Source organism: Manis javanica, chromosome 2 (assembly GCF_040802235.1).
Source record: "Manis javanica isolate MJ-LG chromosome 2, MJ_LKY, whole genome shotgun sequence".
Classification (NCBI taxonomy): Eukaryota; Metazoa; Chordata; class Mammalia; order Pholidota; family Manidae; genus Manis; species Manis javanica.
In genome coordinates, this window is record NC_133157.1 from 130897885 (window position 1) to 131041370 (window position 143486).

The following is a 143486-nucleotide window of genomic DNA, read 5'->3' on the forward strand; positions in this document are numbered from 1 at the left end:
AGAATGAAACTCAGTGTAACAGTGACAGTAAATAAAACACTATTTTGGGGTCAGGGGTTAATCTTGCAGAGTTCCTTAGCAGTGAGAGTGTAACTTCACTAGTACGGCTTGTTGGACTGTATTCATAGAAGCCAGAATAATGTGGGTGCACAGGACAGAGAGATTCAGCCCTCCAGTAGGGTCATGGAGGCCCTCATGTAGGATGTGGGCAGGGGCTCCTGCCCTTAGGGTCAGTAGGCGTTCATGAGGCTGATGGGAATGAGGAGGGACTGAGGAGGCTGTTTCAGGAGGAGGCAGTGGCTGATGCACAGCCAAAACTACACAAAGATTTCTGGGAGCTCAGACGATTCTTTTGCTGCTAAAAACATTCCAAAAAAAAAAAAGGCAGAGAATACAAAGGTGGAATGAGGTCTTGATCCAGGACAAAAGATAATGAAATTCCCTAAGGAATTTTGTTGCATGTGTGCTTAGGATCACACATGTAGCTCTGTTTAAGAAACTCTGAATACCATCTTTTTTGTTGGGAATTTTGGACAAAATGAAGAGGATCTTACCTAAGGTCGAAAAGTAGAATTTGTGTGTCAAAACGAGCAGCCTAATTATTTTTTACATCTTGTAAAATAAATCTGATATCATTATCAAGGACAAATTTCCTTGGCTAATTTTTAATTTTCAACTTAGGAGTCAAGGGTGAGCAATGCTGAAGAGAAAATTCAAAGTCCTGTGCTGTGCCTGAAGTTTCTGTACCCACTCCTGGGAGATATGCCTGCACAGATAAGAAAGAGTTTGGAGGAAGTCAGTAGGCTGTTTACAGTTTCATTTTTGAAATCCCGGTGGCTGTGATCCAGCACCGCCTCTTGTCGCACAGGGTATAAAGAAAGAAAGCTGGAGCCTTGTTTCCACGTTGGCTCTCAGACAGGAAAGGGAGGGAAGGCAGAGTAGCCAGGCCCGGGGACGGTGATGGACCTCAAGCGCAGTCGTGCTGTGAAGCTTAACGATGGACACTCCATGCCGGTGCTCGGATTGGGCACCCTAGCTCCTGAAGAAGTAAGTAGAAGCCAGTCAGTTGGAGGGCTGAATGCAAACAGCACTGGAAAGGTGGTCGGCAGCTGTGTGCCCCAAAGCTGGGACACCCTGGGTGATGTGGCAGGATCAGTCTGGGCCTCCATTTCACCAGGTCCCTTTGCACTGAGTGAGACAAGCTAATGATGCTGTGGGTTCAGAGGAGATCATTTTGAGGGTGGATTCTCTTTATTATTATTATTATTATTATTATTTTGGTTACTGAAAGTATACTGGATGCTCGCCATGAATGTTGGGCACTTGGCCTGACTTACCTTCAATTGCAGGAAAACTGCTCCGGGTAAGTACTGTTCCTCTACTTCTTACTCGTTTAAAAATCCGAGCTCAGGCTGCTCTTCCCACACTGAGCAGCCACCTGAGGCAGAGCCGCTCTGCCCTCTGCTAGAAACGCCTGGTAGGCAGGGGCCCAGGAGGAAAGGACCACCTACAGGACTGCGTGGTAGCAGCTTTGCACTCAGTGTATTGGTGCAGGAGGTCTTATATCACAGAAACCTTTGTCTGAGAAGAAGACACTATTCCTGCAAGTGTTAGGTGTTTGCAAAGTAGATGTAAGGACACAGAGAGCAATGGAGATCGAACCGGTCTTGTCACCAAATGTATTGTTACGGAAAATACTGAAAAAAAGCCTGGACAGGATCACCAATGGAAAAACCAAGTGGCACTTGGAGGTCTTGGAGTGTTGAGGCTTTATTTCACACTGGCGGGCTCAGAGGGGAGCAATCTCCCAAAAAGTCTGAGCCCTGAACAAAGGAAAAGGGAGCAATTTATATCTTTCCCCTTCCTTTCTTATCTGTAACATTCCTATGTGCACAGCAAGCTAGCAGGCAAGGGGGAGGGAGTTTAGGGAGTGAACCTTGGGAACCGGTGCTGGGCGGAAACCAAGGGAGTGTTTTTTTGTTTCGGTTGAGGAGGGGGGCAGAGGCAGAGGGGAGCCACCTCATAAATTACTGTCCTTGTAGTGTTTGTGTTGAGGAGGGAGGGGTGCTAGACAGAGTGGAGTCACCCGCTAGGTTGCTGTCCTTGTAAATCTTCCCTATCAGTATTACCCACATGTCCACACGGTGACTGCAGTGTACTTAGAGTGCCCACCTCAGGTCACAGGGTGAGGCAGGGGCAGCTGTGGGTTATTAGGAATGACTGCCTGCATAAATGATAGAGAGCAGCACGTTCCATCTTGGTAGAGGTGGGACAGGAGCTATCAACAGTGAGTGGCTGCCAGTCTGCTTGCAATGATGTGGCCCCCCTCATACCCGCGATTACACCTCAGCACAGGGGGTGCCTCTTCCAGAGACATGGGCCTCTGCTAATGGTCAGAGTCCCAGGGCCTCAGGGCTTTGCACAACGTCAGGCACACAGGAGGCACTTAATAAATACTTGATGCATAAATATTGAATGAGAACACCTGGGGAAGGAAGAATAGAAAACAATCAGGAATGACTTTAAGCTGACTTAAAGAACCCAGATCAGTGGACACTGGATGGAGGATGAGTATTTGGACTCGCTTCTAATTCAGAGTCAAAAACAGATGCTCTGATATCTCTAACTCCATCTTTATCTGTCTCACCTCCACTCCATCACCCTCATCTTCAACTCCATCTCCCTTTCCATATATACATGTTTAGAAGCATTCTCCAAGTGTCAGAAGATTTCGTGTTAACTGCTTTCTTACCGGGAATTTTTTACCGAACGAAACTTGAGTTTCCTGGTTCCCTGGTGCAGCCCAGGTCACCAGCTCATTCCCGTGTGGAGTGTAGCCTGTGCTCCCAGAGTACAGGTTTGGTTCCCAGGCCACAACCACCAACCAGGGCACTAGGAGACCCATAGTAAGAGCTGGGAAAATGCTATTAAGGAAATAAATCACTTCTGTGTGAATGGGGCTGCTTACCAACCCTTCTACCCTGTATCTTACAGGTTCCTAAGAGCAAGGCTAGGGAAGCCACCAAAGTGGCTATTGATGTAGGTTACCGCCATGTTGATGCAGCCTACATCTACCAAAATGAGGAGGAGGTGGGCCAGGCCCTTCGAGAGAAGATTGCTGACGGCACGGTGAAGAGAGAGGACTTATTCTACACCACCAAGGTGCCATGGGTTGGAGCTGGCAGGGGTTCTGACAGGCTGCATATGTTATTTAGGAAAAAACAACAACTTTGGTCTTGGTGTGACTAGTTTATTTGCCTCCTAATGCTGTGAGACCCCTTAGAGAAAAGCAGAAAACACCAAAGGCTTGCTTTCATCCTAGGTGTCTGAACAGCAGTCAGCATTTATATGCCAGATCAAATTGGGCCCCTTATCTCCCATATGTGTTGGACAGATTGAGCAGGTGGCTACAGAGGAGGCCACCCCTTTGATTCTTCAGCAGACCCCTCAGGATGGAGCCAAATGTGGTAGACACATATTCAGAAAATAGCCAGGCTAGGAATCACTTCTCCAAGTCAGTGTTGGGTGTATTGACATTTGTAACATTTCTTAGGTGGAAACCCTGCTCCAGTGTAAAATGGTCTCTACAGAATGATCTGTGTGCATATGATCAGGACTTACTTGTGTTTAGACAGTGGCCCCTCAGCAGGACTGTCTGCAGGCATGCACAGTAGGACTGCAGAGCCCTTTGCCCTGGCCTGACCTACCTTGACTCCTTTCAGAGATGACTTGGAATCTCTTACACTGCTTTTTCTGCCCATCTCGGTTTCATTCCGTTTCCTTAGAGTCACTCAGATAAATGCCAGTGCCAGTTAAGGGTGTGACCAACACTAGCAACAGCCATGCAGCCCACTGCTTCTGATCTTCAGACCACAGTAGATTGTTTTGCTCCATCTTGTAACTCTGATGTTTAGTTTTTGTCCCAGATGTGGGAGATCACGTGCAGTTTTTATTTCTCTCGGTCACTGCAGCTTTGGGCTACTTTCTTCCGACCAGAGTTGGTCCGACCAGCCCTGGAAAGATCGCTGAAGAAGCTTCAGCTGGACTATGTAGACCTCTTCCTTATCCACGTGCCGGTTGCCATGAAGGTCAGGTTTGGGTTTGCCTTCCTCTGGTTTCCAAGACTATTTCATCACTGGTTTTGTGTCTCTATTACCTCATTCCAGCTAGATTTCCTGGGGGCCTTCCTGAGAGAGGTGGGACAGTGTGGTAGAGGGAAGTGCTGCATGAACAGACGTTTCATGACTGTTATGTCACCTCCCATTGAAACCTTTTTGTCCTTTTCCCAGGACCTTGAGATGGAGTGAAACTCATTCACTTCCCAGCCTTCACCTCAATGAGTCAGGGAGCCTAGTGGGCAGGTATCAGTGAGGTGCTGCTGTCTGAAGGCCCTTAGGATTAGTGTCCTCAAGGGTGAGGAGTTAGGGAAGATGGTCCAGGTATGATGGGAAATCCCGCCTCCCTTTGACCTCTCTGCCCAGACAGGATGTGGGTCCCTGGGATGGTCCATATTGTACAATTGACCCCGCTGGGCTTCACGGATCCAATTTCTCATTCCAGAGGATTGCCTGAAATGTTTCCAGTCTTCACTCTCTGTGAGTTGGGTTATCATGTAAAGGGGGATCTAAAGCACATTGCATACTAATAATTCTCTGTCCCATCATCCACATCAGCCTGTCCTTTTGAAGCAAGATCACCTCCAACTGCAAGAGAGTCATTCTCTGAGATTTAGGGCTGTGTGTGTGGGAAGGTGCAGATACAGTTTGCTGCTGATTCTCAGATGACTCTGGGCTCCTTTGCCCCCTGTTTTCTCTTACACACCCCGTCTCCATCTCTCCCTGTCTGATTAGTAACCACAGCCTCATGCAGGTGGCCTGACCAAGAGCCTTCATTCCCAGGAAGGTAATTCATAGACAAACCCTTCTTCATCCTCTGTCCTGTCTGTATTCCAGCCTGGGGAGGAGCTTTTGCCAAAGGATGCCAGTGGAGAAATTGTTTTAGACGCAGTGGACCTGCGGGAAACATGGGCGGTAAGTACTGGTCCTGACACTAGAAGGCACCATGTGATGAGGCAGAAGCCACTGGAAACAGTCAGAAGAAAAGGGCTGTGGCCCCCTCAGTCTGCCCTCAGACTCCTTGATGGGCTCCTCTGTACCTCAGTGCTGTCATCTGAGGAGCAAGGTTGAACAAGGTCTATTTTATCTAATTGTATCTGGGTCTTAGTAGGGGCCTCTTTGCCCCTCCGAGCAGGCTGAGCCCTTCTTTCTTCTTGCTCAGAAAGGAAATTCGGAGGAATTGGAGCTCTACCTGTGACAGATCAGCACCCCCAGGGTGGGGGGAAGAACTGCTGTCTGAGTTAGGGGACGGTGGTAGACTGCCATGCATATGCCACCCCAGAGACCCCTTCGCCATTCTAGGAAAGAAGCACAAGGACCTTCTCCTAGTGAGAGTTCCTCGCTGGCCTGGACTATGATACCATTTGTCAAAGAACTGTTCTTTTGTAACAGCGAAATAGGCACATGGAAGAGGGTGAGAGGGAAGGGGGACATTTAAAGCATCCTAATATCTACTTACTGTCCTGGCTGTTCAGGTCATAGACTCCAGGAAACAAAATGTGTGTACCTAGCAATAAAGTAGATGAGGAAATATATATAAAAATAATATATTATATAATAATAATAAATTGTTGGGTTCAAATTGGCATATTATGTTAAAACAGATTTCCAGCTTTTGAAAAGTTCCATGTCAGGTGAAAGGGCTAACATACATTAAGGGTTTGTCACCCGTTTCCTTCCTCCCAGGCCCTGGAGAAGTGCAAAGATGCGGGTTTAACCAAGTCCATCGGGGTGTCCAATTTCAATCACGAACAGCTGGACATGATTCTGAACAAGCCAGGCCTCAAGTACAAGCCCGTGTGCAACCAGGTGAGCGCCCAGCCCACCGTGGACTCCTTACTGTGTGCTCTGCACACCCTCTTCCTTAAGTAACAGCCCCCGTTACTTCATGATGTGGACGGTATAGATGACTGTTCCTTCACTGCAGCAGGAAGTGCCAAAGAAGGAAGGTTGAGTGGGGTGGGAAGCCTATCTATTCATGACTCAAAGATGGCCTTCAGGTGCCTGTGAGCCATTTAAGGGCACAAAGCAAATAGGCAGATGTTCAGACTGATCTGGAGCTCAGGAAGGCTGTCAGGCAACAGGGGCAGATTTTGGAGGTGTGTCTCTATGGGTGGTAATGAAACTCACAGAAACGGGTTAGCTCCCCCAGCAAGGTCACAGAATGAACAGGAGGAGGGCAGGATGTCAACATGTAAGGATCAGGCAGGGAGGCACTGGTTAGGGGACTGAATACGAGTTTCCAGGCAGGAGGGCAGAAAAGAGGAGAGTGTGGTGAGGGGACAGCCAGAGGAGAGGGCAGAGGCGGTTTAGGGAGCCAGGGGTGGGGCCCGCTGAGGAGCAGCCCATCCCCCAGGGATGCAGTGGACGTGGGCCTGCCTCCACGGCCTTATGGGAAGTCCCGCTGGAGCAGGTGCAGAGAAAACACAGGAGTGGAGAGCGAAGAATGAGTAAATCTGAACAGAAATACGTTTTTAACTAACACCACATGCTGCCAAGCTGCAAACACTGTGATATTGTAGAGTTTTAGAGCCCTTTTGTAAAACAGTTTGAAATTCATGCAAGAAACCATTCACATAGTTATATTTGTCACCTTATTTTATGACTTGGGATTATTTGTAGAGAATAATTCAAAATACATTGAAATATGTCCCTGTCCCCTTCCTCCATTCTGTTCCATCTCCTTCTCCTCCTTCTCTCTTTCTCTCAGTTTTTTTGGAAAGAAACTCAGTTTTTTCTTTCCTTAAATTTTTCTGCACTATTGATTTTGCTGAATCCCAGTGACACAGTTTGACATGTGTGTGTTGTTCTTCCTGTAATTTGGAGGTTAGATCCACAGTCTTGATCCATGTATGTGTCATTGTGAATTCGCAAAATTTAACAAATAGGACATTTCCTGCCCAGTGTAGTTACTGTTCTTATTTAAGATCACTTTGTCCCCTATGCTCAGTAGGAGCCTCTTCAAGTGAGCTCCCCAGTCCTTCGCGTGCCTCCGAATCTTCCCTTTCTGCTTTGCTTTCTACAGTGATAGATGCTCTAGGCTCAATCTGTAGCTTTATTGCCCAGACAGGCAGTCATCTGTTTTTCTAAGGAATCTTGATTTTTCTCAGTAGGAAATTTCATTTAGAAACTACAGTCTGGGCAGAACAGTGTTTCATGATTTTAGAAGCTAATTAAAATACAAGAAGAAAATTGTTTTATGACCTTGAAAACTGATAGTGTTACAGAAAATATTGGAAAACCTGGACTGGATCATTGACAGAAGAACCAAGCGGCACTAGGAGATCTTGGAGTGTTGAGGTTTTACTCTTACACCAGTGGGCTCAGAGAGGAGTAATCTCCCAAGGGGAGCAATTTATATTATTTTGATATGTGGCATTTTGGCATGCGCAGGGCAAAAGAGGAGCCCAGAGAAGTAGGGGAGGAGAGAGATGGGGTGCTCTGCTGATTTTGCCATCCTGAGGAAAAAAGCAGTTTACTGTCCTTGACAGCTGTGTTGAATATTTTCCTTATCAATGGCACATGAAGTTATTTCAGGAGGCGTATGGAAAAAAATTACTGATCTATAGGATAGAGTACATGTACTACCATAGTGTTAGGTATTTCTTCAAAGGGCTTCTTGAATTTACATGTAAATGGTTCATGCACTCTTATTCCCATTGGTCTTGGCAATTTGCAGGTGGAATGTCACCCTTACCTCAACCAGAGCAAACTCCTAGAATTCTGCAAGTCCAAGGACATCGTTCTAGTTGCCTACAGTGTGCTGGGATCCCAAAGAGACCCAAATTGGTAATGAGAGCGTCAGGTCTGAGCTTGTCAGCAACTCTATTGGTAACAAGACAGTTCTTATATTAAATTTTAATGTGTTCTTACAGAAAGGTTGAAACATAACAACACAGGCATGGTAGTGTAGTGAATTCCTACAAGCTTTCACTGAGCTTCCACTATCTCAGCATTCCCCAGTCCTTGTTCATCCATATGTGCAAAACCCCCACTCTAAATGTTATCTTCAAACATAATATTATGGCATCATTTATATGGGTTCTCACATCAACCTTATCTGTACAATTTTTGAGAGATGGATGCATTGCAAACCATACCTTGTGGAGATACAGAACCATTCTTTCTTCCCCAGGAGTCCTTTGGTGTCCTTACTGGACAATTCTTCCTCACCATTTCTCTGATTACTGTGTTCAACTTTGGTGAGTTGAGTGTGTTCCAGCACCTGCCTCATCTATAAGAGCAGGCATACAGCACGTATGCTTTTGCATCTACATCTGTCTGTGGGATGTAACCATGCTGCTGTGTGTAGTTCTTTCCTGTTTATTGCTGAGTAATATTCCATTGTGTGGACATAGCACAAGTTGTCTCTCCTTTCACCTATTGATAGAATTTTTGTTTTGTTCCAGTTTGGCACAATTGTGAATAAATCCCTGGAAATATTCAGAAGTTCTTCTTTAATCATACAAATGATATATAGCTATTTCTCACAATTGTTTATGGAATTTGGGCAAATGGGGCCATTATACTAGATTTTCAGTCTTGCCCCCTCTGTCTTATGTGTTTGCTTTTTCAGGGTGCAAGAGGACAGCCCACATCTGTTGGAGGATCCAGTACTGAAGGAAATTGCCAAGAAACACAATAGAAACCCAGGCCAGATCTCCATGCGCTTCCTGCTGCAGCGTGGGGTGGTGGTCCTGGCCAAGAGCTTCAGTGAGAAAAGAATCAAAGAGAACTTTCAGGTATAGGCCAACAGGGCCTCCCAGTGAGGAAAGTGTGCCAGAATGGGGGCTGTCTTTCTTGCCTTCTACCATACAACCATGTAACCTCATCCCACCCACCTCTCCCAGGGTGCCATGGGGGCAGGGGGACGAGGGAGACTAGCCTCAGGGTCCTGGGTTTTATGGACTCCAGGCCTGGCTTTGCCGTGCCCTGGCTGTGTGACACTGAGCACTTTTCATCTTTGTTATTTCATCGGTTCTGGGAGTCCTTCTGTGCAGTAAAGACCTTTGACAACCCTGGTTCCTCTCTCTTCCCTCCTCTGCCTGAGGAGCCCCTATTTGTATTTCAGTATCAAACTCAATGGGATTAGCTGCTATGTTGAACCATCTGGGAACCCATAGCTCTTGGCATGGCTCTGTTAGGAGGCTGTCCTGGCCTGGTTAGCCTACATGGTATGTTTCTGTGTCAGTGTGCTCTCTGGACTTGACCCCTACATGTATGCCTCACAGGGTCAGCTCTCAGTGCCTTTCCCCAGCGGAGCTCCTGGCAGGTAGCAGGATAGATAGAAGCTTCTAGATTGGCCTAATCAGCAAATGAATGAGTGGTTGTTCCCTAAGTGCTCCCTGTAATGTACTCCGGTCCCTTGGATCAGTCATGGTCTTCAATTTTGTCCTGAACCTGTAGAGAATGGTGAGAAAGTGCGCCAGCTCTACCCTTTTTAAAATGATAGCTAAAATTTCATCATGACCTTAACATTTGAAAAGATGACATTTGGAGTTTATTATTTATGATTTCATTGCTCCAAAACCTTAGATTGAGTTCATTCAATTTATGGAAATACCTGGTAGATAAATCTAAATCTCATTCTTCAACCAATCAGAAAAAAATTCTACTTTATTTTTCAGGTTAATTCAACATGTTAATCCATATCCCCATGGCACTGTGGCATATTTTAAGATGAATGGCACATAGACAGATAGATAGATAACAGATAAAGGCACTGGATTTTCCATGACATTGTCTCCTGGATGAAACACCAGACTTCTTGCTTCTATATTTCTTACCAAAAATCTGTCTGCTTTGTTGTTAAACTCTCCATTTAGTCCTATGTATTGCAAAATAAGAACAAATTTGAACTTAAGTAACAAAGACTTATTTGAAATGGAGAACTCTCTGAATGTAAGACCTGCAAGTGTTTCTTACGTCTATTGGAAAGATTTTCTCATTGTGGGAAGAGTAAGCTCATCTGGGAGGAGAATTGTGGGGGTGGTGATGGCTGAGAAGTAATGTTCCCTATCACCAGGTGTAGGGCATCCTCACAGGGGCAGCTCTTCCTTCCACGCTGGCTTTTCTTCATGGCTGCGTCTAATTCTAGAGATTGAAAGGCAAACCTGAGAGAAGTTTGGTCAATTCAACAGGTGAATTTGCCTGGTTGTTCAGCTGTCCTTTTGTTTGGGGGAAAGAAAAGTTTTTTTTTCCTTTTCTTTTGCAAGCACCTCATTTGGAAAGGTGTGGAGTGGATGAGCCTTAAGCCTCTTTTGTGAAGTGGAGCAGAGGAGAGCGGTGGGAAAGTGCAGGCAAAGGGGCCTTGTCTCTGCCCAGCTGGTAAGGCCCCTGGTTCCCAGGCAGAGATCATCTGATCTCTCCTTCCTTTTAGGTTTTTGACTTTGAACTGACTCCAGAAGACATGAAGGCAATTGAAGGCCTCAACAGAAATTTCCGATATTTTAAATTATCATTGTAAGTGACCTGTTTTTCACAGTTGGTTTTCTCTTATATGGAGTTTGTAAGAAGCACTAAGCTTTCTGAAATCAAGGAGACACGCCTGCTGTCCCGTGTAGGAGTAACACAGGGGCTCTCTGTAGACCTCAGAATAGAACTCAACTCCAGGGCCCCACCTGGGACCGGACAGACGCGCGAGCGGGACCCAGGCCAGACCAGAAGCAAATTGGCCAGCACTTGCGTCCCTGAATTCACTGCTGCCTGGCCTCCCCCTGCGCTGAGGAACTTGCCCTCGGGCGGCTTTCCCATTAGACCCAGAGGTCTGCGGCCCACTGCACTTCCAGGGTCCTGTAGAAACCGTTCATCTTTCATTCCTTTAATAATAAGAAGTAAATGCTTATAATTATATTAACTGAGTAATAATGAATCCAGCATAGATTGTATTCAGGTTTATCCTAACACAAGTGTAAAATTCCTATTTTATGGGGTGGTGGCATCAGTTCTGCCTGGGGGCTGTGAGCGCCCTGCTGTGGCCCTGCTGCTCTGAACGTGGGGGATGGGCTGCAGGTGCAGTTTGCCCTGGAGGTGTGGGAGTGGGCGGGGCTCCGGGCAGGAGGGCGTGGTTGTCTCTCAGATTGGAGCAGGGCCTGAAGCTCACTCAGAGAAACCCTCTCTTGGGCAGTGAGACAGAGCTGCTGAGCTAATGCCTGCTTTCTCTTTCAGTGCCGTTCATCACCCTTGTTATCCATATTCTGAAGAATATTGACCTTGAGCTATCACCATGGTCTCTACCAGAGTTTCTTGTTTCCAGAGTGTGGACACAATCTCTGTACCTGCTGGAGGTGATGAAAAGTAGTGTCTCTGGATTCAGGTGCTTGCCTTTATATCTCTAAATGAAATAAAAAAGACTCCAAAATAAGGATGTTTGTTTTTCCTGATAATTAAAATAATACACACAAATTACAGAAAGTTTGGATAATAAAAGGAAAGAATAGAGTATAAAATAACCTGAAATTAGCCCATAATAAAGTACTTAGCATTTCCCTCATGATTTTCCTGTACAAATGTATGTGTTTATGTTTATATAGGAAAATTGAAATAATCTTCAACATATAGATTATATACTTTTAAAACAGCATAAGTATTTTTTAAGCTATTATTTAAAAATTCCAGTATTATATTTAGCTTGTGGGATATCAGTGTATCTTATTAATTTATTAACTTTTTAGTCATCTTCTTATGTTTTGACATTTTGATTAGTTCCTATGTATTTTGACATTCATTCATTTATTCTTTCAGTAAAACTCTATTGATCATCCTTTATGTACCAGACTTTGTTTATTCAATAATAGAATAGACAAGAATTAAATTAAAATAAGAAATGTGTTTAATTATGGTCTCACAGAGGAAGAAAAGTGGATGAAATAAGGAATATTTAGCTGTCAGAAAGGTACAAGTGCCATTAGGAGATAATTTTGTACAAGTCCTCTCATTTGCGCACATGGGATAAACAAAGGCACCACACCCTTTATTCCACACCATTTTTTCAAGAAGTTTTTCAGCAAACATCATGGAATACAGTGACAGTGGCTCCTTACAGCAAAATGGAAGACATGCTTATTTAATGAGTGGGGGATGTAAAAGATAAGGTCCTGTTAGTCAGTGGTGGGGAGTGTGTGCTACATAGGTTTTTGAAAGGACATTGATGCTGAGAGAAATGGAGATTGATATTGTGGATTCTAACAGAGGAATTGCATGAGCTGACTTGTTTTGAAAGGATCAATCTGGGTGTTATGTCGAGAAACAAAAGGGGATAAAGAACCCTATTGAAGGGCTTTCTACAAAATTCAGGTGAGAAATGATACTGGCTTGGGTATAATATGAGCAGGCCAGTGGTCAGAAGTTGCTAGAATTTGCATTTACTTGAAGGGTAGAGCCAACACAGCCCTGTAACCTTGTGAAGTTCTTGCTAAAGGAAGAAAGAGAAGTCAAAGTTGACTCCAGGCATTTCAGTCAAGGAACTGGATGGAAGGAGTTGCCATTTTGTCAGGTGAAGAAAACATAGAATGTGCAGATTTTTGTGGGAAGATCCTGAGTCTAACTTTAGAACATGTTTGGGATGCCCATTAGGTCTCCAAGGTAGGATGCCATGCGTGCAAGTCATCAGTTAGAGGAGAGGTATAGATCAAAGGGTTGTGTTTGTGATTCGTCAGAAAATAGTTGCCACTTAGGGCCATGAGAGCAGATGGTCAGGGATTAGGTAGAGTGAGTGCAGACAGAAAAAGGGGCCCTTCATTAGGAGGTTGGCAAAGGAGGCTGAGAGGAGGCTGGGTGCTGCAAGAGATGGGGGAGGTTGTTCTGTTCAGGAGTCAAAAGAAGGGACTGATTCAGGGATCAAGAGTCAAAGGCTACTGACAGGAAAAGTAAGAGAAGGAGGGAAAATTGACCATTGGATCTGACAACTGACCTTTGCAAGGTCAAGGGCAGTTTGATAAAGGAGTGGAGGCCAGAGGCTGAATAGACTAGCCTCAGGATAGTGTACAGAGAGGAACTAGAGTCAGGCCATAGACAGTTTTCAAAGAATTTTCTCCAAAGAGCACGACAAGATTGGGCTGTTGCTCATGAAGAAAATGGAACCATGTGAGGGTTTTCTAGGATGGGAGGAATAGCAGCATGCCTCTGCTCTTAGGAGCACTCTGGTGGAGAGAGGAGATCAGTAGTGCAGAAGAGGGCAGGGACAATGGCTGCAATGGCGTCTCTCTGAGTTTCCTGTGGCTGCCACAACAAATGACCACAAACTGCCTTGGAACAATACCTCAGGAGACCAAAAGTTAAAAATCTGGGTCACTGGGCTAAAATCAAAAGTCGTCAGGCCTGTATTCCTACTCGAGGGTATAGGGAAATGCATGTCCTTGCCTTTTCCAGCTTCCAGAGCCCACCTCCTGTCCTCACTCGGGGACTCCTCTTCCTTCTCCAAAGCCAAAGCAGCTGCACTCTCTGTGAGTCTGTGCTTCCTCCCCTCCTCTCTGTGGCTGTAACCCTCCAGGGTCCCAACTCTATGGACTTTGTGATGACACTGGGACTAGCTGGATTAACCAGGAAGAACCTGCCACCCCATGATCTTTAATCCAATCTGCCAAGTCCCTTTTGCCACACAAAAGCCTGACGGGCTCTGTTGTGTTTCCCTTCCCTGCAGTGTGTCTCTCATCAAATATGGTTCTCAAGCCTGAGCACCAAAAGACTTCAGGATATTTACTCTGCTTCTTGGAGGCTTCTAGTCCTGATCCCAAGCCTCCACCACCATCCCAGAACTCAGTAAATGTGTCTTGGGGAAAACACTGTAGCACACTTTGGGGCTTTTATTTTTGTAGTTTCTAATATACAATGCTAGCCCTGTACTATGCCAAAAAACCTCTGTGCTAAGCAGTGTTGGAAGAACTAGAGATAAAATTACAACTCTCATCACTCTAAATTAGTTTAACTAATCTGGTCAGGAAAAAAATCACTATATCAGGTTCTGAGGCCTGGCCATAACATTACTTAACTACTATTGATGATCAGACAGAGTTTTAGAATGAGAGAGGACAGAAAAGAAAAGCATTGTGATTTTAAATAGAGAAGGGTAGGGATTAAAGATGGCAGTGTGAGAGGTGAGACAGAGGCCTCCTCCCAAACTACAAATAATATGAAAATATAGTTAATACAACTAATCCTGAAGGAACAAAAGGAAAGAAGACTGTGCCAGACTGCACACACCTGGAGAAAAGAACAGAACTCAAAGAATAGGGAAACATACCAAAGCCATAATCCATCGGGACCCAAGCCCTTTCCCCACCCAGATCACTGGTGGGTGGAAGAGAAATGGACATGAGAGGGGATGGAGGTCTAACACTGCTGAACACCCGGCCCTCTAGATCTGCTCTGGGAGCATTGTATGGTGCTCTAGAGATTATTGGGGTTGGAAAGCTAAGACAGGCAGAATACTTGAAGAGACTGAGATTCCAGCTGCTGGTGGAAAACAGGGATCCACCTCCAGCCACTCTGGGACAAAAGAAAGGCAGGCAGTATGAGAGACTTCCTAACAGTGAGAGGGCTGCTAGGGGGGCAAGGATTGCACAGAGCTTGCTGTTCAGTAGAAAGGACAGGTGGATAAAAATGTCCAGGTGCATTCTGCCTAGCAGGTTGGGAACTTTCAGGAGCTTCAGGCTCCCCATCCCCTTGGCTGGCTATGCAGCCCCAAGGCCCCCCACCTTGATATGCAGCCTGTTGCTCCTTAATCTCTGCCAGCCCGCACCAGCTCACAAACCAGCAGCCTCTTCCCTGGTGTCAGGCCAGCCAGAGAGAGGCCCAGCCTATGACAGCTACAAACACAGAGCATAGAGGCTTACATATGTGTGCTTGGCCCACTGGTTTAGCCAGTGGAGATAGGCACAGCAGTCGGGAAGCAGGAAACAGCTCTTTCCTCCCCCCAGGCACCAGCACCACTCCTCTGCAACCCCCAATATCACCCCAGGGGCTGAGCAGCTCCAGAGAGTAGAACTTCTGGGCACTAGAGGGTGCCACATACAAACAGGAAATGTCAAATGGACCTGGTTCAAAGCAAAATCCCAGAAACACCAGAAAAAGGGCCAAGTGAAACTGAACTCATCAATCTTCCTGAAACAGATTTCAAAATAAAAATCATAAACATGCTCATGGAGGTACAGAAAAATATTCAAGAACTCAGGGAAGAAATCCGGATGGAAATTCAGTCATTACAGAATACAATATCTGAAATGAAACATACATTGGAGGGATTTAAAAGCAGATTAGATATAGTGGAGGAGATGGTAAGTGGAATAGAAATTAGAGAAAAGGAATGCAAAGAAACTGAGGCATGGAGAGAAAAAATGATCTCTAGGAATAAAAGAATATTGAGAGAACTGTGTGACCAATTCAAATGGAACAGTATTAGCATTATCAGGGTAATAGAAGAAGAAGAGAGAGAAAAAGAGATAGAAAGTGTCTTTGAGGAGGTAATTGCTGAAAACTTCCCCAATCTGGGGAAGGAGATAGTACCTCAGGACATGGAGGTGTATAGATCAAAGACTGGAATGTAAGTCATGAAACCATAAAACTCTTAGAAGAAAACATAGGCAAAAATCTCTCTAGTATAAACGTGAGCAACTTTTTCTTGAAAGCACCTTCTTGGGCAAGGGAAACAAAAGCAAAAATGAACAAATGGGACTAGATCAAGTTAAAAATCTTCTGTACATTAAAGGACAACATCAGCAGAACAAAAAGGTATCCTACAGTATGGGAGAATATATTTATAAATTACATATCGGACAAGGGGTTAATATCCAAAATATATAAACAACTCACATCCATTAATACCCAAAAAGCAAATAACCTGATTAAAAAATGGGCGGAGGATATGAACAGACACTTCTCCGAAGAAGAAATTCAGATGGCCAGCAAGCACATGAAAAGATCCTCCACATCTCTAACTATCATCAAAATGCAGATTAAAACCACAACAAGATATCATCTCATACCAGTTAGGATGACCAACATTGAAAAGACTAGGAACAACAAATGTTGGCAAGGGTTTGGAGAAAGGGGAATCCTCCTACACTGCTGGTGGGAATGTAAACTAGTTCAACCATTGTGGAAAGCAATATGGAGGTTCCTCAAAAATTAAAAACAGAAATACCATTTGACCTGGGAATTCCACTCCTTAGAATTTACCCAAAGAAAACAAGCTCTCAGATTCAAAAAGACATATGCACCCCTATGTTTACTGCAGCACTCTTTACAATAGCCAAGATATGGAAGCAACCTAAGTGTCCATCAGTAGATGAATGGATAAAGAAGAAGTGGTACATATACACAGTGGAACACAATTCAGCCATAAGAAAGAAACAAATCCTACCATTTGCAACAACATGGATGGAGCTAGAGGGTATTATGCACAGTGAAAGAAGTCAGGCAGAGAAAGATGAATACCAAATGATTTCCCTCATTTGTGGAGTATAACAATGAGTCAAAACTGAAGGAACAAAGCAGCAGCAGACTCACAGACTCCAAGGAGGGACTAGTGGTTACCAAAGGGGAGGGGAGTGGGAGGGCGGGTGGGGAGGGAGGGAGAAGGATTTGAGGGGTATTATGATTAGTACACATGGTCTGGGGGGGATCATAGGGAAGATAGTGTAGCACAGAGAAGACAAGTAGTGACTCTGTGGTATCTTACTACACTGATGGACAGTGACAGCAATGTGGTATGGGGAGACTCAATAATATGGTGAATGTAACAACCACATTGTTTTTCATGTGAAACCTTCATAAGAGTGTATATCAATGATACCTTAATTAAAAAAATTAGTTGAAATAAATTTAGAAAATAGAGAATAAAGTGGATAATAACATGATAGATCAATATGCAGAAAAATTTCTGGCAAGATCTTCAAGTTAATTACTAAGTGAACAGTTTCAGAGCATATAAGAGAGGAATTGTATTTACTAGGAACCAGCTTACACTTTTACTTGGCAATAATCATGCCAAAATAACTTCTTATCTTTCTTTGACATAGTTTTTATGGTGCATGTGATGCTCCAGACCTAGTAGAGCATCTGAATTTCATCTCAACTTTAGGAAGATACAGAAATGTGGACTCAAATTAAGACAGTTATTTGGGTGACTTACTGAATGATTATACCTAAAGAAATTAATTTTGGCCTGTAGAAATGTTTTCTGTAAAATGCCTGGCCTTTGTCTTCATGTCTGTAAAAGTTTAGAGAGTATGTTCATCAAATTCACAGATGGCCCAAAATTAGAAGGTGGAGGAAAAACATTGAAAGAGGGCAACCAGGATAATGAAAGGATTCCTAATTCAGTATAAGAAAACCTGAAGTAATGGGGTAGATCTGTCACAAGAAACTACTCAGGGTAGGTAGGTAGATATTCAGATAACTTAACACATTTCCTTTTAAAGGTTAGTTACACAGTAGTTCTGTCAAACTTGGGGCCTATTCCAATTACCTGGAGGTGATTATTCCATACTTGGATTCCTAGGTCTCACCCAACTTATGCTGAGGTAGTGAGTTTGGGACAGAGTCCACAAATCTGCATTATTTATAGGCACACCACAGGATTCTGATATAGGTTATCTTTGAAATAAATCATAATAAGATTAATCATTTTTAGTCCCATTAATTCACATGAAGACAAAGGAATGGCTAATATCAGCAAACACATCTGGGCTAAAACTAAGAAGAAGCATCTTGTAGGTAGAGGTACCCAAACGTGGAATACCTTGCCCCACGAGGTAGTGCCTTTCTGCCCTTGAAGAGATTCAAGCATCCTTTGATGATACTTCACAAAGGACAGTGAGGGCAAACTTAGCCTACCAGGGGGCTGGTTAAATTAGACCACCTATACAGTGCCTGCTGACCTGATAGTCTCTTGTGGGAAAATATCATTAAACACTAATGAAATGCCCATGGGATTGACAGTAGATCATCTCCCCTCTCAGGCTGCTTGGACATTTATCAATTGGCTGTTGAGCTTGGCCGAGTCACATCCAATGGTCTCCAGCACCTGCTTTCTCCTGTCCTCACCACTTCTAGAGCCTGCATGGCAGAGTAAGAGGCAGGGAGAAAAGGAAGGAGAGAGGAAAGTGACTGAAGAAGCAGGAAGGAGAAAGAACCCCAGGTTAGAACTCAGGAAACGTGGGTTCTAGTCTTGGCTCCCTACGTAGAGAGGATGACACTGGAAAGACCACTCAGCCTCTGTGGCCCTTACACAATACATCCGTATACTTAGTGACATGCCAAATTGAGTGGAGGTCTTCTTTATAGTGTTTTTCAAATGGTATCTAATAAGCAACGTCAAAGAGGACTGAGCATGAGCCAACGATGACAACATGCCCTAAACTAGACAGCATGTCACAAACAACTGACACTGTTCTGGGCATACTCACCTGAATTGTATATTTTAAAGCTTAAACAAAGAAACACAGAACTCAGGCACCTCCTGTGTACCTCTGGGCAAGTTGCTTTTCCTCCGTGACTCAGTTTTGTCAAACAAGGAAACAAAGCAGGGGTTAAGGCTGCTTGTCTGGTCTGGGGACTGGGGAGGGGAGCCAGTGTACGTCTCTGGTGGAAATGGAAAATGGAACTTTGTGGGAAACTTTGACCTGCCTAGATGGTTATCATCCTGCAGTTTCTGCATCCTTTTTATCAACATATGCCTCCACCCCTTTTCAGAAATACTGCTGAATCATGATGACTTTTGACAGCTCTGGGTCACATGGGTTCTCTGGCTGCCTTGGAGGTAATGTCTGCTGCCTTGGTTTATGCATCACACACCAGCTTTCTCTCTGGAGGGAGGAAGACAGTTTAGGCTCCTGGTTTCTGCTCCTTTCTGTCAGTTTCTCCTTCCATCATCCAGATCCCTGAGTTCAAGAGGAAAGGAGAAGCCACAGCTTTCTTTCCCACTGCAGGCCCATTACACTTTACTGTCGGGAGACAGTGTCTCTGTATATTAATCCTCAACTGTGTCTGCATTAAAAAGATAGGGTGTCTTACAATATTCTGTTGGTTAGAAGCATGTCCCAAGTACTAGCTACTCTCAAGGAGGGGGAATTACACAAAGGCATGGCTTCCAGGAGACACAGATCACTAGGGCCCTCTTGCCATGTGCACCTACTCCTCTGATGGATCCCGACCTCCCTGAGAGCATCCTATCCCACTGGTAGCCTTTGAGAAATCTTAGAAAACAGGAGAGGTGTGTGAAGCAAAGGATAATCATTGTTCTTGTTACAAAAGAAAGATGTATTTTGAAAACCATATTCTGAAAGGCATGACAACAATCTAGAGTTGTTTAAGGCTATGTTTTAAATCCCACTTTTTTAAGAACTCCTAAAAGAGATGCAGAGAGCATGATAGACTGATAGGACTTTTAACATTGAAATATAAAGCGTATACTCATCAAATTTGTGCTGACACAATGGTTGGATCAATACAAAATCCATGGGTAACAGAATCAGGCAGAATTCTGTCCTCAAGCAGCCACAGGTATAATAGTATCAGTAAACAAAACACTGTTCAGAGGGGTTTATCTAGCAGAGTTCCTTACCAGTGAGAGTGTACCTTCACTAATACGGCTTGCTGGACTGCATTCATAGAAGCCAGAATAATGTGGGCGCAGGGGACAGAGTGATTCAGCCCACCCGGCGAGGTCGCAGAGGCCCTTGTGTAGGATGTGGGCAGGGCCCCTGGCATTAGGGTCACTAGGCATTCATGAGGCTGATGGGAACGAGGGATATCAAGGAGGCTGTCCCAGAAGGAAGCAGCAGCTGACACACGGCCAAAACTACGCAAAGGCATCCTGGAGCTCAGACAACTGTTTTGCTGACAGAAACATTCAAAGAAACAAGACAGAGAATCCAAAGGTGGAATGAGGTCTGATCCAGGGATAAGGAAATGACATTCCCGTGGAAGTTTGTTGCATGTGTGCTCAGGACCAGGCATGGAGCTCTTATTCAAGGAATTCTGAATAACATCTTCATCTTTTTGGTGGACATTTTGAACCAAATGAAGGGTGAGGATCCTGACTAAGGTCCTAAGGTACAAATAGTGTTTCAAAATGACCAGCCTAATGATTATTTTGCATCTTGTAGGGTAAATCTAATATTGTTATCAGGGACAAATTGCCATGGTTAATTTTCATTTTTAAACTTAGGAGTCAAGGGTGAGCGATGTTGAAGAGAAAAGTCAAACTCCTGTGCTGTGCCTGAAATTTCCATTGTCATTCCTGTGAGATATGCCTGCAGAGATGAGAAAGAGTTACAAAGAAGTCAGTAGGCTGCATATGGTTTCATTTCCCAATCCGTGGCCTTGATCCCAGCCCCGCCTCTCGTTGTACTGGGTATAAATAATGAAAGCTGGAGTCTTGACTCCTCCTTGGCTCTCAGTCAGGAAAGGGAGTGAAGGCAGGCAGACAGGACAGGCTCGAGGATGGTGATGGACCTCAAGCACAGTCGTTCAGTGAAGCTTAGTGATGGGCATGTCATGCCACTGCTAGGGCTTGGCACTGCTGCTCCTGACGAAGTAAGTAGAAGCCAGGCAGCTGGAGGGTTGAATGCAAACAGCCCAGGAAAGGTGGTCTGCAGTCATGTGCCCTGAGGCTGGGACACCCTGGGTGACTCGGCAGGACCCATCTGGGCCTTCATTCCTCCAGTTCCCTTTGTACTATGTGAGACCAGATAATGATGCTGTGGATTCAGAGATCATTTTGAGAGTGGATTATCTTTATTATTATTATTATTTTGGTGACTCAATGTATACTGGATGCTTACCATATATTTTTGCACTTGGTGTGATTTACCTTTAATTGTGGGATAGCTGTCCTGGGTAAGTACTGTCCCTCTGCTTGTTTCTTATGTGTTTAAAGTACAAGCAATGGCTGCTCTTCCCAGACTTGCCAGCCGCCTGAGGCAGAGCTGCTCTGCCCTCTGCTTGAAAGGCCTGGTAGGCAGAGGGCCCAGAAGGAAAGGACCACCTACATGACTGCGTGGTAGCAACTTTGCACTCAGTGTGTTGGTGCAGGAGGTTTTATATCACAGAAACCTTTGTCTGAGAAGAAGACACTATTCCTGCAAGCATTAGGTGTTTGCAAAGTAGATGTAGGGACACAGAGAGCAATGGAGATGGAATCGGTCTTGTCACCAAATGTATTACCCACATGTCCACATGGTGACTGCAGTGTACTTAGAGTGTCCAGCTAAGGTCACAGGGTGAGGCAGGGGCAGCTGTGGGTTCTTAGGAGCAACTGTCTGCATAAATGATAGACAGCAGTGCGCTCCATCTTGGTAGAGGTGGGACCGGAGCTATCAACAGTGAGTGACTGCCAGTCTGCTTGCAATGACATGGTCCCCCTCATACCCACCATTACACCTCAGCACAGGGGGCACCTCTCCTGGAGATATGGGCCTCTGCTAATGGTCAGATTCCCAGGGCCTCAGGGCCTAGTGCAACGTCAGGCACACAGGAGGCACTTAATGAATGCTTGTTGCGTAAATGTTCCATGAAAGCCCCTGGGGAAGGAAGGATAGAAAGCAATGAAGAAAGACTTTAAGCTGAATTAAAGAACCCAGTTGGGTGGACATTGGATGGAGCATGGTGTTTGGACTCGTTTCCCATTCTAAGCCAAAAACAGATGCTCTGATCACTTTTTTCCATGTATGTCACCTCCAACCACCTTCACCTCCATCTTCATCCCCATCTATGCCTTTAGAAGCTTTCTACAAGTGACAGAAGATTTCCTGTTAGCTACTTCCTTACAAGGAATTCTTTACTGATTGAACCTTGAGTTTCCAGGTTCCCTAGTGAAGCCCAGGTCACCAATTCATTCCCATGTGGAGTGTAGCCTGTGCTCCCAGAGTTCAGGTTTGGTTCCCAGGCCACAACCACCAACCAGGGCACTAGGAGACCCATAGTAAGAGCTGGGGAAATGCTATTAAGGAAATAAATCACTTCTGTGTGAATGGGGCTGCTTACCAACCCTTCTACCCTGTATCTTACAGGTTCCTAAGAGCAAGGCTAGGGAAGCCACCAAAGTGGCTATTGATGTAGGTTACCGCCATGTTGATGCAGCCTACGTCTATCAAAATGAGGAGGAGGTGGGCCAGGCCCTTCGAGAGAAGATTGCTGACGGCACGGTGAAGAGAGAGGACTTATTCTACACCACCAAGGTGCCAAGTGTGGGGGATACCAAGTGGGCTGGAAGACTGGATATGTTATTTTGAAAAAACAACTTTAATCTTAGTGTCAATACCTTTTTTGTCTCCTAATGCTGTGAGGCCCATTATTGAAAAACAGAAAACAGCAAAGGCTTACTTTGATCCAAGGCATCTGAACAGCAATCAGCACTCGTATGACAAACCAAATTGGGCCCCATACACTGCATGTTGGACGGACGGAGCAAATGGCCACAGAGGAGGCCACTCCTTTGATTCCTCAGCGGACCCCTCAGGATGGAGCCAAATGTGGTAGACACATTATTCAGAAAATAGCCAGGCTAGGAATCACTTCTCCAAGTCAGTGTTGGGTGTATTGACATTTGTAACATTTCTTAGGTGGAAACCCTGCTCCAGTGTAAAATGGTCTCTACAGAGTGATCTGTGTGCATATGATCAGGATTTACTTGTGTTTAGACAGTGGCCCCTCAGCAGGACTGTCTGCAGGCATGCACAGTAGGACTGCAGAGCCCTTTGCCCTGGCCTGACCTACCTTGACTCCTTTCAGAGATGACTTGGAATCTCTTACACTGCTTTTTCTGCCCATCTCGGTTTCATTCCGTTTCCTTAGAGTCACTCAGATAAATGCCAGTGCCAGTTAAGGGTGTGACCAACACTAGCAACAGCCATGCAGCCCACTGCTTCTGATCTTCAGACCACAGTAGATTGTTTTGCTCCATCTTGTAACTCTGATGTTTAGTTTTTGTCCCAGATGTGGGAGATCACGTGCAGTTTTTATTTCTCTCGGTCACTGCAGCTTTGGGCTACTTTCTTCCGACCAGAGTTGGTCCGACCAGCCCTGGAAAGATCGCTGAAGAAGCTTCAGCTGGACTATGTAGACCTCTTCCTTATCCACGTGCCGGTTGCCATGAAGGTCAGGTTTGGGTTTGCCTTCCTCTGGTTTCCAAGACTATTTCATCACTGGTTTTGTGTCTCTATTACCTCATTCCAGCTAGATTTCCTGGGGGCCTTCCTGAGAGAGGTGGGACAGTGTGGTAGAGGGAAGTGCTGCATGAACAGACGTTTCATGACTGTTATGTCACCTCCCATTGAAACCTTTTTGTCCTTTTCTCAGGACCTTGAGATGGAGTGAAACTCATTCACTTCCCAGCCTTCACCTCAAAGATTTGGGGAGACTAGCGGGCAGGTATCAATGAGGTGCTGCTGTCTCTAGGTCCTCAGGATTAGTGTCCTCGAGGGTGAGGAATAAGGGCAGACGGCCGAGGTACGACGGGAAATCCCACCTCCCTCGGAACTCTCAGCCCAGACAAGATGAGGGTTCCTGGGATGGTCCATATTGTATGACCGGGGCCCCGCTGGGCTTCACGGATCCAACGTCTCCTATCCTCACTACTTCTGAGTTGGGTTATCGTGCAAACAGGATCAAAAGCACATCGGGTAGCAATAACGCTTGGTCCCATCATCCTCACCAGCCTATCCTTGTGATGGAAGATCACTTCCAACTGTAGCGGCATCCTTCTTTGTGAGGTTTAGGGGTGTGTGGGTGGGAAGGTGCTGAGGTACTTGGTTCCCGACTCTCACAAGATTCTGGGCTCCTTTGCCCTATATTTTCTCTTGCACACTCCCTCACCTTCTCTCTCTGTCTGATTAGTAACCACGACCTCGTGCAGGTGGCCTGACCAAGCGCCTTCAGCTCCAGGGAGGTCATTCTTAGACAAACCCTTCTTCATCCTCTCCTGTCTGTATTCCAGTGTGGGGAGGAGCTTTTCCCCAAGGATACCAGTGGGGAAACTATTTTACAGTGGACCTGCGGGAAACATGGGCGGTAAGTACTGGTCTCGACACCAGGAGGCGCCGTGCAACCAGGCAGAAGCCACTGGGAGCAGGTCAGAGGATAGGGGCTGTGGCTCCCTTAGTCGCCCTCAGCCTCCTTGCTGGCTTCTCCGGACCTCAGTGCTGTCATCTGCAAAGAGGATGAACAAGATCTATTTTAATCTCAACTTGCCTGGGTCTCAGTAGGGGTTTGTTTTCTGCACCAAGCAGGGTGAGCCTGTCTCCCTCTCAGGGGGATGCACAGAAGGCAAATTCGGGAAGAGCTGGAGCTCTACCTGGGACAGATTAGCACCATTAGCACCCCCAGGGTGGGGGGAACATCTGCCCTCTGAGTTAGTGGAAGCGGGAAGCCAACCCTTGCTTTCACCATTGCAGAGACTCCTTCACCGTTCTAGGAAAGAGGCACAAGTACGTCCTCCTAGTGAGAGTTCCTCTTTGACCTTGAGGACAATACCCTTTGTCAGAGAACTGTTCCTGCCTCATGGTGAAATAAGCACATGGAAGAGGGCGGGAGGCAAGAGGGACCTTTAAGAATCTTAATATCTACTTACTGTCCTGGCTGTGCAGGTCACAGACTCCAGGAAATACAATGTGTGTACATAGCTACAAAGTAGATGAGGAAATAATATATTAAGATGATAAAACTTTTGGGTTCAAACTGTCATATTATGTTAAAACAGATTTCCAGCTTTTGAAAAGTCCCATGTCAGGTGAAAGGGCCAAAGTGCATGAAGGGTTTGCCACCCGTTTCCTTCCTCCCCAGGCCCTGGAGAAGTGCAAAGATGCAGGTTTAACCAAGTCTATCGGAGTGTCCAATTTCAATCACAAACAGCTGGACATGATCCTGAACAAGCCAGGCCTCAAGTACAAGCCCGTGTGCAACCAGGTGAGCGCCCAGCCCACCGTGGACTCCTTACTGTGTGCTCTGCACACCCTCTTCCTTAACTAACGGCCACTGTTAATTCATGATGTGGACAGTACAGATGACTGTTCCTTCACTGCAGTAGGAAGTGCCAAAGAAGGAAGGTTGGATGGGGTGGGAAGCCTACGTATGTATTTGTGACTCAGAGGTGGCCTTGAGGTTCCTGTGAGCCACTCAAGGACACGAGCCTATGGGCTGATGGCAGGACTGATCTGGAGCTCAGGAAGGCTGTCAGGTAAGGGCACAGATTTTGGAGGTGTGGCTCTATGGGTGGTAATGAAACTCACAGAAATGGGTTAGCTCCCCCAGCAAGGTCACAGAATGAACAGGAGGAGGGCAGGATGTCAACATGTAAGGATCAGGCAGGGAGGCACTGGTTAGGGGACTGAATACGAGTTTCCAGGCAGGAGGGCAGAAAAGAGGAGAGTGTGGTGAGGGGCCAGCCAGAGGAGAGGACAGAGGCGGTTTAGGGAGCCAGGGGTGGGGCCTGCTGAGGAGCAGCCCATCCCCCAGGGATGCAGTGGACGTGGGCCTGCCTCCACGGCCCTATGGGAAGTCCCCCTGGAGCAGGTGCAGAGAAAGCACAGGATTGGGGAGTGAAGAATGAGTAAATCATACCAGAAATACTTTCTTAACTAACATATGCTGCCAAGCTGAAAACACTCTGATACTGTAGAGTTTTATGGCCTTTTGTAAAAAATGAATATTGAATTTCATTCAAGAAACCATTCAAATGGTCATATTTATCACCTTATTTTATGACTAATAATTATTTGTGAAGAATAATTAAAAATATGTTGAACTATGTCCCTGTCCCCCGTCCTTCATTCTCTCTCCCTTCTCCTCACCACTCTCCCTCTCTTCCACTCAATTTAATTGTAAAAGAAACTCAGCTTTTTAAAAAATTTTATGCACAATAGGTTTTATTTATTGATCCCTGTGACACAGTTTGACATGACTATGTCCTCCACTTCCTGCTTGGAGATTAGATGCAGAGGCTTGATCACACATGTATGTGTCAATGTGAACTCATGAAATTTAACAAATAAGATGCTTCCCACCCAGTGTAGTTACTGTTCTTATTTACAATCACTTTGTCCCCTTTATCGTCAGTAGGAGCCTCTTCAAGTGAGCTCCCCAGTCCTTGATGTGCCTCTGAGTCTTCCCTTTCTGCTTTGCTTTCTACAGTGTTAGATGTTCTAAGGTCAATTATTTGCTTGCAGAGAGTACAATCTGGGCGAAACTGTGTTTAATTATTTAAGACACTAAAGGAAAAAATCAGAAGAAAATTGTTTTGTGTCCTTGAAAACTGATAGCACCTGAGTTAATTTCCGAAGGTGCCTGGGAAAGATTTATATTATCATATGTTAAATATTTCTTCAAATGGCTTCCCGAATTTACATGTAATTAATTGGCTTATATACTCGGATAGCTGTTGGTCTTGGCAATTTACAGATGGAATGTCACCCTTACCTCAACCAGAGCAAACTCCTGGAATTCTGCAAGTCCAAGGACATCGTTCTAGTTGCCTACAGTGCTCTGGGAACCCAAAGAGACCCAAAGTGGTAATGAGAGCATCAGGTCTGAGCTATGTCAGCAGCTCTGTCAGTGATGATACACTTCTTACATTAAGTTTTAACTTGTTCTTACGGGAAGTTTCAAAGATAAAAACGTAGACACATAGTATAGTGAATTCCCACAAGCCTTCACTGAGCTTCACATTCTCAACATTCTTGGGTCTTGTTCATCCATACGAGCAAACTCCACTCCAAATGTTATCTTTAAGCATGGTATTATGGCAACATTTATACAGCCTCTCACATTGATTCTTTTGTTGTTGTTGTTGTTATCATTAATTTACAATTACATGAAGATCATTATGTTTACTAGGCTCTCCTCTACCCCAAGTCCCCCCCAACAAACCCCATTACAGTCACTGTCCATCAGCATAGTAAGATGTTGTAGAATCACTACTTGTCTTCTCTGTGCTGCACAGCCCTCCCCTTTCCCCCACCCCCCAAATTATACATGCTAATCATAATACCCCCTTTCTTCTTCCCTACCCTTATCCCTCCCTACCATCCCATTCTCCCCAGTCTCTTTCCCTTTGGTAACTGTTAGTCCATTCTTGGGTTCTGTGATTCTGCTGCTGCTTTGTTCCTTCAGTTTTTCTTTTGTTCTTATACTCCACAGATGAGTGAAATCATTTGGTATTTGTCTTTCTCTGCTTGGCTTATTTCACTGAGCATAATACCCTCTAGCTCCATCCATGTTGTTGCAAATTGTAGGATTTGTTTTTTTCTTACGGCTGAATTATATTCCATTGTGTATATGTACCACATCTTCTTTATCCATTCATCGACTGATGGACACTTAGGTTGCTTCCATTTCTTGGCTATTGTAAATAGTGCCATGATAAACATAGGGGTGCATCTGTCTTTTCCAAACTGGAGTGCTGCATCCTTAGGGTAAATTCCTAGAAGTGGAATTCCTGGGTCAAATGGTAAGTCTATTTTGAGCATTTTGAGGAACCTCCATACTGCTTTCCACAATGGTTGAACTAATTTACACTCCCACCAGCAGTGTAGGAGGGTTCCCCTTTCTCCACAACCTTGCCAACATTTGTTGTTGTTTATCTTTTGGATGGTAGCCATCCTTACTGGTGTGAGGTGATATCTCATTGTGGTTTTAATTTGCATTTCTCTGATAACTAGCAATGTGGAGCATCTTTTCATGTGTCTGTTGGCCATCTGAATTTCTTCTTTGGAACTGTCTGTTCAGCTCCTCTGCCCATTTTTTAATTGGATTATTTTCTTTTTGTTTGTTGAGGTGCATGAGCTCTTTATATATTTTGGATGTCAAGCCTTTATTGCATTTGTCATTTATGAATATATTCTCCCATACTGTAGGGTACCTTTTTGTTCTATTGATGGTGTCCTTTGCTGTACAGAAGCTTTTCAGCTTGATATAGTCCCACTTGTTAATTTTTGCTTTTGTTTTCCTTGCCTGGGGAGATATGTTCATGAAGAAGTTGCTAATGTTTATGTCCAAGAGATTTTTGCCTATGTTTTTTTCTAAGAGTTTTATGGTTTCATGACTTGCATTCAGGTCTTTGATCCATTTTGAATTTACTTTTATGTATGGGGTTAGACAGTGATCCAGTTTCATTCTCTTACATGTAGCTGTCCAGTTTTGCCAGCACCATCTGTTGAAGAAACTGTCATTTCTCCATTGTATGTCCATGGCTCCTTTATTGAATATTAATTGACCATACATGTTTGGGTCAATGTCTGAAGTCTCTAATCTGTTCCACTGGTCTGTGGCTCTGTTTTGTGCCAGTACCAAATTGTCTTGATTACTGTGGCTTTGTAGTAGAGTTTGAAGTTGGGGAGTGAGATCCCCCCAACTTTATTCTTCTTTCTCAGGATTGCTTTGGCTATTCAGGGTCTTTGGTGTTTCCATATGAATTTTTGAACTATTTGTTCAGTTCGTTGAAGAATGTTGTTGGTAATTTGATAGGGATTGCCTCAAATCTGTATATTGCTTTGGGCAGGATGGCCATTTTGACAATATTAATTCTTCCTAGCCAAGAGCATGGGATGAGTTTCCATTTGTTAGTGTCCTTTTAATTTCTCTTAAGAGTGTCTTATAGTTTTCAGGGTATAGGTCTCTCACTTCTTTGGTTAGGTTTATTCCTAGGTATTTTACTCTTTTTGATGCAATTGTGAATGGAATTGTTTTCCTGATATCTCTTTCTGTTGGTTCATTGTTAGTGTTAGTGTATAGGAAGGCCACAGATTTCTGTGTGTTGATTTTGTATCTTGCAACTTTGCTGTATTCCAATATCATTCTAGTAGTTTTGGAGTGGAGTCTTTAGGGTGTTTTATGTACAATATCGTGTCATTTGCAAATAGTGACAGTTTAACTTCTTCTTTACCAATCTGGATTCTTTGTATTTCTTTGTTTTGTCTAATTGCCATGGCTAGGACCTCCAGTACTATGTTAAGTAACAGTGAGGAGAGTGAGCATCCCTGCCTGGTTCCCGCTCTCAGAGGAAAAGCTTTCAGCTTCTCGCTGTTCAGTATGATGTTGGTTGTGGGTTTATCGTATATGGCCTTTATTATGTTGAGGTACTTGCCCTCTATACCCATTTTGCTGAGAGTTTTTATCATGAATGGATGTTGAATTTTGTCGAATGCTTTTTCAGCATCTGTGGAGATGATCATGTGGTTTTTGTCTTTCTTTTTGTTGATGTGGTGGATGATGTTGATGGATTTTCGAATGCTGTACCATCCTTGCATCCCTGGGATGAATCCCACTTGGTCGTGGTGTATGATCCTTTTGATATATTTTTGAATTCGGTTTGCTAATATTTTATTGAGTATTTTTGCATCTACGTTCATCAGGGATATTGGTCTTTAATTTTCTTTTTTGGTGGGGTCTTTGCCTGGTTTTGGTATTAGGGTGATGTTACCTTCATAGAATGAGTTAGGGAGTATTCCCTCCTCTTCTATTTTTTTGGAAAACTTTAAGGAGAATGGGTATCATATCTTCTCTACATGTCTGATAAAATTCAGAGGTGAATCCATCTGGCCCAGAGGTTTTGTTCTTGGGTAGTTTTTGATTACCAGTTCAATTTTGTTGCTGTTAATTGGTTTGTTTAGATTTTCTATTTCTTCCTTGGTCACTCTTGGAAGGTTGTATTTTTCTAGGAAGTTGTCCATTTCTTCTAGGTTTTCCAGCTTATTAGCATATAGGTTTTCATAGTAGTCTCTAATAATTCTTTGCATTTCTGTTGGGTCCATCGTGATGTTTCCTTTCTCGTTTCTGATTCTGTTGATGTGTGTTGATTCTCTTTTTCTCTTAATAAGTCTGGCTAGAGGCTTATCTATTTTGTTTATTTTCTCAAAGAACCAGCTCTTGGTTTCATTGATTTTTTCTATTGTTTTATTCTTCTCAATTTTGTTTATTTCTTCTCTGATCTTTGATATCTCCTCCTTCTGCTGACTTTAGGCCTCATTTGTTCTTCTTTTTCCAATTTTGATAATTGTGACGTTAAACTATTCATTTGGGTTTGTTCTTCCTTCTTTAAACATGCCTGGATTGCTATTTACTTTCCTCTTAAGACTGCTTTCGCTGCATCCCACAGAAGTTGGGGCTTTGTGTTGTTGTTGTCATTTGTTTCCATATATTGCTGGATCTCCATTTTAATTTGGTCATTGATCCATTGACTATTTTGAAGTGTGCTGTTAAGCCTCCATATGTTTGTGAGCCTTTTTGCTTTCTTTGTACAATTTATTTCTAGTTTTTGTCTTTCTTTTTGTTGATGTGGTGGATGATGTTGATGGATTTTCGAATGCTGTACCATCCTTGCATCCCTGGGATGAATCCCACTTGGTCGTGGTGTATGATCCTTTTGATATATTTTTGAATTCGGTTTGCTAATATTTTATTGAGTATTTTTGCATCTACGTTCATCAGGGACGTGTCAGAAAAGTTGGTTGGTAGAATTTCAATGTTTTTGAATTTATTGAGGCTCTTTTTGTGGCCTAGGATGTGGTCTATTCTGGAGAATGTTCCATGTGCATTTGAGAAGAAGAATGTGTATCCTGTTGCTTTTAGGTGTAGAGTTCTATAGATGTCTATTAGGTCCATCTGTTCTAGTGTGTTCTTCAGTGCATCTGTGTCCTTACTTATTTTCTGTCTGGTGGATCTGTCCTTTGGAGTGAATGGTGTGTTGAAGTCTCCTAAAATGAATGCATTGCATTCTATTTCCTCCTTTAGTTCTGTTAGTATGTGTTTCACATATGCTGGTGCTCCTGTGTTGGGTGCACATATATTTATAATGGTTATATCCTCTTGTTGAACTGAGCCCTTTATCATTATGTAGTGTCCTTCTTTATCTCTTGTTACTTTCTTTGTTTTAAAGTCTATTTTGTCTCATACTAGTACTGCAACACCTGCTTTTTTCTCCTTATTGTTTGCATGAAATACCTTTTCTCATCCCTTGACTTTTAGTCTGTGCATGTCTTTGGGTTTGAGGTGAGTTTCTTGTAAGCAGCATATAGATGGGTCTTGCTTTTTATCCATTCAGCGACTATGTCTTTTGATTGGTACATTCAGTCCTTTTACATTGAGGGTGATTATCGATAGGTATGTACTTATTGCCATTTCAGGCTTTAGATTCGTGGTTACCAAAGGTTCCAGGTTACTTTCCTTACTATCTAAGAGTCTCACTTAACTCACTTAGTATGCTGTTACAAACACAATCTAAAGGTTCTTTTCTATTTCTCCTCCTTTTTCTTCTTCCTTCATTCTTTATATAGTAGGTATCAGATTCTATACTTTTTCTCTATCCTTTGATTGGCTTTGGGGATAGTCAATTTAATTTTGCATTTGCCTCACAATTAGCTGCTCCACCCTCCTTACCATGATTTTACTACCTTTGGTGACAGCTATCCACTGCTAGGAACACTTCCATCTATAGCAGTCCCTCCAAAATAGACTGCAGAGATGTTTTGTGGGAGGTAAACTCTCTCAGCTTTTGCTTATCTGGAAATTGTTTAATCCCTCCTTCAAATTTAAATGATAATCTCACTGGATAATGTAATCTTGGTTCCAGGCCCTTCTGCTTCATGGCATTAAATACATCATGCCACTCCCTTCGGGCCTATAATGTTTCTGCTGAGAAGTCTGTTGTTAGTCTGCCGGGCTTTCCTTTGTATGTGATCTTGTTTCTGCCTCTGGCTGCTTTTAACAGTCTGTCCTTATCCTTGATCTTTCCCATTTTAATTACTATGTGTCTTGGTGGGTGTTGTCTTCCTTGGGTCCCTTGTGTAGGGGGATCTGTGGATCTCCATGGTCTGAGAGACTATGTCCTTCCCCAGATTGGGGAAGTTTTCAGCAACTACCTCCTCAAAGACACTTTCTATCCCTTTCTCTCTCTCTTCTTCTTCTGGTATCCCTGTATTGCGAATATTGTTCCGCTTGGATTGGTCACACAGTTCTCTCAATATTCTTTCATTTTTAGAGGTCCTTTTTGCTCTCTGTGCCTCAGCTTCTTTGTATTCCTCTTCTCTAGTTTCTACTTCATTTATTGTCTCCTCCACCGTATCCAACCTGCTTTTAATACCCTCCATCATGTTCCTCAACGATTGGATCTCTGACCTGAATTCATTCCTGAGTTCTGGGATGTCTTTCCGTACCTCCATTAGAATGTTGATGACTTTTATTTTGAATTCCCTTTCAGGAAGAGTCACAAGGTCCATATCATTTAAATCTTTCTCGGGAGTTGTATTAACAATTTTACTCTGGACAAGGTTCCTTTGGCATTTCATGTTTGTATATGGCGCCCTCTAGTGTCCAGAAGCTTTATTCTGGAGCTGCTGAATCCCTGAAGCAATGTCGGGGGTCGCAGGGGAGCAGTACCAGTGCCTGGGGGTAGGAAAGAGCTCTTCCCTGCCTCCTGGCTCCTGTGCCTGTCTCCATTGCCTGAGCCAGTGGGCCGGTCACACAGGTATGTTTTTGTCCCGGAGCAGCCAGATATGGATCCCTGCTTTCCACAAGCAGCCAGAATCCCAGTCTCCCCAGGAACTCTGCCTGTATTAACTTTCCAACCCAATAGTCATGCGAGTCTCATGAAAGCACCATGAAATGTAGGTTTGTGCTCCCAGCGCAGATCTCCTGAGCTAGGTATTCAGCAGTCCCAGGCCTTCCACTCCCTCCCTGCTCCGTTTGTCTTTCTCCCACCAGTGAGCTGGGGTGGGGGAAGGACTTGGGTCTGCGGAGCCACAGTTCTGGTACGTTACCCCATTCGCTGAGGTCTGCTCTTTTCTCCAGGTGTGTGCAGTCTGACGCCGTCCTCTTTCCTGTTGCTCTCTCAGGATTAGTTGCACCAATTAAATTTTCTAATTGTATCCAGTTTTAGGAGGAAGCCTCTGTCTCTCTTCTCATGCCGCCATCTTTAATCGCCATCTTTAATCCTCTCCTCTCACATTGATTCTTAGCTGTACAATTTTTGAGAGGTAGATGCAGTATAATCCACACCCCTATACAGTTACAGAGCCCTTCTACTTCCTGCAAGAATCCTTTGGTGTCTTTCTCCAACAATTTTTCCTCACCATTTCTCTGAATTTTGTGTTCAACTTTAAGCAGTTGGCTGTGTCCCAGCACCACCTCGTGTATAAGAGCAGGCATGGAGCACATATGCTTTTGTGTCTGGCATCTCTGGCTCACGTCTGTCTGTGGGGTTGATCTGTGCTGCTGCAAGTGTCAAGTTCATTACATTTATTGCTGCATAATATTCCTTTATGTGGACACAGACAGTACAAGTTGTCTCCATTCACCTGTTGATGGAATTATTGGTTGTTTCCAGTTTAGCACAACTATGAATGAATCTCTGTGAATATTCATGACACTATTGTAACCATACCAACCATATACAGCTACTTCTCTCAATTGTCTGAGAATTAGGAAAAAGAGGCTAGCAACACTACATTTCTAGTCCTACACCCTCAGTCTGTGTGTGTTTGCTATTTTCAGGGTGCAAGAAGACAGCCCATATCTCTTGGAGGAACCTGTATTGAAGGAAATTGCCAAGAAACACTATGGAAACCCAGGCCAGGTTGCCCTGTGCTACAAGCTGCAGAGGGAGGTGGTGGTCCTGGCCAAGAGCTTCAATGAGAAGAGAATCAAGGGGAACTTCCAGGTACAGGCCGGCAGTCCCTCCCAGTGAGGAGCGCGTGCCAGAACAGGAGCCATGTGTCTCTCCTTGCAGCATGCAACCACGTCCCTTCATCCCACCCACCTCTCCCTGGGTGCCATAGGGGCAGCAGGATGGGGGAGCATTAGCCTCAGGGTCCTAGGTGTTACAAATCCTGGTCCTGGCTTTGACATGTCTTCACACGGTACTGAGCACTTTTCCTCTCTGATTTTCATCCATTCTGCAAATCCTTGCTTACAATAAAGACCTTTGACAACCCTGGTTCCTCTTCTTCCCCTCCTCTACCTGAGGAGCCCCTATTTGTATTTCAGTATCAACCTAAATGGGATTGCCTGCTATGCTGAAACATCCGGGAACCCATAGCACTTGGCATGGCTCTGTTAGGGAGGCTGTCCTGGTCTGGTTAGCCTACATGGTGTGTTCCTGTGCCAGTGTGCTCTCTGGACTCAAACCCTACATGTACACCTCCCCGGGTGAGCTCTTAGAGCCTTTCTGCAGCGGAGGTCTGGCAGGTAGCAGGCTAGATATAAGCTTCTAGACTTTCCTAGTTAGCAAATGAATGAGTGGTTTTTCCCTAAATGCTCCCCATTTATCTCCCATCCCTTGTATCAATCAGTGTCTTCAGCTTTGTCCTGAGCCTACAGAGAATGGTGAGAAACTGCATCAGTATTGCCCATTTTAATATGAGAGCCAAAATTTCATTGTGAGTTTAACATTTGGAAAACAAGATATTTCGAGCCCACTATTTATGATTCAGTTGCTCCAAAACCCTCACCCATACACTGAGTTCATTCAAGTTATGGAAATACCTGATAGACAAATCTATATGTCATTGTTCAACCAATCATGAAAAAAATCCCATTTTATATTTCGATTCAATTCAACATGTTAATCTATATCCCCGTGGCATGGGGTATATTTCAAGATGAATGACAGATAAATAGATAACAGATAAAGGCACTGAATTTTCCATGACATTGTCCCCTGGATGAAATACTGAGATTCTTGCTTTTGTATTTCTTACCCAAAATCTGTCTGCTTTGCTATTAATTTACTCTCCACTAGGGGCTGTTTATTGTCAAATAAGAACAAATCTGAACTTAAGTAAGAAAGACTTATCTGAAATGAAGACCTCTCTGAATGTAAGATCTGTGAGCGTGTCTAATGTCAATTGGAAAGATTTTCCCACTGTGGGAAGAGTAAGCTCATCTGGGAGGAGAATTGTGGGGGTGGTGACTGCTGATGAGGAATGCTTCTGTGGGGTCACTAGGTTGTACGGCAGCCTTACAGGGGCATCACTTCCTTCCAAGCTCTCTTTAGTTTACAGCTGCATCTAATTCTAGAGGTTGGAAGGCAAACCTGAGAGAAGTTTTTCCTCAAGTCAACTGGTGTATATTCCTGATTGTCCAGCTGTCCTTTTGTTTGGTGGGGGGAGTTTTTTTTCCTTTTCTTTTGCAGGCACCTCACTTGGAAAGGTTTAGGGTGGGTGAGCCTTAAGCCTCTCTTTTGTGAAGTGGAGCAGAGGAGAGCGATAGGAAAGTGCAGGCAGAAGGGCCTTGTCTCTGCCCAGCTGGCAAGGCCCCTGGTTCCCAGGCAGAGGCTATCTGATCTTTCCTTCCTTTTAGGATTTTGACTTTGAACTCACTCCAGAAGGTGTGAAAGCAATTGAAGGCCTCAACAGAAATTTCTGATATGTTAAATTACCATCGTAAGTGATGTGATTTCACAGTTGGTTTTCTGTTGCACGGAGTTTGTCAGAGTCACTAAGCTTCCTGAAATCAGGGAGGCAGGCCTGCTCTCTGGTGAAGGACTGACAAAAGAGCTCCCTGCAGACCTCAGAACAGAGGTCAATTCCAGGGCCCCGTCTGGGACCCAACAGTAAAGTGAGCCGGGCCCTGGCCAGACCAGGAGCAAACCAGCCAGCAAATCTGTGAATTCACTGCTGCCTGGGCTTCCGCCTGTGCTGGGTGACTTGCCCTTGGGCGGCTTTCCCTTTAGATCCAGAGTCACAGTGCCTGCAGCCCACTGTACTTCCAGGGACCTGTGGAGACTGTTCATCTTTCATTCCTTTAATAATGGAAATAAATGATTATGTTAATAGAGACTGAGTAATAATGAATCCGTGTAGATTGTATTCAGGTTTTTCCTAACGCAATTGTAAAATTCCTATTTTATGGGGTGGTGGCATCAGCTGTGCCTGGGGGCTGTGAGCGCCCTGCTGTGGCCCTGCTGCTCTGGACGTGGGGGATGGGCTGCAGGTGCAGTTTGCCCTGGAAGCGTGGGAGTGGGCGGGGCTCCGGGCGCGAGGGCGTGGTTGTCAGTCAAAGATTGGAGCAGGGCCTGAAGCTCACTCAGAGAAAGCCTCTCTTGGGCAGTGAGACAGAGTGGCTGAGCTAATGTCCTGCTTTCTCTTTCAGTGCTGCCCATCACCCTTGGTATTCATTTTCTGAAGAATATTGACGGTGAGTGAACACCATGGGCTTTACCAGAATTTCTTGCTTCCAGAGTGTGGACACGATTTCTGTTCCTGCTAGAGGTGATGGAAAGCAGTGCCTGTGGTTTCAGGCGCTCGCCTTTATGTCTCTAAATGGAATAAAAAAGACTCCAAAATAAGGATGTTTGTTTTTCTTGATAATTAGAATACATATAAATTACAGAAATTTTGGACAATAAAGGAAAAGGATAGAGCATAATATAACCTTTAATAAGCCCATATAAAAGTACTTAGTGATTGGTGCATTTTCCTCATGATTTTCCTATACAAAAGTGTGTGTTTGTGTTTCATACACAAAATTGAAATAATCTTTGCCATACAGGATGGTATATTTTTGAAAAACTTAGCGTGTTTTCTCATGTTATCAATAAGTATTATTTAAAAATTCCAGTATTATATTTAGCTTGTGCTAAATCAGTGCATCCTATTAATTTAATAAGTTCTTAGTGATCTGCCTATATTTTGGTATTTTGATTAGTTCCTGGGTATGTTGATGTTCTTTCATTTATTCATTCAGCAAAACTCTACTGAACATCCTTTATGTGCCAGACATTGTTTACTCAATAAATAAAATAGAAAAGAATTAAGTTACAGTAAGAAATATCTTGAGTGTATAGTCTGGCAGAAGAAGAGTGGCTGATATAAGCTGTCAAAAAGTGGTAAGTGCCATTGGGAGATAATTCTGCACATGCCCTCATATTTGTGTGCATGTAAGAAGCAAAGCCACTGCACCCTTCATTCTGTGCCATTTTTTAAAGAAGTTTGTTTGACAAACATCAAGGAATATAGAGACAGTGGCTTTTTCCAGTGAAATGGAAGGTGTGCTTATTTAATGAGCAAGGGAGGTAAGAGATAGGTCCGGTCAGTCCATGGTGGGGAGTGTGTGACATGAAGGCTTTTAAAAGGACTTTGATGCTGAGAGAAATGGAGAATGATATTGAGGATTCTGAGCAGAGGAGCTGCAAGAGCTGACTGTTTTAAAAGGATCACTCTGGGTGTTATCTTGAGAAGAAAAAGGAGAAAAAGAACCCTATTTTAGGGCTTTCTATAATATTCTGGTGATAGATGATACTGCCTTGGATATAGTATGAGCAGGCATGGTGGTCAGAAGTCATTAGAATATGGATTTGTTAGGGTAGAGTCAGCATGGTTCTCTAACCTTGTGAGGTTCTTGTGAAAGGAACAAAGAGGAATTGAAGTTGACTCTAAGGCTTTTCAGTTTAGGAACTGGAAGGAAGGAGTAGCTTTATTTCTCAGACGGAGATGATGTGGGAGGAGCATATTTTTGTGGGAAGAATTTAGACATGTGTGGGATGCCCATTAGGTCTCTGAGGAAAGATGCTGTGTATGCAAGTCTTGAGTTAGAGGAGAGGTGTAGACCAAAGGGATGTGTTTGGGATTCACCAGAATATAGTTGCCACTTAGAGCCATGGAAGCAGACGGTCAGGGATTAGGACAAAGAAGAGGAGGCCTGTCATTAAGAGGTTGGCAAAGGAGGCTGAGAGGAGGCCGGGTACTGCAGGAGGCAGGGAAAACTGACCATTGGATTTGACAACTGACCTTCGCAAGATGGAGAGAAGTTTGATAGAGGAGTGGAGGCCAGAGCCTGAATAGACTAAGCTCAAGCAAGCAGGCAGAGAGGAACTAGAATCAGGCCATATAGAAGGTTTCAAAGAGTGTGGTCCACAGGACCACAGGATGGGGCCATTGCTCTTGAAGAAAATGGAATCATGTGAGGGTTTTCTAGGATGGGAGTACTAGCAACATCCCTCTGTGCTCTTAGGAGAAAGGAAATTAATGGTGCAGGAAACTGGGGATAATGGCTGGAATCACATCTGTCTTAGTTTCCTGTTGATGCTATAACAAATTACCACAAACTACCTTGGAACACCTCAGGAGGCCAAAAGTTGACTATCTGAGTATAACTCTGTGGGGGTAGAAAAATTTGTTCCCAGCAAGGGGCAAATAACCTTGGAAGCCGAAATCAGTCAAAGGGAGAAATAAAGTGGGAGAAAACTGTTTACTGCTCACAAGGAGTTGTCCACTTCTGCTTGTCCATGTCTTTCATGACCTGGCTGTAAAAAGGGACCCCACCAAACCTCTCTCTGGTCCAGATGTGCTGTCGCTCCCCAACCCTTGTAATCCCCTATTGATATGGAGATGGACTAAGGCCAGGCAAGAGATTCTGAAAATATTGCAATTTTACCTACACCGGGTCACTGATCTAAAATCAATGTATTGGTGGGCCTTCATGCCTGCTTGAGGGTATAAGGAAATCCACATCCTTGCCTTTCCAGCTTCCAGAGCCCACCTCCTGTCCTTATCTCGGGGACTCCTCTTCCTTCTCCAAAGTGCTTTCTGTGACTCTCTTATCTATGCTTCCTCCCCTCCTCCCCTCTCTGGCTGTAACCCTCCAGCATCCCACCTTTGTGGACGTTGTGATGACACTGGGCCTAGCCGATAAACCAGGAGGATCCTGCCACCCCATGATCCTTATCATACCTGCCAAGTCCTTTTTACCATGCAAGGTGGCATAGCTCCAGGTTCCTGGAGTTAGGGTATGGCTGTCTCTGTGGGCATTATTCAGTCCACTACACTCCCTTTGTGATTAGTTGGGGGCAAGTAATTCTTAGTTTCCCAATATTTCAAATAGGAATATGTAGATCACCAGGTGCTAAGTGCTAAAACTCTAGATGTTTACTTCAGGTATGAAGTAGAAAGGCACATTAATACAAATGTTTTTTTAAGGTTGGTATCTTGACCCTGTGACCTTACCCACTTCCTGGTACCCTCTGTTCATTTCTTAGATTATCAGTAACGTCATCCTCGTTCACAGAGGCAGCTCAAGCTTCTCAGTTTTTTGATGTTCACAACTCCTGAGTTTCTGGGTGTGTCTGCAGCCCACCAGGTGACTACTTCCATGTTTCCTCCTCACGGCTGCTTCACCTTGAAAGCCCAACTCACCCTGAGGCTTCCTCTACACTTATTCCATCCTGTTCTTGCTGCCTTAAAAATCGTGGTGAGTGAGTGTCTCCCCTTCATTTTTTGTTCCACAGCAGTTTACATCTTAAATTAGGTGAAGTAATAAATTAAATTGAAGAGCTGCCACTCATTCTCCCTACATTTGTCCTCTAGACAGATTTACTGCTGGGTAAGAGCCCCTGGCTATTTCCCCTTTTAGCCTGTCCTTGGACCAACCATTCAGGACACACTCCTTCACAGCCAAGGCAATTGCTCTGCTCTTATTTATGGGGACACTTTTGTCTAAATCTGAGACCGCCCATCCACTGGACATGCTTATTTTTTGCTCTGTAGTAAAGCTGAGGTGTCACTGTGTTTGAAAAGCTCACCAGGGAGCTCTAAGTGAAGCAGGAAAGGTCTAAACTAATGACCATCATGTTCTCATTGTGATTTCAGTGGTCAAGATGTTTGCCTTCCCAACACCCATTTTACCCCAAAAAGTTTGTGTAGGTCAGTCACGTTGGTTCCACTTCCCTTGACAGGTAATTGCCTTGGAAGGGGACTGTGACCCTGTCCTGGCCAATGACAAGTGAGCAGAAACACAGGGGTGGGGTCCATCTTGGAGAGTTTCCCTCCCTTCTGAAATCAAGTGGCCCCAAGATTGGACACATCTTGGGGTGTGCTGTCTGGAAAGGCCAAGCTGTCTTCACCCAGCCCAAGGACCATGCCAGAGGAATAGCTGAGGAGTGAGAGCAGAGCAGACCTCCTGGGGCAGCCCCAGTGCTTGCTGTACTCTGCACTTTTTGTTTAAGAGGTAACACATTTCTGTGGGGTTTAAGCCAGTGTGCAATAGGTTTTCTTGACCTGGTTGTATCCTAACCGAAACAGACATCAATGTCAACATTTTTCCTTTACAACCCCTATGCCCTTTGCATCTGGCCAGGAGATTCAGAATCTTTGAAGATTCCTGATTCATCTTCTGAGAGAACCACAGTGGAGTCCAAGGGTTTGAGGTTCTTTTTGGGTGATATTAAAATAAAAAATGATGTAGAAGAGGCAGTGGTCCCTCAGATTTGTCCTTCACTCATCTCCAGGCACATTTGGACAGAACCCACTCTATGGCACAATAGTGAGTTAAATGGAAATTTAAAATATCTATGGGTTATGAATTTCATCTAATACCATAACTAAAGCTTCATAAATATCTCCTAAACATTCTTCTTCTTTTTCCCCAAATATCTCCCAGGGCATATCCTGTCCACACCTCTCACCCCCAGACTCTGCCATCTCTTCCACTTCCGAAGCAATGCAGTATTGGCCTTTGGTCTGTTCACCCCCCACCCTAAGGCTCTGGCAAGTTCAAGTATATACTATTTTTTGCTCACACAGAACTCATCACCCTATGTCACCTCAGACAGTGATTAAGCAAAACAGGTTACTTTCTAGGGATAAATAGTGATGGCAGCATAATTGTGTTTAACTTTTAAACCATGTCAATATATCCTTTGTGGAAAACATATATGCTTTTCTCTGCACACTGACAATCAATTCTCTTCTAAGCAATGAGTGAGGAGAAATTTAAAAAAGCAGTTATTTACCTTTGGCACAGAAGCATTACTTGTTTATAAATCAAGAATGGCCTCTGCTCACCCTGTCCCCTCCTGCACCCCTGCTTCCCCTTGTCTCTTCTCGGGGAATTTTCTTCCCCTTCACCTGTGGGACTGGAGATCCTGTGGTTTCTTGACACACAGTTGTCTTGTTCAGCCTGTTTGTATCCAGCTGGGGAGAATTTGAAGCCCACTAACTTGTTAACCCAGACCTGCCCATCAAGAGCCCCTCTGGCCCAGCCAGTTCCTCTGAGCCTCGGGAGGCTGGTGGATCTGACTGGCCATTGCATTAACCAGGGGACCTCCAGGCTGGGCCCTCTGTGGTGCACACCCTATCCTAGTCAGAGGATAGTCATAGCCACCCTAGTGTCCCTGGAGGAGCAGCACACCGGGGCCCCCTTCAGCCCTTCCCTCCAAGCACCTGGGTGTGAGGAAGGCAGGTGTCGCTGTTACCCGCATTCTTCCTCCTGCCCCAGTTTCCACAGCTCCTTTCCTCCATAAGCCATGCACCTCCCCAAAGTCTCAGCTCTCCACGCTTGCTTTGTCTGCATGGGTGGGACCAGCACGTTATGGATGGGGTGGCATTAGTGCCTCATAGTCACAGTCATAGTATTTGTTATGAAACCTTCCAAGTTGGAGGAAAACTAGAGGGTGTGGCTCCTGACCAGGGATCCACTTGTTCAAGGAATCCTCAGTATGGGTGAACTTTGTTCCCTTTGTGTCTCCATAAACCCGAATCTACATGTCCAGTTCAAATCCTCACACTAGAGCCAGATACACAGTAGATGTTATTGCAGCTGGCCAGGATCAGTTAACTTCCTCATTCTTTTCTCCTAAATCTCAGGTGGGCCCAGGAATCTAAGCTTTTATAAAAGCTTCAGGAGTGAGTTGAATGTGGCTCTTGTATAGACTGGTATTTGGGAAGTCCTAAGGACTTTGAGTAGTTTGTGGTTTCTCTTCAGAAATATCTAATAACATCCAGCAGGCATTTGCCAGGTCACTGCCCACTTCCCTCTATATAGGGCATCTAACATCTCCTGAACCGATGGGCTGTTTTCTAACCATTCCAGGGTCTAATGTTGCCCTGGCCATATTGCATTCTGAATACTAAGTTCTGTATGAACACAGAAAGGAAGCCCTGGCTGGGGTGAGGTCCAAACCTCGCCAATTAAGAAAAGGCCCCGCAGTACTGGGGTGTGGGGCTGGACAGGGGCAGGGCCCTTAGTGGGTGCAGGCTTTGTGTCTCTGACCTTGGCACTGGCTAGAGCAGCACTAGTTCCCCCACAGAGGCTTTCGTTCAGGAAGTGGAACTTTTTCTTTATCTTCATTAAAGTGGTAATCATAAATTCTACCTATTCTATTCTAGCAGACATTCCACCTAATTACCCGAAGCGCCTAGCTGTTGGTAATTACACACACAGATAGATACACACACACACAAATAGATAACTGATATTCTTTATTTATAAGGCAATTCTGAAATTCCTCACAGTTAGTAATAAATGTGATAATGTATGAAAAAGGATTAGCAGAATGGCAAATTCTGAATACTCAGATGTTGGTAGATATATTATCCTTGCTAATAGATTAATATAAATGAAGAGTAAAATAGGAAAATCACACAAAGAGAAAAAGAGTGGTAATCAATCAGCAATTCATACAATGAATTGGGTATTTAAAAAATAAGCAATCAGCTTTCTATTACTTTATATTTGGGTTATTACTGGATAGTAGTATTGTGTGGTGATATTACAATTAGCTTATGTACAGTAACACCACAAGGTGAGGTGGCCTTACTGTTCAGTCAGCTCCTTGGAGACGGGACACGATTTTTACCTGATACTCTTTCCCTCTTGGCATGTTTTATGCAGTGGACAGTTAGTAAGTAATCAATGAATTTAAAAAATGGAAATGAAATTGTTATCAGCCACTAATCTCTCCCTAAATTATTTATTAGTGTTGAGCACATGGCTGACATGTCCTTTTTAAAACAGCCTCTTCTTCCACCGAGTCTTTGAAATAATGAGGACCAGACTTGCTGATTGTTTTATTGACAGATGTTGCTGGGAAGAGGAATACATCTGAAAATTTGACTCCGCATATTCTGGGTATTAAGTTCTGCGCAGGCAATATGATTTAAATAATTTAATTATGCATTAAAAAATGCTTATTATAAAGCCATTTCTGTGAAAGAAAGAAGATGGACTTCACAATTGGTCAGAAAGTCAAATTTTTAGCTTTTACTGTAAGGGCAGCTTCCCAGAAATGGCTTCTCTACTGCCCTAGGAACAGGGTCACTGGAGGCCTGTCATGCCTCAATCCTTTCTCCTTTTATCACTGCGGGCCACCCCAATAATCCCTCTCCTGCATAGGAACATGGAGGCCTTTCATGACTTGTACCCAGAGCCCTGCATGCAGACAGTGATGCCCGAAGTGCCTAGCTGTTGGTAATTACACACACAGAGGTTTGGGCCATGCTGCTTAAAAACTAGCACTCAGAGTGAAGTCCACAGGTCAGGAAGAAGAGAATGATGACATTTTTGTTACTTAGTAAAAAGTAAGTATTTTTTTCTCTAAAGACTCTTAGCCACATTAGAGCCCAAACTGCTTTGCCTGGGGTAAGCATTTCTGGGGTGGATTGGGGACAGTTTTCAGCCTCCAGGGAGGCAGTAGCAGGTATTTATCAATGTTCGGTCAGCCCTTCAAGGAACAAAACACATGGTGTGTGGGCTGCTTGGGAAACGTTGGCAAATGTCTCTTTTGACTGTCTTGCAGATAAAAGGAAACTTTCCATAGTAACTTACCAAGAAGCCAGAGCTGACAGTGAAGACTACATTGGCATGTGTGTCCAGGTAACGGTAGTGAGCTTTTGAGGTTGTGCTTGGCCAGGAATTCAAAGGCAACAGAGCAAATTACCCTGGCCCTGAATATCAACTCTATATTTATTAAATTTTCTTAGATTCAAAAAAAGTAATTTGATATACTTGATCCTTTTAAACTTTTCAAACACAAAGCAAGGCACCCTTACAAATACAAGACACAGACTATTCCTAAGCCACTTGGAAAGAAGTTATCAACATCACACGTCACGTCAGCATGAATCTCCCAGGAGCAGGGACAATCTGTTATGTGGTTACTATGTCCTTATCACAGCCAAGAGCACCACAACGTCACCTGGTACAGAACTCACATTGTCATGTCTCCAGCTGTCCCGAAATGTCTGCCTTAGCTTGGATTCCTCCAAAAGTAGAATGTGAGGTTTCAAGTGAAGGTGTTTATTCAAGAAGTAATGTAAAAGCACGGGAAGAGAAACAAGCAGGTGAGGCAGAGTGAGGAAGGAAACCTGGAATTTCATCCTACTGGAAATGCTGGGAAACAGGCGAGTTGCTGGGGTATCGATGTGTTGACTGCTACCTCTCATCTGGGGCTTGCTCCCAGGAGGCATTCATTCCCTGGTATCTACAGCCCCCATCACAGGCTGAGGAGCAGGTGACCAGAGGAGGCCCTTAGGCAAAGGGGGACAGGGGTGGCAGCTGCCACAGTACAGCTAAGTGTCCCTCAGTCCGTATAATGTGCACATTGCTTTTGACTGTCCAGGCTCTGCCCTTCCAAACAGCTGTTGATAACTTGTCCTTTGTAACAAAATTAAGCACTGGAGACTCCCTCGGGTGGACGGGTATTCCCTGAGGCTAGTTGCTTTCTCCAGATGACAGGTCAATGACATTGTTCCCTGTGCCCTCTCAGGTGTCACATGATATGCTCCTGCCATGGTAGATGTGTGCACCAGGCCACGGCTTGCCTTCCCCTCAAGGCAAGCCCATGTGGACCCCACAGGACAGACCTTACTCTATGTTGGTACCTTTTGGAGCCCCAGACACTATAGACCCTGACCCAGGCTCTCATTATACTTCCCACCCCTACAAGCACGGGTACTGGAACCAGGCATATAATGGGATTTTCACTGGCTGGTCCCTCAAGTGGCAGGTCTGACTGAGAGACATAATGGCCTTGTTAAGGAAGTGCTATTTAAGTTACACTTGGGTAAATGGTTCCCCTTAGGGGGTCACTCTTCTGCCTCAGGCCTTGATCCTATTAAATTCTAGACTGGAGGGCCCCAAAAGACCTCCTACCAACTTTTGTAAAGTGCCATATCACCTCCCATTAATGTCAAGGAGATATAAAAAGTCTCCGTGTTCACTGAGACTCCAGTTGTATGTTTACTCGTCACCACTTCCCCTCCACCTCCATTTCTCAGTCGTTTGTGGTCCCAACAGGTTTGGTGACCTGACTGAGAGCAGGTTCCTCCCTGTGACCCATGACCACAGAAGCCCTAGGGATCCCCTGTGGGACCCCGAGGAAGTGCTAACTGCTCTCCCTGCTCCACAAGTCTTTGCCACCAGGACCTGTGTGGCCCACTGAGAGAGGAGACGGCAAACTCCGCCTAGAAATGCTAGTCATGTCTGAGACACAAGGGGAAGAAGTTCCTGTGCTTCTGTGGGGCCCCTAAACCACACTCAGCATGTCAGAGCAGCCACATTCCTGGGCTCTGGAGATAAAAGGCCCCTTCACCCGGGACCACCCCACCCGCTTGGTAAGCGCACAGCTCCCTGGGAGAGCGGCTACAACCATCAAAGAACAAATTTGTCCAAGGCCACTGTTAGCCTCTGTGCTGGCTACTTGTGTCTGTATTTTGTCCAGCTACTTGGGCTAGTCTGTGACCCTTAAGCCCAAATCCTCTGACCCGAGGAGGGTCTCAAGCTCCCAGACAACCCCTGTGCCCATAGAACAATTGGATATTTTGCAATTGGAAATGTATAGAGTCCCTCCTAAACTTTCTGAGACCTGCTTGCCCTTGTGTATATTATCCAGGGCGCAGGCGAGTGCACAGTGACCTCACCCTAAGACACAGGCATGAACCAAACAAAGGCCCGCAGGCCTGGGTGGGCACCTCACAGGGCTGTCATCACAGCAGCACACATTTCACCAGAGTTGGATGCCCTGCACTTGTCCTGAAATGCACCCAGACTGCCCAGGGAGCCTGCCCCACCCTCTGGGTAAGGTGCGTTGTGTAACAGCCACCCTGCTAGCTCAGCTGGGCTGCCTTTGCACTGCCCTCCAGTAAACAAGCTGTGCAGCCAGGCTGGGAAATCGTTGCGCAAGGAGGCCAGTGTTTGCCTGTACTGGAAATCTTGCTGATGTTTGCACATCCAGCTCCTGAGCCCGGCAACCCTGGCAGGGCCCCCAGTAGCCCAGGCCAGTTTTTATCCCACAGAGCCTAGTTAGAAACTTCACACCATGCTAGAGGATAGCTGCTTGGGAGGCCTGTCCCAGGAGCAGATGTCACCCAAGCCTGAGAGCTCACTGCTGGAGAGGACAGCATTTCAGACCCATCTGTCCCCATGTGCCTCCACAGAAGATCCAGCGAGACTACAACCACGCACCTCCAAGTGACCACCTGCCTCAAACACGACCTTCCAACAGGACAGCTCTCCAGTGCTAACGTTTGTCAGCCTTCCACCCCTGGGTGCTCAAGGACGCCTGCAAACGTAAGTCCTGTCCTGGCCACTGTGATGCTGCATAACTCATGTCCACCTTCTTTGGGATCAAGTAGCAATTACATACCATTCTTAAAGCAAGGGTGCCTGCCCAAGGCCTGCCCCATCAAGTCTCCATGGGCCCCTAGAGGGAGTACCTCCCCTGAACACTGAAAAATGATGAGAGACTTTTGTGGGCTCCCAAACCTGCCACCACAAGGCCTCCATGAATCTCCGTGCTCTATGCTGGAGGACACCCTTCCTGACAAGAGGTCTCACTGACGCCTTGCCCATCTCTGGAGCATGAGAGAATGCCAGCCCCAGCACAGGCCTGCATGAGCACACCACACCCCCATACCCCAGCCTCCCAGTCCCTGACCTCTCGCTCTAGAGAATACCCACACTAGCATGAGGCCTCCACTCTCACCCCATCTCTGGCCCCAGACAGTACCCACCCAATCAGGAGGCCCACAGTGCACACACTTTCTTTCACACCAAACAACATCCTTCCTGGTTCAAGTCCTTCACAAATACCCACTTGGTGTGACTTGGCTTTAGGGAAAAACCATCCTAAACCAGGTGTCCACTAACACCAAAATCCTGTCTCATGTCTCATGTGATAAAGTGCTCACTGCAGCATCTGGCCCCCATGCACCACCCTCATTTTTTAAAAAATTTTTATTAAGTATCATTGATATACAATCTCATGCTCAGGTTTCACATGAGGAGCAACATTGTGGTTACTACATTCCCCCTATTATCAAGTCCCCACTGCATACCCCATTACAGTCACTGTCCATCAGCGTAGTAAGATCCATGCTCCCCATCTCTTATACTGGAGAATAGCCTCCCAGTGTCAGGCTCTGACCAGATCCAATGGGACCATCCTAACCCCACCTGGACTCAGGTCAGGCCCTGAACTGAAAATGTCCACTGATAGGTGTGCTGGCATCCTGGTTCACTGCAGTCACTGGGGGACATGGTACCATTTTAGCTAGAAAGTAGGGGCCACGGTAACTGTAGATATGCCTCCTATGCTAAGCTCAGCATCAAAATCTGGGCACACTTAGGAGAGGTTGCCCATGTGTGTGGCATACCAATGGAAAAAACGAGGGACTAGGGTTCCAGCTAGCTCTCCTTTCCCTGTAACTGTTGGAAGAGCAAATATAACACAGGCTGATTTGCTCATTCCCCTACTTATTTTCCCAGAGTCTTGCAATGTCTGGGGGACCCCTCAATCCTTCATCCCAACCTACCACACCCATCAAGACATATATGGAAGGAAGAAAGATAAAAAGAGGGAGGTGCCAACTCTACAGCAGTCAGGAATGAGCGATTAACCAATGAGATTAATACCTTTCCCACCCTTCATGTCCTCCATGTATATCAGTTTTAAGTCTATACATGAAAGCCTGATTGTATCCATGTTAGGAGTGTCAGTGTTCCCCACCTGGATATATTGTCTGGATAAACTCGGAATTTCCAGGTCAGACTCAAACTTGGACCTGGAACACAGGTACTCCACCAAATTGTGTGGTTATGAGAAGGGTTGGTGTTTGCCTTGAGGAACATCTGAGTGGTTTTGTTTCCTTTCTCTAACATTTAAAACTGTGCTTGACTGTTTGCTCTTTAATTATAAAGCACTATTTGGTTTGTGCCTTTAAATGTGGCAGAGGAGAGAGGTTTACAGACAAAAGTGGCACCCAGCACCTGTGTCTTCAAACTTTGCAGTGTAAAGATCAAAAGGCAGATTGGCACAGAAAAGGTTCCCTGTGCCCACAGGGAAAATCCCAGGCTTTTTCACGTTCATAATTCGGCATGTCCTAGATATCTACTTAGAGGTAAGTGCCAAAATCTTTACAAATAGAAAATAATTCTCTGATGTCAGGGACTCTCAATTGTGGACCATTCCCAGCAATTCAGATATAAGTTCGAATGCATATCTCTTGGTCATATAAGTGATTATATTGAGTGCTTTGTCATTTACACTCACTGTGATTTGATATCATTTACTGAATTTATTTCATTTATTTATATAGGAAGAAAAATTAGACATAATTTAATACATTATTACATAACATACCTGAATACATTACACAAAATACATGATTTAAAATAAGCATATCAGTTATCACATACATGCTTTTTCATTGAATTTTTTTATCTTGGTCCCCCAAGCCATCTCTTCTCCACTTCACCCTTCTCAGGAAACCCCACAATAATGAATGTTAACATATTGGTATGCACTTCCCATATTTTCCATATTTTCTCCATGCTCCTACACTTTATATCATTTATGTGTCTGGAATTCTTATATATATGATGTTGTTACAGGTTAAGTTTGCTCTCCTTGGTTCTTGTCCCCGCCACAACAAAGAATTGAAAGGTAGAGACACAATAGTGAAGCAGAGTGAAAGTTTTATTTAAATACACTCCAAGGGAGGAACGGGTCAGAGTCAAGGTAGACAAAGGCCCCAAACTTTTAAGGGAAGCGCTGTTTATCACCACCTAGCTGGGAAGCATTACTTTTGATTGACGGGGTGAGGTCATTTGATTGACAGCTCTAGTTATACACCCATTCCTCATGTTGCACATGTCTTTTCCCAGAATGCACACAAAAAAGCCCATGGTTGGGGTGGGGAGCAAAACCACAATTTTCTTTTAATGAAATTATGAGGAGGAAAACTGTCCTTAGTTTTCCTCAATGGCACCTGCACTGGGACCTTGCTGGGATCTGGTTGGGAACCTGCTGGCCTGGTCCCAATAGGCAAGAAATATCTCTCTGCAAAGCCTTTGTTGTCTTCATGTGGGACCTGCTACCTGGGCAGTTTGGATAGTTTTTTTCCTTGAACCTTATCTTTCCCTTCCCTGGCTGCTCATGTCTATCTTTCTACTTTAACAATGTTGGAGGGGAAATCCAATTCTGTGGAGAGCCACTTGTTCTAGCATCAGGCATTAAATGATTCATTATTTTCCTCTGAATTACACAGCCCTTTTAATCATATCTTAAATTCTTATATAAGTAAAAATGAATTCTGAGTTTTCTATTCTGTTCCACTAGTATTTCTGTGTAAGCTTATATCAATATGATTGATTAGATTAGATTGACTTCGTGATGAGCTCTGAGATCCAGTAAAGAAAGTCTCCATCACTGTTTTTTCTTTCCATGAATTTTCTCTATGGCATTAATATTTTTATATGCAGGTGAAACTTTTGCATCTAATTAAAACAATCCTGTTGGAATTTGGAACATAATTGCCTGGATGTATACAGAATTTAAATTTTAGTAAACTGTCTTTCTATCCCAAAATTGTGCACACCTTTTCACTTGTACAGATATATTTTATGCCTTCAATGCTATTATTTAGTTTTCTTTTTCCTGTAGAAGCTCTATCACTCTTGGTATATTAATTCCTAAGTATTTTGACATCCTAAGTTGGAATAAAGGCAATATTTTAGCCATTTCCATTTCGAGATGCTTTGGTACAAGTTTTGTATATTTTCCATGTAAACCTCTAGAATACTCCACTGTATACATATAGGATAATGAGCATAAAAAAGAAAAAGAGTGTTTCATATTGTGAAAATAGTCTTTTTGTCAGGCCTCAAGAAATGATGTCAGAGATTGCCTTGCGTCCCATGATAACACTTTAAAAACCACTGCTTTGAAGTTCAGATGAAACCAGCTTCCTCTAGCCCTTGGCTATTAGACCCCCGAGCTCTTTAATATCTGAAATTAGAAAGATGTGCTGTGGTGAATGGAAGTCGTGCAAGAAAAGTAAAGGGGTAGGAAAAGCAACACCACACCTGATTTAAATTAGTTTGAGGAAAAGAAGGTGTGCACTGGTGACACAGGTAACAACACCGAACACTGAACAATCCAAAAGGAAATTTTTTTAACAGGTACAGAGTTTTTGTCTGTAGTGGCAAAAATGTTTTGGGTGGTGATGGTTCTACAACATTGTGAATATATTTGATTCTACTGGATCATATACTCATGCATGGTTAAAATCGTATTATGCTGTGTACATTTTACCAAAATTAAAAAATAGTATCTATAGATAGATAATTATAGGCATTATAATAATGTCTACTAATGACGCACAAGATACAGAGATCCATAAACTATGGCTGGCGGATATAGCTAGCTGCCTGTTTTTGTATAGGCTGTGAGCTAAAAATGGTTTAGACATTTTTTTCATGGCTGAAAACTCCAAAAGATGAGTAATATTTCATGGAAATTAGGTGAATCTTAACTGTCAGTATTCATAAATAAAGTGTTTTGGAACAAAAAAATTAGTCCAAATTGCTAAATTTAAATAATTGATTTATTTTTAGTGGGGCCCTGTTATGATTGCCGTTCTAAGAATGACTCAAATTCCCCACTGATCATTCAAACTGACATTTCTTTTTATAGTGTAAGACTTTGCTTTCCATAGGCTTTTTTAAATGTCCATGCCTTTTTGCGTTTCTCAAAGGTTTCTGTAGATTTGCAACTTGGTCTTTTCTGCATGGACATGCCTATTAGAGTTTCCATTCGTCAATGTTACAGAACCCAGAATATTTAACTACCTTTCTTCAACCCGGTTGAACTCTACTTGTACTGGGTAACATGACTGGCTCTTAGAGGGCTTGACTCTCTGTGTGACTACTGAAACTACTGTTCCTTGTACATGGCACGCTCTCAGAACTTCATGGCCTGCTCCCAATTCCCTGCTTACAGAAACAGATGTATATAGCTCTATTTTATAACTTGCCATTAGTACAAAAGAAAAAAAGTACTCATATACATTTACCTTCCTAACTTACTAAAATCGGTAGGTGGATGGTACTAAATACAGAATAGGTGGATGTACAGAGTCAGAACATAACTGTCAGGGTTTGGAGGGAAGGAAGGATGGGGAGTTGTTTCTAATGAGTAAAGGGTTTCTTTGGGGATGATGAACATGTCCTGAAGTTCTATAGTGGTGATATCTCAATGAATATACTAAAACCCTCTGAACTGTATAATTTAAAAGGGATGGTTTTATCTCATTAAAGCTGTTAAGAAATAGCAATTGTATTATTTTCTACCCTCTGCAGATTTCTTTTAAGAAAGAAGAAGATCAGTGTCTGTCTATCCAAAAGAGTAAAGGAAGATGAGTCAAATGAGATCCTATTTTGTAAAGCTGAATGATGGGCTCTTCATGCCCATTCTGGGACTTGGCACCTCTGCTCCTAGTAAGGTGGGCCTAATGGTATTGGCTATGGAGGTACAGCAGCCATGGGTCCTGATCAATACCAGTCAGTGTGTGAATCTGGGCAATTCATATGGAACTCACTGTCTTCATCTGTAAGCTGTTTCTCTCCAGGGTAGGTTGTCTTGTGCATTTAAGTCAGTGATTTTCACATCTCATTAGGTATTAAAAACCCCTGAGGTGCTTGGTAAATATGAAATTTGGGTGCCCCACCCAAACAACTGCTGATTGAGTAAATCTGGGTTAGGGATCACAAATCCACATTTCTAACAAGCTGCCCAGCAATAGACAGCTTGGATGTTAGAAATTCCAGAGAAACTTCATCACCAGCTTGCTGCGAAGTTTCTGACACGTGGCAACCATGACAACTGGGTGTTACTTATCCTAGCACACTGTGAGGTGGCTGCCCTGGACAGAAGGCAAGAGTAATAGAACCAGACTGTCCCACCCCATCTCCCCTGACATAGTGCCACCTGGGTGTGATCCATGGACAAGCACATGTTCATTTCCACCACTACTCAGAATATCCAGAGGAATTTGATGGCTAAAGGACCTGGAGAAAGAGAGCGAGTATTAATGTCAGATAGCTGGGGTGGAAATAGTCTGTTCAAGGCTAGGTTCTTAATGCTGTGCCCTGACGGAGCCACATGGCATAAGGAAACTCTCTGGCATGAGGTGTCCTTTGACTTGGTTCTTTAACCTGTGGACAGTCAGTTAATCTCCATGGGACCAGTTAATTCATCAGAAGTTGCAAGTCAACAAATATGCACAAGAGAAATTCTAATTACTGCATGAGTTGGGGTGATGGAGAGGGGAGAGTTGTGGATAACTTCGAAAGTCCAACCTGGTGGCCAGAAGCACAAGAGGCAGCTGAGGAAAATTAGAATTGTGAAGGAGAGAGCATCACCCAAAGGCCAACTGAGTGACCCAGGAAAGAATTAAGTATGAGATACATTTTAGTGAAAAAAGAGTATATTTTCTTCTATAGTTTTGTCCTTCATCAAATGTTTGAAGTGTTTCCCCAGGCTTACATAGATAAATCACTAATTTATTCTGTCTAAAGTTACATTTTCATTTCATTGATAGGTAAGTTTTGGTATTGGATTGCTGGGTTGAAACTAGTTTAATAATCTCTTTAGAGTGATTTAATTTAGGAATGTAAATCTATAGAGTGTGTAGATCCAGAGATGGAAGGTTAAACCCAGTGTTGTCGGAGGCCAATTCACGGACTCAACAGATTCAGTAGTGAGCATCTTTTCCCAATAGTGGAAGCTTGAAATCAGCCATAGTTGGGAGTATTTATGCCATAGAAATTGGCAACACTACAAATCAGGATTTCTTTTCTTCAGAGAGTTGGTTTTTAAATATTTGCCACTAGTTATAAGTCAACATTTAGCTTTGTCACTTCTAGCTCCTAGCCCTTAGAAGTTTCTGGCTATGGAGGTACAGCAGCCATGGGTCCTGATCAATACCAGTCAGTGTGTGAATCTGGGCAATTCATATGGAACTCACTGTCTGGTTTGGGCAGTGTGTCCAGCTACTTGGGCTAGTCTGTGACCAAGTCAATAGGTTCTGTTGACTAGCTCATGGGCTTATGTAACTGGTCATCTGTTCCCTGAATCAAGTAGGTCTTCATCTTTTTATGCTCTTCTAGGTTGCTAAGAGTAAGGTAGAAGAGGCCACCAAGATAGCAATTGATGCAGGCTACCGCCATATTGACTCAGCTTATATGTACCTAAATGAAGAAGAGATCGGGAGGGCCATCCAGGAGAAGATTGCCAATGGCACTGTGAAGAGACAAGACATATTCTACACTTCGAAGGTGCTGTGTATAGTTGCACATGTATCTCTGAAGCTCACTCTTGGCCAAATACTATCTTGGTGAATTTCTCTTCTTATTGGCTTAATTTTCATTCACACTCAGACCTTCTATGAGAAGGCTGGTTAAGCACATGCTGGCTAAGAATGTGGGTTCCATGGTAAGACTTCCTCTATTTGAATCCAGATTCTGCCACTTAGTAAATGTGGACCTTGAACAAACGACTTAAACCCCGTACCTTGGTTTCTCAAGCTCTAAAATGAAGATATTTACCTCACAAGATTTTCATAATTTTTACTTTGAAGAATACATGTAAAGCTTTTAGGAAAGTATTTAATATAATTAATATGTCTTAATATAGTTTCCTGTAATATTCTTCCCTGGCATCATATTTGAAACAAATAAAAGAGCTTGCATATTTAAGTCCTAGTGGAAAGGGAGCCAAGGGAGCCATGGGGAATTGTTTCCATGGTGTTCACTGACTGACTACAGCTAGTGTCCATGGACTGACAAGCATTGATATCTGAGGGGAAGTAGCCCATAAAGGAGGGTTGAAACAATGTCTCTACCCTCTCACTCCAGAGTTGTTCCAGAGCCCTGTGTTCAGGTGTCGCCACAGCAGCAGGCTTCTGGCCCCCATGTGTAATCCTCTCCATAGGATCTTTTGGCTCCCTTGCTTTTGGCAATTTTTGATTGATTTTCCTTAGCTTATTACCTCTTAAAATGAGATGCCTAAGGGTTCCCCAAAAGAAGTTCCTATGGGCCTCACTTTCTTTGGGACCCCTGACTACTTAAGACAGTCCGGACAGAATTTCCTGAATCACAGTCACTTGAGGTTCTTGTTCAAAATACAATTTTCCAGTGCCATCCCCAGATACTGTGATGGATTGTGTTCAAGGTAGAACCCAAGAATATGTCTTATACAAGCAAACCAGACAATTATTTTACAGTCTGAAGTTTGAGAACCTCTGTGTAGGACCATATTTTCATTTTGAGCATTGTTGTCTTAATTCGGTAGGAAACCAGCCGTCATGATACAGAACTCACGAGTTTCCTAGGGTGACTTGTCCCTTCCCAGTGATTATAAGCATGTTTTTGGTTGATGTTGTTTATTTGCTGTTTTATTAACCCTTCCTAAGGATTCCTAAAGAAATAATCCCCACCACTTCTCTTTTAACTACTGCAGCTGTGGGGCACGTTTTTCCATCCAGAATTGGTCCAAACTGGCCTGGAAGTGTCACTGAGGAGAGTTCAGCTGAGCTATGTGGATCTTTATCTTATTCATTTCCCAGTGCCTTTGAAGGTTAGCAAGTCTTATTTTACTTTGGCTATCAACATGAAAATTAGCAGCTGAATACAAGAGAAGATATAGTTGGTGAGGGTGAAAAGAAGCAGATACAGTACTTTAAGATTCCCTTTTGTGCTTCCACCCTTCCCATCTCAGCTGGCGATTCCAGCCCCCGAGCCACAAGACTTCATTGGTTGCAATGTACTTGCCTCAATCTAATAGCCATGCTGCCCACACCTTCAAGACTCCATGTTCCTCAATATCGATCTCATGTCCCCAGGCGTCCAGGGAATGTCCTGATCGGGAGGCCCTTTAAGGCACAGGAAATTCAAGGGAGATGAGACAGCCCTTGAGATGCTGACAGGTGGCTCTCAGAAGGCTACCTCCATGTGGAAAGCAGGGGTGGGAGAGGCTTACCCCCCAAGGTCCAGAGCCAAGAGCCTGTGGAGCTGTGGCACCACTCTAACCTTTCTCTAGGATGGGGTCTTGGAGGTCTCAAGTTGTCCTTGACACAAGAAATATTGACTGAACCTTTAGCAGTTAGAAACATTTCCAGGAAGTGTAGCTCCTCAGTGTGCTTCCCTTCCCTTTTTTCTTCCCTGACAATTCCTTCCCAGAGGAGGGTTGGTTCGCTCCATTAGCCTCAAGGTCTGTAGTCTCTGGAAAGTTCATTAGAGGCTGTGCAAAGCTTTAGCAGCCTCTCCTTCTTTCCTGTGTTGCAGCCTGGGGAGGAGATTGTGCCAAAGGACGCACATGGGAAAATCATTTTCGATGAGGTGGATCTCTGCACCACGTGGGAGGTGAGATGGCTCCAAAGAAGCCATGTTTCTGCACGTTGAGGGAGGGAGGAAGGACAAGGAAGTCAGGATAGGTGGGTTGAGTCTAATCCTGCCACCCGCCTGTCTTGACCTGGGCAGGTCCCTGAATGTCCCGCTGCCTCGGTTTCACATTTTGTGCATTTAATAGCTCAGTGAGTACTTATTGAGTGCTTATGATATGCCCAGTACTGAGTGTTTCTGAGTGTGTATCAGGCTACATGGTGGCTGGGCCTAGGCCTCTGGTCCCCTGGGGGGAAGTGTTGTTGTGTGTATGTGTGTCTGTGAGTCGGGGGCAGGTGGGAGACTAAAGCTAATGGGGGGAACTGAGGGTGCAGGGTGGGTCTGGGTCTCAGGCGGCAGCTGAAAGCAGAATGGGCAGGGCAGGGGAAGGCAATATCTGAGCAGACTGGCAGGCCCCGGAGAGGTGGCTGTGTGGATGGGTACTGGGAAGAGTGACACAGGCAGACCCATGGCCAAGGCACCGTGTCTTCGGCATTGAGGAAACAGCAGTGGCACGCGTGATGGGGACAGAGTGAGGCTGGGGGGCAATAATGGGAAATTGGGTCGGAGAGCACGGGGCCAGCGGTCTGGGGGGCAGCCCTTGCTCTTCCCATGCTGCACCCAGCCTTAATTCCTGCTCTCCTAGAGCTTGCTGTGTAGGGCTTCAATCACGTTTTTCTAGGTGTTGAGCCAAAGATCGCAGGGGCTCCCTTAGCTCTGTCCTGGCCACTTGCATTCTTTCTTACTCTATCTTCTTAGCCACTTTTTATTTTTATTTCCATTCTCCTCCTACTTGTCAGTTCCTATCTTAGGCATTGGCATTTGCACCTTTGGAGACCTTCTGTCTCTTGCTGTGTCTCACTCTCCCCCACTCTCCACTTGCTACCATTCATTAGCTTCCTTACTGGTTACACAGGTCACCCCTCACCACTGTTTCCTCCCCAGGCCCTGGAGAAGTGCAAAGATGCGGGTCTAACCAAGTCCATCGGGGTGTCCAATTTCAATCACAAACAGCTGGAGATGATCCTGAACAAGCCAGGCCTGAAGTACAAGCCCGTGTGCAACCAGGTGAGCCACTGAACCCCTGGCCTCTTCTCCCTCCTCCCCACCTTATCCTTCCCTCATTTCAGCAAGTTCAGCAATGGTGCTCTGTCCTGTTTTGGTACCTTTGGACATCAGCTGCTTCAAGAGAACAGAATGTATTTCATGTTGCTGAGACAGTTCCCAAGGCCATGTCACTTTATAAAAAACATCTAAGAGTCATGTCAGAGTATAACCTACTAGGTGTTATGGTGGTTGGTCCCAGAAATTTAGAGCTAGCAAATTATTGACTTTTCTACTCTCATAAAAAGTCAGTAGAGTAGGAGCACTCCTGTCTAAAAGGAAATGGGCAATTCCTCTCTAAGTATAACAGCTCTTTTGAATTATGTCATGAAATGACCAGAGACTCCAGATGTCACAAAATCACTCCCAATGTGAATGTACTTAATGCCTGATGTTGTGTATTTAGAAATGACGAATTTGTTATGCATATTTTACCACAATAAAAATTAAATTAAAATTAAAAATAAAAATAAGGTATCTCCTTGTTAAGATAAACCCACTTTAATGAGCAAGACATGAATGTCCCTGTATTGGAGAATCATGAGAGGAAATGAGTAGAAGAGTGAGTGGGGACACCTCCATGCTGCCCAGGGCCCGCATGTCCCCGGGGGCCATTTCCTTTGCAATCTTTCACATGCAGACTGAGAGAGGACGGTGTCAATCCAAACATCAAATATCAGTGAAGTTAATTTTTTCCTTCATTTAGTTGAAAAAATAGGAGTTCTAAGAAGTTGTATTTTGGGTCCCTTAGGAAGTTTGATCTCCACTTTGGAGATCACCAGTGGAGAGAAAGGAAAGAGAACTGGTTTTGATGGGAGAGGTGGTGAGGAATTGGGGAAGAAGCTGGATATCATCCAGAGCCCTGGAGAGTGCCTGCAGCATGGCCGCGGAGGCTGCCTGCTGGGGCAGTCTACAGGGCACCAGGCACAGGAAAGCTTGCACAGAAGTTTAGTTAATTGTGAATCTGTGTAGTGAACAGGGAATTGTGAAGATTAGTTCAGAGTCCAGGCATGGTTCTAATCCCTGAATACAATAAAAATGCAGGACAAACTGGAAATCAACAGCTCTTATTAGATTCATTAGAGAACTGAGGCCCCAGGGCAAGCCACTGTCCCCAGAATTAGAGAGACAGACAGGTAGATACAGAGAATAATACTCACTGGAACAGAACCCAGGAACTAAAGCTGTGGCTGGAGTCAGTTCCAGGCAGGAAACCACAGCTGAAGGCTCAGCATGGGCAAGCGTGAGCATCAACCATCCCAGGGGCTCAGCTATGGCAGGGGCCCCACCTCCAGACGCCCTGACAGGTTTCCACAGTAAAGACTGGAGGGAAATCCCCTTCTGCTCTGGCAGGGATAGAGGAAATATGCAATCTGATAAACAGAGTATTCGGTTTTTCTTAAGGCCTCTCCCTATTAGGGTATGTGGGTCAACGGGTAATGTAATCCAGAAACGATTACACTACAGAGTAACTACTTGGGGTTTTACTTGAACCTCATCTATGTGGTGGAAGGAGAAATACCCAGTTCCAGCCCAAGAATCAACAATGGAGCTGAGCTGACACCAGACCTCCCAGCCCATGGCTAGGACAATGGTCTTGACCCACATATCATCTGGATAAGAGAGCAGAAAAAGAAATGGTTAAAATTCTGTGTAAAGGTCCCGGATTTCTTTCTCTGCATGTGCAAAGAAGTAAGAAAGATGGAAAGTAAGATCATAGCACCACTCAATATCTTTTAGGACACAGAAACTGCTCTCACATATAATGTATCAATGTCATAACACTAATGACAGTTTCTGACTAGTAACAACGAGCAGTCTATTTCTAGAATCTATTTCTGGATTGAAGACAAAGGGGCAAGAAGCATTTCCCAGTCCCTTTCCGTGTGGGACAAAACTGAGCTTGGGAGGCAGATGGGAGAAATAATGTAGAGTAGGGGGTCCTTACATATCAAGCAGACATTATAGTGGGATGTGATGGAATGAGGAAAGCATTATTTCTGGACCCCATGGGTGGACTGATGAACAAGCTCAAATTCAGCAGTGTTGAGAAGAGACAAAGGAAAGGAGGGCTGAGAGCAAAAGACCCAGAGGCAGAGATTGCTGCTTGGGTTGCACAGCAGCATATGCAGAAGATACAAGGGAAGGATACCACTGTGCTTTCCAGTCTGAGACAGAGCATGCTGACACCAGCCTGAACTGGTCCTCCACGAGCATTGAGCTCGTTATCTGATGCCACTGTGCTATCTCTGGGCAGAGTCCAAAGGTGAGCCTCTGGGAGCACCACTGGCACAGCTGTGGACTAGAGTCACGTGTTAGCCCATGTTGCTGGTATTCCTAAGCACTGATGATGCCATGCAATACAGCATCATGTGTTCCTCATACATTTGGTGTTGGTGGTCCTACAGTCCAACCCTTCTGCTTGGAATTCTGCAGGTGGAATGTCACCCTTACCTCAACCAGAGCAAACTGCTGGACTTCTGCAGGTCCAAGGACATTGTCTTGGTTGCATACGGTGCCTTGGGGTCTGACTCAGAGAAGGAATGGTAGGAATCCCCATCAGGTTATTCTAATCAGAGACGCTGTACCTTCCGGATCATTTCCTGACTGTCTGGGGGGAAATTAAGGATAGACTGAGAGGATTCATCTTAGTAACTCTTTGCCTAGCCTATGTTGTAGGGACTCAATAAAACATTATTGAATAATAAAATTACTGACCAAAACATTCATACAATTCAGATGCTCTGGCTTTAAAGAACAAAAAAATGAGCCTAAGCTTCAATTTGACACTTAGTCGTTGAGTGATATGAGACCAAGAGGAATTAGAAATATGCACCTTTCAGAACTTAACAAAACTGAGATCATTGAAAGCATTTTTTTGAAATAACACATTCTGGTAAAATAGTTGGGTTTTTATCATGGTGGTTTGGGGGTCTTAGTTTGGAAGACAATTTTGCCTTCTTGATTTATTCAATCTTTTACTAATTTCTCATAAGCTTTTTTTTTAAAGATGGAAAAATGTCTCAGTTTCTCTTTCTTCCTTACTCTCTTTTCCTCCTTTGGATTTATCAAAAGAAGCGAAACAGATGCTGAGACAGCTAGGGGTAATAAGGGAGACTCTAAAGGCTTAACTACCCCTCGCCCTAGAGAGCACCTCTCAGGAAAATAGGTATACAGCCTCAGACACAGACCTTCCTTGCCTCCTCCCAGGGTGACCAAGGACAGCCCAGTTCTCTTGAAGGATCCAGCACTCAATGCCATCGCTGGAAAGCACAGGCGAACTCCAGCCCAGGTTGCCCTGCGCTACCAGCTGCAGCGGGGGGTGGTGGTCCTGGCCAAGAGCTTCAATGAGAAGAGAATCAAAGAGAACTTCCAGGTACACAGCAGGGCTAGGGCATCAGGAAACTAACAGAGACCCTTCATTTCTCCCTGGGTGAGTCCTCTGTGAGATAGATTTGGGCAAAGCTTATCTCCTCACCTACTCCTTGCTTAGAGTGCTGTAGTTAACTGTTCTGTCCTCCTATCTGCAAGGTGGGGATGTGGTGGTTGGAGGAAAGCCAAACACAAGATCAAGTCTGGGTTTCAATCCTCCTTTCTGATCCAGTAGTATAGCCGTGGGCAGATCATCCCCTGATTTCTGTACCTCCAAAATAGAGTTAGATGAGATAAGATTTGGGCTCAAAACTCTAGCATCCCTTTGCTACAACTGCACCCACCTAATACAGGTCTGTGAGGGGGATCTGAACTGCCAGTCTCAACTGCCTCAACAGTCTGATTCCCATGTCTTTTGCAGGGAATGAACCCCAGATTCACAACTGCCTTATAAAACCTACATAAATTTTTGTGCCTGTGGCTGGGGTAGGGGAGTGGGGGGCAGCAACTGCCTCTAGGAAACTGGATTGATCTTCTCACCTTTATCACAGGTTTTTGATTTCCAGTTGACACTGGAGGATATGGAAACTCTAGATGGCCTGAACAGAAACATTCGCTATTTTGAAGACAAGTTGTAAGTAGCTGGTTCCATCGTAGGCAAAGGGGAGCAGGACAGCGAGGAGATTCAGTTTCTCCCAGTCCTCAAAGGGATTTCCTCTTCTTTCAGGAGTCTTGGGAACAACACAGGTTTTCTTCAGCTCTCAGACCCTTTTCACAGTCACTTGAATGTCCCCTCTCCTTACCCTGCTTATGTTCCAGGATTAATCAATATAGTAACACTGTGCTATTATAGCACTTCTATGATATTACATATACCCTCAGCTCTAGCCCCTCTCTGTCTCACTCATGTGTCTGAACAAAGCCTGGTGAAACCCATTCTCTGCCAGCATCGTCAGTGTTTCCTCCCCATGAGACTGCTCCCACGGGCATTCAGACATGCTCTCGCCTTTTAAAAAGTCCTCTCTTGAGCTGCTTCACTCTCTAGCCACAACCCATTTCTCCTTTTATAGAAACACTTCTCAAAGAAGTCTGTACTTGCTGCCTTCAGTTTCTCTCATCTCATTCTCTTTTGAACCCACACAAGTCAGGCATTTGCTTCCCATTTGGCCAAAACCTTTCCTCCCAAGGCCAGCCATGACCCTGTCTTTGCTTAAAGCAGCAGTGATTGGCTTTCATCTTATTTTCTATCCTAGAAGCACTTTCTCAGCCAGCTTTACTGCTGATCCTGTCCCCCTCATCCCATGGCCATTCCTTCCCATGTTCCACGCAGGCTTCTTGCTGCCTTGACCACTTAACTTTGGGGTGACCTAAAGTCCAACCCTTGCACCTCTCCTGTGTCTACACCCTCATCCTTGGTGATTTCATCTTGTCTCTTTGTATTAAACATCATCCCTATAGACTCTCAAATTATACTCAGCCCAGCCCTTAATCCTGACCAAGATTTGTGTGTTCTGTACTTAGCTCTGCCTGGATGTCTAAGAAGCACCTCAAACTTATCTCGGTTGAGCTCATGCTGGTATCTGAAGACCCCCACCCCATGTACCATATGCACTCACGTCCAAGTCTTCCTGGTCAAGTCTGTTCTTCCTGCTTCCATGCTATCTCCACACACAGTAGCCAGAGTGAATGGGTTCCACATAGACTTCATCAGCCACTCTTCCATTTGGTATCTGGCAGCCTGCCCATTCACTCAGAGTGAAGGCCAGATTCCTTACTGAACTTACAAGGACCGTGAGGATGCCTCTTCCCCCCATTCTGTCCCTACCTCACATCCCAGCCCTCGCCCTATTCTGACTCCAGTGCAGCCTCCTTGCTGTTCACATATATGCTGGGGCTGTCTCTGGGCCTTTTCACAGACTGTTCGATCTGCCTAGATAGCTTTCTCCAAGTAGCTACATGAACACTCTTTCACCTCCTTCAGATCTTAACTGAGATGCCACTTTGGTCCTACTTTCTCTGTCACTTTATCTAAAATGCAGCTCAGCAATCCCTGTCTTTTTCCCTTGGCACATATCCTTAATTGCCATTCCATATAGTCTGCTAATTTATTTGGTTTATTTTCTGCTTACACCATTAGGATGTCAGACTCTTAGTGCTGGATTTTTTCAAAACTATTCTCTCCTTGAGTAATTAATATGTATTGGTTGAATGAATAATATGATAAGATGATAAAGGAGGAAAAGTAAGGAGAGCAGACAGCAATCCTGAATAATTAGTAACAGTAATAATTATTCAGTGACTTAGCATTTTCTATCTTGAAATAATTACTTTATATAGACAGGGTTTACTCTCCTTGCTCCAATGGAAGCCCCTGATGACTTATATTATAATCACCGTATCCATCTCTAGGTCTAATGTATAATTTTTCACCTAGTAAATTGCATGTTACTTCTGAGTGCTTGAGAGAAATTCGACAATATTATTACCTTCCTCCTCATCGCTTTGAAATATTTGCTGACTTTATATATTCAATCAGATTGGCATTGTTTTAAGAGGCAGAATTCACTTGGGAGTTTAAACTATCAATATAATTTATCTCAAGTTGTAGATAATGCACCTGCCAAAAATGAATATATTGGTTTATTTTTATATATGTGCTCATGTGTATGCCAGAGTATTTATTTTGTGATGTACTCATTACAGTACAATGCATAGGACAATTATACAACTGATTGGATTTGAACCTGTCCAAAGACAAGAGTACATTAATTTTCATACTTGAGCCGTTTAAAAGGAAGCTTTTTTTTCTAGCTCAGAAACAGTGACTTGACTGACTCTTCCTTTCCCTTTTAGGTTTTATAGTCATCCAAATTATCCATTTTTGGAGGAGTATTAACAGCAGTGTCTGTGGTTGCTCCAGTTTTTTTATTTTGATTTTGCTTGGTGATTGACAAATGTCTCATGGATGAGAAAGTATCTGGTTTATTCCATGTTGTTTAGCCTTACCAATCACAATATGGTTCAAGTTCCTGGATCAGACAATAGAAGTCTCTAAACTCAGGCTTTTCTGCCAAGAGTACATATATAAAGGTACATTTTAAACTACCTAACCTACCACTATGGCTCTTTTGTTTTGTTCCTGTGACACTTAGCGTTAAAATGCTGGCATCCCTGGATGTTCTAGGGGTATGGCTCTCCCAAGATAGAATCAAATCAGCAGGTGCCCAGCTGCCCTCCTGGCTGAACAGCCAGTGAGCTTGCGTGTCAGCAGGCCCTGGTGTCTCCTGGTGGCAGGCATAGCTGACAGCTTTGAGTCAGGCAGGAGAAAAACCCTGAGGCAAGTTATTCAGGACTCCTAGCCAAGTGTCTGCCTACTTGCTAATGTGCATCTGTAACACCAAAACCGGGGGCAGGGGAACCTCCATGTGGGGGCCAGCAGTGGCTCACTGGCAGTGTGGTTCCCAGCCTGCCAGCCCCATGGCCACACGGGGAATCTGGGCCAGGCAGCCTCAGGAGCAGATGGCAAAGCTCCTGACTCTGTGGCCCCCAGAGGCCTGGCTTAGGGACCCCCCAGCTCATCTTCTGCAGAGGCACCAGTTTCCCAATGAAGGGGGAGGTGGTGGTGGCAGCTCAGAGTCCTGGGTGCATCTGCAACAGCAAGAAAAGAGCCTCACAAACTGAAGGGAGTGGGGGATGGTGAAGAAACTGGCAGAAAACAAATCAGTGCAGGTGGCTGAGGCTCAGGCGTCCATTAGCAGAGGGTGGGCCAGGCCTTTGCCACCAGGCACCATCCTGCCACAGCAGAGTCCTGTAGTGTCCCTTGCTCTGGATTTAGAGTGCAGTCACATCAGGCTGGCCCCGTGGCCTCAACAATCCTGTGAGGTACTGGGATCACCCCACCTAACAGGTAGGGACACTGAGGCACTAGAAGGCTGAGGAATCTGCCCAGGACTCCAGAGCTAGAAAGTGATGGCTGCCATTCCACCCTGGGCCTCTAGACTTCCCCAAGGGATCGGGGATAAGATGGAAAGAGACACCACGTGGAGGCCAGCCATCCCCAGCCAGATGCCTGCAGCCATTGGGCAACAAGAGTACTCTGGCTCCCTCCCTCCTCCAGGCACCAGGCCAGGCCTCACACAGTAGGCTGAGGTGGGGACCAGCTGGGGCAGAAGCAGAGTCCTAGAGGCAGGCTGGCTGAAATGGTGGATGTACTGAAGGTCACCTCGCCAGAGACTGTGCTGGCAGGGGAACAGGACTGGGCCAGAGACTGGAGGCACAGGAGAGCAGGGAGGCCTGGGCGGAGCTGGAAGCCACTGCGAGGCCCCCAGACCCCTCCTGATTCAGTGAGTCTGAACATCCTGAACACTGAGGGCACAGGGGTGATCCACACTTGGTCTACAATTTGGTGTGTCCACGGATATAATTTGACTTCCCAGGAGGTTTTATTACAAGGTAGCATTTAAAAATTAGAACTTAGGTTTTAAATAAGTTTCCACGTTTCACTGAGACACTGCCCCACTTTCACCTGCTTTCCCTCCCACGTGTGCAGGTGTGGCTCTTGCTTCACAATCCCCTGGGGGACAGGGACAGGGGAGGGCAGGTAAGGTAAACCAGGCACGCTGGTAAGCGCTGCAGCCAGTTCCAGTGCAGACATGCACTATGCTGGGTCAGCTCTGGCATATGTTACAATATTTCATAATACATTTTTTTAAAATGCAAAGGCAAGAATTCCTGAGTCATCAGAATCTTCTTTTCGAGAGTGCAGGCCACAAAGCATGTCTCCTAAGAACCCCCCCCCACAGATGCTCCAGGGACCTCAGGGCTTGCATGGGCTCTCTGTGGAGGCCATTAACCCTCTGTGATCTCTTGACGCTTCCCTTATCACTTAGGCTGCACTTGGCTGTGTGGATTTCTCAGGGAACTCGGCTTCTGTTCCAGGCCGGAGTCCTTCCCCCCAAATCAGACCTTGTCCCTCCCATCCCTGTCCACTGCTGCCCCGCCATGGGTAGCACAGAGGCGGGCAGACAGGTGTTTCAGACAGGGGATCCGTCCGGGCGGAGCTGAGGAGGAGAGGAAGCCATCCTCAGTACTCTATGCTGAAAGGATAGTCCTTGTGGTTTACAGCTCTGAAAAACAGAAAAACAGTCAACAATAGAAACAAAGAATGATTATTATTTTTAAGAGAAACATTACAAAAGATACAGTTACATATTTTTTAACTTCCTAGTGTACTAAATTGATTTTTGGAGTCATTCAGTGGCCCACCCTCAAACAGGAGAGAATTAGGAGAAGGTCTATTTAACCTAAACATACGTAATCAACACTTATTTGGGAACCCATCAATCTGAATATTGCTCCCTTTATTTTGAAAGGAAGTTAAAGAGTCATATTTACATGGGAAACGTGGCCAATCGGAGATTCCTGTTCAGGCTGAGGATGTCCTCCACATCCTGTTCTGATAATTCAAAATCAAACACCTGGAACCAGAAATAAATGTTCATAGGAAATTTAGTTCAGTGAGCACTTATTGGGACATGTGTTAGACTGCTGGGGACACACATGTCAACCACTCACTAGGTGTGACACCCCACATGTCCCTGAGTATCCACCTATTCCCAAATGCACATAGGCTCTGACGGTTTGCCCCACGCTGGCTTAGCCTGGTTGGTTCAGGCCAGGGACACTCAGGCAAGTGCCACACTCGTCCCAGGAGCAGGGGACCTACTGCAACAGGTAAAGGTGAAGCAAGGAATTTTTCCCACTGCTCAAAACAAGCAAAGAAACCTCCAAATTTAACCAAAAACATTTGTTCCACAAGCGCCACCAGCCAGGGAGACATGGAGCCCCAGGGCCATGAACTCTGACAGTGCTCTTGGCAGAGTGAGTTTTATGTCTGCTCCTCCTCAAATAGTCCTTGAAGCTGCCCCCAACTTTTTTGCCCCTAACATTTGAGGAATGTGACCCACTCCTAAAATAAAGAGAGCCAATCCTGAACCACAGTTGAGGAGATGGGAAAGAAGGTGCAGAGTGACTCCAACATGCCCCTGGAGGGGACAGGCCCCGGGGCCCCAGCCTCCCCCACAGAGGGCCCTCCACCCCAAGTCAGCACCCAGCCTCCCCCACGGAGGGTCCTCCACCTCAAGTCAGCACCCAGCCTCCCCCACGGAGGGTCCTGCACCTCAAGTCAGCACCCAGCCTCCCCCAAGGAGGGTCCTCCACCCCAAGTCAGCACCCAGCCTCCCCCACGGAGGGTCCTCCACCCCAAGTCAGCACCCAGCCTCCCCCACGGAGGGTCCTCCACCCCAAGTCAGCACCCAGCCTCCCCCATGGAGGGTCCTCCACCCCAAGTCAACACCCAGCCTCCCCCACAGAGGATCTGCCACCCCAGGTCAGCAGGAGTCCAGGATTCAGCATCCACAGCAGCTCTGACTGCAGGGGAGCCTCTGGGTCAATTCTGAGGGGTACCCACAGTTGAGGTCAGGGCCACTGGGGGGTAGGTGAGCAGGTGTCTGGCTGGCACCCTAGCCAGCTCACTGCCTCTCCTTTTCCCTGTTTTATCTTGCTTGCCAGCTCCAGGCTGGGGAAGCCCATCTGGGTGCGTGGGTTCCCCCCAACCCCAATATGGCTGACACTTCCTCCTGCCTCTGCTCTGTCAGGGCCACAGAGGGCCAGACCTGTTTGTTACAGGGGTTGGCCCCCCATTGACACATGATCCCACACCCTCTGATGTAACAGGAAACACTTCCCTGGATATTCTCAAGAATCCGTGCTGGGGTGGTAGATTTGGGAATCACGATCACATTCCTCTGGATCTGAAATCGGATCAAAATCTGCAGGAAAAAAGAAGTCTGGTATTAGACAAAGGGAAGTCACCTGGAGATGGACTCGGCTGTTTTCCTCAGTCACGTCTTATTGTGCAGTAAAGTCCAAAACTTAGCAACAGCCAGAGCTTTGACCACAAGCTCATTCATCTGCATGTCTTTTAGGAGACAAACTGGCGTTTTCTGCACTGTTCTCCAGAAAGTGCCCTTGGCTGGCCAGAGGCGCAGCTCCCAGGACATGATGATCCTTAAGAACTCATTGGCATGGCATGCCCCCGAAACACTGGCCATTGGAGCAAGGCAGAGGCTCATCAGCTCACCCCTGCTGGTGGTGGGGGCCATCTGGCCAGTGGCCCCACTGGGCCTGGACGGGCTGAGACAAGAGCGTGGCCTGCATGAATGAACATGGACCCCGATGCTGGTGTCCTAGTCGGTCATTGGCTTGTCCACAGTGAGGGACCCCTGCCCCCGCTGGTCCCTGCTTGGGGGAAGAGGTGGTGCCAGCCCCAGTGGGCCCCACCACCTACCTGAGCTGCAGACTTCCCGTACTTCTGAGCGATCGTCTGGATCATGGGGTCATCCATCAAGTGAACCCCCTGACTAGAGAGAACACGAGGGCAGGGCGATGAGGCCAAATATGGGAGCTTCCTTCTTTAAAAACACAAAGCTTTCTCCAAAATGGAAAATCTATATTTATTTTTGTCTGATCATAAGTTGCTCAGTGTAGTAAATTTAAATGATGCAGAAAAGCTTATCACCCAAACCCTACCACCTAGAGATAACCACTTAAGTAAACACTTTGGGGGACACAGCTGGACACACCACTTTTCAGGTGCTTTTCCTCAAGAACTATGAGGCATCTTCAGAGTGTAGGGGACGATGGGCTTTGTGCGCTTCAGCCACTCTGACATTTAAAGGCTGGCTTCTTAGTTGGACCCAGAATAGTGCCTACAGTCCCATTAATAAGTAATTGTTGATGATGATGATAATTTCATAAAAGTTCACCTCAAATAAAAGTTGAGATCATGCACATGTGGATCACTAAGCAGAGAATTAAGGACAGGACCATGGCTCAAGCCCTCAGTGTCTGTCCAGCAAGGGATAGGCCCTGATCACTCGGGAGAGCCCCGTTCTCAGTGAACATTTATTAAACAGGTACTGTTTCAAGCACTGGGCTGGCAACAGTGCTCAGTGCATTCTGGAGGAGACAGGGAGCCCGCATCACCTGCTGCGTGCCCAGGGTCTCCACCAGCCCTGCACTCCTTCTCACTGGCTCCACAGCTTCAAGCTCAGCTGTGGAATATGACCTAGCTTCTAGCAATTCCCTAGCAGCTACCAAGTTCAAACACATGTGCCCAATTTCCTGTGGGGAACACACAGGTAATAACAAATACTTTGGCTCTTCTGGGCCCACCTATGTCCCAGGCACTGAGACAGGGGCTGGTGGAGAGGCATGAACTAGATGTGTTCCCCACACTCCAGCAGTTCTGATGAGTGGGAGGGACTAAGGCGAAAATAATGGCAAGATAGTATGTCAAAATACTGTGGAAAAAACCTGAACCCGGAGAGTCAAGAGGGCTTTCTGGATGAGGTGATGCTTTATTGAGCTTTATGTTAGAAATTGGAGTTAGTGAGATTAAAATGAAGATAATGACAAGACTTCTAGGAAAGAGAACAGTATATGCAAAGGCACAGAGACTAGAAAGAAAACATTCTGTCCCAGGAACCTGACACAATTTCCAATGGCTGATGCATACATGGTTTGAAGGAAGAAGTAAGGCCAGAAATAGGCATAGCCCAGGCTAGCCAGGACTCCCAGGCCATGCCAAGCCCTGAAGGCTTTTTCTGGAAAGTGACATGAAGGTGTTGAGAGGTTCCCTTCTGCTCCCATGTGGACAATGAACTTGAACTGGGCAAATCTAATTGCTATAATCACCAGAAAGAATTCTTATTTAACCTAGGCAGTGATGGTGAGAACGACACAGAAAGACACACTCCAAGTTTTTTGGCAGAATGACTAGCAGCTCTTGCTGATAGCTGGCTTGGGGAATTGAAGAGGGGTGACTGCTGAGTTCCTGGTCTAGGCGGCTGAGTGGCAGCAGCTTGTTGGCTGGTGCAGGGAGCACAGAGCACCGGCTGGGTTCTGGGGAAGACTGGTGTGTGGGGCTGGAGCTCTACAGAGGCCGAGTAATCCATGAACCACCTGGGACAGTGGACCAGTTGGGGCCTCGACGCTGCAGTCATTAGCTCAGTGCAGAGGTCGCCTCCAGTGGGATGTCTGGTAAAAGGTCCCTGCCCTTCTTGAGGGAGCCCCTCTGGCTCCCAGTATGGCTCCCTCCCACAGCCCACAGGTCCACTGGCAGCAGAGGTGGTCTCTCCACACCTCACCATCTTCCTTATACCCTCCACTAACTCCCCAAATCCAACTTCCAACTGGAGCTGCTCTGTTTCCCGCTAGGGCCTCGACTCACAATCACTGGAGCTCCCTACCTGGAACCGCCAAGGGGCCGGTAAGCAGTTACAGACACATCTCTGGATTGGCAGAAGCTGATCAGTTTCTCCTGAGTGAGGTATGGGTGGCACTCAATCTGCAAAGAGAACCAGCCACAGCTTACCATGGCTGAGTGGGGCCAGCAGGGCCCCAGGAAAGAGTGCCGGCATTGCTGCTGTGGCTGCTCCATGGAGCTCTGTGCATCAGCTCCCGGCTCCAGCATCTCTGCCCATCAGATGAGAGGCTGGACTCCTCCACCATCGCCAGGATGCCAGCTGACACAGGGCTGGGGAACACCTTGGTAGATGCTCCCACCACCTTCTGTTTGTTTTCCTTTAGCACAAAGCATCATGTGACATCGCAGGCGGGGTAGCTACTCACTGCTGTCTGTCTGCAGCCACTAGGACGTGAGCTGTGGGAAGCCACTGCCTCTGGCCTGTTCTGTTCACAGACATCTCCCCAACATCAGGAAAAAGCTGGGCCCATGGAAGGACTCCCTAAGTATCTGTGGAGTGAATGAAGCTGGGGAGCTCCAGGGCAGACATGTTACAGGTGACTCCAGTGGGTGTAGTAAGCAACTCAGGAGCAGGATTCCCAGCTCTCTTACATTCTCCAAGTCCCTTCTCCTGTGCCTGTCCCACTGGTTTGTAGACTTAAGTCCTCATGTAGAGTGGATTAAGAACACACACAGTGCCTTTGCAGTTCAGGAAAAACTGCAGTGCAGTGGAAAGAGGACACTGGACTTTGGAACTCCCTGCGGGTGTCACTGCCCAATTAGGAAACAGGCCCTCCTGCACCACACCACCTCAGGCACCCACCCTCCCTGCGATTTAAAGTGCTACACAACAAAAGGTGGAGTGGGGGCTCCTCTGCACGTTCACAGACTGTCACATGAGGCTTTAAAGCAAGAAAGCAAGGTTTGCTACAGCTGGCAGTAGGGGCTCTCTGTGCGGGTGGGCCTAGAAGTGCTTCTAGAAGGCTGGGGGTGTTGTTTCTGTCTCTGGGTGCTGAACACTCAGTATGCTCACTTGTGGAAGTTCACTGAGCTATGACCCTTCCAGAGTCATGCACTTGATCTATGCTATGCCTCAATTACAAAGGTTACTTCTAAAGCATAGAGCTTTTTCTATGCTCTATTCTTAGTATCCCCAAACTTGAAACTTCCTAAGTGCCCATTAACATGGGATTGGATAATAAACTGTGGGAATACCACATGAATGTGGACAAATCTAACAAATATGATGTTGCATAAAAGAAGCCAGATGCATGAGAGCACGTAAGACATTATTTCATATACGTAAGTTCAAAAGCGGTCCATGCTGGCTGCTGCTCTTTGCCTTACAGAGAGTGGCAGGCTTCCAGGGGCTGGTCTTGTCCTGCTTCTTGACCTAGATGCTGGATACAGAGCTAGGTTCAGCTGGTGAGGATTTACTAAGCTCCATTTTTCTGTGTGCTTTTTCATATGTACACAAACACTTTAACCAAAATTTTATATAATGCAAAAATGCCCTTTCCCCATGCACAGCCAGCCAGCTGGGAAGACACAGCACCCTCTCCTTATAAGTCGTTTCTCTGCACCCACTTCAGCGGTCTGTGAGTCTGCCCTGAGGGTCAGTCAGGATCCAGCACTGCAGGTTGCAGTCTACAGGGGCTGGAGACAGAGGAGAGGGCTCCCTGGGCCTCCCCAGGAAGTTGCATGCCTTGGCCTTTGAGCTTCTCATTAGCTAGGGCAGAGGTGTGTGCTGGGACATTTCCCCACTTCTGAACACACCTGGTGAACTACACCCAGCTCAGGCCCCACCTGCCATGGGTACCACCTACCCAGTCAGGCCTTTAAGCCAGGCCTCTGCCTACGCATCACTGCCTCACTGCTCTAGTCACTGCAGCAAAATGCCAACTTGGTGCTCCACCCTTCCCTCCATTTCCAGTATAGCCGTGTGGAGGTAACAATGGAACAGTCAACTCCACAGTGAAAGCCTCTTAGCTGTTAACCAGCTCACCTGGTTAGTCACCGGCTTGAACCTCAAGTTGGGTTTATTCAAAAGTCTCTCAAGCTGCTCGTGGTTGAAGTTGGACACCCCGATGGCTTTCACCAGTCCTGCAATGACCAGGTCCTCCATGGCCTAAAGAGGACAGAGATTTATTTTGGGCATATGGGTGCTGTCCACCCACTGGCAATCTGTGTCTCTCATTCCTTGGCATTCTTTTCTAAAACTGGTTCACAATAGTTCACGTGGTGCCTCATGAGCATTTCTGTACTTGAGGCTTGCTCCCGGTCAGGCCGCTTAGTGGGCGGGGCCTCAGTTTCCTCATCTGCAGAGCGAGGACGACCTTGCCCGTGCCACAGGGTCATTTCAATGACCCCATCACATGCAGCACGCAGAGCAATTAGCTGAGGCCTGGGATCGAGCAGACGTTCACCACCCTTCGGCTGTTACGGTTCCTTTTACTTGGAACACCTGTTGATCACAGTGTTTGGCAGGACATCCACTGTTGCCTTTATGAGCTCACCTCTTTCCACCTAGCTTAGTCTACTTAAGCACAATGATGTATCATCACCCTTCTAGTTAACATTTTCAGAGACTCAGGAGAAGCGCAACTCAAAGCTTTGTGCTGGTCACTGGCCAACGAGCTGGCCTGGACCTCAGGCTCATGAAGACGTGGCCTGTTGCCGGGGCGGGTGGTCAGCAGTAAGTCCTGACAGGCCCCAAGGGAGGGACCAGGGTCTGTGTGGACCCTCACCTGTGTTATACAAACAGCCCAGGTTAACCCATATCTTTAAGGAGAAGCAACACAGTGACAGAAAGGCTGCAGGCCCTGGGCCCTCAGCTAACCTATCACTGATTCACATGTTTTAAGAGAAATGGGAGGAGAGGATGGGCTGATTGGGGTCCCTCCTGGGTGGCTCCCCTCCCTGCTGCCTGGATGGCCCAGGGCACCCCTGCACCTGTACCCATCAATCTCCTGAATGGCCCAGGACATTGTCTCCTTAAAACAGCAAGCTCCACTTTGACCACATGTCCTCCCTGTGCCTCATGGTTGCCGCCTGCCCCCATCAGTCCCCTGCTGTGACCCTACACTTGCCTCTTTACCTCAGGCCCCATCCCTTCCTGGACTGCGGCAGTGGGCTGACATGCGGCCATCCTTCCACCAGGCTCCCCAGCCAACCCAACCTTACCATGCCGCCCATTATCGCCTGAAGAGCTGACAGTGTCAGCAGTGGTTACCGCTGAGAAATGAAAAAAGGGGCTGTTTGTATTCTTCTGTATTTTCTGTAATGACCCATGAAAATTTTAATCAAAAACCTAACATTTGAGAAGAAAGGGAGTTCTGAATTAGTAATCCCTAAAGCAAGTGTTTTAAGAGATGGCCCAACCAGGCCCATGCAGGCACTGCACAGCATCTGAGGCCACAGCAGGAATCATGCTGCCTCCTGCCGTGAGCCTTGAGTGTACAGCCTGGGGTCTCTGAATACAGAAAGCCTGAGGTCTGAATGGGAGGCATGCCAGCAGGATAGGCCCGGCTCGGGGCTCGGCTTACCTCCCATGTGTCCAGGAAGTCTGTGTCACTGGGTATGGCCAAGCCGCTGTGGTCCAAGGGCAAGTCTTTCTCCCCAGCCTGCAAAAACCGGAGGAAAAGGAGTTTACAGTGGAGTGGGTGGGAGAGGGCCAATGGAGGGAAGAGAGCTGCCCAGGGGTCAGGAGGTGGCGGCTTCCCTTCTCCCAGCTCTGGCCTTCCCCTTTACAATGCTGGTCTGGGACTGGAGGGCTGGCAAAGACCCTGCCAGCCTTCAGGGTCCCTGCCCACCTCTCACAGGACAGGAAGATTGTGAATCCTAGCATTGTCAGAAAACTATTTAGTGACTTTGGGTGGAAACTGGGGACCAGGGCCCTCAAGTCTTAAGAGCTCAAGGCCCTTCCCCCAAAGTCCATGGCTAGATCTTCTCTTCTTTTCTGTAGACAACCGCTGTGGTGGGAGATAATGAATTGTGGTGGGAGACAATGGTGGAAATTCATCCAGGCAGGGCACCTGCTGGTCACCTGACCCTGCAGAGCTCTGTGGAGCAGGCCACAGGGTGGACAGTGGATGGCAGTTTACTTAGGGACACCTAATCAGTCTCCTGAGCAATAGTGGGAGAATGTCTAAAATCACAGCCTGATGCACACTTCAGGGGGATTTTTCATGACGAACTGTTTTGCTCCAATGCTGGCTGCCAGTTGACATTCAGCCTGTGTACAAGTGCTTTCCCGGCCTGGCCAGGCCCTGGAGTCTGCTCTGCTGGTCAGCAGCCAGCACAGCAGGCCACAGCTCCTGGGGGTTGGGCTGAGGGTGTGCTGTCACCCCGGCACTAGGGACACGCCAAGGACTGTCCACCTGCTCTGGACTCCCTGCAAGCACTTAAGCTGTGTCCACTCTCATAATCACAAATAGGCTTCTGCTCTCATTTGCCCACTGATCCGAGGTGTCTCCTTTCCTACTTCCCAGCAGCCAACTGTAAGGGTCTGAGGAGTGAGAAGCAGATACCTGATCTGAGTAGCCGCCACTGGGACCATGAGAAAGTCCTTCTGGCCTCAGCTCATGGTATATTCGAGGGAGTCATTGACAGTACCGCCTTGGGGAACCATGTGAAGAATAACTGAGTTAATATGTGTAAAGCACCTAAAACAGTGCTGGTACATCTCAAAATAGTACTAACAGCTGATGATAAGCCCATTCTCATCATTTTAATAGCTATTAATGATAGCTATTACCATTATTTTATTCTTATTCTCTGAAAACACCAGACTCCAAAAAGACAAATTATTTCTGAATCATTGTCTTGCTTTGCTTCCCGGGCATCTTCTGTTCTTGTTCTCTATTAATGTGACCAATGGACAATTACTACATTCTTTACTGAAACTAAATACAAGACCTTAAAGTAAAGCTGCATTACAATCAAGTGGCTTTTGTTGTTTAACCTATAAAGATAATGCACAGCTTGGCACATGCGGGGACAGCCTCATACCAGGCGCACACATGGCAGCTGCCCAGGCAGCAGGCACCCACTCCACCCCACGCAGAAGGGACACCCTCTCTGGGACTTGTGTCCTCCTGGGAGCCTCCTGGGTGACGGACGGTGTGGTCAGACAGGCTATCCTATCAGTCTGGGGCAGGTGTGCAGGACATCCTGGCCAAGACCAAAATGACACAGGCTGGGGGAGTAGGGTTTAAGGGACAGAGGGTTATTTTCTTCCATCAAGAGAAGAAAATAAAACCAGGTGAAGAAATCACTGGCTACCATAAGCAACAGGACCCTGTTTGAGGGAACAAGCAAATGACCTGCATCCTGCAAAGCAGAGGCCTTCCCCAAGGGAAACAGAGCCTACCAGGGAGACGGGGCCCAGGAGTGCAAGGGGATCTGGGAAGTGACACAAGCAGCAGCTATGAGCAGCAGGGTTTCCTGTTTGGAACCTATTTTCACCTTAAGACCTGCAGAAAAAACCAACATTCTCTGGCATTGGTTTGAACCATATACTTTAGAACAGTGAGGGTCTCGGGGAACCTGAGCCAAGGCCTGGAGATAACTGCATGTGCTGGGGGCCAATGAGCCCCAGCACCCTGTGCTCTGTCTGCTGGCCAAGTCCTTCCCACCACCTTCTGGGGGCACCAGGAGGAAGAGGCTGCCCAGGGGATATCTCACCACCTCCTGAATGGTACCTGGAAACCTGTGGGCCAGTGTATGAGGTAGAGGTCCAAGTAATCCAGCTTCAAGGCCTTCAGACTTCCAGAGCATGCCGTTTTCACCAAGGACTTCTTATGGCAGGTGCACCAGAGCTACAAGAGGACAGGCAGAAGCCCTGTCTCACGGGCCACAGAATGGAGCCAGATGGTTTCAGGACCCCTCAGGGAGGAGCCTCCAAAGTAGGCCCTTTCTGCTTGATTCCTATTAAAGGGAAGCTGGAAACACCACAAAATATTTGACGGGAGGGCTGCCTGGCTATTTTGGATCCACAGGGACAAAAAAGAATGAAAGAAAGCTGGAAAGGTGGAAAGGAGATGAGAAAAAATTGAAGAATTTCTCTGTTGTGTTTCCCATTTAAACAGACACATAGCAAAGGTTCTCTATTACTAAGGCCTCACCACCATTCAGGCTAAATAGGTAATTAAATGAAGTCCATTGTCTATGCCTGTTCAGATAGTTCCATCCATACCCTCCATTAATAGAAAATTTGTAATGTTTTCTTCTGTTACATTATTTATTATTAACTATAACAGAAGGCTCCATCACAGGAAGAGAAAAAAATGAAAGTCAGTAAAAGAAAGAGGATTACCAGATAAAAACAAACTACACAGTGTATTAACAAAACAGAAAAAAATGAGTAAACACTTCCTATGGTTAACAATAGTACTCTCCAGATGGTGAGTACTTAAAGTGATTTATTTTTTAAGGTATATTCCATGACTCTTCCATGTTTCAGGAATGAAAGCACACTTCCACTGCTGGCATGGCCTGTTCCAGAGCAACTTGTTCAATTGTGGGACTAGCCTTAGCGATCCTCTTAGTGATCCCCTTACCCAGCACCCCACCCTAGGGTTTCAGGAGAGGTTTCTCTCCTTGACCCAGTGCATACTAGGCCTCCCCCTTAGCAGCCTTCTGCTCTAGGTTTAGGCAGTGCTGATGTACTACAGAAATCACCTCAAAGTGAAACAGAGGAGCAAATCTGCAGAAACAACACTGAATCCTGCAATCACGGACCTTCAAATCTGGGAATCACTCACGAACCTATCAAATTCAGTCTCATTTTACACACAAGACCCTGCACCTTCCAGTGACTGACAGCCTCTCGGAGCTCAGAAAAATCGGCTGGAACCATGGCCTCTGGCCTAACGTCTTTGCATTCTGCTTCAAAGTCAAAAGCAAGGTGATTCTCTAACTCTCCAACCTTGGTCTACCCTGGAATTTCCTGGGGAGCCTGCCTCGAGTGTACTGCATGTGCGTTTCCTCCCTTCCACCTGTCTGCCACTGCCTGCAAGGCTGGCTTATCCTACACGTACACTGCTGTTAACCCAATCCTAACTGCCTCCTGTCAAATGCATGCCTCTTTCAGCTGCTACAATCACCCACTCACAAGTGAGTGTAGCTCATACAAAATAAGCTCCCTGCTCAGCAACCTTCAGCAGTGCCCCTGTTGGCAGGAGAAGAGTAAGCCCCTTCAATGGCAGCCCCACGCCAGCTCAGAGCTCACTGCTCTCTGCTGCCTTAGAAGTTTCTATCAAGGACACCATGCCTCGCAGGGGCCCTGTACCCAGTGCGCTGTCCCATGCCTCGTACCTGTGCTCAAGCTGTACCCCCTGCTTGCCACGCTGCCCCTGAAGCTGCACCATGGCCAGCCGGTGCACGATGCTGCAGGAGTCCTGTGGGTCAGCTTCAGGAACCAAGGTAGCCCCGGCGCCCGCACTGCTTCAGCTACCGCACCCAAGCCCACACTCTGCAACCCGCTCCAGCCTGTGAAGCCCTACCTTGCTGACGATAAACAGGTCCTCCCGCCTCACAGCACCTTCCCTGATCTTGCACTGGATGCCAGCTCCCACCTCGCTCTCATTGTGGTAGAAGTAAGCACAGTCAAAGTGGCGATAGCCCCCATCTATGGCTACTTTCACCGCCTCCGTCACCTCCCCTGGAGCCGCCTGCAAAATGAACAGGGCAGAGGTAATCGACCGGCATTCTGCTCTAGATCCCCTTTTCAACCCAAATCCTCCCTTTCACTCTAGAATGTAGAGCAAAGAATACATAAAAAATGCAGTTGCTGAACTGGTACTAGCATCAATCGGCCCGCAAATTTAGGAAAGTCAGAGTCAGAAAGGGCTTATAGATTAAGTTCCAACTCTTTTATTTATTTGGGGCTAAGTCTACAGGTATTTTTAGTGCCTGCCAGTTGCTGTACTTCCTGAATGAGCAAAGGAATAAATAAAATGTAGGACAGATAACAACTGAGATTCAAGGAGGTAAAGACGCATCCTCTACACGCAAAGACCGAAGTCCAAGTGGAAAGGCCAAGAGTACACTCACAAGGACAATCCATCGTATGTGGAGCACCTGACCAGATCCAGAGGAACAGTATGCATTCTATTGGGGATGTGGAAGTTGGGTGAAGAAAAGCAAAGGGACTGGAACTAGGGGTGGAAGCTTGGGGAGGCTCCCCCTGTCATTAAGCAGAACATTCCTGAGGGGCGTTGTGGTTCACAAAGCACTTTCTCACTTGAACTTCACATAACCCCATGAGATGTAGTAGGACAGTGACCTTTATTTAACAAGCAACAGATCCAGAGCGGCTGTGAGCGAATGAACCAGGTATCCATCTGAAGCTGGAAAAAGAACCACCAGGAAATTAGAAGGGATGAAAATAAGAATGAGTACTGAACAAAGATACGATAGAGATCTACAAAGCCAGAGGTTAGTTTTTTCGAAAATCCTTAAAAAAGCAGACATTCTCCTGACAAGACTTGAAAGACCAATTTTATTAAGTGACCTGAATAAAATGCAGCATATTCAGATAAAAATAGACATTCAAAATCTAAGAAAATATCAGTAATATAATCCAACAATGTGGAAAAAAAAGAAACAAAATGGAAAAACTCCTAGAAAAACTTAAATCTTGAAATAAAAGCTGAATTGTCCAATAATTATTTTAAAAATGAAGCAATTAGGTAAACACACACAGAATTCCACAAAAATTTCAAGAAAGAAATCATCCCAATTTGGACAAGAGAAAAAGAGGGCATACTCCCAACTCATTCTACCAAAAAAGCATAATCCTGAAATCAAAGCAGACAAAAATATTAAAAGTTACACATTAATTTCACTTGTGAATATAGTTGCAAAAATCCTAAGTAAAATAATACTTACATAAATGGAAACAAAATCAAGAACAAAAACCAAAAAACCTAGGGCAAACATTACAATAAATAAGGAAATATCAGAACAAAAAAATTGGGAACAAAACAAGAATGGCCACAGTCATGGAGGTCCTAGCAATATAAGCAGCCCAGAAAAAGCAATGTGAGACTTAAGGGTTAGAAACAAACTGAATTACCATTATTTGCAGATGATGAAACCATCTATGTAGAAAACCCAAAAGAATCTATAGGGAGTTTAATAAACAGCGCAGTTTAACACAGTGGCTGCAATGTGATGAATACACTAAAAATGACTTTTTCTGGGCACTAACGGCAAACAAGTTGGATACATAATTTCAGAGAAGTATCACTTCTAATAGTATCATAGATGATCAAGTGCTCTGCAGGAAAAACTATACAAACATATGAGGAGGTACACAGAGAATAAATATATTTAGGACAATTTATTAACAGAGAAATATACCATGCTTGTAGAAGCCAGATTTAGTATTATGAAGATGTCAGTTCTCCTTGAAGTGATTCCACAGGCCCAGACAGACCTGTATCCCCACCTTTTGCATCTGAGCTGTCCTTGTGTTTTACTTTGGCCATGAAAATGCAGCAGAGGCCTCACAATGCCTTGCTCTCTTGGGCTTTGTGCTCATCACAAGAATACTCCCAGACTAGGCTGCTTGAGCAAAGAGAGTAACCCCCAGGGGCGCGTCAAAGGGCACACATGTAAGCCAGTGGGGCCTCGATCCATAGAGCTGCCTGGCTGATTACCGTACATGCAGGAGCAATAAACCACGTGCTATTGTAAGCCACTGAGTTTTTGGTGGTGGTGGTTGATGTAGCATTCCTGGTGCAATAGATACTGATGGTAGATTTCTGATGTCACACTACTAAAAAAAAACTAAATAAAGACAAGGCTTTACATGGAGTCAGAAGGTTATTACAATTAACCCAGTTCTACGCACTTGAAATCCAACAGCAAACAGGAATAATGGTTTTGACCTTTGAAGCAGTTTTCACGTCTTTCCCTTACCCTGTGTGCAAGAACTGTGGACTCCTGTACTGTGCTGTGTGCAAAAGACACAATGCAGAAGGACAGAACCAAAGGCAGTCAAAGTCTAAACGGTCAGATGAATCAAATGCTTACTGAATGGCTGCCAAATGCACGTCCTTGGCTAGATGCCAAGAACCACAATCAATAACTCCCTCTGTGACCTGTAAGAGTTGATAAGTACACAGAAGAAATAATTAAAACTATACTTGGAGGAGCAGGGATTGATCATTCGGATTCCTACTCATCCAGTAACTTCGTGTGCCATTTTTTAAGTGAACATCTTTTTATCAAAGACTAAATCTCAAAAAAGAAAAAAAAAGGATATTTCAAAGACCGTTTAGTACTAGCTCAAATCACTGACAGTAATGAAATAGTCCAAAGTAGATAAAAGTCCCAAAGTGCTTCCAGGCCCAGTCCTTTACAGAGGGAAGCGGGAGCTGCCAAGTTGGCAATGTCAGCATTGCTTCATCTTACTGATAACAGACAACATTCCCCAACCTTCCAGGATGGCTGCTGTTCTGATGCAGCTAGGTGCCTGCCTGCCCGTCCTTCTGCGTCCACCCAAGCCCGAGCCTTCCGGGTTTTCCCAAACACTACCCTTAATAATTATGATTTGTCCTCTACACAAAATACCATTGGGACCACCCGCATTTTCAGAAAATCTGATATACATCTAAAAATTCCATCTTTCAAACCCAAGAGGAGGTCCCGAGGGAGGTGCAGTGACCAGCTGCGCTGACGAAGCTGCGGCAGCTGTACATGCGAGTGTCCCGGAGGGTGCCTCCTTCACTCCGCGCGCCGCGGAAAGGCAAGGTTACGCCCCTCCCCGCCCTCGAGGTAGCCTCACCTTCCAGGTGCCCAGGCCTAGAACAGGTATCTTCCCCATGCTTCAGGGATCTGCTGCTGCGGCCGCGCACCTCCCCGGGGGCGTTACCGCGGTGGACGCCCCGATTGGTTGGTGGCGCCAGCCATGTTCACCTCTATTGGCTGGGGTTCGGCAACGCGCGGCCCCGATTGGCTGAAACGCTTAGCTGGCCGCTTCATGGGCACGCCCACATCTCTGGAGGAGCATTGTCACCGGTGGGAGACGGATGTACGCACGCGCTCGACATTGCTGCCCAGCGGGCACCCGTAGGCTTCCGGGCTTCTAGCGACCGGCCGGGGCGCACAGTACTCGCAGCGCCAGGGAGCAGGGAAAAGCCCCGACCCCCAAGCGGAGGGGGCTCCAGGACAGGGAGGGAAGATCCTTTACGTTCTCCATTGGTGTGCTTGTGGCGGGGACCGCTAGGGTCCCACAGGCTGGAAGAAAAGTCTGTTGGCCTTGGCTCTCCATCAGTGACCCATTGCGCTAAATCCAGTAAATGCCTTCTATCCTTGGGGTCCCTGGGAACAGAGGCCTCGGTACCGAGCGTCTGGGTAGTGCAGAACGTGGCAGAGCACTGGCCTGCTCCTCTGAGGGCTAGGGACCAGACCCTGGTTGCTGGAACTTTGGAGTCCTCTGGTGGAGATGGGCGGAATCATTGCTCTGGCTGGAGGGCTGCAGAGCTGGCCCTGACCGCCATGGGGGGCTGTGCCCATTGTGCTCAATGGGGCATCCGCAACAGGAGGAGCACCCAGATCTCATTCTGGGCTCTACCCTGCCTCCCACCCAACAGACTTTTATTTTTAGCATCCATCTCCAGTGTGAGCTGCTCAGAGGTGGGGGTGAGGGTGGTTTCCAGATCCTCATTATTCATTTAGCAGCTGTGCTCTGAGCACTCACCTTGAGCAGCAGCTGTTAGGCTTGGGGGCAGTGCTGAAAGATCCCTCGTCGTCCCAGCCCTACAGGAGCTCAGAGCCTGATGGATGGACAAAAGCTCTGTGTGAAAGAGCAGAACAAATGCCACAGGGCATGAAGCTGGGGCTGGAAGGAGGGCCAGAAGCCCTCCAGTGGGTTCACATGGCCTCCAGGGCAACATTTGTGCTGTGACTGGAAGGACAAGAGCAGCCAACCCTGCACACATCTGTGAGCAGTGTGCCAGGGTGTGGGTAAAACTAACATTTCCAGAATATCTCGCCTGACCTTAGTATATCTGCATATCAACAAGCATTCAGAGGTGGAAAGAAGTATGGCTTTAGTTCATTTGTATCTTTCCTAAGGGGTGGAGAGAAGTTCATCTCCATATCAATGGGTAAACCTGGGCAAGGAGGGCTTATCTGTACCAGAGAGGTGAGAGGGAGGGCAGGTTTTTGGTGTCTGCTGGAGCAGGAAAGAGAGAAGGTCCTGGACTGCAGCTCGTAAGCAATAAACGGATTTTAAACTTTATTTCTCCCTTTGACTGATTTCGGGTTTTAGAGGTATTTTGCCCTGGGATTTCCTCTCCCTGGATGTACACAGGGAAAGCTCAAAGATGCAGATATTTGGAGGCAGAAGAGCATTTGACCAGAGAAGAACTGAGAAGGAGCCAGTGAGGCTGGCAAAAGCTGGCATTAGGGACGGAGGGGAGAAGGAGGAGAGGGCCACTGTGTGGCACATTGCCCAAACTTAACACTCACAAGAGCACTTACTATCTCGCAGTTTCTGTTACCAGGATCCAGGCTTGGCTCAGCTGGGACCCTCTGCCTCAAGGTCTCCAAGGACACTGCGGCTGTGGTCTCAGCTGAGGCTCTGTCTGGGCAGGGTGCCCTTCTGAGCTCATTCACCAGTCACTGGCAGGATTCAGTTTGGATTGATGGTCTCAGTTCTTTTCAGTCAGTTAACTGCAGCTCTCTCCTTTTATCAGTGGGAGCCAGAGAGAGAGAGAGAACATGGGAGAGAGCAAGACAAAGTCACAGACAGAATTTCTACCTGGTTCTGCAACCACCCAAAGCAGTTTATGGCTTACATGCAGTCTAGCATGCCTGGCTCATACCTGAAGCCTGTGCCCATTTCTCCTTACTCAGCTGGATAACTAGGAACCTATTGAGGCAGAGCCCAAGGGTGAGGAAGCCAGGGGTAGGTACATGTGAGCATATGAGGAGGGGTCCGCTCCTGGCCACTTAGGAGCCTCCAGGGGCCAACGTAGGGCCAGGACCAAACACTGGCTTCAGACTACCCATCAGGAGGACTGCGGCCTGGGATACGGCCTCTTGTGGGTTCCTGGGCTGGGCTTCTCTGGGAGGCCCTGGAAAGCGTCCTCTCTCTGGAAAGGTACTAGGAAGGCAGTTATGTTGGTGGTGTCTTCTCTCCTCTGGAAGCTCCAGTGCCATCTCCAGAATGCAACTGGCTCCAGTACCAGCTCCTGTATAATCTTAAGAACTAGATCCAGTTGCAGAACTACAGGACCAAAGCCAGAGACATTTCCTTCATTAGATTGGTGCCACCTCTAGCAGCAGGTCCAGTGCTAGAGCCAAAGGCACCACCAGTTCTAGCAGCAATCTGGACCTACAGCCAGCTTCTGCAGCTGCTCCAGAAGGAGAGCTAGCGCCAGCCCCATCTTTTCCACCAGTGGAGCTGAGCTACACCCAGCACTTCCCTCAGTGCCAGCTCCTGAGCCATATGCAGCCCCAGAGCTTTTTGCCTTCTCTCCCCAAAAAAGATGGTGGCACTTTTTTTGTTCATTTTTCCCTTTTATATTTGAAAATATCCAAAATATTTCATATGCTAAAATTTAGTTCAATAAAATCTAACCATTTAATCATTTTAAATTGTGCCATTCAGAGGCACTAAACACTTCCCCATGCTGTGTACCCAGCACTACAATCTAACTACAGACTGTTCTCCTTTCCCTGGAAGGAAAGCCCACAGCCCGAGCAGGTGCTCCCATCCCTCTACTCCCCAACCTCCAACAGTGGCTAAGCTGTTTGGTCTGTTTCTTGACCTCGTCTGGATTATTCATATAAATGGAATCATTATATGTGGCTTTTTGTGCCTGCCCGCATATTTTAAGAGGGAACTAATTAACTTTTGTTTTTTGTTTTTATTTAAAATAGCCCTTTTTATTTACAAGGGAAATTCCAGATGAATCACAGATTGTATACGAAAACTGAAGTTCTTACAGTAGATGTGTTCGAAATCTCAGGGTAGAAACCACTGTTCTACATGTCACAGGAGCCAGGAGCCAGAAGGAAACACCTGGCTTTTCTGCAGCCAACCAAAAATAAGAAAAATGTCACCAACGGAAAGACAGACAGGAACTAGAAAAGCGTTCATCTGAACCCAAGGCTAAAGAACGGTTTAACATGCTGGTGGTACCAAAACCTCTCAAATATCAGTGTTGTAAAAGGGACAAGGAGCAGCACATGTAGATCAAATGAGAAGCAGTGCATGTAGCCATGCATCACAGATGCTTGCCTCCCTGCTGAGGACACACACAAGTGTGAACATGATGGAGGGAGCATTTGTCACCATCACCAGCAGCTTTTTATGTCTGATGACCACCAGCCTTGGTGACAACATGAGGAAGCAGAGGCTCCTTCATGCCCCACCCCTCCTGCCCCATGCTCCAGCTTCTGAGTTCAGCAGCCAGGCCCTGCTATCCAGGACACAGGAGGGTGCCACCTGGCCGCTCCTGCTTGCCTCCTGTCCCTTTCAGTCAGGAAAGCACATCCAGCTCACCTCAGCAGTCACAGATGCCCCTGAACATGCCCCATCCAGGAGAAGTTCTCTGTTGCAACAGCAGAACCCACTTGAGCTTGTGTCAGCAGAAGAGGCCTTTACAAAACACAGAGGGAGCTCAGGGAAGCTGCTGGGAGGCCAAGCCTCAGGCTGGGGACTTTGGAGATGGAGAGAGTGCTCAAACCACCTCCAAGGCTCCACGAGGGGCACTCAGCTCAAGCCAAGGCCACACAGTATAGAGATGGGCAGAAGACGTTGTCAGACACTTCACAAAACAGGAAATATATCCTTAAACACATGAAATATGCTGAGTCTCAGTCATGACATGACAGTTACTAAATCCAAAAGATTGAAAGTATGCTCTGAAGCTTTATAGAAGTAAGAACTTTGATTCACTGTTGTTGAGAATGCAAGTTGTCTTCCAATCGAGGCAGTGTGGCCTTATCTCTCAAAATTACCAATGTATTTACCATTTGATTCAATAATCCCAGTTCAGGGAATTTATCCCATGGAAATACATAGGGACGTGGTTATTCATGCAGCCTTCTTCATAGGAGCAAAAGACTCGAAGCCACCTGGTAGCCTTCATTAGCATATCTGGCTAAATGAATGGTGGCCACCCACAGGATGAAATACAGCGTTGGTGGGAAGAGATGAGAAAGGATGCTCTCGATCTACAGATTTGCAAAGATCCGTATCTGGTTCTCACTGCCCACAGGGCCGACCCTTTGTCCTTTCCCTCCCACTTTGAGCTGGCTTTTTGAGCACCTGGGGATGTGGCTTGACTACTGTGCCACCAATGTCTGGGACATGGTGGCTACTGAGGTTAATGCTCAGGGATCCAGGCCCAACTTGGACACCGGTCAGAGGGGGACTCTAGTCAGTCTCCTGGAAGACCACAGGCCTCTGCTGTACCCATGAGGACACTGAGGCAGGTCCCCTCATCCCTGGGTGGTTCTTGGGAATCCTTGCTTTGGCAGGGTAGAAGACATACCCACTAGACTCTTTCCAGCTCTAGGATGCTGTGGCTCCGTTGAGATACCTGGATTGTGTCTCCTTCTTCTACCCCCAATCTGAAGTGGCTTCTGACTCCTTGCCTGGCATTCAGAGACCTGTATGACCTAGTCCAGGCACCTCCCACAGTGTGCACTCCTCACCCCCCACTTCAGCCTCCCTAGAGCCTTCCTCCCCCAGGGACCCCATTATGCCCTTGTCCCATAGAATCCCCTGCCTGCAGTGCCCTTTCCCATGGCTCCCTTCCACAAGGGACTCACCTCCTTGGGTAGCCTCTGAGCCCAGTACAGCCTGTAGGTCAGATTGACCTGGGGCCACTGTACAGCCCTGTGACAGGCATGCTTATGTCGCCACTTCTCAGAGACTCAGTTCAGCTGGACTTGGTCACTCAGAGCTGAGTTACCTTGAGCACTAGTACCACTACTCATCTATAAAATGGGGTGAACTCACTGAGTTCCCAGGTGGGCTCCCTAGTAACAGTGACTATCTCTCTCACCCACTTCTCATTGTGGGGCCCCTCCTCCCAGGGATCCGCATCCTTTCTTACACCACACGGGGACAGGTTGGACCTTGTGTCCTAGGGTCCTGCCAGGAACACAAGAAGAGGGACTATAGAAGCAGCCTGACCTTCTCCCTGCCTGGACTCAGGGTCCACTGCTACCTCCAGGTCCCCCTCACAGAGTCAGGCATCGACACACCAGTTGGCCCCTGGGGCAGAGTCTGGAAACCAGCATAGAGGGGTTGAGGGTATTCCATGACTCTCGTGTCCCTAGGTCTCTGGCCTGCCTGGCAGGAGTGGGGTGGTCTGAGGGCCCTAGGGGTCATGGGGTCCTAAAGCAGAAACTGGCAGGGACATGCATTACTGGCCTGGCTGGGAGGCATTGATGCATTGCATATGCACACACGGCGAGGAAGGGTCTTGTGAGCATTGAGCATGCCCGGCTCTGGGCACGAGGCTCAAATGCAGCTGCAGGGTCCATGGGAGTCTCTGTACATGGGAGAGGAGTCCTGGGATCCCCAAGCGTGCCCCACCACACCCACCGGGGACAAGGCGCCCAGGTTCCGTCCATGTTTAGTGGGACCACATCCAACCCTCATGAAACAATTGGGAACCTGAGGCTGGGATAGGCAGGGACTGCCCTCGGGCCCACGACGTAAGCACCGTCGGGAGGACAAGAGAAGTTTCAGGCCTCCTAGGCCAGAGCTCAAGCCTCATACGGAGTTTTCTTTGGGAATAAGAATCCCTAATATCCTGGGGCCTCCTTCCCACCCTTCCCATGTGGGGCCTTTTCCTCTGGGCATCCCGAGGTAGGGATACACACTATCCCCTACACGTTCTACCCATCCATCTGTATGCTTCACATGCAGAGCACATTTTTGGAGTAAATGGTAAACTTAGCATTATTATCTGTGGAATGGTGCAGTGAGGTGGAAAACATAATTAAAAACATTTTGGATGTTTTCAGATTATTTTTACAATATACATAATTTAAAAATTTTCAAAAATAGTTCATAAAGGAACGTGAGAAAAGGCATTTTCATATTTCTTTGAGTGGGCCAAAAATGTAGGGCTAACACGTATTTTTTTATAGACATCAATTTAGGAATAATTATTGTTGATTTTTATAGATGGGCACTGAGAAAATTCAGAAATTGTAAATCAAGTATATTACTGTTTAGAATGTACTTCACCTGAATCTGAGAAATATTTTGTGGCTCTGTAGAGATGGATTTAGAAAAAACAATTGAGGAAAAATAATTTTATGATTAAAAAAAATGGTTACCTATTAATTGAGAATCCTAACAGTAACTTCATCTTGGTGAACCGCATGTGGATTTCAAAATTTGGCTCTCCTGCCCTCTAGTGATCATTTTTCAAAATGCAGACAAAGCAGTGTTAAGGTGAAAGATTGGAAACTATCAATATACAGCTCAGGTGTGTGAATCATGCTGCGAATTTTCAATGTTTGCAGATCCTCATTTTAATTTTGCACCACAGTCAGTATCTCAATTACATACTCCCCTGAGACTACTGACATAAAATTGAATTCCAGCATCTCTTGATTTGACTTAGTAAATTATCCAAAGCTACAGTAATTTTTCACAAATTTTTATGTATGTAATATAATCTTAGACTTAGACATAAAGCATGTTTTTCAAATGAATAAATGAAGCACTTTTAAGTGTACCTTGTTCCTTACTATTAGGTAAGTCCTTTATATGCTGTATTCCTCATAATCACTCCATACACTTGGGAAGTATATACTATATTACTCAGATTTCACAAGGAAATAAAGTAATACTCAGGGAGGCTGATAAAATTTAGGTGGTACACCTCAGGCTTAAAAAACAATCTGACTTCTCAGTTTGTGTCTTCACTTTCCTCTTCTTTTAAAAATCCATATAGTTAATTTTGAATTTATTTTATTTAACCAGAATAAAATGGTAGTGTTTTTAGTGTTTTAATATGGTAGTTTGTTTAAAGCAATATTTGTATATATTTTTCATATGTCAGCCTCAAAGATAGTCTCTTCTATAAAGTTTAAGAATCAGTCTCCATGATTTTAAAGATGATTAGAAAGTCTAAAAAAAGGTTTTTAAATTTTTACCTCTGGAATTTAAACAGAAACTAGTGCTTAGTGTCCTTTTCATAGTAGATGACAAACAGATGCTCATGGGCCAAGAAAAACTGCATCCTGGGAAAGAGTTACATTGTCCAGAATTAAAAGTATGATTTCAGATATATTAACTTCAAAAATATTTTTTCAGTGCTAGACTCAACTTTCTTGGAGTTCCTTTTCTGAAATAGTTTCATTAAAATATCCTTTGGGCATTCTTCTGATGACCAGTTTCAGGTCAAATCATTTCTGATTAAGCTACTAGACATCTACAGACAGGTCACCCTGGTCATTCTAGCCAGTAATAGCTTTTCCTCCACTGATCATCTGGTATATGCTGCTCACACAGTTCTAACTTCACAAAAACAACAGAATAACCCTTGAGAAATAAAGAAGAAGAAGAATGATCCTATAGAACTAGGCACATAAAAACTATAATAGACAAGGTTAGCTGCTTGTATAATAACCAGAGATGTGTCTGGAAATAATATGACTCTTCACAGATCAAAGTGGTTGGAACACAGTTCCAGAGAGGAAGATCACAAACTCAGCTATAAATAGGAAAGCTCAAATCTGGCCAGTTGTACTGCACCCTCTGTGAAGAGTATATTAAAATAATCATGTAACTGTTTTGATGTTAATTTAGTAATAATACCTATGTGGAATACTTACAACTCAAATGTTCTAAGTAGTAATTCAAGCAACTCTCACCCATCACTAGGAGATGAGTATTCTTGTTAACCACACTTTCAAAATGAATAAACTGAAGCACAGGCAAGTTCAGTAACTTTCAGGATTTCAATGTAGTAAGTGATGAAGCAGGATGCACTTCGGGATTCTAGGATCAGCACACATCCACACTGTTACACTGCCTCATTTAGGATGGGATGTTCTTGCGATGGTTAATTTTATTTGTCAACTTAACTGGTCCATGGGGTGCCCAGATATTTGGTCAAATGTGATTTGGGTATTTCTGTGAGGGTGTTTTGGATGAGCTTTACATTTTAATTGGCAGAGTAATGCAAATTGCCCTCCCTAATGTGGACAGAACTCATCCCCTCAGTTGAAGGCCCCTCAGTTGACTAGAACAAGAAGGCTAAGTTCTCCCCTGAGTAAGAAGGAATTCCTTCTGCCTAACTGCCTGTGAGCTGGGACACTGGTCTACTCCTACCTTTGGACTTGGACCCAGACTGGAATTTACACCATCAGCTCTCCTGGTCCTCAGGCCTTCAGACTTGAACTGCCTTACACCACTGGCTCTCCTGGGTTTCCAGGTTAACACTGGCTGTTTATGTTGGGACTTCTCAGCCTCTATAACTGTGTTAGCTAATTCCTTACTTTATAATATATGTATATGTTCATTGGAGAGACATGTCCACACAGCAAAGATTTGCTCTTATTCTTTTCACGCAGCACTTTCAGGGAAAGCAGAAGGCCCAGATTTGGTAGAGGATGAAGCATTCTTTCACCCATTCATCTGTCACTTAATGGTGCATTTAGTATGAAACAAATTCTGTGCTAGGTGAAAAGACAGAGATAAAATACACAATTCCTTCCCTTAGGGGCCTCACACTAGGATGACAAGCAAAATCTACAAGGATAAAATACTAATTAACAGGGTGATTTCCATATTAATCAAATGGGTGTGGACTTAATAACGAAACGTGACAATACATGAACCCAGAGCTGAAGAACTGAAAAGACAGATTCATAATCATAGTTGGAGACTTCAGTGTGCCGCTCTGTAACTGACAGAACGAGAGAAAATCAGTAAGGACAGAGAAGACCTGAGCAACTCTACCCACCAACGGGACATCATTGTCACATATGGGCACTGGGTCCAAACAAAGCAGAATGCACATGCTTTTCTGGCGCTGGGAACATTACCAAGAGAAGCCGTATTCTGGGCGGTACGATGAGTTTGGATATGTTCAAAAGGATTGAAATCCTAAAACGCTTGGATTTCTCCGGACTCCTCTCTGGAGCAGGTGGAGGGTACTCAGAAGGTTGCATTCAGGAGTGACAGCCAGCAAATGTCTCCAAGTGTGCGACCCTGAGCCACGAGATGTCAGAGGCTGCGGGATACGGCAGGGGAAGAAGGCGAAAGGGTCACTCCTGGCCGTGACCACCCGGCGCGCACAGGCACAGCTGTACAGTGGCGTTCCCGGTTTCCGGCGTGGGTAATTGGGCGGACCAAGACCACGGTTCTATTTCCCGTAATTAAAAAAAGAGGCAGCCCCTCCCTCTTCCCTTGCCGCAACTGGAGGGCCTGCTCCGTCACCTCCCCTCCTGAGCCCCTCCTCTCACCTACGCGCTCCGCCAGGATCGGTGGAGCCCGCCCGAGCGCCGTAACTCTTCCGCAAGGAGCGGAAGTAGATTTCACGTCGAGCCGTAAAGCGCGCTCCCTTCCGGTTAGCGACAGCCGCTCCGACCGTTCCAGCCGGTGTCCTCGGTAAGCTTCTCCGCCAGACCCGCGCCTCTTCTGCCTCTTCCCACTCCGGGCCCGTAACTGCCGTCGCGCCTTCACCTCGGATCATGTTCAAGAAATTTGATGAGAAAGAAAATGTGACCAACTGCATCCAGTTGAAAACCTCAGTTATTAAGGGTATTAAGAACCAGTTGATAGAGCAATTTCCAGGTATTGAACCATGGCTTAATCAAATAATGCCTAAGAAAGATCCGGTCAAAATAGTGCGATGCCACGAACATGTAGAGATCCTCACAGTGAATGGAGAGTTACTCTTTTTTAGACAAAGAGAGGGGCCGTTTTATCCAACCTTAAGGCTGCTTCACAAATACCCTTTTATTCTGCCGCACCAGCAGGTTGATAAAGGAGCCATCAAGTTTGTACTCAGTGGAGCAAATGTCATGTGTCCGGGCTTAACTTCTCCCGGAGCCCAGCTCTACCCCGCTGCCGCCGATACGATTGTTGCAATCATGGCAGAAGGAAAACAGCATGCTCTCTGTGTTGGAGTCATGAAGATGTCTGCAGAAGATATTGAGAAGGTCAACAAAGGAATTGGCATTGAAAATATCCATTATTTAAACGATGGGCTGTGGCATATGAAGACATATAAATGAGCCTGAGGAGGAATGCGCTTGGACTAATTATGGACCTTGTGCTCTATCTGTTTTGTGTTCCTTTGTGATAGCATGAAAATAACAACTCTGTTTTGCTGAATAAATTCAACAGAGGCTTTAAAAAAGAGACAAAGTAAAGATTTAGAACAAATCCATATGTCTGTATCTGTGTCATTGAGTGAGCACATGTGAGTAGTTGTATATGTGTGTGTGTTTTGGGGTGAGTGTTTCCAGAGGGGTGATTAGTGTAGACTTGCTGTCTTGTCTTTTAAGATACCAGCTCAAATACAGGTAAAATATCTAGTAGAAAAATAGATTTTAAAGTCAAGAGCATACAGTTCACAGACAAACCTAAAATGGTGAGTGAAGAATTGAGGGAAAGAAAATGACCAGAAAGGGGCCCCAACAACCCCATTAATGTGCATGTGTATGGGATGAGAAGATGTGAAGCTTGAACAAGTGTACTAGAAGCAGAAAATCCAGTCAAAAGTGTACATACAGCAGGCATTGATTTTCCACCCAATAAACTGCCCCCTCCCTCCTTGAGGGCAGAACTGTCCATCCCTTTTCTACATGAATCAGGAAAATGCTGATTAGTCTAGGCCCATCATGGTGGTCTATTTACTATAACTGATTAATTTATAAGTGGGCATGGGACCTGTGACCCAGTAGGATCATCTCTACTTAGGAACTCTTAGGAAGATGGGGATCTTTTCTTACATGGTTTTGAATCATTTATAAATGGGTATGTGACCTGTGTCAGGAGGGTCTGCTAAAAGATTTCTGGAGTTTTCAGGCTTTCAAAAGGGCATGGGGATAAACAGTCTCCCTACTTTGGATGAACATTGTGACAAGACCAAAATGCTAAAGACTGAGAGATCTCTGAAATAAAAGGATTTATGAGGCTGTTACAAATGCTAGCCAGAAAAAGGACAGAATTGTGGGACATGAAGTTCCTGCTTCACCGGCAGCAAGGCCAGTTAACAGAAGCAACAGATCACCAAACTCCAGAAACATGGATCATTCAAAGAGTCTCAAGGAAAGTAAGTTGTTTAAATTTATATTGGCAAAGATAAGGAAGGTGATCTAACTCAAAGTGGGGAAAGTCTGGGGATAGGTAGGTAGTCCATAGAGAAGGCTTGTGGGTTGATTGTTGATGACTTTCAGGGACTGTTCACACGTAAGAGCGATTCAGTGTTTCTGGGGGCCTTCTAGATAATTTTTGAGATGTCTTTGTAGGGAAAATGGAAATTCTGTGGCGTGTATCCTAACCTGATCCTAATCTACTCACCCACTTTATATGCAATAATGTAACACTTAGGCTACTGAGCAGGTGCATGCTTGCATACCCATTGACAATAAGCCATTATTGCCTGTGTTGCTATAAAAAGAGCTCCACCTGGTGCTAAGAGTGGAGGGGAGCAGAGCTGGGTCAGCACAGTGCCCCAAGGCAAAGGTGGAGATGGGTAGGATTCTAGTGCTTGACCTGTCTGTCACCTTGAGAGTGAAGCTTGGTATAAACCCTTTTACTCACGATGTTCTGTTTTTTTGTTGTTGTTGTAATTCAGTCTTACCGAATCCAGAGTGAAGCTGCCTGGAGCTGGGAGCCCTCTCCGGCCCAGAGCTACATTTCATATAGGTATATGGAGTCTCTGGTTAGCTATGACCCATGGCTATTTACTGATTAAATTCCTTTGCCTCTCACCCCCATTCTCTGGCCCTTAATGTCATTTAGTTTTAGGACATCCCAAAATTTTTTCCTTATCAGTTGGCATGTGTGATTTTGCTCTTACCAGACACTAAACACGTGTGTGCACACACACACAATTTGGATACACATGAAGTCTGAACATGGTAAAGCTGAAAACAAAAAGCAACAGTGCCATTGATGTTTAATGAATCGATTAATCAACTGTGAAGCCTCTATATACTGGGACCTCTTAAGGGGTGTTGCTAAATTATGTGAGATAACATATTTTCCTTGAGATTACTTCATTTTTACTTGAGTTTTCTGGAATTTAAAGCCAAAGAGATCCCAATTTTTATAGAATGGCATCATAAACACCCATCTGAAAAGTTGCTTAAAGGAGAATAAAATAGATTAACTGAAAGTTATCGGTGACTTTCACATGAGTAGTGTCAGTGTAATTCATATGAATGCAAGACAAATAGGGGTGGAAGCGAGTGAGAAGGTAGGATGTAGAAGTTCAGGCTTCATATTATTCCTTAGAGTTTTGATTGTGAATTGAAAGATAATGAAAACTAGAGGAAGTTTAGAGTCAAGATGCTTTGTTCTGGAGCTGAGGTTGTTGTGCTGTTGTTGAGTTTATCTTTGTTGCCCATTTGTTACTGGATATCTAGGCTGTTTTCTGCTGAGGGAAAAGATCCCCTGAGGGAGGGAGTACTTGGCGGAGATATAATCCCTGAAACAGAGAAGCAGGAGGGAATGGCCCCAAAGGAGAGGTGGAGGGACTGGCCTCCTCTTCTCAAATCTGCACATTTGGATTAGCTCCTGTCAAAACAGAGTTACCAGAAACAACTCTTACATACTCCTTATCACTACACTGTTTTTTCCTCAAAGGTTAGGGCTCTTGCCATATTAATTCTTTATTCCAATCAACACCATTACTTCTGGTCCTTATGGGAACCTGCAGAGAACTTCTAAACTTCTCCTGACATTATTCTGGGGCACCAATGACTCTGATGGGCCCTGAGGGAGACAGTCAAGGTAAGCACCCTACAGTTCCTCCTTTACCACATACCCACCAACTAGCCACAAAGAGTGAATCTGTTCTGGGCCTCTTTTGTCAGGTCTTCTTGTCTGCAGGTGCACCCCAGCTTCGGTTCCCTCCTGGGGCACCTGGTCTTACTGGAAACTAACAATCCAAGGGGGGAGTGACGGTGTTGATGCCAGGGTTTTTGTTCACAGAGTCAAAGAATGAACTTCGCAAACACTCAAGATAGCAAAGCAAGGAAGAGGCTTTTATTTGGAGATAAAGTGAGAAGACAGAGCTCCCGGCGCATACCAGGAGGGGACGAGAGAGTCCGTGGCTGGGCTTTGCCTAGGGGTTTATATCTTATTTTTAAACTAAGTTGCCTATTTTCTTTACTGGTTCCCACCTGAATGCTGTCTTTTATTTTAACCAATCTCACTGAAGAGTGCCTGTATTCCTAGTTTGGTGTTTTTACCCTAAAGAATTAGTGTGACTCTGACTTTCCTTAATGTTTAACAGGAGTTTGGGCAGGAGTTTCTTTGCACATTGTTACATTGTTCTGATGGTAATTATCCCTCTTTGCTTTTTCCCTGAGGCCCTCACCCTACTCTGTCTAAATCCACTGTCCCTGTCTCAGTGTCATGAAAGGTGATGTGGCTATGACTGCAGAGTTGAAGGGTCTCCAGTGCAGAGTAAAATGATATTCACAGGGGATATAAGGCTTTGGAAGAAAAGTGTGTTTATTGAGTTGAACAGGCAGCTCCTGGAAAGTAAAGTTTGCAAGTAGAGGCAAACCTGGCTTCCCATTTAGAAGCTGCACTCTTCCGTGAGGACCCTAACTCCACTCCTGCCCCTCCTGCCTCGGCTGCTTTAAGAGCAGGGAGGGTGAATTAGCCCCTAATGCATGGTTGGGGCATTAAATCCTTGTCCCTGTTACCTTGAGGGGTGGAAGGTGGGGGCAGTGGGGAGAGAAGCACCTGAGTTCAACTGATAATATTTCAGAAAAACAGGAAGAAAAACATGGTAAACTACTAGCTACTAAGAAGAAATAGATACCTAGTATGGCTGAGGAGGAAAAACTTCCCATCTGCCTCTCTAGGTCCTGTGGCCAAAGAATTAAAATGACCCAAGACAGATTAACAGGCAAAAAAATAAAATTAACAAATAGACAAAGTATAAATAATTTAATTATATATGGGGCCCCCAAAAGATCTGAAAGGCAGCCAGGCAACTGAAGCTTATATAACACCCTACACCAGGCAGGAGGGGAGGGGTCTGGGGATCCAAAGAGGAAGAAAGAAGGCCATTCACGAGAGGGAGAGATTAAGAGTTGCCCTGTTATACATACATGTTTCTTAGGTAAAATATATCTCTAGTAATCTTCTTTAACTGGTACAGACCCCTTCCAATGTAAATTCAGGTAGCTGACAGGGAGGCAAAGAGCCTTTCCTGAATCTGCTGCATTTTGATTGCCTTTAGCTCAAAATACTTCTCATGTTAAAGGGGTATACTTTGGGGAGACTTGTTCTGAACCCTTTCAGTTCTGTGTCTTATTAAAATAATTAAATTTGTAGTTAAAATTCTTCAGACCCAGAAAGTTTCACTCATGAATTCTATTAAACATTTAAGGAAGAAATAATAAAAATTGTATAGAATTTCTTTTACAATAAGGAAGCTTAATGAGGCCACACTCACCTTATGAGGTCAACATTACCCAGAAATCCAAACTAAAGACATTATAAGAAGATAAAATCACAGACCAATAACCTTCATGAACACAAATACAAATAATCCTAAAAGATATCAATAAAGTAAATTCAGCAATATGTAAAAATGACAAAACATGGGGTTTATCCTGGAAATGGAAAGCTTCCTAAAAGCTACAGTAGATAAGCCAGTGTGGTATTAGCAAAACATGTATCAGTGGAACTGAGAAGAGAGTCCAGAAAAAGACCCAGTAAACACTGTCAATTGGTTGTCTACAAAGTTGTAAAGGCAATTCAATTAATTATGAAAGAACAGTCTTTTCAACAAATGGTGCCAAGGATATCCATATGTTAAAATGTATGGAACTTTGTTCCATATTGTGGTGTATATACAAATTGTTATATAAGAGCCAACTCAGAATGAATTGCACAACTAAGTGTTAAAATGTGCCAAATTTCCAGAAGTAAAAACACTGTGCCTTTAGTTCAGCATACTTCTTAGACATAACACCAAAAGCACTCCACTTAAATGAAAAATTAGAAATTACTGAAATGAAGAACTTTGAGTTTTGAAAGATACTGTTAAGGAAATGAAAAGACAAGCCATATACTAAAAGAAAACATTGGCAAAACATACCATTAATAAATAATTAGCATTCAGAACATATAGCAGACTCTCCAATGGTGAAGAAACTGAGCAAAAGATTTGAACAGATACTTCAGAAGTGTAAGTCTGGGGAGAGGAAATCTTGGGGAAAAATACCTCTAAAAACCGAAATCAGTCAAAGGGAAAAATAAATTTTAAAATGCATTTATTGCTTACAAAACTGCAGTCTGGCCCATCTCTCTCCAGCTCCAGCAGCAGCAAAACCGGCCCTCCCCTCACCTCTCAGGTACAGGTGAGCTCTCCGTTGCTCAGGTAATTACCCATTGATATGGAGATGAACTTCTCCACTTCTGAGGAAAGATGCAAATGCACTAAAGCCACACTTCTTTCTACTTATGAATGCCTGTTGATATGCAGATGTACCAAAGCCAGGTGAGATATTCTGGAAATGTTACAATTTTATCCACAACAGGTAAATATATGAACAACAAGTAAGCACATAAAAAGATGCTCAACTTCTTTAAACATTGGGGAAATTTAAATTAAACCACAGTGACCATGCCACTATTTATGTGTTAGAAGGAACAACAAAAAACTGACCATGTAAATGTTGGTAAAAATGTTGAACAAGGGGAAGCATTGCTGGTAGGTAAGCAAATGGTGTTAATAATTGGGAAAGGAAATGTTTATAGTGGGTTTATTTGTTGTCTTCCCAAACTGGAGGTATATAAAGGGACATTCCCACTATTGTCACACATTTACCCACTCTCACTCTTTATTTTATTAGGAATCTTTTTAATGGTAAGCATTACAAATAATGACCAATAAGAATTTTGAATTCTATAAATTGAAATTTTCAAACTCTGAGGGTTAATAATAATAATGTACATGTTGGCATTTTTTATTTAACCTCTGCAAATTCTCATTCTTTCATAACTCTGGCACCCCATGTCTTCATTTTATCTACACATGAATAAACTCTAGGAAAACTTTAAAACATTTACAAAGAGCATGATTGCAATTCTTGCATGCCTTTTCAGCAGAGCTAAATTCAGGATATAATTATTTTTTTCCAAAATTTAGTTGGCTCAACACATTTTCAAAAGAGGAAATTCCAAGGCTTTGAAAAGCACATCTGTGTTTCAAGGAAAACATTTTCTAAGCAGGAAAAGTCTTCCTGACTATACAAAATACCCAATTTTCAATAAAATGTTTTGGGGTTATTTCTATCCAAAGACTTTTTCTTCAGTCAGAATGTCTTGGAAATGTGGGGAGCAAGTCATGGTAATGTCACAAGCTTGGCCAAATAACCGTGAAAACCGAATACTTTATCAAACAGTTTTCTTAGGGTTAAAGAGTGTCTTTTTAAAAGCACACTCCACATTTTCAGTGTGTCAAGGATCCTACCTGAAGATGACCATGTCTTTCAAAAGCAGGAAGTGAGCAGAGCACCCACAAGGACTCTTTATAGGCCTCCCAACCGTTGGCAATTATGCCTATAATCTTCTGAGGCCAAACGGCAATTGATTCCCTTAAGTTTATATTTATGTCTGCATCTCATTAAAATATGCACTAATGTAAAAAGAAGAATAAAAAGGTTAGATGGAAATTCTTCCATTTGCACAACATGGATGAACGTGGGGGGCATCAAACTGAGTAAAACAAGTCAGAGAAAGGCAAATGCTGTAGGCATCCCTTAGATGTGGAATCTAAAAAAGAAAAAAGTCAGACTCAGAGTAATAGAAAGTAGACTGGTGGTTGCCAGGGGCTGGAGGAGGCCTGGGTTGGGGGCATTGGTGGAAGGGCACAAAGTTCCAGTTAGAAGATTAATATGCTCTTAGACTCTCATGTACAGCATGGTGATTATAGTCAATAATGAAGTATCTTATACTTGAAATTTGCAAAGAGAGCAGATTTTAAGCATTCTCTTTAAAAAAGGTAACTGTGAGATGTTGGGTGTGGCAGTCATTTCACAATGTAAATATATATCAAATCATCATGTTGGACACCTTCAGTGTCTAATATTTTGTGAATTATATCTCAGTAAAGCTTAAAAAAAGAAAGAGATGACTACCTCTGGAGACTCTCTTCAAAGAAAGGGATCACTCTGCATCTGCTTTAGACATGGCCATCTTCCCTCCTACCAACCATACAGACATATGCCTTTATTAGTAATTAAAACAGTGAAGGGAGAAAACTTAGAATGTGTGGTATTTTGATCTGGATAATGCTTACATGAGTGCATACACATGTCAAAATTCATCCAGCTGTACACTAAGATTTGTGCACTTTACTATATGTTTCTCAACATAAAAAAGTAATAATAAAAAAAATTTGGGAAAAAAGAAAGAGATGAGAAATTGACATGAACAACAGAATCTAAAAATGACACTGGTGCATGATGCTTTTGCCCAGCTGGTCACTGGTCCTCACTCACTTCACCTGCCCTTTATAGAAGGAGCTGTGGCCCATGGGAGGCCCGTATGCTTTCTGATAGGAGGAGCTATGGGATATTCTAGTCCTGTACTCCAGTGTCCTTTTGTTCCTCTCCACTCCTTAGAAGGAGCCAGAACCCAGAACTCTGGTACCACAGCTGAGCCTCAGCTGTACAGCTCTATCAGTAACAGGCAGTTTTTAAAAAACACTAATATCATAGTTTTATAAAGAAAATGTATCTAGTTAAACTTGTTCATGTTGCAAGATGTTGGAGATCATCTCCCTTTATTTAGAGAAAGAGAATGCCTAACTATGGGAAGATGCACAAAGCTAGTCCCAGCCCTGAGCTATGGATACTTCCCTAGGGTCAGGTGGTGACTAAACCGCTCATAGCTGCTACCACCATTACTGCGTGCTACCTCTCCTGGTGCCCTTCTCCAAAACCTACACAGTACTCCCTCTGCAGCTCCATCCCTTCCCATAGACCCTTAAAAATATCCAGGATTTATGAGAACAACCCTTGGAGTCAGAAACATGAACGTTGTGGAGATGGCAGACTTGAGGCACAGAGAGGCCAAACTAATTACCCAAGATCACAGAGCCTGTGAATGGTAGACCTGGGATCAGGTCTCAGTCCGGCTCCAGAATCTGTGAGCTGACCTATGGGAGACACCACAATATTTCCTTACTAATCCATCTTGTTATTTCACTTGTTTAGTCACCCCAGAGACATGCAAGAACCACCATTAACTTCCTATTACTTAATGAAAAAGCAAGTCTTAGTTCCAATATGATCATTTCCAAAAGCTACCCTACCCCAGTCCAGCCAGCCTGGTGTTCTTGCTATCTCACAGACTATGGGGGACATTTTGGAGTCCATCAAAATTCAAGTTGTTCTTCTACCTTGAGTTTGCAATTCCTTCTGGGCCCAATTACATTATTACTTTCTTCATGACTTAATGGAAGGTCTACATTCCTCCAGTAGATTCTCTTCTATTACTCCATCTACCAAAAATCAAATCTTCTGAAATCTTACCAGAACATACTGTCTGTATATCCCATTTTATCACACTGGCCTCAAGGAATCAAATAAAATGCATCTTTTGTCATCCAGTTGCAAAAACACAGCACTGGAGCCACCGGGGCTGCAAAGCAGTGTGAACAGAGTTATTGCCCCCAGTGAATCTACACATACACATGAAGTCAATATATAAACATGACTTTTTTTATAAAACCAAAACTATGAATGATGAGACAAGATGATACCAAAGGAGCACGTCCTGTGCAGACATGATTTATGATAGAAGAACTGTTTTACAGATGAAGAGGAGGAAGACATAACTCATGTCTGACCATTCAAGCAAGATATATGGGGAGACAAATGCAACCTGGATGGCATGAAGTGTAACTGGGTTCCTTTTGGGTAGCAGTGGTATATAAGAATAGAAAAGGTGCATTAGAACCAGACAAGAGGGGGCTTTGAGTTCGCTGAGGGCCAGAGGTCACCCACTCTTCTGACCCCAGCAGTGGAATGGTGAGTTAAAAGTATTAGGTAAGACCCACCAGACAGAAAACTGCTCCAAACAGTGGAGCCATGGAGGGTGGAGACCCTGAACTCAAGGCGGAGAGTGGGAAGGGAAGGCAGAGGAAAGGTTTTGACTCTGAGTTATGCACTCAAAAACACTTCAGCAGGAGAAAAATACCTGAGAATGCAATGGGCCAACGGTACAAGGGTTTTTTCCTACAGAATCCCGAAACCAGTAGCAGTTCCCTAGGGATAAGAGTCTGTTATCTAAAAATATAAAATCAGAAAATATAAAGTCCACCATTGAGATGAGCTGCTCCGTCAACACTGTGCCTGGTGGGCTGGAGTTACTTGCCTGAGAGTCTGAACTGTGTCTCTTCACCCGTCTCATACCGCACAGTGGAAAGAACATCACCCGGACAATCAGGGAATATTTGTTTGTTCTTTTTCTTGTTTAACAGCAATCTAAACTACAAAAAGCTAGGTTTTTGTAGCCCTAGGAACACGGATGATTTAAAACATGATTGAATTCAGATAAAATAAAACTAGTGCAGAAAGATGGCTATGAAAGAAACACCAAAGAAGAATAAAATACAATGTGTAGGATGTTTCCCATAAAACTCTAGGTCAGGGGTAGAATATACATATGCTTGTATATTTAAATACTTAAAAATTAAGAAATTTGTGGCACAAAACCTAAAATATGCAATTATACAGTACAGTTTATTCCCTTAGAATATTTCAAGATTTGAATTTAATAATGAATTAGGCTAATAGTAAAAACAATTAGAGCATTTCTCAATTTTAATGCACAATGCAACAATCCAATAATAGAGAAGGTTCAACACCTCTTGTAGCTTTTAAATATTGTAATCTTTCCTTTTAGACCTACAGTCAGGTCTCTAAACAAGACTTAGCTGTCTTAAACATTAGAAAATTCAATATTTATTAAGGACTGCATGCTGGATATTACTTGTGTAGAAAGTTGCATAGGAAAGGCCCCCCCCAGGCCCACCCTCTCTCTCTCTCTCTCTCTCTCATACACACACACACACACACACACACCATTACACAAATGGAGTCTTTCCATTTAAAGCAAATATTTTGAGCAAGGTAATGATGATAGTGTATGTCAGACAAATTGTGTGAGGGCGGGGTGTGGAATTAGGAGAGAAAATGTAATAGACATAGATAATTAGTTGTCAATAGAAAGTCTTATGTTGTTAATGAAATTTCAAAATTCATCTGAAGTCATTGACTTAATTTGTGTATTCATTTATTTTTACATTAATTAACCACTATGAAATTGAAATTAATATACTTGGGCAAGTCTTTCCTGGTGGCAATTAATAAAACCCCATTGCTCTAGCAGGGGCAGAGTACTGTGGGTTTTAAAAAATATTTGTCACATCCACAGGAAGGCACAGGCCAGGAGTAGAGCAGGTTCTCAGCCAACACTGTGCCTACATACCTGTCCTGAAATTACCACCATGTCTTTTCTGATTTTTTCTGTTCTCTCCTTGCAAACCAGCTTGCTCTGATTTTGGTGTGCATGAGTCAAAACTGCCCAGGTTGCTCTCCTGAGCAGTCATGACCCCTACAGATAGTGAATAGTATCTGAAATAGAAATCCAGGTTCCAGGAAGAATGAATACACTCGGCACTGCTCTGCTCCTGTCAACCTTCAGACGCAACAGTCGCATTCAGGAGCAGCATCTGCAGCATAAACACTGGCCAGGCCCTGAACCCCTGGGTGGGTTGGGAATTGTTCTCAGGAGCAGGAGTGAGGTGGGGAGGGGAGTTCAGGTGTGGTGAGACCCTTAGAGCAATGGTTTTCAACTCTCATCCCCAGGACCACCTCCTTATGATTTTGATATAAAATCCACAGAAAATATTATATAACAAGACAAATGACTTTTAATAGTCAATATACTGCCTTAATTATAAAACAGAGGAAAATTAAAAGAAGACAACTTAAGAGAAAATGATATGATTTCAGTATTTAAATACTTGGTGTGACCATACTGAAGACATAAAGAAGTACTCAGGGGCTTATACAACGCACATAAAATCAGTGTGAATGTAATAGTGACAGAGTTCAGTCCAGGTGGGTGTGGATAAAATTGTAGTATTTCCAGAATATCTCACCTGGCCTTAGTGCACGTACATATCAACAGGCGTTCCTAGGGGGTGAAGAGAAGTTCGTCTCCATATCAATGGGTAGTTACCTGGGCAAAGGAGGGCTTATCTGAACCTAAGAGGTTGGGGGGGAGGTATTGCTTGCTTCTGCCAGAGCAGGAGAAAAGAGATGGCCCCTGGATTGCGGTTTGTAAGCAATCAATGGGTTTTAAACTTTATTCCTTCCTTTGATTTCAGTTTTAGAGGTATTTTGCCTCAGGATTTCCTCTCCCGGGAGTTACAGTGAGTCACATTGAATCCTCAAATGCAACATGCAGCTGTGTCCCTGTGATGTGATTTTTCTGAAATGTGGAAACTTTGGGGTCAATTTCTGACCAAACTACAGTCTTCTCTCCGTTTGTACATTTACTGACTTTCTATAAAGTTCAGTGTGTATTAAAGCCATGCAGAAATGTGTGCGTGTTTCATGTGAGCTTGGACTGGCTCAGATGAATGGATTCACCCTTTCTGAGCATCCCGCAGGGCCCTGGAAAGGTGGGCAGGGTGTTCTGTGTCTGACCCTGCTCATGCCCTGCAGGGTGTCTGGATTCTCTGACATGGTCTACCAAATGACTCAGTGATGATCCAAAACTTCCCCACAAATTCCAGATTACCACTCCCATTAAGGACCATGGCTTAGAAACATTTCTGGGAAGAGCACTTGACAAAAAAAATTCCTTCTCTCACCTGCCTTTCAAACCCTGAACTCCCTTCCACTGAGATTGGTCCTTTCACAGCGACCAATGTGCTCAGCTGTTTCTCAGCTTGCTCTTCTGTTTCTCTGCCCAAACCCAAGCAATTTCCTGTGCGGACGGCTCTTCTGACACCCTTGCTTTAGCAGCTGGTGTTCCTCATACCTCAGTGATCAAATTTCTCCCCATCTCATCCCATGTGTCCCTTGACTAGTCCCCTCGGACTTTCTGTAACCAACTCCAGGCTGATAGTTCTAGCATACCTTTGACCCAGACCTCTCTTTAGAAATTCACAGAGTATGTTCTTCTGTCTGCAGAAAATAGCCCTGCAACAAACACTCCTATGGGGCCCTTAAACACATCATTTACAAAACTGAACTTATATCTCCCTGCTGCCTCTCCCAGGTCCCTGATGAGCCTGTCTTAGTTCCATGGAGTGTTGGTGTAAAACTTCCTGTACCTGAGAAGTGGCTAGTACCCCTCCCGTGAGGGCAGACGGGCGGTCACGTCAGAGCACAGTTATCTTTGCTCCCCTAGCTCATTTAGAGGATCCTCTTGGTTGTTTAGGACCTGTGTATAGATAATAGTACAGTCTTCTGGTTATAGGTGAGTGTGTGTGTGTGATTGTTTTAGGGAAAGCTGAAATAGCTTCATGCGATCACCACTATTAGCCACATCTCCAAACTAGCACATTGTTGATGCTTGTCCCCTACTCCAAATGACAGTGTTGATAGGTCCTCTTCTGGTTTGTGTTAGTTAAGGTCTTATTAAAGAAGCACAAGTACTACTACATGTATTAATCTGCTTGAGCTGGCATAACAATGACTGCAGTCGGGGGGTTAAAGGCAGACATTTATCTTCCCCATTCTGGAGTCTGGGAGTCCGAGATCAGGGTGCTAGCCCCTTTGGTTTGGGGGAGGCTTCTCTTCCAGCGCTAAGGGGTCTCTTTTTCAAGGACACTAATCCAGGGGGATCAGGACTTTGCCCTCATGACTTCATCTACCCTTGATTACTTCCTTACTCCAAATGCAACCACAAGGGGTTAGGACTTCAGCATATGAATTTAGGAAGTAGGGGGAACCAGCATTCAATGCATAGTACTTTGACAAAATGTTTTATGTTTTAATAGTTTATAATTCATTAATTGTATTCATATACTGTGCCCTTTGTATTCTATACTTTCCAGTCTTCTGTGGTTTGTTTCCCATTTAAAACAGTTGAGCAGTGCATAGGCCTTATGGTGCTGCCTGGAGCACAGCCCCATGGTGACAGAGCAGTCTGTGTGTTTGCAACAGCTGTAACAACTTGTTTTCACTGTAACAGACTGGATTCCCAGTAAGTATTGATTAAATCAGTAAATATCCAAATAAATGGATTGTATAGGAGGACAATGAAATTACCAGAGACTAGGCAAGTTGTCAAGGAATGCTGTTGTTTAGGGAAATAAAGTGACAGTTTAACACAGAAGAAAACAAGTTCAGTAGACAAGAGGGGGTTAATTTTAGGGAGATAGATGTTTAAAAAATACAGTGTCTAATCCTACGTACATCAAATTGGTCAAACCTCTTATCTTAGAGTTGGTTTACTCAGCTGTAAAATTGACCTGCCATACCTGTTAAGCAGGAAAATAGATATGAGCAGGGTGAAAAGAGAATAAGGCCAGTAAAACCCACTAGAAGGGACTAAAAGAGTTAAACAGTTAAATAAAAAGCTCAGAAGGCTAGGAGCAACTTGGCCTAGAGGTTTGAATACTCCCAGATAAAGAAAAGTATCTCAGCATAGCCTATTGTTTTCACTGTGTCAGTTAGAACATACCATTGTAAGATTTACTTTAGCACCTGCTAAACGGTCCAGCTTATTCAGGAAGAATTCTAATTTAAAGCTAAGATTGAATTTTAATCAAATGGATGGTGGCTCAGCCCACCTTGGAGGCAGGGCAGACAGTCTTGATTGATATGCTTCCAGACAGAAGCTGATATCCTGGAAAGAAATCAAAACAGTAAATTTCTTGTGTTAAGTTAAAAAAAGAAACTTAAGGTCTTAACAAAGTGAACATTCTGGGACAGTTTGGCAGGTCCACACCTATCTCTTTGTCACTTTCCTGAAAATCCTCAACCGCCTATAAAACCCCAGACCCTAAATCCTTAGGTGTGTTCCTCTCTCTGAGGTCACCCACCCTTTCTAAGCGTGTAACTTTAATAAAACTCTTTCCCAATCTTTCAGTGCGCTCCTTTCTCTGAAGTTCCTGCACTTTCTAAGTGCGTAGCCTTAAAACTTTATCTCAACCTTTCCACATGCCTCCTCTATGAGGTTGCTCACAGTCAGTCCCCTTTCTCCAAGTGTGCACTTGCTCTCTGTAAATAAAACTTAAACCTTTCAGGGCACCTCTTTTAATAAAACTTTTATTCTGTTTCACTACTGTGTCTCTGCCCTTCAATTCTTTGTTGTGGTGGGGACAAGAATGGAAAAAAATACACAATGTTCCCCTAACAATACCGACATTCGTTGTTATGAAATTGTTACAAAATTCAAATGAAATGATGCAAGTATGTAGAGGCTCCCCAGATAGAATGAAGTCTAATATACAAGTATTTAAAAAAATCTGTATCAGTCAATAAAGTAATATGGCTAAAGGACATCTGAATAACATGGACAGCAGTGTTCATGTAATGACTCAGCTCTCAGCTCTTTTCTTGGAATAGTCAACCTCACGGATGCTCTGTGTGGTGGCATGTGACACATGGTTCCCCATTCCTCTGCTGCATTTGGAATCAGCTGAGAGAAAGGCAAACAAATCAGGCAGATGGAGATTAAAATATTTATTACCACAGAACTGTCAGAAAACACAGCTTAGTTGTATGGCAATATGTTCTTACTGATACTATGACAAACTCACAAAATTTAGTGTCAAAAACTGTTGGAATTAAGACTTTGAAACTCCTTAACCCTAGTGATTATGGTGAGATCGCATGTCCTTGTTTGAACCTTGATTTCATTAACTGTTAAAATAAATAAATATAATACCAGCCTTGTGGGTGTTCTGTAGATCACATTGATAACGTGAATATATTCCCTGAATTTGTAAATGGTGTAGACATTTTATTCTTTGAGCATTAAATTAGAAATAATATTTAGTAATATCCCCTAGATGATAGGAGATTTAGTAACTCGAGAGACTGGAAGGTACTGGCTGTAGGGAAGTTTAGGCAACAGGAACCCTGAGTTCTATTTTGGTAACACATTTCTAGTTCCAGAATTTGCAACTTGAATGCTTTTGTATGTTCTGGCTCATTTTTCTTCAATGTTTTAGTTTCTTCAAGCAGATTATTGTTACCAAAAGGGAAGTCAGCCTGAGTTTGAAGCCCAGACACAGAAGGGGGCAGTTGAGGCTGTTTTGAAGCCTGAAATCCATGACCTTACAGTGATGTGGGACTATAACTTTCCTTTATAGTTTTAGTTGATCCCATTTGTGGCCTGCAGGTTTTATTTTTTGTTACATAGTCACATTTCCTAATATAATTGATCCATGAGATTGAATTTATTGATTGCACAAGATATTCAAACGCTCCAATAGCCTCATATATTCCTAACGATAATGCTAGGAAAGCCTTGGCGTTTTCATCTGAGAGCCTCACCCTGTCAGGGGCCTCTAAAATCACACAGTTCCTCCCTCATTTCATAAATGAGAAATGGAGGCCATCAGCAATAACTGAAATGGTCCAAGTTAAGAGACTTGGAAAATGACATAGTTAAAGTGAAAAATCAGTTCGTTGGCACAGAAATGGCTTCTCCCAGAACAGAGAGTTTTCCATTAGGCTTTCCAGGAATTAGATGCTCTTATGAGTAGGTGGGGTGGGCTGACTAAGAGTGCATAGTGCCATGCTCTCTCCAGCCTGGAGCAGATACTGAGGAGCATAACCTTGGAGAAGAGTGGAGTTCAAAGAGGAGCAGAGGGCAGCTCAGGCTCTGGAAAGAGCTTGACTGATGTCACAGAACACCCGCAAAACAAGAGAAGAGGGAGAGGAGAATTCGAGGCCAAGCCACCTTTGTGGTTTTATTGATTTCAAGTGCTGGGTGTGTCTCATTCTGGGTCCCCAGGTGGGCCTTAGCCTCCAGTGGTAAGAATAGGCGTCTAGTGGGAGACAGCTAGATGTGAACGGAGGGACCCAGGGTCAGGGCAGGGCAGGCGAACCCATGCTCCTGGGTGGCTGTGGAGAAGAGCATAGACAAAGGTTTGTGGTCCAGAGCCCAAGGACAGACAGGGAACTCGGAGATGGGGCCATTCAAGCAGCAGGGTCACAGAACGACAGCAGGGTGAGTGGCCCCAGAGGGCAGAGCATTGAGCACGCAGGAGTCCAACCACAGGTTCAAGCACTCTTCCCTGGCAACCTTGGCCAGCCCTGCCTGGACAGGCCAGGACTGTGCTTCCAGGTATGATCTGGATAGTGGCTCTGCAGTGCAGAAAATCATTTCAAAGCAACTGACCTTTAAAAATCATAAGGGCCTGGTGCCAAACATCATTCAGAATAATGTTTTCAGGTCTGTTGATAGAGGTGTGACAGGTGGCTTTCCTTTCACTCTTGTAAGGCATTTGTAGGTATGGAAAACTGGAATGCATGCCTGAATGAAATTCCTGTAAACAAGCATTTATTTATCGGTGTCTTTGAAGAACAAAAGATGGCTCTCTTTAATTTAGCACTGCAGACGCTGCCTTTTCTACAAAGAGATGGCTAGATCATTTGAGTATTTAAACATTCCGTTCCTGATATAACCCAGTCTCATTTATTCCAATAACATCCCTTCCCTTCTTATTTGTACGTATATATGTCAAGTTATGTTATGGGTTCTTAGGGTTTTGAGTAAAAATAGCAGATGTCTGTATTTCCAGTTTCCTGTGGCTCCTTTAAACATACAGAATCCTCTGCTCAATTGTAATTTATATTTTAATTAAAAATATTTGTTGGATACACCTTTTCATATTAAGCTATGTGTGCCTCATGCATGATTCTCCTGCCCCCTTAAAGCAGTGTTTCCGTAGTATTTGTGGTTAACCAACCACCTGGCAAAGCTTAGACATGCTAACGAGTAGCCAGCCAAAGACTACCATGCCCTCAAATTTCTGAGGGGGAATTGGAAAGAACATTTCATCTCCTGTGACCTTCTTAGCTCCCTTTTAGCCAGTTTCCAGAGTTCCTAGCTTCTCCAACGTGTCTCAGATTTCTCTCACTCTGTCCCCTGGCAACTACTTACCTTCTATCACCATAGCTCAGTGCTGCCCATTCTAAAGCTGCAAATAACTGGCTCACACCAAGTGGATTCCTTTACTTCCTGCTTACCTTCCTCTGCACGTATTTGAGATTCATCCACATCATAGTGAGTCTGTGCCATCTGTTCTTTTTCATTGCTGAGTAATGTTCAGTGGCATGAATATGCTGCCATTTATTTATCTTTTTGCTGAGAGATGGTCCATTGGCTGTTTCAGTTTGGGGTTATATACCAGTCTTGCAGTGGATAACTTTTTTAAAATGTATTTTTTAGAAATACATTTCATTTCTTTTAGGTAAATAGCTATGTGTGGAATTGCTGGGCCATAATTCGAAATTCCCAGGAGTGTATAAGCTATCCAGCAGCTATACCTCCTCTCCAATATTTGATATTTATATTGACATTATATTGCCTATAAAGTGGTACCTAATTATGTTTTTAATTTGCATATTTCTGATTACCAAGGACACTGAGCATCTTGTCATGTATTTATTAGCCAATCTACTGTAAAGTACTCTTCAAGCCCTTTGCCCATTTCTTTTTAGCTTGATTGTTTTGTTACTGTGCTGTAAGACTTTTTTGTATATTCTAGGTAAGTATTCATATATATGACATATATGTATGTCCATGTCTGTGATTTGCAATTTTACTTCTTTAATGGTGTCCTTAGAAGAACAGGTGTTTATAATTTTATAATTTCCAATTTATGATTTTTAAAAGCTTGTAATTTGACATCAAATTTGTCATTTTTAAAATTCATATTGTGTGTTTTTGTTTCCATTTGTGTTGTAATAAATGTTATACAATGAGATCTATAATCCATTTCAGATAAGTTTTTAAAATAGTGTGAGGCAAGTGTTAAAGAATGTGGGATATATGGCACCACGTGTTGAAAAATAAACCCTTCTGTTTGAAATGTATTTGTATCGATGTAAAAAATCAGTTGATCATGTATGTGAATGGGCCTGTTTCTGGACTCTTTTCTGTTCCATTAGTCTGTCTGTTTAAATTTATGCCCACTTTGAACTGTCTTGATTACTGTTGCTTTATAGCAAGTCTTGAAAGAATCTAGTATAATTCTTCCAATTTTATTTCTCTTTTCAAAATAATTTATTCTATTCAGGTCCTTTGAATAGCCACTTAATTTTAAAATCAGCTTATCAGTCTCTACAAAAGAAATTTCTTCCAGGGTATGGACAGGAATGACATTTAATCCATAGGTGACAATGCAGAGACTTGACCTCTGGTGATGCCATGATCATGGTGTATCTTTCTGTTTATTTGGATTTTCTTTCCAATGTTATATTTTCCAGCACAGGTAGCTTCCATAATTTTGTTAAATATATTCTTAGGTATTCAATGGTTTTCAATGCATTTTAAATGATTTTTAAATTACATTATGTAGTTGTTTGGAATATACTGAGAATCATAATTTGTTTTTGTAAAAAGATCTTATAACTTACATCCTTCTTAAATTTATTAGTTAATCCTTGTAAATTAATTTTGTGGATTCCTTAGGACTTTATAGACAATGACATAGCCTGTAAAAAGAGGATATTTTAGTTCTTCAAACTTCAATTTTTGTGAACATATACATTGGTTTAAAAAACATTTCTAAACATATAAAATATAGAAGTTCTTTCATTGCTTTTCTGATTTTTCTGAGTTTTCATGGATGGTACAGAATTTTGTCAAATGCAATATCTGTATCTATATAATGATCATGTATTTTCTTTTTGTTCTGTTCATGTGGTGAATTATATCAGTTGATCTTTTTTTTGACCAAACCTTGCACACCCAGAATAAAACTGACTTGGTTGTGGTGTACATTCTTTTTAAATGTTTGACTGACTTTGTTAGCATTTTGATGAGATTTTAAAAGTTTAAATCGATTATATTTTATTTATGTGAGTATATTCTTTGATGTTTTTGTCTGGTTGTGGTATAAAGATTATTTATTATGAAATGAATTAGGGAACACTTTGCCATTTCTATTTGTTTTTGGAAGTTTTTATAACTGTTAGTTTTACCTTAAATTTGACAGAATTTAATAGTGAACCTATCTGAGCCTGGTATTTTCTTTGTCAAAGGTTTGTATTATGAATTCTGTTTCTTTAAGGCATATATGACTATTCTCTCCCCCACTTTCTCTCTCTGAATAATCTTGCAGGTTCATCTAGTTTATCAATCTCAAAGAACAACCTTTTTGTACTGTGATGGATTAGTTTTCTTCTTTCCATCTTTTGGTATAGGTAAGTACATCACATCACACAAGTACACACATCTAAGTACTTAGACTTGGAAGCATCTCTCATTTCATGAAATTATCGTAAATGTCATTACTAATTCTGGTATGATATTTCCACTTAATTGACATATAAAAACATTGTATCCTTCCTTTCTAACCTAAAAAGTTTAAATAAAAATTTTATGCACAAATGCTTTTTATTTACGATTACTTGTTAGAGTGAAATTCCTGGAAGAATTTCTGAGTCAAAGTTTAAGAAGAGAGTAATAGCTGAATTATCTTCCAGAAAGTGTTCAGATAAATAACTTCTGCTTTTAAAATTTTTAATTGGTGTTAGTTTTTACTTCATTAAGTCTTTCCACCCAGTCTTTATTTCTTTCCTCCTAGTTACTCTGAGTTTGATTTGCTCTTTTTTGTATCCCCATAAGGCAAAAGCATTAATAATTGATATTAAATGTTTGTTTTCTCTAATATTGTCATTTAAAGTAATGTTTTTCTCTAAGGAATACTGTAGGTGCATACCACACACTACTGTGCTTTTTCACTTTTATTCAGTTCAAAACAGATTTTCATTTCTCTTGGGATTTCTTATTTGAACTACACATGATTTAAAAATAGACACTTTAATTTCTAAATAGATGGAGGTTCCCCTAGAGTTCTAATTCTGCTTAGTTTACAGGAAGAAAATATTCCTGTCCCACATTGCTGGAGGCTATCTCCTCTAGTGGAACGCTTACAAATTTCAAGTAATTTCTTCTTTTGCCTACAGGATGTTTATAAATGTGTTATCACATTTCTAAATATTTAGAGGTTTTCTAGACATGTTAATGCTACTGGTTCCCATAAAAGAAATTTTGTTGATCAGATAAAGTATGGTCATATTGTGACAGCATTTAATAGCCTCTAGAGCAAAATATATGTATGACAATATAGAAGTTATTTCCCTTCCCAGAATTACACCATTTGTGTGAGATCTATTCTGAACATGAGCGATCCAGGCTTTCTGGGGTCTGCTTCACTTTTAAAAAGCTCCAAATACTTGGTTTTGCATCCTCTATTAGAATATGCTGGGTGTAAGGCAGTGATGCCTTCTGAAGTTTCTGGAACATTCCGCACTAACTCTGCTCAGTTTGGAAGCTGACCTTTGGGAAGCTCTGTGTAAACAGATCATACCATCACTTCTGACTCTGAGCTAAGGCTTTTTTACTCTTGCGTTTGCAGCACCAGTTCAGGGCATCATGCATTCTGCACCCCTATGAATAAGAGCTCAGACAAGCTACTCTGCCCCTGCCAATCTTCACCACCCTTGTAAACACCCACGGACTCCTCTAAGCAGCCCTGTCACCAGGTCACTGGTACTACAGCATCTATGGTATTGTCATCCTGTGGGTCTCCTTAGCTTTCCTTTTCTGGAAGATAGTAGGCACTCAAAGTAGACATTGAATTTATTCTGGATCAATCATATACAGTAAGACTCAATCATTAATGGTAAGAGGTTTGCAGTGTAGTTGAGGAGTCACTGTATGTACATATAACAGTACTACAATGTGAAAAAAAGCTAAGTTGATGACATAGACCACCACCACCAGAGTTCGTCCAGTAGGAGAGTCACTGGAGTCACAGGAGCTGCTTGCAAGGAAAGTTTTGGAGCTTGGCTTGTGATACACGCTCAGAAACAATGATTACAGACGATGATAGAAAACACATGTGTGTGCATATGTAAATATTTCCATGTACTTGCATGGAGAGGAGAAGGAAAGCAGGAGTAGAAACCTTGGCAGGAAGGCTTTATGTGGCAGCAATTTAGGTAGGAGGTGAGGAGGGACATCCCAGGCCAAATGGAAAGACCGGAGAGGAGGGAGGGGTGTGTGCTCCTCGGGCGTGCACTGTATGCAGGATGCAGGCGGCAAAAAGACAAAGGAAAAGAGGGAGTCCGCACCACGGGAGGGGTGTCCTGTGTTTCCCGTGGTTTCTGGTCCACAATAGTAACCTGGGGCTTAGCAGTGACAAAGCGCTCAGCCAGGGGTCAGAGGTTAGGGCTGATGGAGCCTGATGGGGACTGGAGGCCTTCTGACTTCAGTGGAATGGGTGAGAACCCACAGAACCGCCCTCTGGATGGAGTGTAGAGCCCTCCCTTGCATTGTTTCTGCAGGCTTATTTCAGCTCCGAAAACGCCCGGCTCGTTATGAATTTGGTGGTCGTATTGCCAACAAGAACACGACACGAATTTCTAGGAAATAAAAGTAAGCCACCGTCAAAGTTCACCAAGCTGATATTGGCTGGAGCCCCAGGCTGAGATACCAGGACCCATGCAGGAAAGGGTTTGAAACAGTGCCTGACACTCACGCAATAGCGAGGAATGTCAATTGGTGCTTGAGGTAAACATTTATTTTCCAGGGTAAATGTTACAGCCTCTGTTTCTCATGGCCATGTGTCACTCAAGCACATGTCTGCAGGACAGCAATTCATCTTGGAATGAGCTTTCTTTCCTAATCTATATTTGCATCTAACTACAAAACTATTTAATCCACCAGCTCATTGTAATCATAAAACAGAATACACAAAACATTTCTTTCCTTATAAAGCTAAAACAAAACCAAATACTTCTCTCTGCTTTAGATTTCTTTTGAATACTAATGCATGAAAGCTCAGATTAAATTAATCTCAGCTGTCAGAGTCATACTTGGCAAATTAATCATAAAATAGTTTCTTCTTCCTGTGACAAGTTGCCCTTGACGGCAAATTAAAATCTTAGTAAGGGTCAAAAATACACATGCATGCACATGAATTAGCTCCTTTATCAGAGCTTGGAGTCAAAATAGAAATTATTTTGCTTGTATGTCAGAAATGGTGAACTTTTAAGAGCATCTTCCAGATCTTTTTATCTGGTGGTTTCAAATACTCTATACCCTTGAATACTGTTTACTCACCCTCAATATAATTGTTTAGGAAATCTTATGAGCTTTATGGGATAATGGTTTTTTCAATCACCGAGAATCATTTATTGTTTGCTTACGTGATATAATTAATAATGGGATAACTATCTCCCATCTTTTCTCAGTAACACTGGCTTCTTGGGGCTCTAATGTAACATAGAGAAGTCAGAGACGAAGTACAGAAACAGATTCTGGCTCGCACCATAGGGGAAATGCAGCTCTTCAGGTGGGAAGAAGTGGGTAGACAGGTGTGTTAGAAAATGGGTGGAGACTTATAGCTTCAACTCTAACATAGGAATAGCTTGGAAGGTGTAGTTACCACAAAAGTGCTGGGCTAACTGAAAAAAATCTATGCCTTTTTTTGGGCCCATCACAGAACTGAGGTCTTAGGGCTAGGCACCACCCTGAAATCTGGAGACAAAGGTGGGTCCAGAGAGTCACCGCCTCGATCTGCTCACCTGCACAGAAATCACTGGAGCCATAAACCATAGACACTTAATTTTATACATGATATCTGAACTTTATAATATCTATAATTTGGGGATTGGGTGAAAAATAAAGGACAAAAGTCTAGTTAATATCACATAAACTTGGGATATTTAATAGATGAGTGGGTGACTAGGGAACAGGGAAGCTAGGATCTGGGTGGTTTATACACAGCTCAGAGGCAACATCTTCCATTCCCTCCTAACTTCAATCCTGCCCTCGATGGGTCTGGGAGGGAACATTACATGCTATACAATTCAGCTTGTTTTTGGGCACTCATGTCCAAATCATGTGCATGGGTAGGTAAGCTAGCCTGGCAATGTTCCAGCAATTGGAATAGTCTTAATACTGTCTGCACATCTGAGACAGTTAAGAACAGGCTGTTAACTGTTCTCAGACCAATTTTTCTCTATGTCAGCATTCCAGTATTTTTTTAGATTTTTAAATACAATCTTACCTAAATTTGTGCTTTATAAATGAGAAATATGGAAAAATTTCAAAGTTGCTGTGTTTTTAATAAAGATATTGTACTATTTGCAAGCTCATGTTTGACTTACATAAGCATAATGCTTTGTATTTTCCATAATGCCTCCTACAAAATTGTTGACCAGGCTTACTGGAGATTCATCAGTTAGGTCTCATGATGGCAGAATTTTTAAGTGGAATCTTTGGCTGCTATTTCTAATGTTAACCTTGACTATATTTGGGCCTTCTTACGTCAATCAAGGTATGCATAATAATCTATGAAAGATACATTTATAACTAGTTTTGTATCAAAGAATGTTTGGTTTGGTTTGAAATGCTGAAATATTCTATGGCCTTTGCTGAGGGGCAGTATATGAATTCTCTGAATGTGTTATCTTAGTTTTAGAAGACCCTCAGTTTGGTCATGAATTTGTACAAATAGCACCAAAAGCATGATCCATTAAAGAAAAAAGAAACTGATACTAGATATCACACACACACACACACACACACACACACACACACACACACACACACACACACATGGGGTGAATGAGAGATAAACTTTGCTATTTTAAGCCTTTTGGAATGGGAATTGTTACCATACAACATGCATGTCATTATATACAATACCATTTGTCTGCCAGGAGAATAACCTCATCTCTTCTGACTGTAAATGCACCAGAACCAACCTGCAGTGTATGGGTGGGGTAGAATCACTCAAGGACAGACATGAGACCACATCTCTTTCTGTTAATTCAATTGGCAGATGCTGACCTTTGAAATGCTGGTAGGGGAGTAGATCCTAGGATTAGGGTGGCATGGTGGGGGGATGTTACTTCATGTGAAACTATTTTACTTGAAAATGATGGGCAAGAATCAGCTCTCAGCTTGGAGCACTCAGTTGCTATTGGATGTTGAGCATTTATATTTTGGAAGGAGGGCATGAAACAAATGAGCAAAAAGGCAGTGGCCACAAATTTAAAAATAAACTTGGACTTGAACTTTATATAGCACATTCTGGGAAAATATTGTTGCCCTTATCAGTAGTTCTATACAACTTAATGTGCATGCACGTCACCTGGGAATCTTATGAAATGGGATTCTGATTCAGCAGATCTCAGGTAGGGAATAAGACCTCATACCCAGCAAGCCTGTGAGATGCTGTCCTACAGACCACACTTGGACACATAAGGTATAAAATACACACATGTATGTAAGTAGAATATTTTTACTTAGTTTGAAGGTATAATCCCAACTTCAGAAAATAAAGATGTATATAGGTAGGTGGTTATAGCTTCTCAAAATATGATGAGTTAGCCAGCTAAATTCAAATCCTCTACTACCTGTGCTCAGTTGGCTTAATCCCATAATATATTATTTCTATTATGACTCTGAAAGACTCCTAAATGAAAACTACCATTGCAGATTTTTTAAAAAGAGAAAAATAATGTCAAAATATAAATTAAGAAGAGCATCATCTTAAAATTATTCAGAGTATTTCTTTTTTTATTTTGATTTGTTGGATGGAAGAGGATATGACATTTTATATTTATCAAAAACAATTTGATGAAAAGATTTGGAACATTACAGTTTATTACTAAGCATTTTTTCTTACTTTCAATATCAGATAAAGTAAAGGAACAAGTGTGTATCCAATTGTAATGCTAATGTTCATGCCAGTTTAAAACTCAAATTCAAATGCCAAGGCATTTAGAAAACGAAACCTTAGATGTTACCTCAGTACTTATTTTTTCCATAAAAGGAAATTTGTTATTGGGGCACTGACTTCTCCCAGGCCCTAGACTCAAATGATTGCTTGAAAAGCAATGTTCTTAGAGTAAAACTACATTCTCATTAATTATTTAAATGCCTCTTAGCAAATCTCTGTGTGTCACGTCTGTCTGATAGAGACGGAGCCCTGCTTTGTCTTCTTACACTGGACTTTCTCTTGTCCTTTGATATGCTCAGTAATTTTTTATTGAAAGCCAGGCATGTATTAAAGTACTGTAAACAGGCTTTAGTTGGGGGTTTGTGGTTATCTGGCTGTGGCTGGGCTGTGGATGTTTGCTGTAGCTAAATATGCCGAGGACTCAGTGTGCTTGTTTATGCTCCCCTTTGACTTTGGGGCTCCCTAAATAATCCTCAGAGACTGTCTTGTGGCTCCTGTAGATATAAAGCACCATTTCATAGAGGACCCTAGGCTTGGGTGGTAACACAGGGGCTGGGAAAATGTCCTAGACAGAGGGAGGAAACGTCAGGGTCCTGGGGGCCCATGCCTCAGGGCTGTGACCTTCATGAGTGTCTCTGCCCGGCCCCACCCCGCCTTTCCCTGTAGTAAAGCTCCCCATTTCTTTGAGGCTCTCACCTCCTGACTGGTTTTGTTTTTGTTGTACACCCTTGAGTGAGACACGGATGTTAGGGGAGCTGGCCTGCAGAAGGGTCACCCCAGCTGAGGTGAGCTGGCAGCCTTTCCTCCTGAAGGTAGGCCTTTGGTAAAGAGAAGGTTCCAGGTTCACCTGGCTTGCTCTTCCCCTCTCCTTGCCAGAGCCACAGGGGGATCTTTCTGGGTCTTCACCATGAGAACCACCTGGGCTACCTTGAGGTTTGGCCTGGGACATGCGGGCCCCACGTCTCAGGACTGTGACCTCCAGCAGTTTCTCCCTCCCTTACTATTCCACCTCACCTCCCAGTGACTCATCAAAACTACTTTAGCAGTCACCTGACTTTTATGGCACCAGAAGCTTCTGTCCAGGTAAGTAGGTCTAGGCCATGGCTCTCTGGATTTGCTTGCCTCCAGATTCCAAGGTGGCAGGTTGCCCTGCAACCTCAGGTCTCTGAAGGGTCCAAGAAAATTAATTTATTTCAGTTTGTCTAGCTTTTCTCTTGTAAGAGTCGGAGTGATACCTTTCAAGCTCTTTACATGATGAAGCTGAACTGGAAGTCAGGCATTAGTTTCTTACATAGGTTTTCTCCCAACTCCTTATTTACCTCTTAAAGCAGACAATTTTACGTGGAACAGTGACCAAGGAGTATTGCTCAAAGGAACATTTTCGGAATGATGGAGATACTCAACAGTATTCTAAGTGAGTAATGGTTAAACCGCATGTGGTGTTTATCTGGACAAAAAAATCCCAGAAAGGAAGGGTCTGAACGTTGCAGCTCTCCTCAAATATTTGAAAGCATAATCAGGTAGGCTTGTGATAAAAGGATTAGAGTGATGTGTCAAACAGATTACCCAGAAAGAATGTGTTTCTTTCACAGGTTTATTTAGAATGTCAAAGGTCAAGCACATGCATGTAATTGTCCTGCTCTGGCAAATACATCGTGGCAGACTGTGTTCAGTCTGCATTAGCTACCACTATGGCCTCTTTGTTGATAAACTTAGGGCTGCTCCATGCTAGGTACACACACACAGTCTGTACACAAATAGATTGAGATTTCACAGACGCTGTCCACTCCTCTGCATCTTTTCTTCTCTACCTCACTATTCCCTATTTCCAGTGTCAGTATGTCATTCTTGGGGAGTCAAAGCCTCTCACCGGACAGTCCCAGATTTTACATATAAGTACTTTTGGGAGCTGTCAGATATAGTGAAAGGCCTAAGCATATACAAATGGTTGAGACTTTCCACTGAGAAAGTTCTGGCAGAGCCTGAGGACCTGGAGTGTGTGTACAGGAGTGAACACGAAACATCAGATGTCAGTGAGTAACGTTAAATGCAACTTCAGCAGAAACGGGGGAAATTAAGAATATTTCCTTCTGTCCACAGTTTCCCATTTCCCAGCTGAGACTAACAGCATTCACACTCCAGGCCTGCTCAGTATGTGGCCCTGTGCCCACTTCACGTTGCTGCTGCCTGTTGTACCCCTGTGCTCCCAGAGACAAAGTCTATAGTTGGGTGTTGTTCACCTTGTGAGTTTATACATCTTTTCTGCCATTTCAGTAGGACTTCCAGGAGAAGCAGACATCCACGAGAATATATTCCACTTACCACATTTAACCAGAATCCTTACAGTTCATTTTCAGTTTATTTGTTACGAGCTTATTTCTAAATCATATGACAGCCATGCATTATCTAATAGAGCAGAACCCAGACTTCATGACTTTATCATTCATGCACAAGTAATGGCAACCTGAAGGAGACTAGATCTTTAAAGGTTTGAGGCTGAAATGTCTCATCTATGGAAATTGAGAAGCCTATGATCCCAGGGTAGAGATCATTCTCTTTGTGGCAAATTCTCACGTTGCTCTGGGATAAAATGATAGAGTGGGTCTGATCTTAGAAATGTGGCATAATTTCCATATAAAATCACAAGAGGTTGAGGATGGTACCTGATCATCTTTGTTAGTAGAGGAGGGTTGGCCCAGATATAGTTTTTTTATTCTGAGATGCCATGCTTTTACTTAGAAATGGAAACTGGATATATATAAACAAGGAGTATCTCTGTACAGTTAGAGCATCTTCAACTTAATTTTGGAGTTAATCATGAGCAGTCATGATGAAAAATTAGGCATTTGGTCTCAGAAATCTGGAGGCCACTCCATTGGTAGAAGGTGGAGGACAGCCCTTGAAAGCAAGAGGATCTCCTTATAGGGGAAGTTGGGCCTGATTATCTAGTTCCAGCCTCCAGACCTTGGTTGTCCACCTGGAGAACAGATTCTCCAATAAGGGCAATGTCGAACCTTCGCAGACCAGCCACCCACTCCCAAGAGTGTGAGATCCGGGGACAAGGCCGTGTGTGCCTGTCTGTGAGATGAACTGTGGCCTTAACTAGCTGTAATGTAGTGCTGGGAGCCTCAAGGCCTACGTGGCCTGGGAGGCCGTTCAGGAAGATGCCACAGTGGATGGGGGGATAAGCAGGATCTAGAACACAGAGGAGAGGAATCTAAAACAACTGTATTTTCCTAGTGTGAGGCCTGGTGTGAAGATGGGTAATTTCTTGATTTGAGTGGGCCCTGCATGATGCTTTTTAATGTTTTTAGAGCAGTTTTAGGTTTACAACAAAATTGCGAGGAAGATGCAGAGACTCCCCGTTTACTCCTTCCCGTCTGGCACCCCCAGCCTCCCCCAACTTCCTTCATCACCAGTTTCCACCTGAGGATGTTTTTTTTTTAAACCACAGATGAACCTACCATTACTTTTTTGTTTGTTTATTTTACAAAGAAGAGAAAAAAGTAAAAAATTGATTGAACACCTCAGTAGTGAATGTGTCACTTGCATGGTGGCCCTTCTGTTTCCTTCTCTTTTTTCTCTGGAACTTTCTCAGCCAAAAGCATCATTTACAAGAAGGAAAAACATCTTAATACTAGGGTGTGTGCTGAGAGAATGTTGTTTACAAAGAATTTGTTTTATTTCCCATTTCCTGTAGATGGAGCTAAATCCTCAAGAATATGTTTACACATCTTTGAAATTCCTGGGGAAGAAATATTTGAGAGACAGTATTAATGTGTGCTGTTGAAGGCTTTTAATTCTTTGCACTGTATGTAGCATTACAATGTGCAGAATGTGGTGCTCAAGAAAAAAAATATTTTTGAGGCAAGTCCTGTGCTTCCTAGTCTTTGTAAGGAGCTTGTTTTAAGTAGCAATTGCTAGCAATTTGCTACAACTTTGTGTTTTGCCTAAAGTCAAGTCTGGCTTTCTTTTGTGTTTTGTAAAAAATTAAACTGTTAAACTTTAGCCCATTATCCATTGTTCCTTTCCCGGGTGTTTCCTGTGTACTGGTCTCTTCCCTTGCTGTGCGTGATTGAATGGCCGTAAATAACAAACTGCAATGAGCTCCAATATTTCTCGTTCATTTAATAAACACTGCTTATCTGTGGACGGAGAGATGCACTTTATTACTTCCCCATATGGTTTCTAAGGGATGTGAGATCACAATGTGACAGGCCAACAGGAAACTTAAAAAAAGAAACAGAAAAGAATGTTTTACAATGATTGTTTTTAAGTTTAAAATGTTTTTAAATGGTTGTGTCCCTCCCAGGTTGTGCACAGCACTGTATTTGTTTATTGACTCCACGAGAAGGAAGAGAAATTTTATACTTTAAAAAGAAAAGAAAGCCAAATAAAATATAAAGGATTTAGAGTATCAATATTAATATAGTTAATATTTTCATTAAGTGAATTTTCCTATAACTTAGGTGCTTTTTAAGGACACTGAGTACATTTTACTTCTTCAAATAAGAAAAAAAGAACTCTGCACAAAGTTCTTAAGATGTTTTTCTTTTCTTTCCTATTAGCTTCCAATGTTATAGCTAATGAAAGTCATAGGAAAAATAAAAATGAAGCTATTATTTAAAATGTAACCTGAAATTTTATCTTGCACTTAAGAAATAATTATTTTGAAGTTCAGGGAGCAAGAGATGCTGACAGCAAAGGAAATTTCATACTCCACATTTTTTACGTTGTATGTTAGAAATATTAGCACTCTTGTGTACATCTTAATTCTCTAAAGTGATGATATTTTCATTGGTCAAATATATCTCATTTTTGGATTACTATATGAATTTGTAGATGAGTTCATTTAATTAATATATGAATTTTAAAATTTATGTTTCAAATAATTCTCAAAATATTGAAATACTCAATGTCATGTATTGGTTAGCATTCAGATGTATCATTTACTTTTCATTTTTAGAGTTTAGAGGGTTAAAGAAAAATATTGATACTAAAGAGGTAATTAAGAAATCTGTGCTTCTCAAAACAATGTCCAGGATTATTCTTGCATAAATAATGTAATTAGATTTTGTCAAAGTTACATTTACTCTTGTACAAACTATCCCTTGTTTTGATTTATTAAGAAGGCATTAAAAGCATGTTCTTTTTTATTCATTTTTCTTAAGATTCCATTAAAACAAAAGGCTTTCCGGTCTGTGCCCTCTTCCAGGTCAGCTAGCCATTTTATATTGATTTGCAAAAGCGACGCCATTACAAAAACCTTTTGTAATTTATCTAAATTCCCTGTGTTTAGGAAGCTTTTGAGACAGTCAGGAATAAGCCAGTTTCCGGAATGGTGAGAGAAAATTGCATGGTGGATACAGTAAAAGCTTGTCTGTTTACTCAGGCTAGTGCTGAGTATGTGTATCATTTATTAATTAAAAAAGAGGTTAAGAATAACGTTAACATTGAGTTATGTCATTTCCTACATTAGAAAGTAAACCACTAGCAACTATAGTTCTATTTCCCTGTGAGAACGCTGTCAACTCACTGTCTTGGAAATGGAACTGAGAAGTCAGAGCTGATATAGTGTGATGGAGAAATTTAAATTGATTTTCTGTGCTGTCAAGTTTATAGAAAAATTCTTAGCACGTAAACATTAGACTGGATTCCAAAACATGAAAAGCACGGCAGTTGACAAAGATTATAAAGATCATTGAAACATTATCTTTGTCAGGTGTTGATATACATTTACATATTAAAATGGATATCAGGGGCTGGGCATGGGGGGAATGGGGAGGCCTTGGCCAAAGGGTACACCCTTCTGGTTATAAGATGAATAAGTTCTGGGCTCTACTGTGCAGCATGAGGACTGTAGTTAGCAATACTGTATTATAACTGAGAGTTGCCAAGAGAGTATATCTTTCAAGTTCTCCACCCAAAAAAGAAATGTTAATTATGTGACCTGATGAAGGTGTCAGCTAACACTAAGGTGGTAATAATTTTGCAATTTGCAATATACATGTGTCAAATCATCAGGCTGTATACCTTCAACTTACACAATGTTATATGTTGATAATATCTCAGTGATGTTGGAAGAAAGGATAATTTATAGAAAAAAGGGAAAAAACTAACTTGACTATGGCTTCTTATGGGCTAGGTATTTGCGACTTGACCGCACTCCACTCTGTTATTTCCAATCCCTCCTGCTCAGGGCTCTCCGGAAGCAAAGGGAGCTAACTGAGTTAGAACAGTGGGTTCCCAGAGTTTTCTTGGCGGTGGCCTTATTTAATAAGGCATGGCTGTGCAGTCCCTAGTTGGATTTGATTATGTCCCTTCCTGACATTTTCATTCATTTGATTGCCCAGGCCTATTATGTTAGGCAAGATGAAGTCTGGGGCCAGGGTGATTTTCCTTTGAAAGCATCAGTGCTCATCAGATTTCAATATTTGCTCCCCTCTGCTCCCTATCCATATCTAAGCCAATTAAATATTTTCCCCCAAAATTTATGAAAGCCCCAAAACAATCAAGGAAGGCATCCATTCAAACCTGCTGACTCAATTATAGATTGAGACTGGAAATGTAGATTTCATTGGATTTTTCCGGCCCAGAAGTGTCCTTTATTAATTCAGGAAACATGGGAGGTAGTCCTAGGAAGGAAACTGCCTTAAGCATAAGGGGTGCTTTCATGAATTTCTCTCCACTCTTGACCTCTCCCATAGTTCTAGAGGCCTGCTGCAGTCTTCTTCCTATCCCCAGGTAGAGGGTGAGGAGGAAGAGAATAAAGAGATAAAGAACAGATCTTGGTGAATCATCGTGTAGGCCAACCAAATCGGCAGAACTAACTTACACTGATTGTGTTCTACGAGCATATGGAAATAATCAGTTTGCATTTCCTGAATATGTTGTTCTCTCACCTGTGTTGTGATCCAATCAAAGACTGTCATGGATTTGAAAGTTCAAGCCAGGAATACTAGCATTCCTGTGGAAAGTCCCGAACCTTTTTTCCAAAGTCCACCATGGCCACGAGTGATGTTAACAGCTCTTCATGAGCTAAACTAAATGTAGATTCAATTTTAAAGCATTTTAAAAGTGTTTATTTAGCTGCCTTAGCACTTTCAAGTACCAGAGTATGATTATATAACATTTGTAGGATTCTAATGCCATGTGTCCTTCATTCAAAGAGAGATTTTGGAATTTAAAGATGCTTTCCTGGTTACCATCTTCAGCACTTGCACATTTTCTATAATCCACTGAAAACTGTAGACTTTTCTAGGGGAAGTTCTGTAAACCTGCTCTATGAGAAGGGTGCTGGAGGAAAACAAAACATTTTCCCAATATTATGAATAGCCAATACCATACAGATCACAGAAACAATATCACCATTCTATTTGTGCTAAAAGGGACAAAATTCTGCCGTCACTAGAAACTTAATTAGAACATTGTCAAATGCACCTGTAGGTTGTTGAAAGAGACATAATTTTGAGAATTTTAAAGTGGTGAATGATGGAGAAGTCCTTTGATAATTTTACCAAAAGTGCATTTCTTCCCTCAAGAAGACATTTTTTTCACTCTTTGCTCATTAACAAATCTTTATTCACCACAACTTGGAATCACATCATCCTTTGCACCAAGCTGCTCACATTCTTTTCATTCTTTGGCACAGTGAAGTCACCCATATGCACAGCATCTCTGGAAGTTTCCAGAAAAACCCTTTTACTGGTGTGTGGGAAGAAGTAGAGTCAGTTTGTTGCGGCCACAGAAGCCACATTATGTTGCAGCCTTTAGTTTCCTGGAGAGGAGATGGGAAGGGATTCCATTTTAAATGCTATGTAGTTGGAGTATAAATGCTCCATTTATCAATAAGTCACTCTAGACATTTTTCAAAAAGTGTATGTATCAGTATCTCTTTGGAGAAATGTAACATGTATGAATAAAAGCTCATGACTTAAAATTATTTTTCACTATGATAACTATTTTGGCATTTATAATTACCTTATGTGGAGATCAGAAAACACTTTGAAAGTTTTTTGAGGCAAGAAGGGGAAAAAGGAAATGTACTCTTAAAACACAAAAGCTATTGGTACACTGCCTCAGAAGTCCAGCAGAGGGCAAATTCAGCTGGAAGACTTTCATGATTAGAAAATAACCTAAAATGGAATTTTTCCCTCCTTGCTTGTTAATTCTTAATGCTTTAAAAATATAATGACTGTATTGAAAATAACATTTAAAACTATAATTCCAGAAGCTGTAATAATGGTGTTAGAGTGATGATAGGACTATTATGTACAGTATGTGACTCTTTGAACTAAAAGTCACTTTGAGCTCTCAGGTCCAATTCCTCTATTTATTAGCCCAGGAGACTGTGGTCCTTAACCTTGAACTTCAGACACCAGCTGGGAAGGATTTTGATGAAAATTCTGGTCACGTCTCTGAGCTCAGCCCTTGCTGCTTGGGCAATGCTGCCCCTTAGCCAAATGCCATTTTTAACCCAAGAATCACAATCTGGGCTGGGGGTGTAATAGGATCTCTGAAGTCAGTATTTTTCAACCATTTGTCTGTAGAGACTCTTCAAATCTCTGTAAGAATGTGCAACTTAGAGAAATGGCATTTTCAGGGAGGGCATAACTCCTCTGCCCCCTCTTTACCATTTTCTAAAGCATCTCTATCTCTAGTGATGAACCAGCCTTTGGCTATTTCTGCAGTAGAAAGGAGGGATTTTCACACTTTGGGTTTATACCAGGAAGATGTTTTTGATAGAGTCAATAAATATCAAACCAACAGGAGTGACTAAGGAGTTCTGTTCTGTTGCCAGAACGCTAATACTACTACTCAAAAGTGGAGGTTGACATAAGCTGTGTAATTATATTATAGAAAATGAAGAGTACTGAAAGCTTGAGTTCTGAAAGAATACAGTGTACCCAAAATAATCACCTTGCCTGAACATGACAAGGACAAAATATTAGTATGACAGTTATGGACTTTCAAAAATTGAAAAATTGATTTTGTAATTTACATTATTTCTTCTTGTTTTTATGTAGCCAAATGGCTTGAAAACTGTCTGAAGCATCATAAATGATTTATGCTGCAAATAATATATTAGGAGCTTTTGTTGAAAAGCTGAGCAAAGATGGTTTTTCTGGAAAACTACCATATCCTACAAGATTTGTCCACATTTGATTCTTTTTGTCAACAGGTAACCATTGAAAATGGGGATCATATTATACAAATAAAGTAACTTCCAATGTGTTATAATTAGAGAGTACAGGGCCAACAAAACTCCAATCAAATGTCTGATGGGAAAAATGAATCACCTTACAGAATTCATCAAAACACTATTTAAAAAATATTGTTTCCTTTTAGAAGTGTCTGGAAATCAAATTGCCCAGCTCACTACACATTCACCTAAGTTTCAGTTTAACCCAGGCTATCCACTGGGTTATGTATTTTAGATTAAATGAGTAAAGACAGAAAAAACACTTTGCCCATTGCCTGGCCCAAATAACTTACTGTTTTTTAAAATTACCATTAGACTGTAGTAAAAAGGCTGTCCAACTTTTGAGCAGAAGGACTGTAGCAAAGAATTGAATTTCCAGGCTTGGTTTACTCAAAAAAGTAAATTGGCCTAATTAGGTGCTCTTTTTCTGGAACCTTCTGAGGCTTAACATTTGGTGAGTTTACCATTTTATTCCAAATAAAGAAGCAGGGAAGGTTCTCTGATTTTATTGTGAGAGCACTGTATGAATACTGTGTGTAACAATCAGACTACCTTGTGGGAAAATTTAGTAAAAGAAATTTTATTTGTAGTACCTATTTGAATTGGAAATTATCTCTTAGGGGACTTGACTTCCCTGATGCTTACTTCATTAGAAAATATTCTGGACAGAATGCTGACAAAATATTCTCTTGGGAGCAAGCCTACATTATTAACAAGGTCTAACAATTTATCTTCATATCCAAATTTAAACCACTTTGCATAGCATGGGTCTTCCTTTGGTTAATATTTAACTTTTTTCTTTTTTAAATGAGAAGAAGCTTGAACAAGTGAGAAATCTACTGATGAGATTCATTATTATGAACCAAGACAATAATTCAAAACTATAATTAGAATTGTGTTATAGAAATATAAAATAATTATGACATAACATTGCTTACTAGTTATAACTTAAAAATTATTCTTTTTGAAGTTTCTACCCTACCTAAAAGTTGCGCAATTTTCAAACCTATGGGTTGTCACTTAAAATGTGAAAGCCTAGTTGTGTGAACCCTCCTGGGCCTTAGTTTCCCATTTATGGAACGAGATCCAGGTTCCTTTGCTGTGTGTGAAGTTGGCTTCTGCTGTAATGGTCCTGAGTGAGCATGTGAGGCCAGGGAATGACCCCAGAGCCTAACTAGCCAAAGGGCTGGATCCCCAAGATCTTGGGCAGAACACACCGGGTCTGATATAATTCAAGATCTAGATCTTTTTTTTTTCTTTTGGATTTTAAAAGGGAAATACATGGCAAATACGATATATCATATGAAGCCTCCAGCAACTTGGCGGGAGGTGGTCAGGTGCCCAGAACCAAGTATGCTAAGGATTCTGGTGGTGATTAGGATTGCGACTAGCTTCTCCTCCATTTAGGTCAGTTGTGGACTAAATGAGTCTTGGAAATCTTTTTTTCCTGCACTTGGATTTGGAACTGTGGGTAGTAGATTGTGAACTGGAAAACTGTGAACCGTGTATCCTACAAATTAAAACAAACACAAACACAGAGAGTAAAATTTGTGATAACTCTTTCCACAGAAGTGGGAATCAGCTGTGACCTGTGGGCCTTGGGCTTCCACCCTGCCCTGCAGTTGTTTCCAGTGGTGGTGGAGGGAAGTTCATGGAGAAGGCCTAAGCCAGGGGCGTGGGAGGCACATTCCCATCAGTGTTTACTTTATTGGTTCCATATAATTTCCACTATCTTTACTTCTGTGCTTTCTTGTGGCAATACAAACATACAAACTAACTGAAAAAAAAGAAGAACTTTTATGAATTTTGCAATTTAATTACTGAAGGGTTATATTAGGGAACCTCTAGCAAGCAACTTGTAGATTCTTCCTATCATGTTATGTAGAGATAATGAAGATCGCCCCAAAGTGAACAAGCCAAGGCTGTGCATCCTGAGGTTGCTAACGTGGGGGAGTCAGCCACCTCACCTGCATTTGGGAGGGACTCAGAGGCCCGGGAGTTGGAGGCTTTGTCGTGGCCCAATGACAGGCTCCAGGTGTGCCCCTGAGGCTGACCAGAGCAGGGGCATCCCAGGGGATTGGTTAGGGGAGGATATTTCACCTTCTCTGGTCAGTTCTGAGTTAGAAGGGATGAAAAGGGGCAAAAAAAAGGGAAGCTGGCAGTTACTAATCAAGTCCTGGTCACCTGGAGCCAGGCTTCAGCTGCCTGGGCTGGCCACTGCAGAGCTGCTGGGTAGAGTTCTGGTGACATCTATGGCCCAGCTGTTTCCTTTGCCACATTCAGCCTCTCAAAAATAAGGGAGGATCCAGGGGTAGTTTTGGGATTTCTGAGGAGAGAATGCAGGGTTACTTCTATGTGTGGAGAGCCTGGCGGACTTGTGCTGATGTGGTTTTTGCACAGAAAGCTCCCTGACTTTGGAGCAGCACATACTAGGCACAGTGAAGCTTCCAAAACCTCACTGCTTCCTGTGGCTCTGCAGCTGGGCCACCTCTTGCCTTAGGTTTATTTCATACTCATCAAAAAGCTGACATGGCCTTTACTTCTGTTCTCCAAAAGCAAAAAGACTCTCATAGACAGGTGTGAATTTCAAATCCTAAATTGAACATTCCCTCCCAGTACAAAATTCTACTCTAATTAAGTACACTAACCAAATAATTTGCTTTGCAGGGCCCAGGGAAGTTTCTGAGAAAATGGTGAATATAGAGAAGGGTGGAGGGATGGAAGATTGAAAAGTGGGCCCCTGAACTTCTGAGTCACTTGAACAAAATCAAATACTATGGAAATTAACCACTCATCAAACTAACTGATTATAAGATGAATAATCCTCTCAGAATCAAAATAATGATATTAAGTGGCAGAGTAATTGCATCTGAGGCTATTGAAGGGGAAGAAAACCTCTGCAGTGCCAAGCTAACAGCCTGCTCCTGCTCTGCTGTTGGCTTCTTCCATTTAGAATATGTATATTTTCTTTCTCTCTCCCATCCATGGATTATTAGTATCTACATGACCATTGGATAATTTGTACATGGGGATAAAACCAAATTATGATGTGAATAATCACTCCCATGCATGGACTACTCCCTGAAGTGCCTTTTAGGACATGAGAATGATTTGTCATTTAGAAAGTGAAAATACTGATTTTGAAAATGATGGATTTCTAATCTGCACAGCACCTAAATGCACATTACCATTTCACATTTTAATAAAGATGCCCACCTGAGGCTTCTAAAGCCCAAGGTTAATGTAAGTTTATTTCCTATCTAGCCACGTGGCTGCTTGGAAGACACAGATACAGTGTAGCTCCCTGTTGGAACTTGTGGGAACTGTTAAGAGTTGTGAAGGGACTACGATTTTTGCCCAACTTGCAACCAACAGGCTAGGCTGCCACAGTTTCATGGAAGCTCCCAGAAGACATGAGACTCTGGGTCAGAGACAGAGGGCTTTGTAGCTCATGGTGTAACAGGCAGCTAGAGCATTGCGTTGGCTAAGTTAGTGCTATTTGTCCCCAGCTGCCATGTGAGGTGGCAACCAGGCCCAGATGGAGGCATGTGTGTCCAGTAGGTGGGGTTACAGGGGAGGATTTCTGATATTGGGGAGCCCAGTCTGTTTTAACGGGCAGAAAGTATGTCTTCTCTCTGCTTAAGAAGGACACACTGAATCTTCCATGTCATCAAATACTCTAAAAATATCAAGGACCCTTTGCTTAAAAGATGTACCAAAATCCCATGGAGAATGACCTCCCCAAATATGGTGAATTTTCCCACAAACATACCACTCTGTTGGTCACTTTGATTAATTTGATTAATCTGTTCGATTTGCCTCCTGTGATGTTTAGTTTATATTTCTATCAACAGGCTCCGATGCATCAGGGTGAAGCCACATGGTAATAACCTAACCCACGTCCCTCTTCAAGTCCCTGGATCCAATTAGCTGAACAACCCACACAAACCAGGAGTCCAGCTATTGCCATGTCCATCCCTCCATGCCCATATTTCTCTGACGGCCAGGGCTTCAACATGTGCACCTTGGAAGAAACACATTCAGTCCATAGCCCTTGCCCATCCACCCAGTGAATCCCGGTGGCTGGCCAGAACAAGTTTGAATTCTCCACGCCCCTTCGGATCCTTTACTACTTGCCACGGTCAGATACATATTGAGCCTCTGAAACTGGCTTTGTTTGGTTTGGATGAATTCTTGCTGCTTTAAATAAAACAACAAATCCATATGTGGTGAGGCTGCAGGAGAGGTGGTACAGACCCTCCAGCTTCCCTCCTGTCTCCTCTGCTTTCATGCCCATGTTAGGAAGGGCCAGAAAGCTCTTGAGATGACACAAGCTCTAGTTAAGCTACTTTCATCTAAGAATTTGTTTCACATCTTCCTTGAGGCCGGGCTGAATAAGAATTTGGAAACTGTACCTACACAATTTTGTAAACTTGTTTCCTTACTTACCCATTATCATGTGCTTTTTCTCTACATAGGTGTGGAAATTTAGTTTTATATATACTGTTAGAAAGTTTACCTATTTCCTTTTTATTACTATGGTAAATATGCATAACATAAAATTTTGCATTTTAACCAATTTTTAGGTGTACAGTTCCATGATATTAAGTGCATTCACATTGTTATACAACCATCCCCACCACCATCTCCAGAACCCTTTCCATCCTCCCAAACTGAAACTGTCCCCACTAAACACTGGCTTCCTACCCCTTCTCGAGCCCCTGACACCTACTGTTCTGCTTTCTATGAATCTGTTAACTCTGAGCACTGCATATAAAAGGAATCATACAGCACTTGTCCTTTTGTGACTGGCTTATTTTACTGAGAATGATGTCCTCAAGGTTCACCCAAGTTGTAGCCTGTTCCCAACTTTCCTTCATTTGAAAGGCTGATATTCCTGCAATGTATTTTTAAATATAAGTTTTTCACCGCTGTTTTCATTTGGGGCTGATTTTATCACATCCTGTGAACCAAGTTACTCACATTCTTTGAAGTGATGTCTTCCTTGGGCAATTTAGGAACTCTTGAGAGAGTGAGTAAGATAGGAATGACCTATCTATACCCTGAACTAGACCATAGATCAGAATACAGTGTGCTGGTGAGAAGAAATTCGATTCTGCTGACCAGGATACTAAAGCTTGACCTTTGTGATCTTCTCTTAATGAAATAAGAGCAGAGTACTGCACTGTGAAAATGTTTATTCATGGATAAACAGGGTGAGCAAGACCTTGATCCTAGAGGACGGTCTTCCCACAAACACTCAGACTTTTATGCCTGTTGATGTCACTGTAGACTCTGGGGAGCAAGAAGGGCTATAATAAATCTGCGCCTCAGAGCACTGCAAGCCATGCACACCCAGTCTTTATTGCCATTGTTCACTTGACCTCTTCTATCAAATTTTTTCCACCCACTTGCCAATATCACCTTGTTCTGATGTAGATTGTGCTTCAGTCTGCTTTGACCTCACTAACAAACGAGGTAAGGTCCATATAGGAGCAATCTGAGGCATGCTGGATTGAAGGAGCTTGCCTCTGGAGCAGCGAATTAGGTGTGGAACAAGAAATAGAGCTTCAGAGTGCACATGCCAGCCGTTTACTTGAGCTGGGAGCGGGTGCCCTTCAATGAATCAGTCAACATTTACTTATCCGTCCCCTGCAGGAGTTTTGCAAATAGTTTTCAAAAATCATTGAACCGTTAACAGTTTATCCACTCTGCAAAATATACATAGCTTCTTCTGGTATCCTCCTGGGCTAACTGGCTCTCAGCTCCATTTGACTCTTCTTACTGCTCCTGATTTCAAAAGTTGGAAATATATACACCTGCTCAGGGAAATTACTTACCACATAATTGCCTCTTATATTTAAGTGCCTATGAGGTGCTCTCAAAAAAGACAGTGGAAGAGCTGAAGCTTAGGTTTCCCCCAACTTCAAAATATTTGCCACATAAATAACATGCCCTTGGGAATGGTCAACATTGCTTCCTCTTTTTGAGTGATCTTCCCGATCTCAGACTCCAGTGCACTCACTCACAAAGATACTCCTTCCCCTTGGCTGGTATCCCACCACCTCAAATGCATACAGGGTCCCAAAGGAACTTCCTTCTGGTCATCTTGATCTTGTGATAAGAGGTGGGGGCTCCCTACACCTGCTGTTGAGCCATGCAGGGGGTCATGATTCAGTGAGTCTGGAGATTGTGACCTTGGCCAAGATTCCTCACATGACTTCCACTTTCTTTATCTGAAAATGAAAACACTATTTTTTCCCTCACAGTGTGTTCAATGTTCTACATCCTGCTTTTATGTAGTTTGCATGTGTATGAGGGACTGCATCAGACCTGTTATCTTGTGAAATGTGTCAGAGAACCTGGAAGTGAGAGCCAGCACATACCCTTGAAAAAGTGATGAAAATTCATGTTGTCACTTTGCAGACTGACCCAAACAATTTTGCAGTCAGCAATAATTTGATTCTTTCAGTTAGTTATGATAGCTAGGGGGGATGGGAGAAAAATATTCATACACATTCAGCTTCTAGAACTCTCTGGTAACTGAGAGTAAGAACAAGTAATCTCTGATTTTCAGAATCCATGGGAACAATTAGGGATAATATGATGAAGTTGGCATACAACTTAGACCTATGGCCACATACCCCAGAAAGTTTCTCAACAAGTTTAAACCTTCACTACTGACAACAACCAAATGTGTATATTAAATTGACTTTGTTTTGCATTTGATGAATTCTGACTACTTTAAGTAAAACAAAACAAACTCACGTATAGTGACAGCATATGATAAATATATCCTCATGTTAGAATAAAATCGTGTGTGAAATTTTAACACTCGTCCTTATCTTTGTAAACAGGCACAACTCCAGTCCTCTTTCCTGCTTCTTTAGTAGATACATGGCCCACCCTCCACCATCAGGGTCTCCAGGCAGACATGTGGCCATAATAATACGGCTTTTGTCAGAACCAGCCCATAGTGTATCCCAGGACAGGGACAGAGTCTTCTGCTGCAATATTTCTTTGAAAAAAAGTCACAATAGCAAGAAACAGAGTGTCTATTCCTTTCTCATGGGCCTGCGGGGCAATTGCAACTGCCCTGGCTAAGCTGACCATCAGAATGTGAGGCTCCTGGATGCCAGCTTAGGTCAAGGCTACTCCACACGTGTCCTTATCCTTTGAGGAACACGGACTACGTGGAACATCTTCTCACGCCAGTTTATATGAATGCAAGATGGCTAGCTAGACATGCATGAAGTTTAAAGATTTTCATTTACTGCATTCCACTGCTAACACAGTTTGTACGCCTAAATCCAGCATCCCTGGTCCATACACCGTATTCTACCACACTCGGAGGGGGAGATATCACAGGGCAACTGGTACCAATGAGAATGCAGTCTACCTCATAAGACATTCCTGGACGCTGATACTAAGTCCTTTTAATAAAGAAAGGTTGAGAAACACGGTAGTCTCTGTTCAATTTGGCTGTCTGGTAAAAAATGTGGGATCTGGAAGGAATGACATCTTGAAAACCTACCAAGTAAGGCTTTGGTAAGTATCAGTTAATGCCAATTCCATTAGTTACTCAGGGAAGCTTGACCCAGCAAGTGAACATTTGTGAGCACCTCAACAAGATTGTCTTTACTCTTTAGACCATTTCCAGGACTAATAATGTCTTTTGTAGAGGAGTATATGGAGTAGTTTTTACTCAAAAAGTTTTTTGAATGAAGATAGCTGTGTTTTAAACATAAAGGTCTTTCTTTTAACATTTATTTCAAAATTAGAATACCACAATGAATTCTCGATATATTTGCATATGATAGAATGTAGGTTAGCCTTGTTTCTTAAAATAGAGGAATAACACATTAGATTTTTCAAATGTTTAGAAAATAGTCATTCATGTTCCCCATTTCTTTACATTCTGAATATTTTAAATCAGAAATGTCAAGTCCAGTTGAGTTTTGCAATTCTGTTAAAAATAAAAATTCTAAGTAGATCTGTAGAATTTAAAAGTAAATTATATGACTTTTATTCATGCTTAAGTATTTCTAAAAAATTAGCTATCTCCATAAGTATTCATATCTTCTCCTTCTACAAAAGGAAATTTTATGTAATTATTATTCTGATATAATTTTTTGGCTGTTTTAACATACTATAGATTCACTTCTAGCTACTAGCTAAAAAAATCCCATAGTTTAGATATAATTTTTAACCCAGTAGCTTTTATAGTATAAACTAGCAGTTAAAAAAATAATGGTCATGTTTAAAATAAGATATGTTATTTATTAAGTATAGCAATAGTTCAATAATTCAGGTCCTATATTGATCTTCTCAGAGTAACTTGCTGTCAGAAAAAGATAGATTTATGCAAACACATTGAAAAAACAATAGGCATTCTCAACATCTATAACTCATTTTTGAAGAAAGATTCTATGTAATTCAAGGAAAATAATTATAATGTGACATAATTTCCTTAACAACTCATATCCACTCATCTAAGAGTATGTTTGAAATTTCCATGCTTTTTTACATAGATATTAGGAATACTAAGTAGAGTTTGGAAAAGACTAAGTTTCTCATATGCTTAAGCTTAAAAGAAATTAAAACTCACAGGATCCGTGTTTTTGGCAGGGAGTGGCAGTGAGGGAGTGCAGCCACAGAGCAAAGGGACCATTTAATAAGAAAGACAAAAATGCTTTCTCTTGGGAATGGAAGTGGTCTTAACTTTACCCCCAAATTAAATAAATTTTTAAAGTTCTACTATGGAAAATGTACAATTTCCCAAATAAGTAACAAATAATAAAACCTAGGAAAATGACTTTCATTTTTCAAGAGAAGAAAAATATTATCTTGGCTGTGCAAATGCATTAGGCAATTATTTAGGTTCCTCTTTTCCCCCTACATGCCCAATATTTTAATCTTTCATCCTTACTAATGCTAGAGGTCTACCTTATTAGTCATTTAATAAAATATTCTATTAGTCTAGAAACATGAATAATATGTCATCAGGCCACAGCTGCTTAATGATAGAATAATATCTTGATAATTTCTCAAATGTGGCATGTTGAATACTGTCTTAAGTATTTGCATGAGGCTGCTTGTTGTATGTAGTGATGCTGTGCTCTGATGCCAAATCCCCCCTCCAGGACCCTGGCACTCATCTGCATCATGATGGCTGGTCACAGCTGAGTCTGCGTCCAGGAACTAACTGTCCATGGCCTGAGAAAGCAGCCTCGTCTCCATTGGAGACATCTTTGAAGGGCGACAGACCACCACAGGTCCAGAGGTCCCCATAACTAGGTATTTCTTGTTTGATTCTGATATTTATGTTACATTTATATTTCTATTGTGTGATGGCAAATATTCTGTAGCTATGTATTTATGTTGCTTGATTAATCCTCTATCAATGAATAATTGTGATGAAAAATCAATCCAGAAGAAATTTTTAACCCCTAGAGTTTTATGGTCAAATAAATTTTTGTTCATATTTTTATTGTAGTGAAATAATATGGAAATCAACAAAACACTTTCAGGCATAAAAACATTTATACTAAGATAAAATTCTGTGGGAGAAATGGAGTGAATTGGATATTCAAGGAGAAATAAAAATGATGTAAAAGAGCCAACTCTTATTTGAGCTTGCTCTCTGTGTGCTTTCAGTGCACAATCCAAAGTATAAAATCATTACAGTATTCAGATTTCATTAGGTAAATTTAGAAATGTATACTTCAGGTGGAGTTCACTCTTTTATTTTGAAAACTTCAACATTTGCTGATCTGGAAATTACACTCTTTACAACTATTTCAATGTATGAAAAATCCTTTTTAGTTTCAATTTAGCATTGTGTGTGGGAATACACAGTTTTTCAAAATTCTTTTACGTGTTAAGCAAGCAAAAATTCCCACTGCATAAATGACCCAAATTGTCTTTTGACTCTAAAACGATACTGTCTTATCCTTTTTTGTAGAAATGGAGTCAGTCTTCTTCTGTATTTTGTGGCAACCACCCATCCATGGTGGGAAAGGAATTATTTGCAATAGCAGAGGGAACATCACCAGCAAAACCAAAGCAGGAGATAATAAGGGATGGAAAAGCCTTTGAAAAAAGTGCAGTGACTTCCGTCAGTTGGTTATTTGGGAATGCTCTCTGCCAGTTAAGGTTCTCAACTTCCAAATGCAGCAAAGTTCTGCATAAGACTTCTGCTCATTTTGGCCATTCTTGATAGGACATACTGAAAGAAGTCCATATAATAATGGACTTTTAATTAATTAGTCCATAATCAGGAAGCCCATAATTAATTAAATTCATCATTAATTAAAATTAATTAAGCCTTACAATGACTAAGTCTATAATCTTGTAATTATTAAGTCCATATAGTTAATTAACAAGATCCATATAATTAATTAAACAATTACCGTATTGTATGCTGGTTATATTAGTTTCCCAGGGCTGCCACAACAAATTACCGGAAACCTGGTGGCTTAAAACAACACAAATTTACATTCTCACAGCCCTAAGGGCTGAAAGTCAAGGAGTCACCAATGCCTCTCTCTCCCTGAGGCCTCTGCGGGGATAATCCCTTGCCTCTTTGAACTTCTGGTGGCTCCAGCATCGCTGGGCGTGTGGCAGCCTCACTCCAGTCTCTGCCTCCTTCTTCATATGGCTTCTCAGGGTCTCCATGTGTCCCCTTTGTGTTTCTTGTAAGGACATTTGCACTGGATTTAGGGTCCACCCTAATGCAGTATGATCTATCTCAATCCTTACCTCAATTATGTCCACAAAAAACCCTGTTTCCAAATAAGGTCATATTCTGAGGTTTTTGGGTGGACATGCATTTGGGAGATATAAACCCACTGGGGTTATGTATGTTTAAGAAAGGCATTTTTTTCTCTATTTCAATGATGTGATTTAAGTAAACTGACAACATCAAAATATCAAAACTGAGATCAGGTTCCAGTTAGGCTGGATACAGTGTCATTCTCAGTGTCATTACAAATGTCACTCTCTGCTCACAAACCATTCTGCTCTGTAGCCCTTGCTCCACCTTCTCCTATTTCACGTGCTCATCAGCACAGATGATGTGCACAGCACAAGCCTTAGACCCTCATTTCCTTAATGTGTATCTCATTAAAGGAAAAGGAGAGGGAAGGATTTGATTTCAGGCTTCCTGCCTGCCCGTGGCAACCCTGCCTTGAATGACTCAGAAATGCTTTCCAGCATAAGGAAGCCCCTGCTCAGTGGATAAACCCTAAGAGTCTCCCTAGTGTAACTCTTCAGGTATTAAAATCCTCAATGAAAACAGACAAGCAGGCATCCAGTGTCCTCAGGAAAACACACTGAGCTACAGGCAGAATCCTGCAGGTCGCCCAGGAAGCACACTGCTCTTTGCATTTGACCTTGTGCATTTGCAGTACTAACAGATTCTTCTTCAGTTCTGCGTGATTATTATCAGGATCAAAAGAAAAAAATCAGATTTTCATTTGATATTTTTATATTTCTTTAAAATAAAATATTTTAATTGCCTGATATTTTAGTTAAGATCTTTATAATATAAATGTAACTGAGAGCAAATTATATGCCCTGAATATATCTTTAATGACTGAGATAAAGAATACATTTCTTCCCACAAAGTCAGGTGTCATTCTAAGCCAGGAGCAAAGGAAAGCGATTATAATCAAGGACAGAGAAAGCAGCAGAGAGGAAAGGAAGGCAAAAAAAATTCCACATCTCTGCAGGGCAGCAGGATCCAGGACCTGAAGAGTTCACCCTGTCATTCAGCTCCTGGAAGGGAGCATGGCTGTGGACAGGGTAAAGAGGAGTGTGCCTTGTACATTTCAGGACACCCATGCCTGCTGGCAGAGGGCAGTGATGCGCTGATATATCGTTAGTTTTAAATGGGTAGTGTTCCTTTTATTTCATTCTGCTTATGATCCCCTGGAAGACACAGAGTATGTGGATAAATGGCTGATTTTCACCTTATTCTTTCCAAATGGCAAAAATCTGTTTATGTGCAAACTTTAGAAGTTTGAGTGTTATGTTTCCATGCCAATTATTTTTCCCTCACAAATGTATGATTAAGATTAAAAAGATGTTCACCTCTTAACCTATATTTTTAAATGGTATTTTTCTTACATTGTTATATACCAACTGTAGTTATATACTAACTACACCCTAATTGAAAATTTTAGCATTGGAAAGATCAAGTATCTCCAGAAGTGTTGACCTAGTAGTAATGTGTAGCTTATAAATATGGTTATTTGACAAAAATGCTTCTAAATATAGATGGTTACTCCCCAGTTAACAAGGAAACAAAATAGTTTTTTCTTCTTTCACACATTCCAGGACACCTCAGCATGTAATTTTGTATCCTAAGAAATGTGTTGTTATTTACAGGGTTGAGAAAAAATAAAAGACATCTTTAGATGGCCATTTTTCCATTTGTTTCAGCAAATATTTACCAACTGTCATTTCAAGTGCATGTATTTTGCAAGGTACCAGCAGGCAGAGACAACCAAATGTATATATTAAGTAGTACTGAATTTGTTTCATGACAATCTAGTCCTGAGTGTGTCTGTGGTCTGCTATTCTTGGGCCCGTCATGGGCGTTCACATGTGTCACTGCCAGTACCAGGCAGCTCATGAACTACATCTGGGTTTAGTATTATTGATTCTTTTTAATGGGTATAAGAATATTGCTGTGAACACAGTATAAATCAACAATTATACTGTGTTCACAACAATATTATAATGTATTTCTTTTCTCACCTCTATTTTCATTATTGATGCATATGGTCTGTGAAATATAGTCAATGTCAACATATTTAGGACACTTAATACTATAATGCTCTAGTCTGCTAGTCCCATGAGGGCAGAAATCATAATATTTCTGAAAAGTTATCTACGTTGGTAAATCATCTTTATTCATTATTCCTGAGGCCTATGACCTTTGTAAGAGCATAAAAAAAAGAAACTGTAAACCAGTACTGAAGAAAAACCAGTAACTCCTGTAAATTACTGAAAGAAGTACAAAGCTGAGAAACAATGTCGGTTTGTTATGCCCTTAGAAGCAGTGTTAACCTTCAGTGCACTGGAAGTAATTTCCTGGCACTACCAGCTAAATGATTGTATTCTTCCCATTCATGTACAGATATATCACTGGAATCAGCACTTATAAGCAATGAGCAATGTAAGCAACACAGAATGTACGGAAGTAAATCTATAATGCTTTTAGGACAGACAATAAATCATATTGAACTTGAAATGAATAATGGTTATGATTTGGCCCAGTACAGCAGCCACTGGCTTCCTATGACTGACCACTTCACACGGGCCTAGCACTGACTGTGAGGTGCTGCAAGTGTAAAATGCACCCTGGATTTCAGTGGCTCAGCAGGAATGAAAGAATGCAATATAGTTTATTCATAATTTTATGTGGACTTCACACTGAAATGAATGTATTGGTTATATTAAAGTTAACATAGTCTGTGTTTACTGTTTAATCTGACGGCTAGAAAACTTACAATGACCTTAGCTTAGTGTCTCTTACTATATTTGTGTTGGACGCACTGCTACAGGCATGGACTAAAGTGCATATCCACACATCCATGTCAAAGTCGCTGCTTGTCAAACCTGCCAGTAATATCCCTGCATTAATAAAACATTCTTTTGGTGTTGTTTGCCAGCTTAGTTTTTTATCTATTCAATGTGATTAATTTCCCAGTTTGCTAGTAATGGCATGTTGTAACTACTGAAAACACTTAAAATCTTTTCAACATACATTTTAATTTGTTTTATTGTGGCATTCAGAATGGCCAGGTTTTTTGGTGAATACTAGGACCCTGCCCTGGGAGAGCACTCATTTAAAAACATAGAGAAAATGTAAAGCATTTGTATAACTTAAGACCACAGGGAAACATTTCGACAGACTTATTATATATAAAATCTGAAGAAAGCATTGACATCAAAAATACTATCTTCTTGGCCAAGAAAAAAAAAGATAACCCAAATCAATACTCCTGGTGACTTGAAACATTGTTTTATCTCTGATCTGATAATAACATATAATAATATATTTTCTACTTGGAATTAGTCCTTTCCCCTCCAATGCCTAGTCCAGCTTTTCCTCAATATCAGGACAGTTTTGCTGTGCTAGAGATGGAGCATTAGCAATCTAAATAAAAAGAACAGTGAGATGACTATAGGTCAGAATCTTAGACAGATCTTGGTGATGACTGGGGAACTGGGAGAGACACAAAATCAACTGTGAAATGGGAAAATGAAAAGACATCTCTCTCTGTCTGTGAGAAGGTATGAGCTCTCAGACTGTAGGCAATCTACATTTCACTGCCTTTCCAGATTGCTTTTTTTTGCCCCAGTAAAACCCCTATGCAGTTCCAGCAATTGTAATGTGGTCCAATTTTTTGTTTGTTTCATACTCTTTGGCCTATCTTATTCCTCTTTCTAAATCCCAATTTCAACCTGTGCCCCTGTGCAAATCCATCATGAATTTGACCCTTTTATGCTTCATCAAGACCGCCTGCCCCAACAATACTCTGCTGTGCAGATGGCTCTTATCCCATAATAAAAACCCATGTGGTCTGAGCACAGCTCAGAAAAGTGACTCAGGCTGACAGAATGAAGCAGTTTATGTGAATATGATAATAGATGCAGAAGGCATTGTGCATTTTGCCTCCAGGTAACATATTTAAAATTTAACAGTGACCTGGCCAATATATACTGTTTTAATAATAATACAGAGGATGTATGACATGACATTTGGGGATGGAATATTTGGTATAAGATTGACCTTTTAGAATCCCTCTAGTAAAATAACAGTCATGATTAATCCACCCTGCTTTGACTCTTCCTATATAAAATTTATGGAGTTATCATTTTATCTCAGTCATTTTCAAGACCCCCCATCATCCTTTGGATTACAAAGGTCTTGTTTAGTCCAGATAAACAAAAGAGAAGCCTTAGTTAATGGCAATGGATTTTGTTTTTATTGAAAAAAATTTTAATAGTTAAAATAAATTAAACATTACATCTAAAACATATTTGTTATATAATGTTTATCTGTATAAATATAAAAAAGCATATATTTACCATGTGCACGTGTGTATTCTCTATAAACATAGAAACATGTTCCTATCCCACAGAGTGGGATATATAAGAAAGAAGATCCTAATGCAGGTTTTCTGATTCCAGAGCTTGAGCACTGTGGGACCGTATTACTTTGTATTCTTAAACCCAGTGCCAAGAGCAAAGCAAATAAAATACAAGAGAAATGTAATATAGCTCATCAATTTTAGCTTGTTACCAAATCATTGAAAGTTTGGCAGATTTTCACCATATTTGTAGAGAAATCTACAGAGATTTTCACCATGTTTGTAGAGATTCTAAATGATCTGCTTTAAAATACCGACCATATGGTGAACAGAATCTTCCCCATTCACTTTTGAAGGGACAAAGGAACAGAGCAAAGAAGTGGGGTCACATCCCAGAAAGTAAGACTGCTGAACAACGGTCACCAAACTGGGATGTGTGGTCTGGTGGTCAGACTTTAGGGGGTATACAGACTTTGCCTTGGGAGTCCTGGATCCAGGGCAGAACAGGGGCTTACAGGAGAGAAGGCTCCTCATCAGGGCAGCCACTGCCACAGCCCAGGCAGACCTGGAAACCTGCTTTTCAGGAGGAGCTGGCCACAGTTACCCAGCAGCACGACCACCCTCTGTGGAGGCTTTACATGATGGGGCAGCAGCAACACTGGGGAGATCTCCTGACCAGAGGTGCCTGTTTATCCCAGGGCTGCGCAGACATAGCAGGGGCAGTGATCTGTACCCTAAGGCTTCGGGGCATCTAGTTGTGGATAGAGAAGCACAGATGCCTCCTAGAACCTGACTCCTGTCCCTTTCTCCCAGCCAAGCTCCAGTGAGTGGAGAGAGCCCAGCACCTCACCCGGCGTGTTTGGTGGGAGATATGGTTGTGGCTGGATGCCCCAGCAGGCTGGTGGGAGGAGACGTGGGAGGAGTTTCCCACGGCTCAGAGAGCCACCGTGTTCTGACATTAACAGCGGGTGGATCAGGGTTCACAGCCCTAAACCCTGGGCAGGAGGCCAGCTCTCTGGGATGCAGGACAGTAGGGCAAAGTCATGGACAAGTTAACCCTGACCTTTCCTAGTGTGTTCACACACAAGCTCCACTTGATCACCACAAGGCCAAATGCTGGGTACGAAGCGCCTTGTTATGTGGCAACTGGGCACGGCACTTTCCAGTCTGAGTTAAAGCTGTATTTTATTCAACAGTGCAAAGCTCGTAACATATCGAGCAGAATTTTCCCAAAATAGTCTTTCAAATGAGGGAATACTGGACATTTTGAAGTTCAGAAAGACTGTTACATAATGCCTTATTCCAAATTGTTGGCTTAAAGTTATGTTTTCAGTTTCATGGGCTAAACATATTTTAGATGTATATTCACTACTATGTACTTTATGTAATCACAGTTCCTCTTATGACTAAAACCAGTTGTGCCATAGTATTTGAAAATTTAAGTGATGTTTATATTTTTGTTAAATAGCTCAGAAAAAAAGAAGTATTTAAATATCTACCCCAAGTGTAAAAGTAATATTTTGAACTGAAACCTCTTTTTGTAATTGCCAACACTTGTAATCATCCTTTAATAAAGGATATGAAAATCTTTTAAATCAATGAAATTGTTCACTTTAAACAACTTAGAAGTGTTGATGAATTTTCAATAAAAAAATATTCCTTATGGGTTTAATAATTATTTCTTACTTTTAAGATCCATGTCCTGTTTTTGAACTTGTTGATTCAGTGGGCACATTGGTTAGCCTTCATCTAAATTACTGCTTTCTAGTGTTTTATCCTCAAATATATCTCTCATTATTGAGGAGCTTCATTTCAGGTGCACTAAAATAAAAAAAAGTATACATATTTTCTAGTGCATACATAACAAATATGAATTAAGAATTATAAAATTAAATTGAAAATTCAGAGAATTTTCTACACACAAAAATGTAAAATTTTGGAAATTTACTTTAAAAGTAACACACCATTTACTGAAAATCAATACCTCATAAAAATTAATTCTAATTGAACACAACTTACAAAACATGACATTTTTTTTTTTTGTAAGGGCTCATCCATGTAACTACCCTCAGAAGAATGGCTAAATTTAATGTATGGCAAATGCCAGTTTGGGATGATGTGGCAGATAGATAACTTGGGAGATAGAGAAGGTACTTGAAAAACAAATAACTGAACATTTCACATCTCTAATCCTTAGTAGACATATTTCCATGACAGTATTAGGATGTCATGTTCAAAAAGCACTTATGTTGCTTATTTTGTTAAAATAGAGTACTTGGGTTTTTCTATTCTATCAAGTCCAGACATTTACATATTTGGAAATACCACATGAAACATTCACATGGCTTGTGTAAATCTTTCCAATGAAATAAGTACAAAGGCTTACACTTTGGTCTAATGTCAGGATGAGTCGTAAAGAAAATAATGTAGTCAAAGCAGTGGAAAGACACACAAACCAGTGAGGTAGAGAGAAATGAAGACACAATGAGTAGTTAGACCCTGAACTCTAACATAGGTATCTGCTAGAACTTATGGGTAAAGGTGACCATGTGCAGAGTCACTCTCCTTTATAAAAAGCTTTTCTGCGGAGGCTACTTCAATTAATGTGATGTGATTTATAGATAGCAGTCAGTAAACTGGGAATGCTTATTTCTCTTTTTATGATTTGAATGTCCACTGTTATTACCTATTTTGGAGAAAATATTTCAGGCTTTGGTCTCTTTCTCAAAAATTTCTAGATACACTCTTTTTGTTAATTTCAAGTTAAAACATAAAAGTATATCACATAAAACCCTAAGACAATTATGTTCTTATTGTACTACATCCAAACAGAGAAGCTTTGATCTGAATCCTCTGTGTATAAAAACAGCCTAAGTCAGAGCTCCCTTCTGCTAAAAAACAAACCAAACCAAACCAAACCAAACCAAACCAAACCAAACCAAACCAAACCAAACCACAGTGATCTTGTTCAACAGAGCTTATGGTATGATCCACTATTTGTCTTTTATTCCATAAAAGTATTCAAACATAAATTTAATCAAAAGTAGCAATGGATAAATTGGCTTGGGAAGAAAACAGCAACAAAAGTATAGGGTGTATGATATAAAAAGAAGACCCATTCTATGTCCAAGAAAATATGTATTAGGAGAATTGTTTTTGATTTTATGAAAGTAATATAAGAATAAATACTAAGTAGGTAGAATGGGCCAGAGAAAATATTTATGAGCCACTGTTCAAAAACAGGTATGTTTATCTGAAAAAAAATCTAAATGGTATAAACACAATATTATTGTTATATTTCCACCCTTCCCAAAATGGGTATATTTTAATAGGCATATCAGAGAAATGCCAAAAATAGAGATATTCTGCCTCAAGTGACTTAATGCAAGATATATAAAAACACGGATGGATATATCATCAATAGTTAAGAATATTTGAAAAAGAAGCATGGCGAGAGAACTTTTACCACTAAATGTTAAAGTACTATGAACCCTTAATAGTCATATTCACTTATTGGAGTTGATCTGGTAAAAGAATATTAGACATTTTACCATAAAGTTGAGAACCCACAACCAGCAGTAAGAACTTGATACATGATTACATTGTACTGCAGGCCAAGGGGAAGAAACTCACTCAATTCATTTAAACCATATCCTCACCTCATGTTTACACTCCAGAAGTCCAGTGGCTTAGACA

General features: G+C 43.2%; 4 protein-coding genes and 1 pseudogene across 18 annotated transcripts; 4 read left to right on the forward strand and 1 right to left on the reverse strand.

Moving 5' to 3' along the window:
- The first annotated feature begins 369 nt into the window (after window positions 1-369).
- On the forward strand, window positions 370-11478 carry LOC108384939 (aldo-keto reductase family 1 member C15-like). 4 transcript variants are annotated; one of them, XR_012128143.1, is made up of 9 exons: window positions 380-1047; window positions 2995-3162; window positions 3972-4088; window positions 4953-5030; window positions 5802-5924; window positions 7795-7904; window positions 8692-8857; window positions 10331-10442; window positions 11283-11478. XR_012128143.1 is itself a non-coding variant. In XM_036995022.2 (9 exons), exons 1-9 carry the CDS (start codon window positions 961-963, stop codon window positions 11323-11325), a joined length of 975 nt encoding a protein of 324 aa, XP_036850917.2. In that variant the 5' UTR covers window positions 413-960; the 3' UTR covers window positions 11326-11478. The 4 variants fall into 4 exon arrangements, 3 of the variants coding, with proteins under 3 accessions (XP_036850919.1, XP_073085561.1, XP_036850917.2); XM_036995022.2 differs by lacking the exon at window positions 10331-10442 and adding an exon at window positions 10495-10577 and having other exon boundaries at window positions 413-1047; XM_036995024.2 differs by lacking the exons at window positions 2995-3162; window positions 10331-10442 and adding an exon at window positions 10495-10577 and having other exon boundaries at window positions 370-1047.
- A 9017-nt stretch (window positions 11479-20495) lies between these two features.
- On the forward strand, window positions 20496-36239 carry LOC140847882 (aldo-keto reductase family 1 member C15-like; annotated as a pseudogene).
- LOC108393830 (aldo-keto reductase family 1 member C3-like) lies at window positions 36083-63116 on the forward strand. 7 transcript variants are annotated; one of them, XM_017654940.3, is made up of 13 exons: window positions 36083-36239; window positions 39079-39290; window positions 43615-43691; window positions 46253-46385; window positions 51456-51598; window positions 53265-53432; window positions 54616-54732; window positions 55440-55517; window positions 56481-56603; window positions 59076-59185; window positions 59850-60015; window positions 60563-60645; window positions 62865-63116. In XM_017654940.3, the coding sequence occupies exons 5-13, from the start codon at window positions 51512-51514 to the stop codon at window positions 62905-62907; spliced, it is 975 nt and encodes a 324-aa protein (XP_017510429.1). In that variant the 5' UTR covers window positions 36083-36239; window positions 39079-39290; window positions 43615-43691; window positions 46253-46385; window positions 51456-51511; the 3' UTR covers window positions 62908-63116. The 7 variants fall into 7 exon arrangements, with proteins under 7 accessions (XP_017510429.1, XP_017510434.1, XP_017510436.1 ...); XM_017654947.3 differs by lacking the exon at window positions 36083-36239 and adding an exon at window positions 48105-48214 and having other exon boundaries at window positions 39113-39290; XM_017654945.3 differs by lacking the exon at window positions 39079-39290 and having other exon boundaries at window positions 36128-36239.
- Window positions 63117-64429: 1313 nt separating this feature from the next.
- On the reverse strand, window positions 64430-80921 carry AKR1E2 (aldo-keto reductase family 1 member E2). Of its 6 annotated transcripts, none has more exons than XM_073229464.1 (10): window positions 80114-80921; window positions 76824-76991; window positions 75021-75137; window positions 72864-72941; window positions 71324-71446; window positions 69323-69420; window positions 67360-67432; window positions 66757-66841; window positions 65406-65487; window positions 64430-65137 (listed from the first exon to the last, which is right to left on the reverse strand). In XM_073229464.1, exons 1-10 carry the CDS (start codon window positions 80150-80152, stop codon window positions 65095-65097), a joined length of 906 nt encoding a protein of 301 aa, XP_073085565.1. In that variant the 5' UTR covers window positions 80153-80921; the 3' UTR covers window positions 64430-65094. The 6 variants fall into 6 exon arrangements, with proteins under 6 accessions (XP_073085565.1, XP_073085564.1, XP_073085567.1 ...); XM_073229463.1 differs by lacking the exon at window positions 80114-80921 and adding an exon at window positions 79962-80042; XM_073229466.1 differs by lacking the exon at window positions 80114-80921 and adding an exon at window positions 79938-79967.
- Window positions 80922-89863: 8942 nt separating this feature from the next.
- On the forward strand, window positions 89864-90706 carry LOC108393833 (malignant T-cell-amplified sequence 1-like). The gene has a single exon (XM_017654955.3). It carries the CDS (start codon window positions 90010-90012, stop codon window positions 90553-90555), a length of 546 nt encoding a protein of 181 aa, XP_017510444.1. The 5' UTR covers window positions 89864-90009; the 3' UTR covers window positions 90556-90706.
- The last annotated feature ends 52780 nt before the right edge of the window (window positions 90707-143486 follow it).

Bases quoted from the DNA above. Each gene is read 5' to 3' on its own strand.
- LOC108384939 (XM_036995022.2), top strand. From the start codon at position 961: ATGGACCTCAAGCGCAGTCGTGCTGTGAAGCTTAACGATGGACACTCC. The intron at 5,925-7,794 runs GTGAGCGCCCAG...GGCAATTTGCAG, and splicing joins ACAAGCCCGTGTGCAACCAG to GTGGAATGTCACCCTTACCT. The intron at 8,858-10,494 runs GTATAGGCCAAC...CCTTCCTTTTAG, and splicing joins GAATCAAAGAGAACTTTCAG to GTTTTTGACTTTGAACTGAC.
- LOC108393830 (XM_073229462.1), top strand. From the start codon at position 46,239: ATGTGCCTCCACAGAAGATCCAGCGAGACTACAACCACGCACCTCCAA. The intron at 46,386-53,264 runs GTAAGTCCTGTC...ATGCTCTTCTAG, and splicing joins GCTCAAGGACGCCTGCAAAC to GTTGCTAAGAGTAAGGTAGA. The intron at 55,518-56,480 runs GTGAGATGGCTC...TTTCCTCCCCAG, and splicing joins ATCTCTGCACCACGTGGGAG to GCCCTGGAGAAGTGCAAAGA.
- AKR1E2 (XM_073229463.1), bottom strand. From the start codon at position 80,027: ATGTACAGCTGCCGCAGCTTCGTCAGCGCAGCTGGTCACTGCACCTCC. The intron at 66,842-67,359 runs GTAGGTGGTGGG...TTTTTCCTGCAG, and splicing joins ACGGGAAGTCTGCAGCTCAG to ATTTTGATCCGATTTCAGAT. The intron at 65,488-66,756 runs GAAGTGTTTCCT...TCTGGTTCCAGG, and splicing joins GATTCTTGAGAATATCCAGG to TGTTTGATTTTGAATTATCA.
- LOC108393833 (XM_017654955.3), top strand. From the start codon at position 90,010: ATGTTCAAGAAATTTGATGAGAAAGAAAATGTGACCAACTGCATCCAG.